The sequence below is a fragment of the Tinamus guttatus genome, unplaced genomic scaffold, assembly GCF_059628265.1.
Source record: "Tinamus guttatus ecotype Peru unplaced genomic scaffold, ASM5962826v1 Tinamus_guttatus_pri_ptg000079l, whole genome shotgun sequence".
NCBI lineage: Eukaryota > Metazoa > Chordata > Aves > Tinamiformes > Tinamidae > Tinamus > Tinamus guttatus.
Genome location: NW_028288613.1, coordinates 2,789,380 through 2,929,334, shown reverse-complemented (window position 1 = coordinate 2,929,334; position 139,955 = coordinate 2,789,380). Strand labels below are relative to the sequence as shown.

The window sequence follows — 139,955 nt, the reverse complement described above, 5'->3', positions numbered from 1 at the left end:
CAACCATCACTTCAGCCCCTGCCACGCAATTTCACTGCTCCCGTCTTTGTTTTCATGGGGAAGCTCTAAAGCTTTTGCTTCTGAAACACCGTGTGCCTGAGGTGTCTGAGGTTGCTAATGCAGCTGGATAACCACCCGAGTTTGTCATACAAAAGCCTTTCTAGCAGTCGAATCAGCAGTTGGCTTTTATTGAGTGTTTTCAAACAAGATTGTTAGATTTATTATCACTTCCTATCCAGCAACATTCTGCAATGAAGATAACTTTTGCTCCTTTCCCAAGCCTAAGGGAAATAGGGAAGCAGATTCCAAGTGTGAGGCAGTCTGTGGCCTGGGATAGGGAGTGTGGCTGCATCCATGTCATCATGAAGCCCCTGGTCATAACCACGTCCTTCTCCCAGCTGACAGACAGCTCGCTGTCTGCTCCACCTGCACCAAGCCCGTGTGCAGGCATCTCCTCACCCTTCTCCTGTGCAAAGGCCTTTCTGAGCTCCTTATTCCCATGATAGAGGTTTTAGGTTTAGTGTCCTCTTCTGCAGAGGATGCACAATAAGACAGGAAGTGACTCCTGCCCTTGCTATTATCTTTTCATTAACTTAACGGAGAGTTTGCCTCAGGTCTAGGTGCCCAGATGTAACAAGCCCCTAGGGGGTGTGTGGTGGGAGCCAAGGCAAGGAGACAGAAGGGTTTATTTTTCTCTTTGTTGTAAAGCAGATAAATAGCAGACTCCAAGGAGGAATAGAAGTGGGTAAAGAACAGCCGATTCGGGCTCGGTTGGGGCAAGGGAGGAAGGAGGTAAGGGGTGTGGGTGGGTGTCTGGTGATGAGTGAAGGGAAGCACAAGTCTAAGAAAGCTATAAATTCCAATTGGATCTGAAAAGATGAGAGATTTTGGGTTATTTTGTTCCTCTTTCTTTAGATCTTATCCCTGAATTTGCTGGAATTGATAGAACAAACCCAAATTGTGTAGTCATTGGAGATGCAGCAGACAAATTCACCTATGCAAACCTTAACGAAGCTTTCAGAGTCCTGATTGGGTTGGAAAATCCTGTTTTGATAGCTCTTGGAAGAGGGTGAGTTAAGTACTGCTGTGTATTTTGTATATTTTTGTGTAGTGTGCATATTTAATTTCCCACAGTGTCCTTGTGCTCATCAGAGGCCATATACTAGTGTGGGTGTTCGTCCTGCTCCTTTTAAGCCCCTAATCCGTGTGTCCACGACTAATCTGTGGTATGCCCATGTGTCTGTCAATGGGAAATTCAGTCATCTGACTCACTCACCTGGCCTGAATCACTTAGTAGTAGTATTTCCCTGGGGGCAAGGGGAGATCTGAGTGATTAAGATGAATAGATCCACAAAAGGAAGTGTTTCCCTAAAAGAAGGTGTTTCCCTTGAATGGATTGTGAAAGGATAGTGGCCGAGAAGACCGAAGGAGAGAGTCACAGGTAAGGACTGAGAAATGCCTAGACTGCTATGCAGGACTAAGACCTGCAAAAGCAATTAGGATTTTGCATTGTCAATTTAAAATATTTTAAAGCCCCTATGAACTTTAAAGTTAATTTGACTACCTGTTTTCAAAGGCAGGGGAAGTCCAGTCATGGAACTTGGATGTTTTTCTAAAACTCGGTCAGTTAGATATAGTCTGTGATCTTAAAAAGCAGGTCAGTAAAGCCAGGGCAAAAGGCCTTGAAGGAGTCGTTCTTGTCTGTGGTGCAGTGTGTCATTAGCCCGAGAAACTGTAGTGACAACTTTTTCAGTGGTTCAGTAGACCATAATGGGTATGAAAACCCTTCATAGCTCATGGATTATTGATCCAGAGTTGGATTTACCAGTGGGAAGGAGCAGTTAAATCCACTGTGTTGCCCTGCCTGGTGCTCAGGTGCTCTGATTCTACAGGATGGGCGAAAAATCCGTGCAATTTTTCAGGTAAAAGATGAAGAGAAAATGGTAGGAGCCAACAGCAAAATGACTAGCAGATACAAAATAACTGAGTTCTGTGTAACGTAATAGCATTTGTCAAAATGAAGCATAGAATCAACCTTTCCTTAAGATTTGCACCTTGAGCAATGCAGAAATGCCTTTGTATTCCATGCATAATCAGTATTTGTTTATTTAGTCACTCATTAATGTAGGTAATTCTAAAACAGCATCACTGTAATTTCCAGAAGGATTATTTGCTAAATGAGAAATATCACATGTCTGGATTCTCTGAGCTCAGGTTTTGTGAGGAGAGTGATTTTTATGAGGGAGTGCTTGGATCCCATTCAATATCCAATATCGATATCATATTTGATAGAGTTCTGGAGAAATCGCTGAGCGAGTTAGACTGGTGGGCAAGTTCTCAGACCCTGAAGAAGGAAGATGATGAATTGGAGGATCTTGCTTATCCACCAAGCGAGGAAGCATCTCTGGTGCAAAGGGCTGTATACAAAAAGCAGCCACGAGTTAGCTCTGTTGTTCATGTGCAAAATCAGTGTAATTGAGGGGACCTCGCCATGCCCGTACCTTGAGCAGGCAGGCTGATTTCTGCTAAAGTTTTAGTTCATTCCGTAGAAAAAGAGTGTCAGAGTCACTGAAGCAGAATGCCCTGCTCCTGAAAATGGAGTGATTTACATTTAGCATCTGTTTTGGGCTGAGAGGGGGAATTGGCTTTGTAATTTCTTCTGTCATGCCACTGTCAGAAAATTAAGCTGTTTACGCTAGACTATAGAAGGTTAATGGCTGTTCTATCAAAGGTCAAGTGGTCATTTTAGAGGGAGGCTGTGCTGAATAATCGAAAATGGCAGAAGGATAAGGCATAAAATCTTAACTGACTGCTCATCCTGCATCTTCTCTTTTTTTTTTTTTTCCTGATATACAGAAACCTGTGTTTGCCCTAATCGGAGAGCTCTGTATACCTGTCCTAGCGTGAATTGCTGTTCCAGAAAAGCACCATGGAGCTCAAAATATTTAGTATCTTTATGACAATATGAGCTTTTTTTTTTTTTTTTTTTTTTTTTTTTTTTTTTTTTTTTTTTTTGAAGGAGCAGGGTTTAGCCTGGAGGTGATTTTCAACCATGGTGACAAAGGGAAAGCGTGTTCTTTGTGAGATGCTGGTGCACAGATGCTGGTGCACAGTCATTGCCAAGGTAGAAAACTGGGCTCAAGCTCATGCTCATCTGAGCTCGTTGGAAGCTGTCGGCATCGGAGCAGTGGTGCCCCCGGTGCCAGATGGGCATCGGATCTGCTGTCTGCAGCCTTTTCCTCAGCACTGCACGGTGCTGAGCCCGTCCTTTACTTAATTCCCTGTGTTAAATTAAGGCTCGGGAGTTTCTGATGACTTGACTTTTTGTTGCAGCCATATGGACGTGTATATATGCACAGAAATCATAAAATGCAGTTTCTTTATGTTTAACTGCCAACATTTTCATTTCATTGGAACTTTATCACTTTCATTTCCAGACGCTATTATAAAGAAACCGATGGTCTGAAACTTGATGTTGGAGCATATATGAAGGCATTAGAGGTATTTTATAGCTTGCATTATGCTTACTTTTTAACAAGGTACACAGAATGAGTAACTGGTATAAATATGGGTCATCTTTTGTAATTACTCACCTTGGTGGAGGAGGTTTCCCCAAATTAAACTCATCTGCTACTTCTAAGCATGGGTGGTTTTGTTTTTTCTGTTTTCATTTGTTTTTTTTGTGTATTTAAAATGTGAACTTTAACATCGTTGTTCCTGTATTGGAATAGAGGCCTGTAAAAGAAAGAATCAGAAAAGGAAAATATACAATATTGTCCATATCCAGGCCAAAATGAGAACTTGCTTTAGTTCAGCATAGTGTTGCTAACGCAGCTCTTACCGTAACAGTTGACAGCATGAGGCCTTTATCCAGCAAGATACCCGAGTGCAATCCTGGTTTTAAGCCTGATTAAGTCTGTGCAGAACTGGAACCCGATAGATAAGTGAGCCTAAGGGGGAGAGGAGAGAGTTATTGTGCTCCCTTTTATAAAAAATTAAATACAGAGGGAGCGTGGAGAGTAAAGCAAAGTAGTGGAGCAGGCAGACATGGAGGCTGTGCATAGAGCATGTGCTTGCAGCACACTTGTCTTGGTGCGAGTTTTGGGCAGAGATTTCACCTCGCAAATAAAAAGTTTGGACTTCTGGTTCTGTAGGATTAATCCGGAAGAAGACTTATTTATTTGAGTTTTAGCATAGTGTTGATATTTAGTTGCAGAAGAATGTAAGCGTATGCTGGGTGATTGGAGAAACCATCAACGTCTTCAAGTTCATCCAACACTTCTGGATTTTTGTTGTCTCAGTAAGAGTAATACTCTTGCAGAAATCAGTGATACTAGAATTGAATCTGAAGATGGAGAATGTAACAGGCTTTTAACTTGAGCTGTTCCAGGAGGGCTTTCTTTCGTGCCAGAGAGCATTAAACACCCCTGTTATCCAAACTCTGCTAGTCACCTTCATCTGCTAATCCGTTTTGTTATTTAGGGGCATCAGTCAATAATCACACACATTTTATACAATTGACCAGGGTTGTGGAGTTGAACAAATCCTTTTCTGATCTTTACAGGATGATTTGTGTGGGTCTCCCCTTTTCTTTCTTTCCAGTACGCTTGTGATGTCCAAGCTGAGGTCGTGGGGAAACCAGCCAAGAGTTTTTTTGAGTCGGCCCTGGCAGAGCTGGGCGTTGAGCCGCAGCAGGTAAGGTTCCTGGTGCAGGTGGATGGGCCGTGTCCACGCCACGCGTGGGTCTTTTTTGTCATTCTCTGTCTTTCACAGAAACTTGGTGACAGGATTGTAGCCGGGAGGACATGATAAACCCTGGGAGGGGAATATACAAATATTTTTTTCAGGAGCCAATATGTTGCATGTGCTACAGGAAAATACTTGTATTCAGGATTATCCTGTGAATTATTTAAAAATGTTGGAAAACATTTTGGAGGGAGAAAAACATTTCCCCTTTCCATGAGGCAGAGAGGACTGTTTTTTAAAAGGGCTAGCAGGTGGGGAGCTGCTGAATTTCTTTGCTTTCGTTAGGGTTCGTTTTGACCATCTGCTGTGTCTTTTTGCATTCCCTCTCCTATTTCTGTCTCAGAACGTGGACCCTCCCTGCCTCTGCCCTTCTGGGGTCTCTCATCCCTCATTCTTGGCTGTAGGCTCTTCCTCTGCTCAAGCTCTTGTGTTGGGCCTCCTTTTTCAGCTTTCTCCCAAACCACATTGTTCAAAAGAAAGGGTGTATGAACTTAATGCTGAGAATTTGAATTCCAGAAACTATTTACCAATCACAAGATAGTAACAGAGATGTTTGTATGGAAAAATGTGGACACAGTTCCATGCTCTCCAGAGCAGATCAGACCCTGCTACTACTGTTCCTGGCTTTATGGTGCTTTCCAAAACCCTTCTGCAGGTGTCACACTCGCTGCTTCCTTACCTGGGGCCACTTCTTCCCTTTCCGTCACCGTGCCCATGTCCTCCTGTTGATTTGTGGCCATGTCACACATCCCGGGGGGTGAATATGAACTGCCCGGCAGACAGCCGCGACGTGCAGGGTAGTAATTCCATCACGGGGGCTGCTGACATCGTAAACAACACGAGAGCCAGGGCTGGGGGCTCGCACGGTCCCCAGGACCTGGAGATGAAGTTATGGCCCCGTAATTCAGCGTGTGCTTGGGGTTCCTATATTCTAGAATAGGAAAGATTTAGTGCCTGCTTCCCACTGCAGCAGTGTCCCCGGCTGCACGTTTATTAATATTTTGTCCAAAGTAGTTTTAAGTGGGCCAACAACTGGCCTTTAATTCCCCCAAGGAGAGTATTGACAGCCAAGCAGATCCTACGCTGGCAGGAAGCTTTTTCTGGAATTCATCCAAATGTTTCCCTGTTTGACCTGCATCTCTTTGTTTCTAGTTTTTCTCCAGGTAATAACCAAAATAACTCCTGTCCTTCCTGGATGTTTCTCCTTGCAGTTGTTTGTAGACTTGTTGTCACAAGTAGCTACCTCTGGCTAGAGTCGTGCTCGGCTCTCGGTGGCTTCCCCGGTGACTCAGTGGCCCTGCACCCTAACCCGCCGTGTTTCTCTCTTCTGTTCTCTCTGCAGTTTGTCAATATTTTCCCAATAACAAGATAGCTCAACCCGAACACAATATCCCAGGTCCAGCCACAGCAATTACTCAATCCATTCATCCAGCCAAAAAATCATCAACAAACCAAAAAATCCATTTCAGAAACAAAATGACATTTGAAGAAAAAGTAGCTGAGGAGAGGGGGGAAAAAAGAAAGGCCTTAGTCCCTGGATTCCAGCTTCCTAAATAAAACAAAAGAAGTTTTGTGTTTTATTTCTGCTTATGCCAAAAATGAACACTCTGCAGGAGTAGGAGGGAAGATGTCTTTTCTTTCAGCCTTTTCCTGTCGTTGTGGCCGCTGCACACCGGTGGTGGTTGCCTTTTCCTATCGTAGCGTGGCATGGTTGTCCCTGTGCTTTGGCACTGACACTGTCACCCCCACTGTCACTGAGGAACCTTGTCACGCAGACGTGTTTCCACGCTGGGCTGGGACAGGGCACCACAACTCACATTGCGGAAATTCCACTCGGAAAACTCGAGTGGATGATTTAATGCATCACAAGGCCGGCAAAAGAAAATCCCAGAGCGTGGGCTTGCTGGAGTGGCCCCCAATGGCCTCGGGAGAATTTGCTTTGGGTACAGAAAAGCATGAGTAGTCCCTGGCAGAGGTTATTCTTCCTTTCCTCTGCTTTTTGCCAGCTCTTCATGTTTCAGTGCTTCTAGCAACTATAACTTTATATTTTAAGAGAAATATTTTTTACAGATAGTTTCTGGTATTACGTTCCATCAGTTAATTGTAGTAATAGGCCTAGTCTGTAGCTTTATTCTTTTTTTGTGTGCTCAGAGAGCATGAGGATGAAGGGCATATGTGCTTAGCAAGGTGTTAAGCAGTAGAGAGCACTAAATAGCACCACATGCCTCGTCACTGGTACCTTTGACTATGGAAAACTATTACACACTGATGGAGTTAAAATCAGATCCCTGTGTGTGTGTATAGGAGGAGCAAATTACAGCAGAGCCAGCTGCCTTAATTCTGATGTATTTTCCTAACTCTTGAGTGCTTGCACCTTTAACGTTCTTTTGAGACAGATGTGTGGGCTGCTTTAGTTAATGATACATAAAAAAAAAAACCTTAGTGTACACAGTACAGTCAGTTCTGCAGTTGCTTGCTGTGTTTTGTTTTATCCATCTCCTGTATGAGCTCTGTGCTTGCAATGAGGAGATGAGGACTGGTTTTACTTGCCTGTCCTGTTTTAAAATGATTTCTAATCAACTATTCCACCTGTGGAATTCATTTAATCCATACCATCATCAAGTCAGTTAGGTGAGCTGTTCTTTTCAAAACATGCTACAATTTTCTTCTACCTGTTTTTTAATGAAAAATACTTTTTTAATAAAGCTGTCTCACCACAGTAGTGTTACAGTGACAAATCTTAAATTTCTCAAGCCACTTTAATCAATAAAGTTATCACCAGTCATTTCCCTTGATAACTGCTTCTTGCAGAGACCCTGCCTGTGCCTTCTGCTGCCGAGATGTTTTCAACATGCACTTAGAATAGAAGGAACTCCCCGAAGTCCAATTTTCATTTTAACCTTTCCTCAATGGCCTAGAAATAACAGATTGCTGGTATTACTTTAATAGATTGGAAATTTAAACCTCTTAGAGGTAACCAGACCTGTCTTATGATTCAGTAATATGACAAAGAATAACACATCTTAAAGGTTACTGAAATACCCAGTTCATATGTTTTAAGGCTGTAACAGAGGGTGGTTTTTACAGCTTTACAATAAAAGCTAAATAATGTTAAAGTTCCAGGAATTTTATGTAATCATAAAAAAGTTGTAGCTGTAGCAAATTGTCCTGCTGTGATGGGAGCTGGGGCAGCTCGTGCCATGGCACCTGCTACCAGGCTGCCCGGGCTCCCACAAGAGGGATTTGCCCGTCTTGGCTCCCTGAGGATTCGTCTTAAAACTGGAGGGATTCTCCCTGCATTTTTTTTTTGCCTGTTTTAGTAAATTTTAGCGGATTTTAAGAATGGATGGAACAGGTTAATGGTCCGTGTTCCTGGTGTAAAATGCACACACAAACGGGGGTCTTTTAATCCTTGCTTTCAGTGGGTGTGTGACCTTTCTGTTTTATATCTCTCTCCTCTTCCCATATTGCAGTCAGAGAGGAAGTTAAACCCAGGTTTGACAGGTAGAGTTTTTTTATTTCCCTTGACAGTGCACCTTTTGACCTCTATCTTCTTGCCAATGATTTTTTTAAATCCTAAATGATTTGGGAATAATTGCTCCTCCTTTAGTGATTATTGCCCTTCACCGATAGTAAATCTGTGCGGTCCCCAGGGCCTGGAGTGCATTTCTGTGTGCGTATGCCACAAGCTGGCCCCGACAGGCATCGCTGCTCCCGCGCAGCTGCACTTGCAGAGCTCTTCCTGCAGGAAAACTTGTCCGTGCGGGCTAACGCACAGCCCGGCCGAGCAGATCTCACCGCTCCTTGGCGAGCCGTCCTGCTCTGCCCTTCTGCTTTTTCCGAGGAAATGAGCAGGGGCTCCAGCTCTGCTCTGTTTTCAGGTGTGTGTTTTGAAGTGTCCGGCTGACCGGAGAGTCAGGAAGGATATTGGCCATGGTGCTCGAGATGTGGGTGTCTCATCGTGGCTGAATGCAGCCTTGCACCCTGCTGCATTGCAACCAGCCTGCTCGTCCTCCTGGAAAGGCTTTGGAGGATATCGGTAATAGAATTGGCTGGCAGGGGGGTGTGAATCAATCATTTTTCCCCTTTTCATAACAGACAGTTTGTTTGGAGGAGTGACAAGAAAGAAACTTCCTGCAGGGGAAAACATCATCCTGGAGCACACAGATGTCCACAGATGCCTCCATCCTGTGGCTGACCCTCAAAGGAGCTCTCAAAGCGCAAGCCCAGCAGTGACATCCCTAGGCAGGACGAAGCAAGGCTGGACATGCATAAACTATTGCACCTAGACCGCCTCAAAGTGGAACCAGGTGAACGAGCCTTGACCTCAGGGGACAGCCTCTTATATCCTGTGGCTTGAGGAATGTTGATCATTCTTCCCAGAAACAGTATTTAAGAACAACGTGGAAGATAACCTGGGCTGGTAGCTCCTCTGTGTAAGCCGCAGACTGCAGCGGTGTGTTGCTCTAGAGAGGAGCGTTTGTTTTGGGGGGCTGAAGCTGCTCCCACCTCCTCACAGACGTAGCCCAGCCTGGGTCATGGGCAGCCTGGTTCTCACAGCGTCTTCCGTTGAGCTGCAGCTTTAGGTACGTCCTGAGATTTCCTTTAGGTGATATTTAGTAAATGGGAGAGGATTCTCTTGTAATTAGATTACTTAATGAAGGTAACTTTGGAACTCAGTATTTTAGACTGCAACGTGTTTAAGTCCTGCCCAGCAGAAGAGTGAGAACTGCCTTGTGCGCAGAACTTCAAGGAGGGCAGCGAGGACCCAAGTAATAGCTCGTCTGGGACGCCACAGGGTTTGCTCCTGGACCCTGGGGACATTTGGCTTGATGCAGTGATAAGTAACAGGGACGGTGCAAATCGTGAGAACTTATGGGACTGGGTACGTTCATGTAGTGAAGCAGCCCAACGCAGAATCATTTAATCCAAAGGAAAAGGATGCAGCAAGAGCTGTAGCTGAGTGCTGGAACCAGACAAAGCTGAGTAAAAATCAGATGGAGGTGCTTTGTCTAATAGTGAACAGTCCTCACAGTTAAAACGGCATCAGGTAACTTGTCTGTTGACTTCCACAGAGTGCAGCTGGATGCTTTTTTGCAGGGTATTCATCAACAAACATAACATGTATCCTACAAAAATTCAGTCTACTGGGCTCCTTAAAAGGACTGTCTTGAAGAAAACCAGTGGCCTCTCCTGTGAAGGAGGTTGGATTAGGTGATCTAATGGTTCTGGCTTCAGCTTCTCTGAATTTGTGTTATGTTTCAAGCTCCTATGGTTGGCGGGCCAGCGGTGACTTGTATCACGTTCAGCTCGGGGAAGGGGAGCTACGCTGCGGAGCCACGTGCCCGTTTGGGACGGTCCTTCCCGGGTGTCCATGGCGCTCCAAGGAGGTGCCCGCAGCCTGGCCAAGGCCGAGCTCTCCAGAGCCGGGGCCACCCCACGTGGTTTCAGGCCACACTAGAGAGACCTGTCCACGTGCAGGCGAACGAAGAAGAGGCTTTTACAGTGTCCAGAGGAGATAACTGGGTTGGTGCCTACAGCAGAGGAGTTGTGTGTGTCTCCCCTCCAAAAGTTGTGGCCAGATGTGTGGAAAAAGCTCAGTTCCTTCTGGGCTGCTGCTATTAGAGCTGCTCATCCCCGTTTCCACTGCGCGTGGCTCCTTCCCGTGACCTCCTGGACAAGAACCTGTTCATCCATTGGCCAACGATGGGAAAACGCCGGGTCGCTTTTCTGTGCATGTCCCCCTCAACGCTGCTCTTAGTAACAGGAGGCTGCTCTTAGGAGGCTGATTCGACAAGGTGAAGATCAAGTAGTTGAAGATGCAGCTAATTCATCTCTTCCAGCTAAATTTCAACTTTGATACGGAAGATGCAGACTCACACTTTAAAATCTGAGAGATAAATGTTCAAAGCTGATGCGTGGTTTTAAGTACAGCCTGTGTTCTCTTTGGAGCTACCCGAAGTTCCTGGGGAATGTTGAAAGCTGATCCTTTTTTTTTCTTTTAAATTGAAGATTATTGTTTTGCGTAGATACTGTTTTATGTTGAAATTATAAAGTGAAGCCATTTTTAAATTTGAAGAATAAGCTAATTGTTTTTATTGCAGTTGAGAGTAACCACTTGAAAAAAATTAGATACAGTTATCAGCAGAAAGAGCCTTTGGTTGACGTGCTCTGGTTTAGCAAAAGATCTTTACGAAGGTAGAAAGTCTGAAGAGAGCATGCACAATAGGTATTTTTGTTAGTCACACAGACAAATCCCTTTAGCAAAACCAGAAGATCTTTTCTCAGTTATGTTTCTTTTGTAATCTATTTAATTTGCCTTATTAGTATTTGTATTGACTTATTAGTCAATTGCCTTATTAGTATTTGTATTGGTGGCCGTAATGCAGACCAAGCCATGTCACCATATGCAAAACTAAATGACTTAGGCTTTACAGTGCCAGAAAACTTTCTGAATTTCTGTGTCAACCTGGAAGTGGGTTGGGATTGAGCTTTGCAAAGTTTCGGTGATCTTAAATGTAAACTTTTGACTAGCTTTTAGAATATGAGCTTTAAGGAAATGTTTAATATATCAACCTTAATATAAACTGCCTGGAGCATAACATAAATGCATGGTTGGAAACATAATTGGAGTAACCTCATGAAATTCAACATTTTCTTTGAACTGTGTGCCAAATCACTTTGATTTTCATGATTGATTGCAAATTGCATGGACATATACTGCACTATTATATAGCTCAAGGAGGCATAGCATGAATTCTATTCAAGGTAGGATGATTTTTAATCAATACGATGACAGTATTATCTTGTTTAATTTGCCGACGGCAGCATTAAACATCAAATCAAGCTGTTTGTTATGTCAGGGGCGTGTGAAGCATGGCACAAGTGCAGCTGAGAGCCGTTTTCCTGTGTTTCCGTGCCCCGACAGGCCGTCATGGTGGGTGACGACATCGAGAACGACGTGGGCGGCGCGCAGCGGTGCGGCCTGCGCGCGGTGCAGGTGCGCACGGGCAAGTACAGGTCAGTCCCGGCGAGCGGGCCAGGGGGGAAGTAACCTGGGGAAGGGTTTGTGCGTTTGCCCTTCGCTCGGGCTGCACCGTGTCACGATTTTCTTGTTCTCGTTTTCTTTCACTGCATTAATTTCAAAAAGGGATTGTAGTTTGGATCCTACCAGGATTTCTGAATAGGGCTTCAAAGTGAATACACCTGGCTTTTTCCGTGTCTTCCCAGACCTTCCCACATCCCAGGGGGGCAGTGAGGAGGATGGTGCCGGCCTCTTTTCAGTGATGGCCACCGACAGAACTAGAGGAAACGGCCGGAAACTGAAACACCAAAAGTTCCACAGGAACTTAAGGAAAAATTTCTTCCCAGGGAGGGTGCCAGAGCCCTGGAACAGGCTGCCCAGAGAGGTTGTGGAGTCTCCTTCTCTGGAGATCTCCAAACCCGCTTGGACGCAGCCCTGTGCCACGTGCTCTAGGTGACCCTGCGTGTGCAGGGGTTGGACTAGATGACCTCGAGAGGTCCCTTCCAACCTTAACGGTTCTATGATTCTATGATCTTTTCCTGTTGGTGGGACAGATTTGCCATCAATTTACACTTCCATTTGTTGTCTGAACAAGCATGTCCTTGTGCAGCAGTTAGATTCTAATCCAGTGGTTGATGACATTTTCATTTGCAAAAAGCATTTGGGGAAAACACTGTGTGTGTCAGAAGCAGCAGTGGGTAGCCCTATTATTCTGATGAATTACTGTTAACATTTCTTCATCACGTTTAGTGCACAGAGCTGGTGTGTTCCCTGGGTCTTTCTGTTCTCTGTGCATGTGTGAGCATTGGACATTTGATACAACCCTGTGCTTCCACTGAGCAAAGAGCCAGGTCTGGGCAGCTGCTGCCAAGAGCCCTGAGGGCTGCTGCAAATGTGCAATGGGCCAGGGCTGCCTGCTGAAAAATTAGCTCATCACGTGTCGCTCAGGCAAGCTGAGCTTTGAAGACTGCTCAAAGGCAGTGGGTCTCCAAGTGCAGCATAGATATTGGCCCATGCATTTAACATCTGCACTCCATGGTGGTCAAGAGCCTCTGTATTTCATACATGCCATTTTGTAGTGGATATAGTTCAATAACAGCATCCATAATTCATCATATACAGTGGCAGAGATATGCACATACACATGTATTTCCTATATGAGTACATGTATGTATATATATTTCTTCATATATTTGTGTGTGTATATGTTCATATGTTGGAAAAGGATTTTCTAGTGTGAAGCTGAGCCGCAGTTTATAAGGGAGTCATCAGTTGTTCTAGATCAGGAAAAAGACCTGTTAAATTTCCTGTTACAAAGTGTGGTTGCTGCTATCCAAAACCATGTACTGTTATAGGGCAAAGAAATAGAGGTGAGTGCTTCTCAAAACTGAGCATGTGATGCCAGTCCCGCTTACAGCAGTTGTGAGGAAAATGGAATAGCTCCTTTTTTGCCAAGAGAGACCAGAGGTTTGTATATTTTTAAGAATGATTGGTTTAGTATTCACAGAAAATCAAAACACCCGAAGTGTTGGGAGAGGCTGAAATGAACAAGTGAATGAAGGCTGCGAGGCAAAGGAAGTGAAAAATAACAGAAAAATGTAATTATTCGGTGGCTGGTTTCATTTAGAGGCTGGTGGTGTAGGGCTGCAGCCTGGCATGGTGTTTCCTGCCGGTGCAGAGCTGTGTGCTGCGGCCGGGTGCCTCTGGATGGCACCGTTGGTACGTGGAGCTCAGAGCTGGGAGCTGTGGGGACCTCCCGAGAGCCAGGGCAGCTTTGGGAAAGAAGAGCAAAGCTCCAAAGCGCCAGGGCTGGGAGCTGTGGGGACCTCCCGAGAGCCAGGGCAGCTTTGTGGAAGAAGAGCAAAGCTCCAAAGCGCCAGGGCTGGGAGCTGCTGGGAACCTCCCGAGAGCCAGGGCAGCTTTGGGAAAGAAGAGCAAAGCTCCAAAGCGCCAGGGCTGGGAGCTGCCCGGGGCGGGCGCTGCGGGGGGCCGGGGATTTGAGCCGGCAGCCCCGTGTCTCCCCAGCTTGAGCTGCTCCGGGTTTCCAGGTTTTCCTTTTGCAGCAGGATGGTGGGGACTCACCTCACTGAAATGGCTGCAAAGCTCATCCGAAAAATAAAAATAACTATGCAGGAGAGTTGTTGCAAGTTCATTCCATAGTGTCCTGCTAGAGGCATGGAAGTTACGCTGTCCCCCCAAGTCACCCCAGCTATGGAGTTTTGCTCCCGATTCCATAGGTTTCAAGGGATTCTGTTGCTGCCCTTCGTGTCTCTGTAATGCAGACCCTGGCACGGCGGGCACAGCGACCTCGATGCAGAGTGTGTGTCCGGGGCACTGCTCCTCAGTTCAAGAGTCACTGCAGTTTAATAGTTTTGAGATCTGCAGCCATCAAGTGCCACCAAGGGTTACACCCCGAGCTACCAAAGATAACACCGGGGAGCGTTTACGGTGTTTCAGTGACCACAGCACTCGTGTGCATCCTGCGGGCTGCACAGCAACTTCATGCATCTTTCTCACTTTATTGAGCTAAAGAAAATGTCTCCTTTGGCCTGAAGGCCTTTTATAGAATAATAAAAACCCAGTGGAACGGCTGATGTAAGAGTTTCAGGAACAGACAGAGGTGGACAGGCCTGCCACTACATGGGAAACTTCCAGATGGGTTTTGTTTGGCTGGGCATTCCCTGCTCTCACTTCTGCATCTCCCATTTCCAGTGCTTGTTTGCTGCTACGATGGACTTGATCCTTCAGCAGGGCCTCATCTCAGGGCCTGAACTCTTGCCCAGTAACCAAACCCCGCAGAGGGGTCAGCCCATAAAGCAGAATAAATCCTAGTAACCAAACCATGCAGAGGGGTCAGCCCATAAAGCAGAATAAGTCCTAGTGTCTGTTGGGCGAGCCCGGGTGGTGCTGGAAAGGTGGCAGGGAGCAGATGGTGTCTGGAGCTGATCTCCGTCAGGCTGCTTCTCTGACGTGGGATGAGCGGTTGTGTTGGCCAAATATGTCCTTTGTTGGCTGTAAAACCCAAAGACGGAGGTCACTGTGACCTGCCGTTGTCACCGCTCTCTACGTGTTTCCCTCTCTGCCTGAAAGTGAATGTAGAGGTCTCCCTCTTGGCAGCGTGGAGATCAGGTCATCTCTACGGGCTGCTCCACGTACCCAGAGGAGAACAGGCTCTGGGATGCTCCGTCCCGGGCAGTGTGACACTAACGGTGACGTCCCCACGCACGCCTGCGTGGAGCCGACCACGGCCAACGTCTCCTGACCGCGGGCAGAGCGGGCGCCGGTTCCACCTGCAGCTCATCGGCCTCGACATCAAACCAGCAACTTCCCCAACAACTCCTGATTCTGCAGCACCGAGTTACATCCTCGTTGCTCTTCGAGGTGTGCAGGTTTGAGCAGGGGAGTTACCTGGGGGCGTTTCCAGCCGTCTCCCCATAACATCGGAAACAGCTTCTGGATGCGTCAGTGGGTCCAACTGCAGGTGGTTCTTGGCAGCGCAGGAGGATCTCCTACCCCTTTTTTGCTGTTTGCAGCTTTAGATTTGTAAGCCCTGGACTGTGGTCAGACTAACGCACGCGGTGATAGACAGGCCCTGCGCTCTGCTTCCAGCTCCCCACGGCTCTCCCGGGAGAACGGAATCAAGTTACTTCATGTTGCTGCCCTTCGCTTTCCCCACTGTGTAATTATCCGTCCAGGATAATTATCCCGACTTTCTCAATGAAGTGCCATGTGATGTACTGTGCTTATCTGATTCAAGAAAGCATGCAGAATTTGTACAGACTTACAGGAAATTAGCTTGCCGGGGCAAAAATTAGTCATGGAGGAGAAAGAAGTTGTGATGGAGAAGTAGCTTTTAGGGTAACATCATCAGCTGCTTAAGGATTCAGTAAAACAGAGCGACCCTTCGTAATAAATTCCTCAAGTTATAAAGTGATTCTAAAAGAAATGAGTGTTTCTACCGAGCAATAAATTCAGAGCTATCGTAGCGTGTGAACAGGTTAATAGGAAGTGAAAGATCATGACACCTTTTGTGGAGAAAGAGTCTTTATTGCTCTGCAGAGAAGCTGCTCGCAATAGCAGCAGCATCCCTCCACCCTCACCTTGGTGTTCCCTGGGTCACCGCAGCGGGATGAGCGGGTTTGTTGGCTCCTTGTGCTCCCTGCTCTCCGTGGAGCGAGGCGGAGGTGGTGATGAGAACGAGCACGCGGAGACGCTCCCTCTGGGCAGAGACGCGACCCGAGGCAATCGCGTGGCCTTGCAGGCCTGGCTTAAATCTTAAACAGCTGGAAGCCAGTGTGTACACTCTAAAAAGATGTATTATAATGCATATTACTTAGTGCCTTAAGTAATATTTGTTAAAATCTAGTGTCAGCAAGTCGGTTTTCATCTTAGCCTGATCCAGGAGCGTAGCTGTCGTCAGCATTCACTGCTGCTTTCATCGCACGTTGCTCTCCATGTGCAGTTACCAGCCTGTTGCTACACGGGGGTTCCTGCAGCCCTTGGCTCCGTGTTGCCGAGGACTAACGTGCTCTCATGCTAAGCCACGGGCTCCCAGGGACTAACGTGCTCTCATGCTAAGCCACGGCGTCTGTCGGCAGCCTGAAGGCTCCCAGGATGTCCAAATGCTGACACTGGAGTGGGAGTTTCAGTATTTGGAAAGGGCCAGGGGAAGCGGCGTTGCTCCTGATGCAGCTGGGAGCGGAGCGCTGCCCGTCCTCTGGCAGAACACACAAGTGCCCTGGGAACACGTTCCTGGCCACATGCCGGCACTCGGGAACTGCAGATTTTACCATGTGGCTCCCACAGAACCATCTTTAGATTCTGCCTGAATTTCAAACACATCCGAGGGGAGCAGGCGGAGGGACGGAGAGTCCTGGCACGCGGTAGCCCATGTGTAGCTTGAACTGTGTTTAGAGAGGAGGAGAGCCCTTGTACCAGGATGCGGAGTGTGCCCAGAGCAGCCGTGGTGGCTGCTGTGTGTGGGCTCATGTGCTGGACCAGGAAAAATGCTCTGGCTGTCAGGAAAGGGGTTATTAGTATGTACTGAGGCTAAGTGCAAACGGGAATGAGGGAGGGCTGTGTCAGTTAAGCGATGCAACAAGATATAATACACCACTTGCCAGTATATAACTGTATAGAACACACAGTCTTGCTCTGATCAGCTCGTGCATCTCAAACGTTCATGAAAGGGAGCGACTCGCGTCGTGCAGATCAAGATGCGAGCGACCACATCAGGCCCTGCTGCAGTTTCGCTTCCCCTTGTCGTTGACGTCGACACGGCACGGTCGGGAGCAGAGGCAGCTGTTCTAAAGGTTCCCATTCCTGCTGTTCGCAGGTTGATAAAAAAGGGCTCCCAGGGGAGGAGGTGGCACCGGGACCACCACGAGGAGCAAGACACGGCCCGTGGGAGGATCAGGGGCTCAGATGGGCTTGACGTGTCGAACTGAATCACCAAACCCGTTCCCTTTTTCGGTGCTTTCCTGGGAGACCCCAGCGCGAGCCTGAGGCAGGCAGCCTGCGAGACGGGGCAGGAAGCAGCTCCTGGCTTATTTTTATCTTCAGTGGCCTTTTCTCTGTGCTAATGTCACGTCGGATAGAAAAACTCCGCAGCAGAGAAGTCCTGGAGCCGGGCAGCCCCAGCAGCGTTTCCCAGCGCTGCAGAGCGCCAGGCCGTGCTCGCTCTTCCCCCCGGCAGCGGTGACGGACACTGGGCACCATCCCGAGAGCCAAGCGCTCCATTCCCGTGGCGATGGCAGCGCGCGGGGGAAACTGCTGCAGAAGTGGCAGGGCCGGCTGCCCCGCTGCGCCTTCGCCAGGGATTTCCTTTTCCACAGCACACGTTCCTCTTCTCCGCATCTCGAATCCGGCCCGTGGGCCGTGTCCTGCGTGGCCCGGCGTTCCCAAGGCCTCGGCCCCAGGCAGGGATGGCACCGGGCGGTCTGCCCGCAGGCTGCCTGGTTTTTAGAAGCTCACCCTCCTTGTTTTTTGAGGATTCCTCAAGTTGGCAGCCCGGGCTGCGTTTTGGTTTGTTGTGCAGCACCTGGTCTAATTCACATCCTTGCCTTGGGTTCACAGAAACAAAGGAGCCTCCTGTGCCAGGGAGCCCTGAAACCTCCTCAAATGCAGCTTTGTTTGGGCTCTGCTGAATAGCATTAGTCACTAGAGTCAGCTATTGGCCTCATGACGCTGAAATCGGGCCTCAAAATAGGAATTGTCTGACTCTGAAGTGAAGGATTTTCAGTCCTAACCCGGCCTGGTGCCCTCCCAGCTGCCATCACCCCAGGAGGAGCTGGAGAAACGTTGAAAACTCAGCTTTCCACACGGGAACTCCAGGCACGTGGGTCACCTCGGGCAGTGCGCTGGCAGCGAGCGCAAAGCAGAGGACGGAGGGAATGACGAAGGAAAGCAGCAGAGATGGAGCAGGAGGATACAGCAGCACGTCAGGAAGGAGCTGCGTGTCTTTTAGAAGTGACAGCAGGTAAAAAATGTGATTTTCCTCTGAAATCCATGCTGCAAACTCGCTCCCTTCTGCCCGTTGGGTGCATGACACCTGTCCTGTGCTCTCAGAATGCACCACGAGAGCTGCAGAGCTTTTCACACAGTGAGAGGAAAGTGTGATATTTGTTTTGGGGGTCCCCATTATCTGTTTTTCCTCCTGCCTTTTGAATTCACATTGCATATTTATGATGCTGTTCCAGCAAAGATGCCCAAAGCACAACCTGGGGCAGGATTTTGTCTGCAAGTCCCAAATGAAGCAAAAAGCCTAATGTTGTTCCGTAAGTGCTGCATGAAGAGCCGATTTCAGAAATACTGCTGGCTGCTTCGAACCAGCAATGAGCAAGAAAAGAGAAGAGGAGGAAAATAGCATCAGACCAACCTATAATCTATTACTGAAGCAGTGTATTTGGTTGGAGACCGAGGCAGGATTTTCAGGGTTTCGTATCTGAGACTGTCACAACAGTGAAGCTCCTGCTGGGGACAAGCGAGTTTAAAGACATCTGCCATAGCAGCACGCACGAACCAGCAGCTTATTCTCTTCTTCAGCCTTTGGTTAGCGTTTGTGTGCCTAAGCACGAGCGCATTTCTGGTTGTCTGCTAGGAAATGACCAAGCTGCAGTTGCAAAGACATTTCATCGGCATTTCCAGGGCCCAGGCCGGGCAGGACCGAGAATTGACTCCACATACGTACCCCAAAACGTGCCGAGCTCAAGCGGGGCCAGGTCCCCCTCCTCAGGATTCTTCAATTCCTGTCTCCCGTGCTCAGAGCAGGCTGTGCCTCCAAGGTGCAGGGACTCAAGGAGCTGCATTCTGTGCTTGCCAGGCGCTGCCTCATGGTCCTTTTTTGCCTGGCTGCCGTTTCTGATTCCCATGCGGGCTTCCCTCCAGTGCCTTCCTCACAGCACTCACCTTTGTCATCTCAAAACCGTCTCTTTCTTCCTGCTGCTCCTCGGTGCTTAGAGGTCTCCCCTGGGCAGCCCACGCTGGGTCGCAGAGCAGCCTCCATCCTGGGCTGTAGAAGAAACCAGAAATCCCAATGTTTGGAAATGAGGAAGCAGAAGAGGGGGCGCCGAGGCCCTGGTCCAGCCTCCGTGTCTCCTCCGGAGGAGAGCAGCAAGCCCTTGGCACCCAGTACTGGAGCAAAAGGGCAGCTTTTGGCTGAGGACCCGGAGGCCAAGTCCTGCTCATACAAATGGGTACAAAGACTGCAGTTGAAAGGAAAACCTGTCTGCATTTAAATCAGCCTAATTAAAGGGGCTTTTTTTTTTTTTTTCCATGAGGAGCATTAAGCTGCTGGGACAGCGTTGCCTGCCCAGAGTGATTTGTGCAGTTAGCAGCTCTTGTGTTTATCTGGTGTTTTCTTTCTCATAACAGTTACATATGGGATATTGCTCCGTGCATATCACCTAGGCGCTGCACGTTGGGTTTGTCTTGAGAAATAGGCAGGCGGGTTTCTTACCTGCTGCAAGTGCTGAAGCTTGAGGGACTTGGGTAGTCCCTGCTCGTTTCCACCTGCTGCTCCTCCAGCCTACTGGACATCTGGAAATAGCTGAGCAAGTGGAAAAGGGAAAAACGGAGAGGCTTCTCCCGCCATGTGGAATGCATTGTACCCATGAGGGCAGGACAGGCGTTTGGGCGAGTGAGCGCTGCATTTATCAGCGCAAGAGCTGTGAAAGAAGCCAGAAATGCCAATGTTTGGAGATCAGGAAGCAAAGAGTGGGCTCCGAGGCCCTGGTCCAGCCTCCACGTCTCCTCCGGAGGAGAGCAGCAAGCCCTGGGGAATTTCACCAGCGCTCTGCATAGCGAATGTATAGAATGTATAGGACATCTGCCTGTAGGAACCCTCGAGATGCGATGGGGTTTAATCACTCCCGTTTACTTGTGCGGAGAAGCAGGCCAGATCCCCATGGAAAACCCCCAGGGAAGCCGATGGAGGCGGCAGAACCTGGTAAACAAACAGACCTGCAGCCCAGGAGCAGAATCTGCAGAATTCACCTTTTCTTCCTTCCACAGAGCCCTCCCCAGGCTGCACCCCACATGCCTGCAGTCTCCGCTTCTCCTTCGATTTTCCTCTTTTCCCTTCTCCCTCCCTCTCCGCCCCGGGTTCCCATCTTTGCCGGTTCCTAGGGCTGCCCCGCTCTTTCCCGGGGCTCCCATCCGCGCTGGGAGCAGTGCAGAGCTCCAGGAGCAGGAACATGAGGAGCCGCCGTGCTGCTGCCACCCTGTTCGGCCCCGCGGGTCGCTGCGGTTGTGGGAGACGGGAGCAGAGCTGCTGCTTCGGGTTTGCCAGTCCCGAGTTTTGGCTTTTCCTGGTGCTTATTGTCGGGCGGACTGGGAGAAGTGTCCTCGCCACCCCGACAGCCTTGGTCTTACCTGCCGGGGCCCTGTGAAAAAACCACCAAAGCTTCCCAAAGCAGGAGCTTACATATGGCCATTAACTCCTTCCTAAAATAGTCTCTCCTGGCCATGGAGGCGGCTTCCCGGTAGATGGCATCAAAGACAGCGAGTTCCTGCGCCGGCCCCGGCCTCCCCGCTGCCGAGGTGGGAATTCGGGTTAACCAGAGAGCTTCAAACAGGCACGGCTGGGCACTGCTGCCTTCTGTGCTGCCGTAGGTGCCATTACCACTGTGTTATTCTAAGGTGGGGGTATTTTCCAGCTGCCGGGGGACCAGGGTGAGCTGCTGCATCGCGACGCGCTGCCTTGCATTCGTGTCGGACCCGCTCTGTGGAAACCTTGCCAGCAAGTGCATTTGTCTGCTCGTCGCAGGCGTTCGTGTGCAGGTTTAAACGTCCAGATTGCTGTTTGCTTTTTTTTTTATATGTATAAAATACTGCATTTGCAGTCCTCCACATAGTGTGAGGATTAAGGATATTTCATCATCTTTTTTTTTTTTTCTTTAGAAACCATGAATATACCTCATAGTTGCAGGTTAACGGTCTACTGGACTGTGAAGAAATCTCCTTTCTCGACATCCTGGGATCAGTAGATTTAGGGCCTCGGGAAACACTGTTGAACAGGATTGACATGGGTCACCTGGAACTCCCATCAGGGACTGCCTTGCTCCTGTTCTCTTGGGGAGCATTTCCAAAGCCGGGTTCCCTAAGTAGCAAAAAGAAGGTCCGGAGGAGTTGGTGGGTAGCAGTGCAGTTTGGGATGAAGGGACACAGGTGTAGATTTGGGTTTTTAAACTTAGACCCTAATGTCTTCTAAATCCAGTGACTTTAACTTACTGTGCCCTTGGGATGTGCATTTCAGCTGCGTCCTGGCACTTGCATTAGCCAACGAACCCAGCGTGATGCTCTGCCTCAGTTCTCAGTTCGCAGGAGAAGGCTGCGGTTCCTTCTGCTCCGTCCGTAAGGCCCAAGAAAAGCTCCTTTCCCCTCCCTGCTAGGCCACCAACACCACATCCACCCTGGGCCTCGTCCTTCAGCCACCCGTGCCCAGGTGGGACTCGTCCCGCTGGGACCGGCGCCTGGTTCTTGGGGCACGCTTGTCCTGCACAAGCGCTTCCCTTGGGAAAACGCAAGGGCTGAGGAGGAAGAGCAAGCAAGTTTCCTCCGCTGCCGGAAAATTTACTTTCAGATGGTAAAATGCTCAGTTTCAGCCTGAATATTCATATATTCCCAACTTTGAAAAATTGCCAAATACTTTTTCTGTTGCAGATAGCTGAGTGGATTTGGGCGAGTTCTTCGGACCACCTCCTGAGCCCTCCTAATTAATCCCTGAGGTGCTTGGGGATTTTCTTGGAGAGCCTTCGGACCTTACAGGTTCCCACTAGCTTTCCTGCTCTTCGCTACTGCCAGGCAGAGCTCCCTTGCAGAGGAGCACGTAGGTGAGAGGATCCTGAGGCCATAGCTCGGGCACAGCCGTGGAGATGTACGTGAATGTCGAGGTGTCCATGTGGATGCAGAGTCGTGGTTTGCCTCTGGTTATTCCCTGAATTCGGAGGTGGAACGCCTTGGCTTGACAGCACGGGACGTGTCACTGGGAACTCGAACTCTCCGTCCGGGCCTGCAGCTCTGGGGTCGTTTCCAGTAACATGGATGTGGTAGGGACCGGGGTGAGGGAATGACGGGACAGGACATGCAGCAAGTCCTCTCCAGGTCTGTTCATTAGAGGAATTCAATTGCGCTGCCTGCAGCACTAGGCCAATGGGGCAGACTTGCAGGCAATAATTGCAAATTTAATTTTTAAATGTATGCGGTGTTAAAAGCACGAACTTCGCCCAGGGTGGAAGTGGGCCGGGAAGTGCCCAGAGGCTCCTTCTCCGCGGGAGCCACGGGGAGGCCACCAGCAGCTGCTCCCTTTGGAGCTCTCCCTGTGTCCCTGGGTGCTCCCCGCGTTGTCCACGGGATCACCGGGGCCAGAGGGGCCTGCTTGGCTACCGGGAGGGGCAGGGAAAGCACGAGGTGCCCCCGCCAGCCGCAGTGCCCGGAGCTGCCCGGCGGGGTGGCCACGAGGACACGTGGGGACAACGTTACCACGTTGTGTCAGCGCGGCCTCAGCTCCTGCTGCACGGGCTGGGGCTATCCCGCTCACTTAGCCATGGATGAACTTTCCGAAGATAACATTTAGTTCCATCGTTTTAGTACAAGAAACATCAGCGCACAGTGTTGACCGTACCTGACATCTTGGGAAACAAGACCTCATTTTAGCTTTGGAGGTGCCTGCTGCTGCTTTCTCGTATGGTGGACGTGTGCCCAGGTTCAGTTTATCTCCACTGAAGCGGATTTCCCTTTTTTGTTCTGTTTTGGTTCTTTGTTCCAGCATCTCGTGTCCGAGGCTGTGCAAACAGCCATCCCTGATCAGCCACTCCAGTGCTGTTTAACACTTCCAGGTAATTTTCAGCTCATCTGCTGTCACCAAAGCACTTCAGCACGGGCTTAGCTTCAACAGAGCTTTAACCTGTCCCTCAAGATAAGGCCGAGTTCAAGGCTCTTGCTGGGGCTGTGCCGGCTGTGCCGGGTGTTGGTGCCGCTCCCGCAGTCCCCGCGTTGCGGAGCCGGTGCTTCTAACACCCTGACTGCAACAACACCGAGCCTCTGTCTGCAGGCTAGTGTGTGTTACAGGTTTTTTCTTTTAATTAGGACAAGATTGTAATCCATACGTCGGTGAAGTTCATTGCACTTAGAAACCTAATGCAATCGAAAGATCAATCCGTCAGCGGCTAAGTCAGTCTGCTGTAATTAACATTTGCAGAAAGCTTTTAATTGTGTCCTGTCCTTTGTGGCAGGTGAGGGGACAAGAGAGGCCCCGTGTCCTTGTCCTGCCTTCGGAATGAGGCTGCAAGCGCCGCCGGGTGCTCCTGACTCCGGACCGCTTCAACGCAGCTTTTCATGGAGCTGGGCTCCTTTTCCCATATGTGCACTGCATAATTCACTCAATTTTATTATCTCGGCACACTCAGAAATCCGCCACGCGGCTCGTCTGTAAGTGGAGAGGATAAGAGGCTCGAGCAGCATGAATTTGCTTTAATAAGATTACACTATGATAATGGGCTGCTAGAATAATTTAGCTCCTAATGATTTTGTTCTTTCTTGCTTCCACACGATCAAGGGCAATACGCATTAAAGTTGCAGGAGCTTTTTTAATTATGCAGTAGTGAGGGTATATTTTATCTAAGAGCCTTCGTGATTCAAAAGGAATTTTTGCTTTTGTGGGAAATTCTTCTTTGGCGTAGCCGTTTTCCAAGCTGTGTGTGTGCGAGCACACGTGGGCGTATGGTCTGGTTTCGGCAATACACTCGTGTTGTGTTTTTTGTCAGAAAGATCCAAATGTTGAAGCATAAAGCAGCCAACCAAGCTGCCTGGAAGGGGATCAAACTTGTAATGTTTAATGTGACAAAACAGGCTGAAGTAACATAACCAGGAGGACAGGAGACCCCGTGGTTTCGCCCCAATTGGCAAAGGATGCCGCAGTTTTGTCCCCTCCATGGTGGCCTTGCTGGGTCCACATGGGCACGTGGGGTGACCAGGTGGGTCCCCCCGCTCCCGATGCTGTGAAGCTGCAGAAAGGAGCCGGGATTTTCAGCAGAGGGGATCGTTTGGCCTCCAGTCTGCCACGGTGTCCAGCTGCAGCGGGCGGAGTGGTGGGATCTTAGGATGGGACTTGGATTTGGGCACCGGGGCTGTTCCTGCCGCTAACCCAAGGGTTGTATAACCTGGCCCTGGAAAACTCATCAGCTGCCTGGGCTCGGCCTGAATCAGCTGCTGCTGCTTTTCCAGCAGCTGGGAGCGAGGAGCGGGGATTTTCCAGTGCCGAGGAGCGTGGTGGGCGGAATGGGCATCCCGTGTCCCGCTGAGGCCTTTCCTGACGGAGCCGGGGGGCCTCCCCACAAATCCGTCAGGAACGGGGCTCTCTGCTGAGACACTGCCTTTTTACTTGGGATTTTCAGTGGCTTATTCCGAAGGAGAACTAAGAGCCCAGATGGCTTAGGGAAACGCGAGGGCTCCAGCCTGCAAGCAGCCCTTGCCACGCACATTCCCGGGCTCCGCGAGCAGGAGGCGGCTCTGCCGAGGGCGATTCCAGAGGAGCTTGGAAGGACGCTCAGGAAGGAGCACAGGAGTTAGCCTCGCACAGCGTGGGGCGGGCACGTCCTGCGTGCCCTCTTCCCAGGAATTACCCTCTTTCTCCACCAGTCATGCCATGGACGGGAATGGGAGACGTTCCGGGGCAAGGCGGACAGGGCGGCAGGATCCGTGTCTCCGGGCCGCGCACGGTCCCGGCTGCGCCGCCCCGCAGCCCCGCGCTGGAAAGGGCAGCGTTTAATTAAAGCCAGACACTAGTCTTGGCCTCTCGCGTCCGTGTTCTGGCTCAGGGTTTTCTCTTCTGGAAATGCACTGGAAATGCTGGGTAGATGGTATCAAAGTTAGTTTGTTTGCGATGGAAGGAGCGTTTTTACACGGTGGCTGAGGGCAGTGTCAGGAAAGAGCAGAATCAACAGCAAGTTCATGGGTCTGGCAGCCCGGAGACACCGAGCAAGGTGCTCACAGCAAGGTGTCCGGCTCACCCGGGAAAGGAGCCTTCGGCCCCGCGTCCGTCCTCACCCTCAGCCAGTGCCGACCTCAGGAGAGCGACTCGGGAGGGAAAAACGGGAAGGAGAGGGAATCAGATGGCTTTGGCCCCAGGTCTCCTGGCTGGGGCTGCCTCGCGCTTCGCACCTTCGGGCTGGCGCGATTCCGGCCGCCTGTGGGCCCTGCTCTGGCTGCTGCCTCCCTGCCCTCGGTGGTTTTCCCAGCCGTCCTTCCTTCCTTGCCATGTGCTTCCTTGGCCACCGGCAGGATGAGGGCCCCTCGCCCCCAGCTCACCTGCTCGCTCGGGCTGCAGCACTGGGGAGCAATTCCAGGTGCAGAGCGGCCGGGAGGATCCCGGGAGCGGGGCTCCGGCGCTCGACGTTTCTCATCCAACACGCTCGGCATTAAAGCCCGCACGTTCTTCATGCAGGCCCTGCCAGGGGGCTGCCAAACCAAACAAATTGTTAGTCCTGCCTTAAATACTCCTTGCATTTCTGCAGCTCGGGCGGCCGTGCTAGGTCTCTGCTCTCCTCATTCCCCGGACGGGCAGAGGACAAGTCTGGAACTGCCTAGACCTGGGTTCTCTGAGAAGGCTGGCCCCGAGCACAGGGACTGCAGCCTGGTCTAGGAAACGGGCCACGTTAGTGAGATAGGGAGCAGGAGTGAGCCCGCTGCCCCGGGAATGGAGATGGCCTTTTGGTGGGTGGGAAGGAGGCATAAATCAAAATCTTAACTGAAGCGAAGGAGTTTGGACTTTATCTCGCAGTGCCTGTTTTGCGGACGCCATCCTCACCCCGGGTTTCGTTCCTTTGTGCTCGGGCCTTGTCACTCTCTGCTCTGCGCGTTGGCGAGTCGCTCTTCCCTCCTGGATTCCTGAGCCCCAGAATTGGCTCTTGGCAGCTCCGCGATCGGCCGCTCCCCGCGGACTTGGCTGCTGCCGGCAGCGTTCAGCGAACTCGCAGCCGCGTTTCCGTCGTTCCAGCCTGGACATGTAGCAGTTTTCTTTGCTAACCATTTCGTCGTCGAGCCCTCTCTTAAGTGAGCGCAGCCTTTTTCACCTTGCAGATTCCTCTCAAGCCCTGTGAAGATGCTCAGGTGAATACTCACCGTGGCAGCAAGCAATCCAGAGCCCTCTCCATGCCCCGTGCTCATCGGCCCCCCTGGGAGTTCCTGGGCAACACGAAGACTCTCTGTTTGCTCCAAAACTGCCGAATCTTCCTCCTTCTTCCATCTCCCATAAGCTGCTCCACTGCCCTGAGGAGGACAGAACTGCCCCAAGTTTCTGCTCCATGTTAAGCTCAGATTCGCTCCCCTCTCATTGCTTATAAACATGTTTGGTCACGTTGTTCTCCGCAGGCGGGTGCCGCTTGGACACACGGATCCATGGGTTAAGGTGCAGATGAGTGGTTGGTTGAACTTCCTTTTCCTATTGTTATTCCTAGGGACACCGAGCGGGAGACCCTTCCTTGCTCCGTTACGCACCCATGCAGCCCTCAGGGTGGATCCTTGTTTCCAGTTTGTGACCAGAAACATTTGGGGGAGTCACTGCAGGGGTTCACCCCTGGTAAGCAAGGCCTAGAGCGATGGCCGAGTGGCAGGGAGTTCCCTGCCAGCCCTGCCAGTGCTTCTGCCGCAGGGAAATGCAAAGGGGGCCACGGCAGAACCTGGAAATCCTGAAAGGAGCCATCAGTAACTGTGCATTGCCCCTGCTCCAGGAACAGCTGGATTTTTCCAGGGTGGAGTGAAGGAGGCTGTGCTTGACTGACTGCGGAATGTTTGCAGCAAGCAAGGAAGCGCTCACTGCCGTTAATTCCTGGCAGCGGGAATTGCTCCGTTGCTTTATGGGACGGTGTTTGCAAGTGCTGGCAGTCGCCGGGAGCTGCCTCTTTGCCGTGTCCAGGAGGAGCTGCCGCTCCGACTGCTGATCCAGGGTGCACAGAGACGATCCAGAAGCTTCGGACATCTCTAAAGCCCGGGAAGACGTGCAGATGATACGGGGATGGGAAGAAGGGACTGGGAGTGTCAGTGGGAAAAATCAGTGCTTCCTCCCTCTCCTACAGTGCTCGTCATTGGGTTGTGCACCATCATACGTGTTGAAATTGCAGTGTAGCGTAATCGAGTTGTCCAGGGACACAACGGGATCAGTGCAGGCAGGTGCCAAACACACGTCCTTGGTTGCTGGCTGCAGGGTCTGTCCGTGGGGCTGTCCCAGCTGCTGCAGGCACACGGTGCTGAGCCGAAACACAGTTAATTCTGTGCATTTCACAGAGACCTCGTGCAAGGGACCCCCTCACAAACACAAGCAAACAAGCTGGATTTCCCAGTTTAATCGGGCAGAAATCCAGTAGCCAGGAAGAGATCAGCTCTAGCGTTTTTCCCAGTTTTATTCTTGGCATCGGTGTTAAAAAGGTCAAGCCCATTTTTGTGGTGACTCTGTAAGAGGTCCCTTCCTCCCGCTTTTGTTTATGCACAAGCCCTTGGACACAGGGAAGCAAATCCTGCTTCAGCCCTGTGGGATCCGCCCGCGCCGCAGGCAGCAGGGAGCAGATTGGGCCCTCACAGTGTGGACAAGTCCGTTCCCAAAATCCCTGTGTGCACAGTGCAACCCGCAAGCAGCTGCTTTGCAAACAGCCTCTGTGTCCGGCGGGTTCAGCCGGCTCCCCTTGCTGCTGGTGCTGCTGCTGTTCTTCCCCTGCCCATTTGCAGCTGGGGTTAAGAACATACAGAGGCAAAATGTCCTACCTGGGGTCAGAGCACTTAGCGCGACCGTGTCCGCGCCAGGAATAAATTCTGCACTTCCTCCATCCCGGCGCCGCCGCCAAGATTGCACTAAACTGGAATACTGGTTTGTAGCAGGAAAAGCGGAATTCGGGGCTGCAGCAAGGCAGGAGCGACCCCAAAGCCCGTGCGGCTCCCTGGAAGCCCTGGAGTTCCTGACCACTGCAAAATGGGAGCTCTTGTGCACATGCCAAGGAATAACTGCTTATCCAGGGAGACAGGAACTGCTAGGAGAGATGAGCCAGAGCCCTTAGATCATTGCAGGCCTCACCAGGCCTTGGAAAAAAATCATCATATTAAAATACATATCTTATAAATCAGGCAGAAACAATTGCCCCGTTAAAATAAGCTGTCTTTCTATTTTATATATCATTTTAAAGGAAGTTAACTGGCTATGAAATTTCTTCATCTACAGAGCAACAGACATTCAAATGAGTAACGTAGATGCTAACACACATACGTGTCGCTGTGTGCCCATGGTTGGGAATGACGCTGGCATCTCCGTGGTGTGTGTAACTTAGCTGCTAGTATTATTAGTATTAATTTTACACACAGAGATTAGTGCTGTAAGGGGTTACTTGTTTGCACAAGAGGTTATTTTCATGTTGTTTTGCTTCCTGCTCTCTCAGTATTTTGACTATTAGCTCTGGAGAATCACTTGGTACAGGGATGTTGCTGCCTAATGCATTATGTGCACGTACAAGAATGGTTTGTTAAGTAAGAGATTTCAGCTGGTTAAAAAATCGGGGAGAGAAGTAACTTGAGGATCTTCTTGCAGGTCAGAAATAGGCTCCCGTCTTCAGCCCCTGCATGAGCAGAGCTCAGGATCCGGGTGTACACTAGCAGTGTGAGTTATCCTGTGTTCTGTATATTTAGTCTTCATTCTTTTCCCTGCGTTTCAGCCAGGCCCGAGCGGCCGCAGCGCTTCCAGCCGTGTCCCGTTTCCCGACGACGTTCCGGCCGCGTGGAGCGGGAACGGCGTTGGCGGCGGCGCTGCCGTGGGGAAGCGCGGAGCCGGGGCAGGTTCGGGGCAGCGCTGCGGGCTCGGGGGCCGGGGCCCTGGGGCGTCCAGCTGGCCCGGGCAGGGCGGCCGGCTGCAGCGGGCCGGTTCATACGAGCACTTGGGAGCCGCGGCCCCCGCAGCCGCCAGGGCAAGGGGGGCTTCTCCCCGGGCTGCGAAGGGACCTCCTCGCCCTGCTCCTAAGCACCCATGGCCGCGGGGACCTCCTCGCCCTCAGCTCTGCCTCCTCTCTGGGAAGCCTGGGAGCGCGTGGTAAAATTGTCAGGCCTGTGAATTCCAGCTGTGTGGAATGCAACTGCAGAGAGGGTCCATCCCTCTTGCCTCAGCAACATCTGCCTGCTCCTGACAGCTGGATTTTCCCTCTACTAATTCCCACGTACATCGTGCACCTTGGCCCGCTGGAAAGAAAACATTACACGACTGTTGAGCCATTTGCTTCGGATTAGGTGTCTTGGTTCATATAAGCCTCAAACAGCCCCTGGCCCCTGTACGGTAGAATAACCGTGCCTGAACTGTCCCCATCTCGTGTGCAGGCGGGTGCTGGGCTGGGCCGATGCCTCCCGCCCTGCAGCAGTGCCTCTAGTGAGGGCTGTAGATGATTCCATGGTGTCCTCATGGATGCAGGGTGATGCGGGCCGGCCTCCCGCCGAGGAGCAGGGCTTTCCCGCTGCAGCTTCCCAGGCTGGGGGACGGAGGTGGGGGCCCACGTGCTGCGCGTGTCCCTCGGCGTCAGCGCGTTCCTGCACGGATTCCCGCTTCAATACTGGGGTTCCCGCTTCAGCAGGGAGTCCTGCTTTAATACTCTGCTCAGGCTTGCACCATGAGCAGATAATTTTCAGCAGCATGGCCATAGTGCTTACGGTGATCAGTTGATAACTGCCTGCCAAGCCCAGTCTGCTCTGCATAGATGTTAAAGCCCTCTTCCATGTTATTATGCCTTTGTTGTTGTTGTTTTCGGGTCTTTGGCGTTCTCTGAGCCTCGTTTGCTGGGCTGGCTGCAAGAGCAGCAGCAATCCTGCTGGGAGGCAACATGTGGGCCCCAAAGGCTGCCTTGGGGCAGGGGCGGCCGTGCACTAATTGCGGTTGCGGTGGAGCGGGAAGAGCCGGCTTTGGGAATCAGAAGCGGTCACAGAGGGACTTCCTGAGAGCGCAGAGCTAGGCACAAGAGAAGTCTTCCACAAAGCTTCCCGGTGGGATTTAACAGGTGGTTGTGTTGAAGCCAAGTCCTTGGAGCCTGGACTGGGAGTTCCCAGTGGGATTTCTCCAGAGGAGGGGTAGGGTGTTGGGAAGGGATGGAGCGTGCTCGGGCACCGGAGCGCTCCTTCAGCAGCAGAAGAAGCGTTTTTAACCCAAGCGAGGATCCACATGTTGGCAGAGGAAACCCGGTGATCTTCCTCATGGCTGATACTGCTGAGTGTTAAAACGCAGGTAGCTGCTGACCAGGGTGCATGGCAGCAGCAAGTGTCTAACAGAGAAAGGTGCCCGAATGCCCGTGAGCTGCCAGTTCAGCCCTCAAAATTAATCTTTCCCACTCTGGTGTAATATTAAGTCCCCTTTATAGCTAATGCACTGGTTGCACTCGAGCCGCACATCTGTTTGTGTGTGCGCACAAAGAACGTATTGATGTCCAGATTCCTTCCTGGAGGCGTTTGAAACGATTTTCTCCTGAACTGAGCAAGGTCGTTTGGCAGCGCCATCGGGGTCATCAATAATTAATCCGGGGCGGCGAGGCCAGCGCTCCGGGTGCCTGCAACACCCCGTCCCGCGGCGGCGCTCGGCAGAGCAGGACGCAGCTTTTCCCAGCCGGCAGCGCGCGTGCATTGGGCTCGTGCATGGGGAGGCACGCGGGGCTGCTGGAAACGCCTGCTCAAACATCCCTCATCCCTCGCGCCGAGCGACGCTGCTTCTTGCGCGGTGACAAACTTGGGGACGCAGGGGGACGGGAGCACCGCAGGCCCCGGCTGCGGCAGTCACGGATGTCATTTGTCCGCAGCACCAGGGTCCTGTCCGGCCGTGGGATGTGTCTGCTGTCCCCACCGGGGCTGCCGTGTCCCGGGTGACGGCGCTTCAGGCATCGGGGCCGTGCGGAGCTGGGGGCAGCGGTGGCAGGTGTCACTGCAGCGCTCGCCAGGACGGGGCGCTCGGCCCCGGCCTCCCATCCCCTCCAGGGCTTCCCAGGCTGATTTTGCTTCCAGCTGCGGAGGAGCTGGGCAGGATCTGCCTACGAGGTTGTGAGTTTCTTCTGCAGGTGACGCATTTGGGAGCTGCTTTCGCCAGGCCAGCTGTAGGCATCGCGTGCTCCCCGGCCGGGCTGGGAGGCAGCTGTGGTGTCAGGCCCAGCACACGGGTTACCGGCCGCGTTGCCACCCCCAGGCCTCGCAGTGCTCATGGCAGGGCCGTCCCGTGCCAAGCTGAGGAGCCTCGGAGCTGCCGTGGCCTTTGGTTTGGGACGGCCATGGGCTGCCCCGCTGGTGCCTCAGGGCTGCTTCCCGATGTGGCTCCGAGGAGACCTTCTCCACACACCTCATCCTGCCCCGCAGTGTGGGGAAATGCCTTCCCCAAGGAGGGCTCTGCTGATGGAGGAGTCCGCAGGAGCCCGCCCGGCATCTCCATGTGCCCTATCCACGGCCATACAGAGCCTTTCAGGACTTCTGGTCTCCAAAGCTCTTAATCTGGCATGTTCACATGCGCTGTGTTTCCTGAGAGAGAAAATAAATAGGGATGGGTGGGGGAAAACAGCTGCCTGCGTCATCTGCTTCCTCAGCATTGTATGTTCAGAGAGCGGTTGGTACAGTGCATGCAGCAGATCTCAAAAATAGTGGCAAATCGGGGTTATTCGGGGGATAACTTGTGCAGGGGGGTTGGACTGGATGATCTCTAGAGGTCCCTTCCAGCCTCAACCCTTCTGTGATTCCCTGCGATCCGCCTTGATTACCTCTGCTCTTTTTGCTTCTTTATTTTTACAATGCCATTCCCTCTCCCTGAATTCATCGTGGTCTGTAGCTGAGCACTGGCGCTTGCTTCCCTCGCCGCGCAGAGCCATGCCAGACTCCGACACCAATCCCGGGCTGCTAATTCCTACCTGTTTGTGGATGCGCGGAGCCGAAGGAGTTGCAATTAAGCCCAATTAGCTCTGCGGGAGGCGGAGGTGGAGGCGGAGGCGGCGCTGGGCTCTGCAGGCGCTCCTGGCTCCGAGCGGATCCCGAGCGGATCCCGCACGGCAGCGCCGGGGCCGCTGCCTCCCCGCCGTGGTGCGCGCGGGTTTGCGGTGCTGCGCTGCGCCGCACATTGCACGTGCAACAGAAAAGGGGCTTCGCTTGTCGCGTCGAGGAAAATTAAGGCAAAATTTACATCCAAAGAAGCTGGCGGAGGTTAACAGGGTCTGTTTACACTCGTCATGAAGCAAATCTGGTTAAACTCCGGCTCACATATTTTACAGCCGTGGTAAGAGCCCCAGAAGAATACGCTGTCAGGAGAAAGTTTTAACCTCTTTTTCTATCCAATTTTAGGCAGCGGGAGGGCAGCGTGTGCAATAGGGCCCTCGGGTGAGCCCCGAGGAGGTCCCGTGCAGCCGCGGGACTTGCTGTGCCGCTTCACAGTGGCCACAGCAGAGCATGTCGACTACCTCCACTTTTACTTACATCTGCTAAATCTTCCATATTTTGTCCACGCAGGAATTGAGCAGTTTCCTGCTTGCTCCCCATGTGTTTTGCTGGAAGAGAGCACAAACCAGGCCTTGAGCAGGCCCTGCAGTTGGCGTGGGGGCTTTGCTAGTGCAGCATTACGTGCGTGTTTTGTTTGCAGACTGCAAACACCCACTTGTTGCTCCCCTCGAGGAGTTTGGCTATCGGCGTCTCAAAATACCTCCGCGATCCCGTCAGCCTGTTTCAGCTCCCAAACACGCTGCAGCCCACATTCCTTGCTGAGGAACGTTCCCTTGCGACAGCCCGGGCGGCCAGGGCTGCCAGCGGGGGCTCATGTGCACAGGGGCACAGGCTCCCACAGCCCCGAATCCCAGCTCAGGGCAGAGGTTTCGCATGGGAGTGAAAAGCCGTGACTGTTGTTAGGGTGACAACAGCCCTGACAATGCTGTCTTCAATGTGTATTCATTTAACTTCATTTACTTCCAAAACTCCCCGCTGTCCTGGCACTCCAAACCTGCGGCGATCACAGCGTCCAGGCAGCAGGTGAATATTGTTACTCCTGCACAAACTGTGATTTCCCGCTGCCCCTCATGATCCAGGATTTGGGTCCTGCTTCCCCAGAGAGGAGCTGCAGGCAGCCCTCCCGCCACGCTGGAGCTGCTCCTGCGAGGGCAGAGCACTGCCGGGGGCAGCGTCCCGCTCGCTCCGTGCTCTCCTTCACGTCTCGCCTTCCAGCCCTGCTCCAAACGGACCGGCCCGCGCGGAGGAGCTGCCTCCCGGCGCCTGCTGCAGTGGAAGCTGCCGAGCCGCTGACAGTGACGGATAGGCCCGGCGAGAAGAGGGTGTTTAGTCACCTCTTGGGGACGGTTTGATGGACACGAGCAGCGACGGAGCCTCGCGACTTCTTGCCAGGTTGCGTCATGCTGAGGATGCTGCGCGCCAGCCCCAGCGCGCTGCAAGGCACCGAGTGCTGCGTCGCTGCTTCCTTCAGAGGATGATTCTCCATGGGTTCCTACTGCTGTGGGGCAGGAGGAGGTGCCAGGCCGCGTCCCGAGCCCGGCCGTGCCCTTGTGCGCGCTCCAGACGTTGCTCTTCCCGCGCACAGCCGGAGCCAGCGCTTCCTCCCCAAACAAAGCTGCTCCAGAGCCGCGCTCAGCGCTGACAACCTGCCCGGACATGTAACTGCATCTGTCACACGCCAGAGCCGACCCTGTCTGTCCCCGGGAGGCCTCGTGTCCCCGGGAGGACATGACGTGACCAGCCTGGGCTAGACACGACTCCCCGTGCACGGCCGAGGCTGTGGAGCTAAAGCATTCCCAGGAATTCTTGCCTAACTAGGGAGAGTGTTTCCCAAGGCAGGAGCTGATTTTTCTCAGGCGATTTTGTGCGCTGGCCAAGACGGCTGACAGCTCAATATGCAGCTACAGACTAAAATCTTCTGTCATTTTGATTTATGGGCCTTCTGTGCAACCAGAGTCCCACATAAAGAGGCGGAGGGAGTTTATCTCAAACTTAGCTTGCTGTAACTTCATTCCTAAACTGACCTGCAAAGGAAAGGTATTTTTAGATTGTTTTATTTTTGGAATATGAGAGAGAAAAGGACTAAATAACCATCTCCCCTTTGAGCTTTGTGACCTGTTACGATGCCTGTAATAGTGCAAATTTTCATAAATGCAAAAAAAAGCCATCGTCGCCAAAAGAGAGGACAAGCTGAGGTGTGAGAGCAAGAAGCGCCCGGGGCTGAAGTGCCCTCATGTCCCTGGTGGGACAGGGAGGTGCTGAGGCCCCAGCAATGCCCAGGCCCTGGGAGAGGGGCTCCTGCAGCACCGAGCTCTGCGGTTCCTGGGAAGGCGGCAGAGCGGGAGGGTCTTTGGCCACTCGCCTGTTCCGCAGAAGGGAGCTCATTCCTCTCATTATTTTGGTGGGGGTGACATGATCTGTCGTGGGTTTGTGCTCGCTGCGCGCGTCCGACGCGGCCCGAGAACGTTCAAAGAGGTGGCGACGTCCAAAGAGCCCTTTGCAGCACTGCCCCGTCTTCCTGCGGCGCTTCCAAATCCTCGGGCTCCTACAGGATTTGGGAGCTTTTGGAGCATCGCTTCGTGGCATTAGTGTTTGGGAATTGCGGCCTGTAGTTTCCTTTTGACAGATGCTCAAAACAGCAAAACTGAAGTAGGATAAAAAAAGCCAGTGCTTGGCTGTTGGTTGGTGCTGTGGTGACTTACAAACGTTCTGCGAGACGAAGGAAGTGGCCACACGAGACGCTGGGGGAGAAGCTGCTCCGCAGGTAAAGCACCTCCTGGATTCTGCTTAACTCCCAGTAATGGGAAACGTCAGCTGCACAAGGGCTACATATTTCTCTCGTTTTCTTCTGGATTATGCCAGTAACATATGATTAAAAATATGGAAGCTCTTGCATTGCAGCAGAGGCCATCTGTCTGCAAACTGCATAGCTGGAGAGTATTTTAGGATTCCCACGTGTAACCCTGTATCAAGCTGTAAAGTGGAAGATAAATCATGAGTTTGGGGCTCAATAAGAAAGAGGAGTGCAGCAGATGAAGCCCATGTCCAAGTGGGTCTTCCCCAGGCAGTGCCTTCCCTGTTTCCTAATTTTCCCTCTGGAAGTCCTGTCTGTAGCTGTTAGACACTGCTCTGCGTGCTCCCCTTCCTCAGCACACAGCAAGGGTGTGCGGGGTGGTACCTTCCCCTCTGGCTTTAAGAAGCTGGTACAGGTTGGTCACTCTGTTGTTAAATGCTTATGTAGATCAGATCCCCGTGACTGAGAAGTTCTCTTTCCTCCCAAACAATTCTTAAAATTTGCTTTTGATTTATAAGGTAGGAAGGAAACATTTTGCAGTGTAAAATGGAAAGAAATTTGGTTCGTTAATTCTTTTGGATCCCCACTCAAATTAAGAAGTACTGCCAAAAATACACTATTTTGCATACCCCCTGCAAAGGTAGTTCTGGGTTCATAAAAGCCTTTTGGCTCAATCGGGGTGTTAGGATAGATGTGCATTGAATTTGTATTTGCTTTATATTTTAAGAGTTTTTCACATTTTCTAAGCTGCTTTACTGTCGTCAATCTAAATGCTTCTTTGGTTGAGGGAAACCTGAAAATCATTGTAATTACGGCTCCTGCTGCACCGTAGCCCTGTAACAAGCTAGAACTTGGAGAATGAAATAAGGCAGCATGGCGTGGCCATGCACACGTGGAACACGCCGCTTTGCTGGCGCCTCGTTCCCAGCTGCACGCTGGCGTTCGCCGCTTGCCCGCGACTCCGACAGGGAGCAAACGTGGGACTCGTACAGCCGAGCTCCGCGGGCTGCGCAGGCTATTAATAACCTCTGCCGGCTGCGCATCCGATGGGAAACGCATCATCCCGCTGAGAAAACAGCTCCAGCTGGACGGAGTCGTGCCCTTTGCAGGGTCCCGGAGAGGTGGGAGCGGGACACGAGGCGCTCAGCTCTCCCCAGGGAGCGCCGTTGAGGCTATAAAATACACGTGTTCTGTTCGGCAGCTGCTCGCCGTCCTAGCCCCGCGGCCACGGTAGCGCTACAGGGCTTGGAGCCGTCGGCAGGAAAAGCTAAACCCGGGCGGCTTCTGCGTCCGCCTGTGCCCCCAGCAGCTGCTGTACCCCGGCGGACGGGCTCGCGGCTCCGGCCGGGGCCGCGGGGGGATCTCGGGTGCCGGCGGCTCCGCAGGGCGCTGCTGCCCGCGGGGCTCGTGCCGAGGGGCACCGGCAGCTCCGCGCGCCCGCGCAGCGCCATGGGCTTGCAGGGAAGCAGAGGGCTTGCAAAGTGAAACCCGCAGGAAGCCTCCTGCTAGCGAAGGCTACGCACAGACCTTTCCTGCCCCTAGGTCAGAAGGGAGGCCTTGTTTTTCCTTCCTTACTTATGTCTAGGGAGGGGCCATAGCAGAAAAGTTATTTGCACAGCCTCCTCGGGCAGCAGGGAAAGCTCTTCTGGGCGATTCCTGCCAGGCCTGGCTAGTGCCAAATGGGAGCACGAGGCAGAGCGCAGCGCGCTGCCGTGCGCTCACTGGCGACTACGCAGAGCACCTTCTGTGCGAGGCAGGGCAAGGTTTTGCCCGGTCAGATAGCCCAGACACACGTATGAGGACCTTGAAGCAGCAGGCAGGCTTTCCCGGGCCGGGAAACGCCGGGAGCTGCTGGCCGCGGTGCGGAGGGCAGGGGGCTGCGTAGCTCCTCCGGCCTCCTCCTGGCGTCCGCCCCGCCGCCCTCACCCTCTGTCTCCTCCGCAGGCCTTCGGACGAGAACCACCCGCAGGTGAAGCCTGACGCCTACGTGGACAACCTGGCCGAGGCCGTGGAGCTCATCCTGCAGCAGCTGCGCGAGTGAGGGTAGCGCGGGGCCGCCCCACGAGCGGCCGCCTCACACCTCCCGCCAGCCGCCTCACGCGGCGCCTCACGCCGGCCGCCTCATGCAGCCGCCTCATGCGGCCGCCTCATGCAGCCGCCTCACGCGTCCCGCCGGCACCACAGCGGGCAGGGCGGTGCGCAGCCCCCCGGGGCCTGAACAGAGCGGCCATCTCTAATCCCTCCCCACGCGGGGACTGGCGGGAGATACTAATCTTAGTGTAGCTGGCGGTGAGAGCGCCACGTGGAAGGGCGCCGGGGCTCCCGCTGCCGCGTGCAGTAACGGTCAATAAACACGGCCCCGTGAGGGGCACCGTGGCATGGGCTGCTCCGTGCGTGTGTGCGGGGGGACGGGAAAACACCCTGGCAAAACTCGGGGCACAAGAGCCGGCGTTTGGGCCGGCTGGGAGGGAAGGGCATTGCCCATGGGCATCAAAAAATGCAGGTTGCCACCCCAAAAATCCTGAGCCCAGCAGCGTGACTGTGCAGCCACTCAGCCTCGTCTCCTTTGGGCCCATTCCTGGTGCTTTAACGTCCTTCCCCTCGGTTCTCCTGCTGGCACCGGGCTCTCCGGAGGGCCCTGCAGAACCCCACACGTACCATGGCAGGGCCTGGAACCGGAGGCAGCGCTGGAGTCCAGCGAGAGCAGAATAAACCCGAGCAGATTAAAGAGATCACGGGAAGCCAGCTGGGGTACTGAACCAGGAAGCTTTATTTACACAGTAAAAGTAACAAGCGATTTCCTGAGACCAAGCTGCTCTAGTGCAATCAAGTCATGGAGCAAGTACAAGTCGGCAGCCCCTGGCCGCCCCCGCCGCGGCCGCCCCACACCAGGAGCGGCCACAGAGACTTCGTTACTACAAGTCAGGGCGTCAGAAGGCTTCTTTTAATCTTTTCTTTTTTTTTTTTTGGCCACCATCTTCTTTCCACCCTTAAACATCAAGAACATAAACTCCGTAAAGCACCGCTACAATCCTAACATATCCTACATCAGTCTGCCGTCCCATTCAGCCAGGAGCCGTTGAACAACGCACTTGAAACACAACGTTACTGGCCAAACAGGCTACGCCCTAGCGCGAAAAATTACAATCATCATCTACTTTACAAATACTTGCATTTGCCTTTTTTTTTGAGATGTAATATTTCATAAACCAGGCTCAAGGAGCTACATCCGTGCATTGCACGCAGCGAAATCCCCGAGCGCGCGTTCCCGGTGCTTCGCTTTTTCCCACTAAAATCCTCTCGCGAGACTCGCGCTGATGGAATCTTATTGCTGATGGGATGGCTGCCCTCGTCCCGCAGCGCTCCGGGCTTGCGCGGGTCACCGCAGCATCCACCCGAGCGCAGGAAGGGGAATCACGGAGCACCGGGAGCCGCCGCTGCGGGCTCGGGGCACCGCCGCTCCCAGTCGTACAATCAACGGGGTGTCCCCTGAATCTGAGGCACATACTATATTTATATTCAATATTCTTAATTATTTTATTTATATATATACTTATATATATATATAAAACCACACATGTTTTTAGCTCTACAGAGAGTTTTTTTTTTAAGTAAGGCTTTCTTAAACTGAAAGTACATAAAATCATACAAAACCAACAGCTAAATACCCAACCGAACACCATTGTGGCCTAAAAAAAAAAAAAAAAAAGAAAAAAAAAAGAAAGATCGCAGCTAACTGCAGTGTGTGTCCAAGCTAACGTGCCCAGGATAAGGCCATGCCTCGTAGGAGAAGCGGCTTGAGTAAGGCAACCGGGTTGTGCTGTGTGTAAACGGTAGGCACCGGGCGTCGCGCGCGGGACGCGGAGCGCTGCCTGCCCACGGGACAAAGTGCAGTGACGGCAGCAGAAATGGGGCACGACATCTGTACCGGTGGCGCCCGACCCGCAGATCCTACGTGTCTGCCGGTGGCAGCGCCGGCCCCTCCTGAAGGTGCCCAGGCTGGAGATGGCACTAGGATCCATGAGCTGGGTCTCCTCTGCCACCTCTGCAGCTCCCTGGGAGCCACCTGCGAGCATGAGGAAACTGCAGAGCGGGCGCCCAGAGCTGCCCGTGCAGCTTTCCTGTGGGCTGAGAAAGAAAAGTGGGGGAAAACAAGCGCGTGTCCTTCTGGCCCTGTTAGCCGGCGGACAGCCGGCTTCCCCGGGGAAAAGGTGTTCGGTACGAGCATCACGGTCACCGCTTGGGCTGTGCTTAACCAAGGCACAGGGAGAGGAAAAAGCTTTCAGTGCTGCTACCTGAATTTTCAGCGTTTCGACAGCTTACTCGGGTCGCGGCAGCCTCGGAACCGCCTCGCGGGCAGGCAGAGCGGGAAGGAGCACGGGAACGGTGTCCCGGTCAGGGAGAGGGAAGAGCCCTGGGAGGCTCCAAAGGGACCTGCTCCTTTTCCTTCTCCCATCATCCGGTCTGCGCCGCTGGCGGTTTTGCTGCCGCAGCCCCTTCTGCATGTGCCTTGCGGCGCCGCGAGGAACCCACCCGCCGGCGCACAGAGCCCATGGGGGCGATCCCCAGCGCTTGCTCCGAAGCCGTGGGCCGTTCCCCCACCTCGCTGCTCCCCGGCTACAGCAGTTACGAAGAAGTTCAAGGTTCTGCACGCACGATTGCTCCGGATACCTGACGACGTTTTGGCAAAGCTGCTCCGTGCCCCGCGGCCGGCGGCAGCACCCCGCGCCCCGCCGCGCTCCCTCTCAGTTGTTCTCGATCTGCTCGATATCTATCTCGCCGCCCAGCTGGCAGACGCTGCCGCCCGCGGCCCCGCCGCGCCGCCACGGCGCCCGCGCCGCCTCCTTCCCGCCGCGCTCGTCGCCGTAGTCGGCCTCCTCACCAGAGAGCTCCTCCCTGGCGCCACCGCCGCCGTCCCGGGCGCACGGCCGCCGCGGCTCCGGCTCCGGCACCGGCGTGCAGGCGGGCGTGCGGCCCGGCGGCCCGTCCGAGGAGGCCGGCGCCGGCTGCGCCGCGGCGCGCGGCGGTGTGAGGTGGGCGCCGTCATCCGGCGCGCCGCCCGGGCAGCTCAGGCTGTTGAAGGTCTGGCGGTTCTGCGGAGGCAAGGAGAGCACGCGGCTGAGACGGGCGCCCGCAGACGGCGGGAGACAGGAGAGAAAACGAGGTGGGAGGAAGGGAGCGCTGTGAAGACAGACCAAGGTGTGCGAGGGAGGAAATGGGCAGGCTGGAAGGAAGGACCACGGGTGCTGGTGGCATGACCGGTGGTGGGACTCCCATCTCTTCCTCTCTTAAATTGCAGAGTGGGTCCCTGCTAGGTGGGGTTTTGCTTGTGTACCGTCACTTTGATTAAAGGGACAAGGAGGGGAGCAGGTGGAGGGAGACCAAGCAGAGCATTCGCAGAGTTTCTGAGGCCCCGCTCCTCTCCAGAAAGGGGGCTCCAGCACCCTGCAGGTGGCTCCAAGGACCCTGGCACCCCCGACACTGGCTGTCCTCCATGGCCCCAGCTCCACAGCTGTCCTGATCAGTACTGCCAGGAAATGAAAACGCACTTGAGGGCTTTCCGTCCTCACACAACGCGATCGCGTCCGCAAGGCCTCGAGCATGACGCACGGTGAAGCTTCGCGGTGAAGCTTTGTGGAGTCTCCTTCTCTGGAGATCTTTGTGCCACGTGCTCTAGGTGACCCTGCATGTGCAGGGGGTTGGACTAGATGACCTCTAGAGGTCCCTTCCAACCTTAAGCACTCTATAGAGCACATCCTTACAAGAGCTCTCAGGGAGGCTGCCCTTAAAGGAAGCTCTGACCCGCTGCACGAGGAGTCCCTGCAAGTGCCACTCGGATGGCGGCGGATCCTGATCCCCCTCAGGCTGCCGTGGATCCCGTGTGGATCCACATGCCTGCAGCGGCTCCGAGCTCGGCCGGGCGGGCGCCAGCAGGGAGAGGCAGAGGGAAGACGCAGACATTCCCAGGAGGGCTCCTTCCCGGAGCATCGTGATCCCGAGGGCTGCTCGTGCTCAGCGTCGCAGCGCACGCAGCGTCAGAACCAAGACGCGGCGCAAACCCCAGCAGCAGCTGCGGCTCAGCACGAGAGGCTTTTCAAAAACACCACAAGCCACAAGTCCACATGAAAGATGAGGCGCCTGCCTCTCAAAACCTACCTGTCTGGAACTGCAGGAACTCTCCCACCACCCGAGGGAGCGGCGCTGGGGCACAGAGCACGAAGCCGGTCCGCATTACGGACGCTCTTGCTCCATGCCCCCGTGCTCCGTGCCCTCCAGACCATTCCATCCTTCCCACAGGGTTTAAGGGAACTTGTGACTTCCCATGTGCTGGGTCCAGGCTGCACAACAGCTCCAAGCAGGGAGCTGCAAACTGTGGTTAATGGACAACCTGCAATTACCAGCGCGTTTGGAGAGGGCCTGGGGACACGTGGGGAATATTTTCCAAGTGCAACGGAAGATTTGCAAGCACGTTTCCAAAAGTGAGTTAGGCACCTGAAAGCCCCAGTCTCCTGAAAGTCAACGGTGCTCTCCGCAGTGCAAATCTCTTCTGCAAACAGAGCTGTGGCGCTTGGGGGAACGTTAATTTTCCTGCATTCCCCAGCTGCTGTTAACGCTGCCCGTGCTCTAACGCAGGCGCTTTCCCGAGGGCGGCTCCGCACACCTCCGTGTGCCGGGGCTGCTCTTCCTCTGGGCCAGGAAGGAGGATGCTGGGCAGCTCCCTGTGGCTGCTCCGGGCAATGCCAAAGCCACAAGGAAGGAGACTGCAGCAGCTGCAGGGAATTGAAAGCGTCCTGGGCGCAGTCTTTCTGCCCAAATGAAAAGCGTTGCAAATCCTGGACGCTTCTCAGAGAACTGCCATAAATGCCCTTGACATCTACTGAAATTTTCCCTTTTGTGCAGACTTTGGCAAGGCCAAAATGCCCGCAGTGTCACTTCCCCGTTGCCTGTAACCGCCTCCATTAAACGCACACGTTGCGAGCCAATTTTCCCCCGTGTGAGGCCCGTGGCTTGACTCACTGTGCAGAAAATTTACTTCCCTGTAAGAAGACGGGAAAACCCTTCCACGGGCTTCTTGCTTCCAGCGTTCAGCAGCTGCCCACAGAAAAGGGCCTCTGCTGCACGCGGCAGCAGGGCCGAGGCAGCCACGGATCCGCTTGCTCCAGAAAGCCGCGCTCGGCACGGCCGGGAACGGGGCCATTCCCGACGCCGCGGGGGGCCGTTCTGGGGAGGGATCGCTGCAAGCGGCGACAATCCCGCCGTGCTCCCGGGGCGCTGCGGAGGTGCCCGCGCCGCTCTCCTCCGCGCCGCGCCTGTTCCCCGCTCCGCATCGCTCCCCTGCGTGGACGGAGGGAACGCGGCGCGCGCGGGGGCTGCTGACCTGGCAGCGCCCCACGCTGGGGCCCTCTATTTGTACCGGCCCCAAAGAGGCCGCTTTGGCGCGGGCCACAACACCGCGCTTGTTCTCAGCCACCTTGGGCCTCTTCCAAGCCGCTCCACAAAGTTGCCCTGTAGCGGCAGACCAAAAAAGGGGAGTTTGGCATCTCCGCGGCTGCTGGTTTCAAGGAAAAGGCAGGAACCCAGCCATCCTTCTGGATGCGGCCTCCAGTGCTCCTTCCGCAGCTGGCTGTGGGAGACCCTCACCCGCGTCGCAGAGCGGCCTTCCCAGCATGGGCTGAGGTGCCTCTGAGGGCCACGAGGTGGAAGAGGCTGCTGAGGCCCCCGTGACACCAGAGCGGCCCGTGCAGCACACGAAGCGCCCCCAGCACCGAGAGCACCTGCAGCTGGAGGAGCTGGAGACACGAGGTGCAGCCACTGCCCTCAGCAGGACCCTGCACATGCACCAAGGACACGCGGACGGCCCCGAGGGCCACCACTGCCAGCTACGGATGCCCCAAGCTCACCACCTAAGCGCTGATCCTCCCTCAAGCGTTTCTGAAGAGGGGACCAGTCCGTCACGCTGGGCACCAAGGCACAAACCATCACGCTAACCACCCCCGGCCCGGCTTTGGGTTGTTTTCCACCCCACGCAGGGAGGGCTGCACGGCTCCTGCTTGTGGATCTCGGTTACCGTGAGGCACCCTCGGCCGCGAGCCAGATCCTTATCTGCCGCCCTGATCGCCTGCAGCGCGTCGCAGGCCTCCTTTCATGCAAAGCTCTTACTCATGCGGTTCTGGAGAACCCCCGCTTGCTCTAAACCGAAAAAAAAGGGGTTTCCGTTGTTTTTAAGGTTCTGCCTAACTTCTTAATGGCAACAGCCCCAGGTATTCGGACAGGTACAGCCGCACACACGGGCAGTGGAGTTTCAGTTTTCTCTCCCGTTTTCCAGGCGCTCACAGTTTCCCCCAGCTGCACCCTCAGGCTGACGTCTCTGCAGGGTGACTTTGGAGCCACAAGGTGCTGGTGTAAGGAATAGAGGGAGGGAATGGCCTTGGGAAGAGGGAGGAGATTCATTTCAGAGCCTTCAAGGAGCGTGAAACAACCAGCCTTTTCTCCTAAAAGCAGCCCCCGTTGGAGGGAGCCACTGGGGACAGAGCGGAGGGATGAAGTTTTGCACGGAGCAGCCCTCGCCGGGAAGCAGGCCGTGTTTGGGCAGCGCTCCGAATCCCCGTGCCTGGGTTACGCTCCGTGGAAGCTCCACACTTCCACTGTGGGAGCCTGTTTTCCGCGGGAGGATGCATCCCGCTCGGAAAGCACTTCCAAGTGACGGATGAAGTGTCAGGAGAAGGAGCGGCTGGCATAGCCGAGGGAAGGAAACACAGGAGGCAGTTTAAAATGTACAGGACCCAGGGCAGGTGCCGCACGGCTGGAACGGGGCCCCGCGCCGGGCCAAGGACAGTCGCCCACTCGCCCTCTACACGCGGGACACGGGGAGGTGGGGGTAAAGCTGCCCCCAAGACCTGCCACGATGCTCGAGACGGCGGCAGTGAAATCCGGGCTCAACAGCAAGAGCCCCGGGGCTCCCACAGGGCAGCATTTCCCGCGGGACTCCTGCACCATCATCCCCGCAACGGAAAGAAGGGAAAGAGGGAAAGAAGGAGGGTTCGGTTAAGCCTCTGCGTTAGCGATGCCGCCGGAGGAGCCGCTGCCGGGTGCGGGTGGCTCCCGGCGCTGGGTGCAGCGGAGGCCGGAGCGTGGCCAGGAGCAGGAGCCCCGGTACACCCGGCTCCACACTCACGTGAAGGGAAGCGGTGCAGAACTCACTGGGGGAGCCGAACGCCTTCCAAACGCGTCAACATCAGCCTGTCCAGGGATGCACTTTGCACCGTCACATATCGGAGCTGCTGCATTCGTCAGGACATTGGTGAAATGGGGCAAAACTGCAGAGCAGCGTGACGGGGCAAACACTTAAGTCTCCAAAATTGACCTTTTTTTTTGCTTTTCCCACAACTACTTGTATTTTTAAACATAAATAAATAGAGGGGCCGTGAATAACGATGGCAGGGTGAGTAATAGTGTGACCGCAGGATAAACCGGCCTCCCGGCTCCTCAAAACGGTGTCATTTGGTTGGAGCCTCAGCTTCAGCATGGTGCCAATGCCACACACTCACCTTTGCAGTCGCTCATTCACATTTATTTAAAAAACACTGGGGCTGAGAAGCTGGAGTCTCGCTTGGGAGCTGCATCAATATTTTGCAGCTATTTGCTGGGATATGAGTGGAGTTCAAAACCTGCCGCTTTTCACCCGTTAGTACCTTCAGCAACACGTACCACTCGCTGGTACCGCCCCACGCCGCTGCATCCCAGCCCGAAAACTGCCTAAAAGCTGCCACAATTGGACAAGAAAACCTTTTTGGGTGGAAAAGGTGAAAATGTTGCCCCTGCAGGGAAGCATTTGATAGTCCCTGTGCTGACGGTGCCACCCAGCGCGCGCAGCCCATCTGCAGGGCAGGTTTGTGCTCCTGGAGATGCACGGCCGTGGGTCGCTCTCCATGAGCACGTGCCGATGGGGCTGCATTTTTAATTCCAGTTACCTGGCTTGCTTGAAGGCAGCTACTCGCTGTCCCACCCTGTGCACCATGGGCTGTTCCGCAGAAGGAACTTCACTACTGGGGGTTCCTCCATGCACCAAAGTCTTCATGCGTTACCGTGCAGTTAGAACTGGAAAATATGACTCCCAACCTCTTGTGCCGCCTCTGACTACTGGTGCCACTGAGATTTTATGGCAAATATGACACAAACGTGGCCCTGTCCCACTTTCCAGGGCACGCTGCATGACTAAGCGTTACCAGACCCTTTCCTGCAGGGCTCTGTGCTGCAGGCAGCCTGGCTGCTGCTGAACATTACATAGAAATGCTGCACTTCTGCAAAAGCTGCAAAAAGCACAGCTTGCAAAGCACGTTAGCACGCATTAATGTCACTCAGTAACAACCAGACCAGGACTCTTCACGTCAGGAAGCGAAGTGGGCAAGGAAAATGAGCCAAAAACCCACGTGGGTGAAGACTGTCCCTGTTAAGGACACTTGAGTTTGTCACCTGGCCCGGTAACCCTGCTTGCCAGGAGAAATCCCAGGCAAGTTCTTCACAACGAGAAGAGAACTTGCCCACTCTTTCTGTGGTGCGAGGCGAGGGACGGAAAGGGCCGTTCCGCCTCCCGCTGACTCCGAGAGGCTGCGGGCGCCTTTGGACACGCGGCGCCGCGGACGCCCCGCTCGGCCCGGCCACGTCGGCCGCGTTGGCGCGCGGCCGCCCCAGCGGATCCAACCCGGTTCTGAAAGCCCGGGGAGCGACGTGCCGCGCTGCTGCAGCGAGCAGAGGCGTTTCTGCTTTGCTGGGGCTTTGAACTGTGTTACCATTTCAACACGAGCGGCTGCCAGAGGCGCTGACAAGGCGCTGCGCACGGGAAGCCGAGGGCGACGCGTGCCCTGAGCGCGCCGCAGCCGCAGGAGACCAAACCACAAGACAGCAACGTCCTCCTCCGCTCCTGATTCCTGGGAATGCCGAGAGGGAAAACACGGCCGCAAAGCCCTGTGATCCCTAGATCCGCTCCGAGGCTATTCCCCTTGCGCACGCAGCGTTTTGGTGCTTGGTTTCTCCCCCACAACTCGACGTGCCCGTTTGCGGTAATTATTAACGAGGTTCCAGGAATGGCAACGCTGCGGAAGGCCGTAAAGGGCAGAGCCAGGGATTCCTCCTTGCTCGCCTGGGTGGTGGAGGGTCTTTCTGCCCCGTTGTAAGGGGCAAACTCGTGCGGCAGCGGAGGGGAGCGCGGCAGAGCGGCCTCGGCCTTGGCTGGGCGCCTCGCGGAGCCTTTTGCTCGTTGTTCACCCCTCTTCTTCCAGCTTTCTCCCCAGGATTCTCACCCCTCGTCCCACACAAGCCACTTAAGCACGTAAAGCCGCAGCTAGATGAGACGTGCAGGAACAGAGCCACCTTGGCGTATTTCAGTCCTTCATCTGAAGTCACCCAACAGTCCGGCCCCGTTCCGAGAGCCACCACAAGCAGCCGGAGGGACCAGCCGGAGCCGCAGGCCTCTCTCGCACCGGGATTCCTGCTGTCTCCGACTGCCCAGGAGGACTTAGCTCCTCCTCACTGCGTTTCCTTCGCTTTGAGGCCTCTGCTCCGCTCGCCCACTGAACCGCAGTGCCCTTCACCCATGAAAATAACTCCACCAAAGGCAAGAATGCTCCCCAGGACTTGCCTAATCTTGCTCCATGCTCCGCGCCAGTCCTCCCACGGAGGCACCCTGTGCTTTAGCACGGAGGCTGCCAGGGCTGCTTCCCACGCCGGAGCGGGAGACGCAGCGAAGCTCTGGTGTCGGCCGCGCTGCTCCCCCTGTGCTCACCCCGCTCCCGCAGAGCTGCCCTCACAGCCCCGCCGCAGGGTGCTGCATGGCACCCACTGCTGCTGCTGGACACCCAAAACTGGCCCGGGTTCAGCTCGGGAAACCGGGGATCCTTCATTGGAGTCTCCCTTTGGGCTCGCTCCATGCAAGATTGTGCTCGGGAAGTTACTTGGTGACTGCAGGATTATTTGTTTGTGGTAGCAACCCACGGGGAGATGGAAACTCTCTAGGCTTTGTGGAACGTGCAGTCCTTCACCAGCAGAGGTGGGTTAGGAAAACGCTGATGAGGAGGAATGTTCACCCATTTCAGGGCCACCAAGACAGTCCAGGTAGGACCACGCAGGAAGAACGTCAGTGTGGGCCGAGTTGGGCCCTTCCAAGTGAGTTCAGTGGCAGATTTGCCAAGGAATTGCACGGAGGCAAAATGGGGAAAGCCTGGAGAGAGGCAGTAAGTGAAGCAGCAGAGCAGCCCATGTGCACGCGCAGAGCTTGGCGGGGAGCACAGCAAGAGGACGACACGCACGGGAGGACGGCCAGGAGCTCGGGCACTGCTGGCGTGGAAAATAAGGGAAGAGTCGCAGGAAATAAGGGAAGAGTCACAGAGAATAAGGGGAGAGTCACGGAGAATAAGGGGAGAGTCGCAGACTCCTGATCTGTCTCCCTTTATCGACCAACCCCCAAGTGATTTGTGGCCTGCGCAGACGTCGCTCTCTTGCTTTGGGGGCTGTTTTGGTGCGAAGGATCGTAGCAAGGGAAAATGCAACTATTCCTTTGAGCAGCTGGTTCTCATGGAACACGGACTGAGCAGCCTTGGACATGGAGGGGTTGGATTGTTGTCGGTCTTGGGTCACTCGCCTGCGCCGGGGCCGACAGGGCTGTGCAGCCCATCAGCACGTGCTGCCCGTGGCTGCAGGGAAGGGAAGCACCGCGTGGCTCCAGGACAGGCTCTCCGCGGCCTCCCTTGCCGCCTGCCGAACTCTCCATGCTCTGACACGATGGAAAAGTTTTCTTTGCCCCGAGCCTGCAGCACCCGCAGGGGATGACAAGGATTGCTGGCGAGGCCGAGCGGGAAGGGCTGCTCTCCGCTTTGCTGCGTGTCCTGCCCCAGGACGGGGTCCTGCCGGGGTCCTGCCTTTCCCTCTCCTCCAGCGAGGGCATTCCCGGCGCTTCCAGGTTTTGCTGCTCCCAGGACATGGCAGCTCATTGCCCGCAGCAACAAGTAGGACTGAGGAAAAACAATTCCTTTTATTGCTTTTGCTGCTGTTTCCACCGACTGCTGCGGATTCCCTTAGTGTGAAGCTCCCTCTGAATAAGCCTGGGTTTGGAGAACACCTTGCCCATGGGAACGGGTTAGCAGGGAGCCCTGCAGATACACGGAGGCTCCTGAGGGCCGGCTGGCCCCGAGCCAGGCAACCAGCAACACTTTGCAGAGCCTGAGAGAATCCACCTTCCAGCAGCCAGCGCTGGCCTCCAGAACAGGTAGCAAAGGACAAAACTAATCATTGTTTCCATATCAGAAGCAACAACTAACATTATAAAACATTCAAACACCTGCAGGAGCACGACCTTGCGCCACCTCGGCAGGCAGTGCCCTCTCCACACAGGAGAAGGGACAGCAGAGCCAGCGAGGGCTGCCGAGGGGCCCGGGCCGGCGCGAAGCAGCTCCTGGGTGCCCGGCGTGAGAAACCAGCCCCGCGGACACCGGCCTGTCAATGATTAAGCCCAACACGCTGGGAGCAAAGTGCAGGAAACGCTTCCCGAAGCCGCCGGCCTCCCCTCGGACGGGCTCCGGGCACACGGAGCGGGGACGGGCGCCTCGTGCGTGTGCAGAGCTCCTGCTTTTACCAGCGTCTCTCTATGCTCGTGCCCTCTGTGTCCAGCAAGTCGTGGGTGTTGCTGAAAGCCGTCCTCTCTTGAGGCCCCGTGGCTCGCTCCAGGTTGCATTTCCTACGTGCGTCCGAGAGGAGCAGAGTTTTCCCGTGTTAACGAAGGCTTCCATAGGGAACGGGCTCCCGCGCATCCCCACGGCCGTGCACCGCTCCTCCGAGCGCCCAAAGGAGCGAGCACCCGGGTTCTTCCCACACACACAGAGCCTGGCAGCGCTCGGGACCGCACGGGGCCATCCCCCAGCCAGAGGCTTTGCAAAGGGCCCCACGTTCTGCTCTAACCCCGAAAGCTCCGGAGCCCCTTCGTGCCGATGCCCAGCGAGGGCCGTCAGCAGCTCCCTGGGGCCGAGGGCTCCAGCATGGACGGGAACGCTGCAGGTCCAAGGAAACAGCCCGGGTTCGAGCAGCTTTACAGACCCGCAGCGTCACCACGGTGGAAAAGCCCCTCAGGATCACGGAGCCAGCCCCAACCCCTGCCCTCTGGGCAGCACCACTGAGGCTCTGCTGCATTCAGAGCCACTTCCCCGAATCCAATCTCTTTCTTTAGGAAAACTTTCCACCAGTGCAAGGAAATGGAAAGGCCTTCAGCGATGCCAGGGGTGTTATTCCAGCTTGTGGCTGGTAAAATGTAATAACACATGTAAGTTGGTTTTACTGCCTATCCAGCTTATTAGCTAATAAAATAAGCTTAGCATGTTAGATGTTACTGGCAGGGCTCATCAAAAGGCGACTGCAGTGCCATGTCTTTTCCCCCTACACTCACCCGAAAATGCAGCTTTCTGACCCTTTTTATCTTTTAAGCTCCTCTGGAGGAGGAAAAACTAATCACTTCCTTCAACACAAATGAACTCATTCAAACACCCGTTGAGCTGCCAAGCCTAAAATGTCATAAAATATCACATTCTTGTGAGAGGGAAAAACTGAATTTATAGCATCAGATGTCGTCACGTTCAGGAAAGGCAAGGAGAGAAAATCCACGGCTCTGTTTTCCAACCTCACCCCATCAAGCGCTGTCAGTAGTTTCCTTAGGAACAACAAACCTGCATTACTGGGTCCCCTTCCACCCGGCGAGCCCCGGCAGGCTGGGCCCGTGCAAGAGGCGGCCGTGCAAAGTGCACGGACAAAAACACCCTGAACGGTCCCAAAAGTGGCACCCTGGGCCGAGCCGCCCAAACAGTAAACTTCAGGGGAAGCTTTTCGGCACGCTGAACGTGATAACCCAAATGGGGTTAATACCCTGTGCTGGCAGCTGGAGCCAGGGGATCTTTACACCCAAATTTGTCTCTGCACTGCACAAAGCTGCTGCTGTCATTGAGCCTGTGATTGTAAATTATTGTCGTGAGAAATGTTGAATCATAAGACTCTGGCTGGGGAAAAATTTTACGAGTGCAGATTGGAAATGCTTCTTGCCCCGTCCTTTGATGTGGTCTCGCGCTCCGGCTCTCGCTCACATGTTTCTGAAGTCCCATAATCTGGTCTCGCAGGAAGAGGGCTGCAGAGCAAAATCCTCTCAGACTCTCACTTCAGATCTGTTATCTGGATTTGCACTGCAGATTGAAGAGGGAGGGTTTGCTCTGCGTTTGCAACCGAAAATGAAACGTGATAACATCTCCAGAGTGGAAAATTACAGAGCTGAGAGCGTCGAGAGAAGGGAGCTGCTGGCAGAGCGGGCACTGGGTACCGGCGACCGCAGCGAGGCAGCTCGGGGCTGTCTGAGCCCCAGCGCGGCCTTTGCAGCTCAAAACACCTACCCGGAGGAAGCAACAGCGTGGCGGGCACGGCGGGCAAAAACTAGCGCAGAGAAATGAAGGGATTTAACAAGACTGGCACTGCAAACCCATTTGGAAGGGAATTGATCTTCTACCTAAATAAAAGGAGTATCTTTCCCCATAACAATTGCTTTACTTTGCATAAAATGGATGAACCTCAGAGAGACGACGGGCTTGAGCCTAAATGCAAACCAGCAAAGCTCAGGTAAATTCATTTACAAATTTATGAATTAGGAATTTTTCCGCCTGGGGAATTTTTCTGCCCGAGGGATTTTTCAGGCTTAGGCTCTTGCGAGCGCGGCGGTGCAGAGGGCCGCGCTCCGCTGCCCGCCGCCACGTGCCGGGCCGCGCCGGAGGAGCCGTCTTACCTGCGTCATTTTGGCGAGGTCCAGCGAGGGCCGCTGCTTCGGGCGCTCGTCCGGGCGCCGGCGCTTCACGCCAACCTTCTTGTCGCCGAGCACGCAGGGCTGCGAGCGGCTGCGCGGCAGCTCCGGCGTGGCGGCGGGCGAGCTGCCGGCCGAGGGCGGCCGCGCCGGCGCCGCGTGCGAGCAGGACAGGGAGCGCTGCGCCGCGGCCCTGCCGCCGCGGCCGTGCGGGGCCGTCTCGCCCGCGCCGGAGCGGTCCGAGGGGGCGGCCGGCGCGTTGCAGCGCGCCGGGAGGCTGAAGCTCGAGCTCCTCTGCATGGTGGCGGCGCCGCCGGCAGAGCGCGGGACGCTGCCCCCGCTGTAACAGCGGCGCTTCTCCACCGGCGTCCACACCTTGGAGCCCAGCGGCCTCCACGACGTCCTGCAGCTGGACATTTCGTCGGAGAAGGACAGCGAGCGGCACTGGCGCTTGCTGGGCGGCGCCGACGCGTGGCCCTTGTGGTCGCTGAGGCTGAGCTCCTGGATGAGGCTGGTGACGGAGCAGGCGCTCGCGGCCTCCCTCGGCCAGAGCGGGGCCTCCTCGGGCCGGTCCTGGAGGCGCTCCCAGATGCCGCCGCGCGGCTGCTCCATCCGCAGCGGGCACTTCCTGCTGAGGTCTCCCCATCTGTCATTTTCTGGTTGGGAAACGACAGAAAAAACACGCGTGCGGACACACGTTAGCACGCGCTAGCTCTGCGCCCCGCGTACTACGGCCGCAGACAAAGACCAGCATATGGGACGTTTTCCAGCGCCAATTAATTAGGCCTTGGAATATGGCTTTCCAAACTGCCAGCCAAATGGCTGCTGTGGCATGGAGCGGGGGAGAGACAAAACGATAATCCCAGCAGAAGCAGAAATGCTAGAAGCAGATAAAAATACGCCCTTGCCTGTCCAAATTGCACTATCCGAGGGGAATTTAGTGTTATAAAAGACGCGGTCGTGGTTCACCTCCGACACCTCGCGCCTCGCGTGCACAGGGTTAGTGTATTTACTTCCCCCTCTTGCTACGCTGCCAGCAGAGAGATTTCTCGGGTCAGGTCCGAGACAAAAGCAGCACAAAGAGCAGCTGATTTTCCATGGCACGCGGCCACGACGGCGCCCTTGCCCCAGGCCGGGGGGACCCGTGCGGGAGGGTGCAGGATGCCGTCCTCCTTCGGCATCGCTTCTGCGCTAACAGCTATAAACCTTTGGAAACGCGCACGGAAAGTCGGGAGCGCGGTGTTTTCCAGGGGGGCTCTTGCTTTTCCCTCAGCACTTCGCGTGCGCAGCAGGACAGAGGCCGGACTCTTCCCAACGCTTCCCATGGAGCAAGGGTTCTCCCCAGGTTGCTTAGCCCAGAGGCAGGGACTCCTTCCAGGATACAGCGCCCCGCGGGACAGCATCCGTGCTGGAAGTGCTGGATGCCGAGCGCAGGGCTTGCTGGCAGAGGTCCTTGTCGGTTGTCGGTCTCCCAGAGCCTCCTGCTTTGGGATTTTAACTGGAAAACTGCTCAAGTAAACTGCAGGTCACTTACTGAACGTGCCTAGGGAATTCCCAGAGGGAAGCGAGGGAAGGGGCAGCACAGGGGTGTCCCCGTGAGGAGGAGGATGCCCTACCCGGAGCAGCGCCGCGCTCCGGAGCCCAGGGAGACGCGGAGCAGCCGGAGACCCCTCGGCGTTCCCAGCCGAAGGGCCACGCGTGCCCGGATCCCGTGGGAAGGCAGCGGGAAGGGCGGGCAGGGCCCCGGGCAGCACCGCGGCCACAAACTCTGCAAGTTCCTGCTCCAAGGACGGGCTCCGCTGGCGACACCGACCGCGTTCCGACGAGCGCGCTCGGAACCGCGCACGAGAAGGGTGTAAGAATCCAACGCTGACACAACTCCAGCTCTAACGACACAACTGTGCTGCTATAAGAATTTTACAGTTCCTTTTTATGCATAATGCATGATCCTTCTGCTCAAGTTTCCTCTACGTTCCTCTCCTGTGAAATAATTTACATTCATACATAATTTATTACAGCAACTTGTAAAGTAATTACGGGTTTCAATCATTTTTTTTTTCTTCTTTTTGGCAAATAAATCCTGTTTGGCTCCAAACCCAAACACTTCTCTTCGTGCATGTGTACATCGAACTCCCCTTCTCGCATGTTGTTCAACTGGAACTCTAGTCTGCCGCTCTCCGCGCCGTGGAAAAGGCCGTCTGCATCTTCCACCGCCCCCTGTTTACGTTCAGGAGACCATTTCTAAACGTGGAACAAATCTGAATGTTGTAATTAGCTGATGGCAGCGACACGGAGCCTTCCTGTTTCTCAGATGAGATGGAACCGCGATGCGTGTGGCTGTGCTTCACATGAAATGAGAACAAGGGCCCAACTCACCCGTTCTTCAAGGCCTTCCTCTCCCAAGGTCTCCCCGTTTCAGCCCTCTCCTTTGCTACGTGCCTCTTCTCTCCATGAACTGACAGACCATGCTTAAACATGCGGAAAGCACTGCCTACACTGATAGCCCTTCCGGAAAAAAATTACTTTTAAGGAAAACTGATCTACCCAAACACAAATTCTGTGCATGCAATAATGCACCTGGAGCTGCTCTCGGAGCTGTATTTCCTGCTGTAGGCGCTCGACATTAGTCATTTAACTGGACGTTCCTCCCCGGAGCCGGCTGGAAAGGAAATCCCAGGGCAGGCGCGGGAAGCGCTCGGAAAAATCCCGGTCCCGAGGCCGGCGTGATCCCCCTGCAGCCGGGGCTTCCACACGGATCCTTCTGCTCCTGCCCAGTGCTTCTTAGGTACCTGCTGGAGACGAGTTGGCTGAGGCCGTCAGTTTGTTGTTGGAATATTGTCATTTTCCTCTTGCTGTCCACCCAAAGAAGGAGAATTTTCAGCAGAGCAAGTCAAAAGTGTCACCCCTGGCGCGGCCGCTCACGTTTGCACTGAGCAATGGGGACAGAGAGGAAGAAAAGGGGAATTGTGGAGGGGGGAAATCTAGTCAATAATCAGGCAGGTCTTGATCTCCCAGGGGCCAAAAAGGAAAAAAGAAATTGTGAATTTTTAGTTTTACACTTATCTTTAATCTTCTTTCCAGCAAAGCTATGCCTATATATATATATATATATTTGGAATAAAAATCTTATCACCACACTGCAGAGAATTTCGTATGAATCTAAAAATCCAGCGACTGCCCAGGTTCCCGTTGAACATCACGTCACCTGCACAGGGGGTCTCCCAACATCTACTCCAAGGCTGAGTTACCAGAACACCCCTTGCTTTACATTGCAAAGGCAAAAGAGACAGTTTCCCTGTGGCTTGTGGCTCCTCCACATACACTGGACTAGGTAGGGAATATTTTAGCAGTAATATTAGTATTTATCACTCGCAGTGGAACACTTGGAAGCTGGGCAGGATACTCAAACACAGGAAAATCATAATCTCTGACCCCAAATGCTTCTAATTTCAGCTGCATGAGTTAGGGTAAAAATAAGCAGACACATCAAAGCGTGGAGGAAAAGAGGGAAAAAATAAAAAGAGGAGACAAGCAACGTGCTCAGGAAAACCACACATGGCAGGGTAGGGCGAGACGGTGCCGACGCAGGGAGCGTGGGACGCGGAGGAGACGCGCGGGGGCTGCTGCTCACCCATCACGGCGCAGGAGAAGAGCGTCGGGCCTCGGCTCATCTTTGGAGAGGGCTGCAGACACGGAGAGAACCGATTCAGCGCTCGCCCCGGCCCTGCTCGCGGGGGCGCGGGGCACCCGGCCCCATCCGCGCCCGCTCCGGCCTCCCGGAACCTTCCCGCTCTCCGGGGAAAGCAGCTCCTTGTTTCAACCGTGCGGCCCCTTCTACCGGGGGCTCCCCTGTGCCAGCGCTCCTGCTGCAGATGCCGCGTTCAGATTGTTTCAATTTGCACTAAAAATAGGAAAACACACCACTGCACGGGTACAAAATAACTCCAGTGGCTTTTTACACTCTTTTTTTCCAAGAATTTCTTCTTGACAGTGTCAGAGAAATCATCAGATTTCTAAACATGGGCATGGACAGTTTTATATATAATAAATCAGTATGGCATCTGCAGCTACATGCCATTTCAGCTCTGCCTGTGAAAGCACCCTTCCACACCAATTGTTCTTCTGTTTTCCCCCAAAATGTCCCTATTCTGCTTCTGAAATGTCTCTCCTGGCAGCTCCGTCCCATCTGAGCGAGGCTTTCCTTGATCCAAGGAAAGCACCAGCACAAATTCCACGATAATCCGTGCTGCTCTAGCTGTATTTTATCTGGCAGCGGGCAGTAACACTCGCACCTTCTCACCTGATCCGTGTTTTACACATTGCCCATTCAATAATAATAATAATAGTGTACCCGTGGCTGACAGTGACTGGAAGGAGAAATCCAGCAAAACGATCCCGCTGCATGTGCAGGATGTGGTAACCATTGCACACCGGGACACGGAGGCAGAAAAGGGCAATTTGTGCAGATCCCGGGTGCTTCCCGCACCCAAGGTGGCCCTCGCCGTCCCCATGCTGCTCCCCACGTGCTCGTGCCCTGCTAACGAGGAGCAGCCGTCGCTGCGGCCGCTTCCAATCCCCGTGACGCAGGCTGCCCGTGCCAGGGATTTTGCTGCTTATTTTTCCTGCCTGCTTCCAGAAATCCAGTGCAAGAATAGTGCAAGAGCCAGGGCGCTCCAAGCTTTAACCGCCCGCACGCTGCGGGGACGGGAACGCGGCCCGGCTGAACAAACCCCCCAAAATGCAGCCATTCCCCAGCAGAGCAGAGCAGAGGCCGCGCGCGGGCAGGACGTACCCGCTCGGTCCACGCGGCCGCGCCGCCGTCCTCGCCGCTCCGGGCCAGGGCGGTCACCATGGCTGTCCCCGTCCCCGGCGGTGGCCGCTCCGGCGCCGCGGCCGCCTCGGCGCATCCCGTCCCGCCATGGGCACGGGCACGGCGAGGAGGAGGGCGGCCGCGGCGGCCCCCATGGGCGCCCGCGCTGCGCTGGCCTCCCGCTGCGCTCGCCGCCCTGCGCAGAAAGAGAAACGAGGTTGAGAGGAGAGGGAGTTTGGGGGCATTTGCACCGGGGGCCCTCCTGCACGGGTGACCCAAAGAGGGGTTTCGTTGGGACCCCTCACGTTGCTCGTGCCCCGCGCGCCCAGCGCTGCCTGAGGGTACCCAGGGCCAGCAGAGGCCACCGGCCTCTGAGCCAGGTCCTGTTCCGACCGCCCTCCCCGGCCCCACGGGGCTGCGGGGCCAGCACGGGGCTTGCGTCCCCACAAGGTGTCACCTTCGGGTGCCCCCGCACCCCACACGTTCCTGGGGCAGGGCTAGAGCCAAAGGCAGGGATGGGACTTGGAGCAACCACGAGTCTTGGCGCCGAAACATGCCCGGCATTCCCCAGGCACGACCCTCCTGCTCCGAAGCGGGCAGACTGCCCTCGCCCTCTGATCAGCAAAAACCCCCGGGGTTTCTCCCCACGGCGCCCCTCGAATCCCGTTTCGCTCGTCGCTGCCTTGCGCTCGACGCAAACAAGCAGGAACAACCATTTGCGTGACCCGAATGGCTAAACCCACTTGTCCCGTGCGAGGCGCTCAGCCCCGAACCGCCAGGGTCGAGGCCAACATTTGGGAACCTGCTGCTGAGCGCTGGGCACTGAACCTGGTGCCGAGCTCCTGCCCCGGCCTCTCCTACTCCCTGCGTGGCTCGAGGCCGGACCGAGCTGCGGCGCAGAGAGGTCTCTCCGATGGGAACACCGCGGCTGTCCGGCCCGGCGCGAGCCCACAGCCTGCAGCTCGGTTCATCTTTTGGCAGCTCTGCGGAAAAGGCAACGTTTTCTTTATACGGGGCAAGAGAGTTTGGCAAATCCGGGTCAGAAGTTGTGTGGGAAAACGCACTTGTTGGCTGGTCAATAGGGTTATGAGTCAATGGACTTGACTTCAAACAGCAAAAGCTCCCCGAACCTCAGCCACAGAGGGATTTCTCGCTGCGATGCTGCATCCAGGTTCTCCAGTCTTGGAAGTGGGAAGGCTGCAGTGCTTTCCTAGCTCCTTCTGAGCCTGAAACCAAGTCCCCGAGTCAACAGGGTCTTGCTCCTACTCAGCATCAGCCAGGATTCACTTGGACCACATAAAGCACCTGGAAATCACCAGCCAAAGGAAAGGAAGGAAAAAGGAAAAAAGGGAAAAAAAAAAGTGCAGATAGGGAGTCATCCGCCTGCTCCTTGCTCCTCTTCTCCAGTACGAGACAACAGCAGCTTTCGCCAGGCCTTGACAAGACTGGCCCACACTGGGGTTTCCAACTGCCCGTCTAGCAACCGACGGGTTGTGCACACGATGCCGGAGCCGCCGGGGCTGCGGGGCTCTGGCGCTGCCCTCGGTGGCCGCCCGGGCCCTTCTGCGCCTCCCTCCACGTGAATTCCTGCCCGGCAAGAGCTGCTGCTGTCGCTTGGCCACGGAGAGGTGTCCCCAGGGACACCCAAGTCGGAAAAACGACCGTAAAAATGGCACATTCTCCTCAAACCAACCCACAGCCAGAGCCGAGTCTCCCCATGGGACTGCTTTTTATTTGGGGTAGCGTTCCAGAGCACGTCCAGGCTGCCAGCACGGGGCTATCCCCAGGGAAGAGCAGCTGGGGAACCACCAGCAGCCCGGTGCAACCAACCTCCTCAACCTTTTCCTTTCTTCCAGTCGTGAGATTTATCATAAGAGGCTGAAATGGTCCGTGAGACGTTGCGAGTGTTGGCCACGGTCCCAAAAAAACGAGGAATTGCTGAGCTGAGAATTGTTTTGGCTGCTTAATCTTCGCAACCAGGGACGCTGAACAAGCCCGCGGAGCCCAGGTTTACTTTTAATTACTGCTCGGAGTACTCCGGGCTAGTAAAGGAGACAAAAAACACACGAGTTCTTGTTTCTTCCTTATATTTTTTCCCCACGTACAGCTTGAAACATCTGTGACTCGGAGGTGACAGAGCCCCACCATGCTCAGGCGCCAAAGAGGAAGGTAACGGGCTCCGGAGGAGCGAGATGTGGGAAATCTTGCAGTTGAATTTACAGGATCTTCCTAAACACCAGGAAAAAAAAAAGCCAGGAAAAAAACCTCAGAGCTGTCCCCTCGCACGGGCACACGGAAGGCCGTTCCCGACCCGAAATCCCTGGAGGATCCCACAGAACGTGAGCGGGCGCTCCGGCTTTCCTCCAATGCAGCCTTTTTCTCTCGGAGCGGGAAGCCGGAGCAAACCTCCCTGCTCCGTGTTTACGTGGGGAAATCGACGCCCGGCAGCACCTGCCCGCTCCCGACGGCACTTCCAGGGAGTTGTTGAGGAGAGCTCGGACGTGCGTCCCCGCCGGCGCCTCGAACATCTCCGGGAGACACGTAAGAAGCTGGAATAACACCGAGCTTGTTGCTCAAATGCACTCTCAGTTCCTGCAAGGTGTCAGCAGCACGTAGAGGCCAGCACTCGCGCAGCTCGGGCTGCTCGAGCAGCTTCCTGAGGTGGGTATATATATATACGTATATATACACACATATATATATGTGTGTGTGTTTTTTTTTTCTTTTGGAATGGCAAACGCAAACAGAAACGATGCCAGTTTCTCCTTGGTATCAATTGGGCAGAACCAGCCCCCGGCTCAGCCTTCTCCCTAAAGGGACGGGGCAACACTGCGCACCCAGCCCAAGGCATCCCATCATTTATAGCCCTGAGGAAGCAGTAAAATAGGAAAAACACCCGCATTTTCCTTGCTGCAGCCCTCCAACGTGTGGATGTTCCCCGCGTGCCTGTGGGACAGCTCTGCAGGGTGTCCAGGCTGGCCTGGGAGCCCCCGAAAAGTGTCTTCCTTCCTGCCCGCTCCACAGGCATGAAAAATCGGGAAGGGAAACCGAGCTCCGCGCGCCCGCGGAAAGGGGAAGCTCCTTCCGCGCGGGCGTCTGAATCCTACAGGTTATTCTGGTCCGTAAGATCCGAGTGACGGGATCTTACAGAAAGGGGAGTAGGAGAATGCCAAAAAACACCACCAAGCAAAACCACGACCCTCACCAAAAAAAAAATAAACAAAAATTGGGTGAACAGGGATGCAAAAAGCAAGATATAGGGGGTTGTGGACATTAAGAACAATAAAAATTGATCCATAATGGCAGAGAAAGGCAGCACACTACTAATAATGCAGAAAAGGGAGAAAGGGGCAATGCTGGGTTTGTTGTGTACCAAGACGAGAGTAAAATGATATAGTCATATTCGTGCTTGAGGGTAACCTGGGATGACATTGAACAGCAGGCACTAAATATAGCCCTTTCTAAAACAACAGCTCAAATAATTTACACCTTAGACTTTCGAGAGATCGTGCCAAAAAGCCTCCTGAACCATTAGTGCTGATTTTTCAAAGTGTCACGGAGCACTGGGGAAGTTCCAAGAAGAAAAGCTAATTTTTTAGACAGAAAACTGATGATCCTGGACAAAGTGAAATATATCCCACAAGATCCAGCTTGCAACTTAAGGACTTGAAGTCAGGACACATAATTAATAACAATATAAAAATAGATCTCATCTAACTTAATATCTTTGTGCTGAGATCGAGCTTTGGCTGGTGAAAGGGAGTGCTGGAAAAAGCAACAGGAAAAGGCTTGATGAAAATGCACAAAAATAAAAGATGGGCATTGACAGCCACTCAAGGGAGATGGCTTGAACGGACCCGTAACAAACGGACGCTCGATGGGACACACTAACGATGGGATCCGCACAAGCTGGATCCTGATGCCGGATGATCTTCCTGGCAGCAGCCTGGAAGAACACGAAAGTTGGAGTTTCGAAGCGCTGCAGCCACGAGGCGGGAGAGGCCGTTCAGTCCCTCCGACGGAGCAGGCGGACGCGCGGAGGGGAAACCGCGCGGATCGGGGCTGCAGGAAAGGGCAGTTTTCAGCGCAGCGCTGCCCCTCGGCAGGGCAATTCCTGATCCACCCGCGGTTTCGGTGGGTTCTCAACCCCCACGAGATGGTTCGAGAGCGCTTTGAGCATCCGATGCTGCATTCCGGGTAAGCGCACGTAGTTCCAGACCGGGTGCTGCCTTGGCACGGCTCCGGGCCAGCTCCAGGCCCTCCGGAATCCGCGGCAGCGCCACGTCCTGCTCCGGGGTATTTCAGCGGAGCTTTCAGGCAGGAAGCTTGAAAAATGTCTGCAATTCAGGCAGCCTCTGCCCTTCTCAGCCTGCATCCAATAACAACAATTCATCCAAAACCTCCCTGGGAAAAGCAATTTTCTGCCAACAACATAAACCATGTGCAAGAGAAAACGCAGGTGACTTAGTTTTAAATAAAGTTATCAGTATCTGTAAATCTTCATTAAGCAGCATCCTTTCATTGCAGAAAGTATCCTCTATTGCATTAGATTTCAATTACAACGCAGCTCATACTCCAATAAGCGGATTATATTTTCCTTACTAATGGCAATGCTACAAAAAACCCAACGTAGATATTTTTAATGCTTTCTATATCTTCATAATTGTAAGAGATCTCCAACATTCGCACACGACAGCAGCTTTTGGCATCTCTTTAATAGCATTAAAACCTGTTCTTTCAGGAATGTGGCACAATACTCATTTGTACAGCTGCAGCAGCAGGGTGTGATGGAACGGGATTTCGTGGCATGCCCCAGGATTATCCAGTGCAGCATCACGGTGCTTTTAGTAAGGCTAAGTTAGCACTCGTGGCAGCCACAGCCTCCTTCCCGCACGGCCTGTCCCAAGTGGAAAAACTCCCACCCTGCTTTATTTCCCACGGAAGCTGGGGGAGCAGAGGCAGGGGAGGGAAAAGGAGCGGACCGGGGTGCATCCCTTTGGTGCTGAAGGAAAAGCCGTGGGCAGCGTCCCGGAGCCCAAGCACGTGAGCAGGGATGGCAGCAGCGATGCTGCTGCGTTTCACCCCATGACAGCAAGGGGCTGTGACTGAGGCTCCCCGGGGATGTTTCTGTTCTTCCTTTGGGGTATAAAAGCGAGCCAGTCTGACCAGAACAGTGAGACTCGTCCCGTTCTTGAACTACTAAACTAAACTAAAAGCCTTGGTGACTCGCGGAACGTGCCGATGGCGGGGCCCGACGTCCCCAAAGGGACGGCCACGCTCTCGCCTGGGAATTTCGCTGCTCCTTGGCAGCCAACCCATAAAAGTCTGGAGGAACGAGGGCCGGGGCCGCGCTCCCGGCCGGGCCGCCGGCTCTTCCCGAGCAGGGCCCGGCCGCCCCGATGGCCCCGGGCGCCGCTCGCGTGGCGCTGGGGACGCGCCGGGCCCCGCGGGCAGCGCCCTCCACGCGCTGCCCTTCTTTGTTGCTCCGTTTCCCCCAGTCACCAGAGCGGCTTCCTCTTCCTCCTCCCCACTGGGCGAGAGGAAGGAGCGGAGAGCCGGCCACAAGGACAGCTCCTCGGAGCCACCGTCCAGGCCCCTCTGCTGGCCCTGGGGACACCCCCGGCGCTGGACTTTCCTCCCGGATGCATTTTCCTCCTTGGCACGATGCAGCCCCAGCTGCTTCCCAATGCCGGCCACTTCCAACGCCCGCCCCAGCGGGGCTGGCGGAGCAGGACCGCGTCCAGCAAAACCCTCCCCGCAGCCTCCCGCGGCCGAGGCTCGGCGAGGAAAGCACAAACCATATCCTTCCTGACAGCGCTTCTTTCCCCTCGCCTACAAATATCATTGCAAGACGGGCAGAAAAGATAAGGAGGAGCAGCCGCAAACTCTGCGGCGGGAGCGGGACGGCGCCCGGCAATGACGGAGGGGACAAACTGCCCAAACTTCAGCATCGGGATGCAGCTCCGGGACAAACTGCCCAAACTTCAGCGTCGGGATGCAGCTCCTCACGCCTGCTCTGCGCAAAATACCCTGCTTGGCAAAAAGCTGCAGGTCTCGCTTTGCAAATACTTTTGCCGAAACCAAAGCAGACCTTTAATGCTAAGAAAAATTAATTGCTGTTATAATGAAGTGGAATTCAGGATTCGCCCTGGTATGTGTTTACATATTTACATGTGTACATACTCCTGCACATAGACTTCTGCAGGCAGGCACCCCTTCCTGAAAACCAGCCTAAAGACCAAGCCGCCTCGCAGCCCGCCTGATATCCGTGCACAAAACCCTGGATCTCATCCATAGGAATCAGGCAGACGCCGGGCAGAGCGACCCTCCTCCCCGCCGCAAAGCGACGCGTCCCCAGCCCTTGCTTCCCTTGCAAAAGAATTGGCTTTCCGCAAAAAGACCTGGAGCAGATCCCGGAGACCTTGCCTGCATCCCAGCCTGGATCCTACCGAAATATCCCTCTCCTTCCAGATTCACCGCGCAGACGGAGAGGTTTAGAGGGCTCCCACTGTGCAGGGACAGGGATGGAGCGGGTGCCCCTTGCTGCGGGGGTGCCGGGACACGGCGGATCCTCTCCGGCCAAGGGGGAACTTCCACCTCGGAAGCGAGGGAAGGAAGGAGCCCCGGGCAGGCTCCGGGCTCGGGGCTTTTCCCCCTGCCCCGAGCACGAGGCGGCCGCTCCGCTCTCCCAAGCGGCGCCGCGGCCCGCGGCAGCGCCAGGTCTCCCGCTTCCCCTCTCAACCCGCGCCCCGGAGCCCCGGGCCGGGCGGCTGCCACGCGGGGCCGCGCCGGGAGCTGTCAGGGGCCGCGGCCGCCCCGCGCCGCCTCACGGCTCCCGCCGCCGCCTCACGGCTCCCGCCGCCACCGCGACCCCCCCCTCACCCCACGCGGGGCCGCCCCTCCGCCTCGCGCCGCGCTTACGGTGCCGCCGCCGCGGAGCTGCCGAGGGAGGAAATGCGCGTGTCACTTCCTGAGAGCGGGGCCCGGCCCCCGGCACCTGCGGCGCCGCCACGCGCGCGCGTGGGAGGGGACGCGCGGCCGCCCCGAGCGACGCCCCCCCCCCCCCGCCCCGCGCACACACGCGCGTGTTGTCACCCCCCCCCCCCCCCGGCCATGAGGCGGCCGAGGGTGACTCCTGGCGGCGGCGACACCGCGGGGTCCCCGCGTCGCCCTCCCGCGCGGCAGCACCCGGAGGAGGTTGGGGTTGGGGGGTTCAACCGTGCCCGGCTGGGGACGGTCGCGCACGCTGAGTCCGCGCTGAGGAAGAGCATCAGCATTCCGGAAAATAAAGAGGAAAGGAGCCGGGAAGCACACGGAGGAAAAGTCCAGGTTTGAGCAAGGAGAAGCTCCTGCCCGCAAAGGGGCTGCCCAGGGAAGTGTCACCGGCCCTGGTGCGTGGATGAGGTGCCGAGGGACGCGGTTGAGCAGGGGGCTACGGTTGGGCTCAATGACCTTGGAGGTGATTTCCCACCATCGTGATTCCACAAAGCGTGCGCTAAAGCGGGTCCTGCTTCGTACAACACTGGTCTGAACGGGCTGGGAATGGGGAAAAAGAGCTTGGGGAGGTGAAGGGTTTCTGCACCGGCTCCTCGGGCACGTCTGCCCTCCTCCCCCGAGCTCAGAGTGGCACCAATAAAGACAAAACCCCATGAAACTCCTTTTCCAGAACCTTGGGAATGAAGCCTGAAATTGTGTTTTCACGTTTTTGCCGTGGCCTGTTGCAATAACAAAACGTGCAGCATCATTAACTCCGTGCCTGGCGGCCTCATGCCCACAGCGTCGGTCTCTGAGAGCCAAGACGACAGTTGCTTTCCGCCTTCCTTCAGAAAACACATAAAAACGGCATTTTTAAGCTCTCATCCCCTCTGTGGGTGCCGGGTGTGCAGGAAAGCCCAGCATGAGCTCTGCCCACGCGCCGAGGCCCTCATCACCAGCACCCACGTTTGCTGCCGAAGCGGCTCCCGATAAGCCAAGCGCTGCCCCGCACGGGTCACAGCTGCGCTGGATAATCCAGAAACACAGGAGCTGGGAATTCAGGGAGGCAGCCGGCTACGGCCAGCGTCTGGGAAGGAAGAGCCTCAATCCTTCTGCTTGAAACGCCAACGTGGCTCTTAGTGGGAGCATTGGAGAAAATCCGACGGTTCTTCACTTACCTACCAAATGGAAATTAAGCCCTTATTTGTGGCAAATAAAACACGCCAGTGTTACCTTTCCTCCTTTGTCTCGAGGTTAGAACATTTCATCCTCTATCACTGAAAGGCCAAGGGATCCATTAATTGTCCCCAAATCACCGTCTCTGTTCACACTCAACGTGCTCCCAGCCACGATGTCCGAGAGAGACGTCCCCTCCGTATCCCTCAGTGCCACCCGCTCATCTGGCGCTGCCTTCCTCTCATCCCAGAGCAGGCACTGGGAGTGCAAAGGTAGGTCTCCTTATGGCAGTGCAAAGCCCTGGCCCGTTTACTTTTTATTTTCTTTCCATATATTTTACTGAAGATGCTTTGATATGTTAAAATGCTCTGAGGGCTCATAAAATAACGCGGTTATTGTTGCAGCAAGGCGTTGTTCTCTGCCGTTGTGTATGCCAAGATGAGGAAAGCAGCGAGTGCCAAAACACTGAAAATTTTGCTGGATGTTGGCTAAATACCACACTGAAAAGTTTTTGTCTGGTATGAAATAACATGGTTTTTGGCAGTCTTTAGCTAGCTACCTTGGAACACTACAGAATGGACATAGCACACTATATATGCATGGATTTTCCTTGCAATGGCTACAGTCCTTAGTGCTTTCTTGGAAGGTGCTAGCACCTTAGAAAACCAGTGATGAGGAAAAGCAAGGTGTGCTGAATGTGAAAAAACTGCTCAAAAAGACTTCCTTAGGTAAAAGCATCCCCAGGAGCAGTGCTCCTTGCACCCCAGGGTAAAGTGAGCAGTTTGGGTTAGCTGCCTCCTTTGCCCATGCCCCATGGGCACATGGCCTGCAGCACCTGTGAGATAAAGCTACGTCTTCACTTTCAAAAAGGCCAATTTTAGAGTGGAAAAAAATGTGTATTTTCCCCTATAAAGCTGCAGGACTGAAGAAGAGCCTTTTACTGAGCTGGAATATGTACTAAAACTAGGTTAGTTCAGCCAACGTTCTTCTTGCTGGATCTAGACGTGTCTCATTCCTATAAAACACTGCAGGGCTGTAGCTGGAGCAGTGGAGTAGCAATCCCCAACTGTGCTGGGGTAGTTAGGCTAAATCAAGCTTTTCTTTAGCAGGGAAGAAAATGAAAACATCTGAAAGTCTGCAGGCTCATCCACTGTAGAGATCCTTGGAAGACGTTAATTTTACAAACCACAACAGCCAGGTATAACTTTATAATTAATAATTATAGCCTGTGGTATCTTCAGACAACAAGATAATATTTTAGAGGTGACATTAATTTATCTGTGTACCCACCTTGTGACTGGAACTCAAAGGCAGGGCACAAGAACCACGTTTCCTTTGCAACTTGCACGACATATTTTATATGATTTTTGGTGTTAAGATTCATATTTTACTATTTTAGGAAGATTATTTTTAATTTTAAAAGCGATTTAAAAAGAAAAATAGTACCTAAAAATAATAATAATAATAAAAAACAATATTTTATGGAAAAGCAAGCAACATTTGCCCCGAAACCTACATACCCTATGCTGTGTGAACCTATAGTTAAATTCTCCTTAGATTATTAAAAGTAAATCCAGGACAGCCGTTACTTTATTCTCATTCCATGATTAAATCCATATCATGCCTTCGTTAGCAAAAATTCCAAACAGGAACAAAACAGATGCCCCAAACACACACTGCCAGAATACTTACCCAATAAAATTTGTCTGTATTAACCCTCCCTGATCCCAGATTTGTTACAAAAAATGTCATTTCCATCAAAAATAGATCTTATCTGAACTGCCACTTACATTTAATGGCATTCCTGTTGGCTGTTGGAGGCATTCGGGGCAGATGCAGGATATTGTACTACAGTAGTTAACAGGATGATAAAAGGATCTCGGTTTTGGCACTCAAATTATGAAAATGAGGCTGATGAAATATGCAAAGAACTACTCACCAAGCCTAAGCCTCCTCACCACTGCTGTCAGGCTGTTCCTCCGGAGCAAGCAGCATTATCCTGTTGTGCAGAAAGATGGAGAACTTAGGATTCCCACCCTGAAGACCTCAGACTGATCACAAAAGGGGGATCCACCATCGGGCAAAGCTTTTTTGCCCCATTTCCTACCGTGGGGAAGTACCAAAAGAGTTTCTCGACCTTTAAAGATCTTCTGAGCGCTGCTTAGAGTGGAAACTCTGAAGAGCAGTTCTAAGAGCAAACGGCATCTTCTGCCATGAAAAGAAAACTGATCTCCTAATGGGGACCTCGTGGCTGCTCGAAATATCGTGCTTATTTATTGTCACCTGTAAATGTGCATCAGGGCATAAAGAAATATTACTTTCCCTCCTTGCAAGCAGCAGTAGGATTTTGCAATCCAGAAAAAAATAAAGGCAAATAAATAAATAAATAAAAGATCACACAAAGAAGTTAAAAATAATAGAGAGGATAGTTATGGTTAGATTCTTCTGGGTTTGTGCAGTTAAAATCTGTCCTGAAAAAAGAAAATCACTAGAAAAGCAGATGTTCATTACTGGCTCTTAGGACATAGGAGCATTCTATTCAGCAAATTAATAATGAGAGAGGCATGTGTCACCTGCCAGGGAAATTATAACATCACACCTTTATGTATTTCTGGACTCAGTGGAAATAGCTGGCAAAGCATCCACACACTCAGGCAAGGGGGATTTTTAAAAACACTCAACAGCTCGAACTCTTTTCCCACAGAGGGAGACCAGTTCAGTGGAAACAGAAGTATGCTGAGTCTGAGAGCTTCTGAAAATCTGAATGTAACCCACTAACTGGTTCTGTTTTGCAAGTGCTGCAGCTTTTATATTCGTTTCCGTCCTTACTTGACTAAATATTGGTTTTGGATAGTGCTGTTGCACTCAATATTTACCTACGGGAAAAAAAAATAAAAAGAAAAATCAAGCACATCTCAAAAGCTTGTTCCTGCTACACCTCACAACAGAGAAAAAGAGATCTTTGCTTTGTAGAACACATTTGCTTCAATCAGTCACCAGTTGCCAAAATAAAAGTTAAAAAACACATAAGCTGTACGTTCCAAATGCAAAAATCATTCGGCTGTATTAATCATAAAAATCAGAATGCCTGATTTTCCTCTTACTTACAGACTTGCAGCTTCCCAAACCAAATAAGGTTGTAGCAAGGACAAAATTTACAGGCAAGTTATGCAAAGTTGAAATGTTTCTACGGCAACGTTTTACAGTCCCTTGGAGTTCCATACAGTCTTTTACTGTGCACTCAAAGAGCATTTATTTACACATGTGTCTGAGGTTTTCTGTCAGATTTTCTTTAAGGCTCAGGCTTTTCTTTTCTCAACTAATTTAATTTGTCCAAGATGCATGGTCCCACTTTTTTTCTCTGGAAAACCAATGCTGTTACACTGTTTCCAACTCTTCCTCCAAAGCAAAACTTGGGTGTTGGCAGCTCCTCCAGAATTTCGAATCCTGCCAGACAGAAATTAAAATGCTTTTATTAGAAGGAAGTCATTTTATTCTCCTCTTGGATAACCCTTTGCCAACCATTCCTTATTGGTTTGGAAAACTTGCAAGTCAGTTACTTTGTAAGTTTATAGGACTGCATTGTTAGACTGCATTGCTGCTTTATACAGCTGAAACCCTTCCACGGATAATAAAAGTCTTAGCTGGCTGAATTACACAAATTAATGACAGAAAAGATGATAACTTGCCAGCATTTTTAGCTCTGCAGAAGGGAGGGTTGTATTAGATCCACACTCTTGAGTTTCAAGCAGGAGATTCGTGAACTGAGCAGTGTGTTAAAAAAGCCCTTCAGAGTAGATCAGAAAGGTCACTGAGCAGATCACCTCAAACATCAGTCCAGACTTTCCAATTTCCCCAAATATGAGAAACAAGGCTACCCTGATTTCAAAACAGACCGGGTGAGTGATCAGCCTGTTAATGGAGGACCAAAAAAAAACAAAACATGGGTATAGAATTCCCTCCTCTCCCAGCCTTGCTAGCTTGAAATTGCTTTTTTTCAGAGAACACAACCTGTGCTCCCTTGACACACTGGCACTGGTCAATAAAGAAGCTGCAATTTTTGATGTCTTTACCTTCTCTGAACTCACTCAGCAGCTCCTCCTTGGTCCAGTTACAGGATGTTATGAGGAAGAAGCCTCCTGGCTTCAACGTGCTGCAGAGAGATCTCACATACTGCTTCCTCTTCCCCACTGCATCCTCAGGATTAAGGCTTACAGCATCGAACGTGCCCTTGTCGATGCAAATCTCAAATCCTGAGAGCTCAGCTGATGGAGCCAGGAAGTCTTCTACCTAAAGTAGAAGCCTGTATCTGTGAAAACAATCTTACACTCGGGAGCTCCTGAATCTTTAATGCAAAGCAGTGCTGTAGAACAGAAAGCCTCCCACCTGACAACGGACGTGCTTAGGAGAGGCAGCTCAAAAGCTTTTTGCATTATATAGTGCCACGTTACCTTCTCTTTCCTCTGTGGATTACAAATGATCTATTTGCTGTAAAGCCCAGCTATACATCTGCCCATGTAAAGCTCAAACTAACGTATTCCAAGTTCATTCAGTCCTTACTTGTAGTTTGCTCCCTGGTTACTTGGCTTTAGCAGTGTGCCAGGCACTACACAAACACAAAGCAAAACACAGGGCCCATCACAGAGACCTTACAACCAACCTGTAAGGAAGGAGATGTCACAAGGGCACAGAAGCTACACAGCAGACACAGGAGGCTCACGTGAATTCCTCAGCCTGCCCACAGCACTGCTGCTGCTGCAGACTCTTTCAGTTAAAAGTTTAATCTTCTATCTCAAAACTGAAATGCAGGGAGTACCAAATAAATCACCAAACTTGTCAAATGACAACCCACTATTCTGCCCCCTCCCAGAAGCAGGGGAAGCTTTTTAGCCCCAATGGCTGTTGTGAACAGAAAAATAAATAGACCAAGAGATCTTCTTGAAAATACAGATTTATTGACAAGCTTTGGCTAGGGTCCTCCCTTGAAGTTTAAAACACAAATGAAAGGCATTGTTAATATATTACATTGAAACCACTTGAATAGCAAGTAGCTCATTTAACCTGGGGTTCCACTGCTTTCTATTTCCTTAATATAGTTTCTCTCAGCACTTACCTGAAATTTAATGTTAGACATCCCTTCTTTCTCTTTTACTTGTTCTGAAAGTTGTATTGCAGAGGGAGAGTAATCGATCCCAGTGAGATTAGTGTAACCAGATTTTGCCTGGACAGAAGGAGAGAACCTTAATCAGTGAGCTGGCAAACTGTATTTATTCAATAAGTGTATTCCCTATACATAATCCATGTCACCTCTTAAAACCCACCCCTTCTGCCCCTTTTTATTCCTGTTATCACCACAGGAGTGAAACACCCGGGGAAAGGAGCTGAAATGACTCCATCCTGTCTGATACCTCATCCAGAGAATTGTTAACTGAAAGTTTATTTCCATTTTGTGGAAAACGGAGCAGAACTGTGAAAAGTCACGCTCTGGAGGGGGCTAGGCTGCTGCACCAAAAGTATCTCTGGAACCAGCATTTTCAGTGATAAGAGCATTGGCCAGTGCCAGGTGTTTCAAAATGAGAAGAAATCCTCTTTAGTAAGTGTATAACATTCATATAAGCAGTCATTTGATTTACAAGCTAAATCATATGAGCCAAAATAGATAATAATTTGATCAGTAAAATACTGCAAAAACTTATGCTTTTCTAACTATTGATGTTAATATCTAATTGAATACAATTATCTGAATGCAACAAGGTTTTTGCTGTAATCTCCACAGCGAGGTGACACAGGAGAGACAGGGAGGTGTGTTGGCTTTTTGGTTTGTTTCTGATCCATACACGGCCTTCACCCAGCACAGAAACCATCAGCCACATCTCTGCTTTTCCAAACACTGACACCTCGACAGCAAGGAACACTGCAAGATCTTTTCCTAAACAGTCTTTCCTCCTCCAGCAGCCCTTCCATCTGTGTGGGTGCAGCGCTAGCCAGCTGTTGTTAATTGAAGGCTAATTGCAGCTAAACACAAAGCCTGTGCTGTTTGCATTGGAAGAACAGCAGATTGCTCAGCCCACGTCCAGCAGAGCTCCAAGAGGGATCCAAGCTCCCTGAGATGCCCGAGCTGGGGGGTGGTAGATCCCACAACAGCTCCCTTGGGTTGGAAAGGAAGAGCTTGAGTCACTTCAGGGAGTTTCCATTCACTCCTCTAGCCTCCAAGGCAGGGAAGGAAAGTCTGAGGAAAACCACCAGCCAGTGCTGCTAAACTCGTACGGCCTGGCTGCTGCTCCCCATGGACAGGGAGAGATTGTTCCCTAAAAAATGCCTGCACTGAATCCTGGAATCTGAGTCCGATCCTGAGGCTGGTATTAACCACCACTGCTGCCTCTTCCTGAAAAAGCAGTTAAGGGTAAAAAAGCAGAAAGTAGCTTGCAATGTCATTAGCACTGCACCGTGATGGAGCTCTTGGTGTTGGCAGGGGAAATCCTCTCACTTGGGTGCTGAATTCATTTCACATCAGAGAATTTTTTCTTTTGTTTTGGGTCCCACTTATTACCTGTTGTCAGTCAGCCCTTTTCCTTCCTTTTGGTGTAATATTCCCCATTAGAACTGCAAATGCCTCCTCCAAACCCAGCTGCAATTGAGAGCAACTTTTGCAGTATATTCCTGTTTATTACCCTTTACTATTACGGCAATACTGGGCCCAGGCATTAACCTCACTCCGTGCTGCTTCCTCCTGTTCCGAGGAGTTTGCCACACACCAGCCAGGGACGTGCTCCTCCACAGCCTCCAGAACTGCATTCTGACTCCCCTCTTGGGCTTGCCGTTTCCATTATCAACCCGAAATCCAAAAACACAACTTTCCTCCTGCAGTTGGAGCTTGACAAAATAAACCTATTTCCAAAAGCTAGAAGCTATCACACACAAACACAAAATCTTCTACATCAGCTGAGACCTTGAATCACTTGGTGAGGAGGAACATGTAATTTTTAAAGTCACTTTCCAAACAGGAACTGCACTGAAGATATCTTGTCAGCCACAGAACCTGAGGTGCTTATGGCAGTGCAATAGCTTTTAAAGGCTACCAGGCTGCTGTTTTGCTGTTATAGGAGGAAATTAATTTCAGATTTATAACTGTTGCCAAGATAAAATTAAGGCCTTATAAATAGATTTTTTCCATTAGATTTTTCAACAAAGACAGAGGTAGTATTGTTTTTTTTTTTTAAGAAAAAAGATCATCACTATTAAGTCACCAATTTCTCTTAATGAGATGAATGATTCTACTTTTGAGGATAAAACTTCTCCTGCACTGCAGGCCGTGGCAGCTGATCCCTGCAAAGACTTTAAATTTTTTTTGTTTGTTTGTTTTAAACCCAAGTCCACACTAAAAATATCCCAGCAGTATTTCCATCATAAACCTGCCTCTGAATGCATCCGTTTCAACTTCTATAGCATCTATGCAGCTAATAGAGAATATAGCACAGCAGAATCTGTTACAGTTTGACAGCTACTCTCTTTAGCAACTCTCCAGTAATATTACATCAGAGGAGTCAATTAGAAAGAGGAAAAGATCCCTGCAGCTCCTAAACTACCTCTACCACTGGGTAATGACAGCGTTAGCACCCTTCGAAACAGGTCTGGTAATGGAAACTTCTTGAAAACTAATGTTATCGACTTTTCAACACATTTACCTAAGTGACTTGTTCTTAACCACTTTTCCGTAAGTGGGAGTATCATTATCAAAACTGAACATGGGGAAAGGGTCTGGTTTTGCACACAAAGTACTTTGTGTGTTAAGCAACTTCATTTCCCTACCTGTGGGTGCTTTACACAGCAATAGGAAGAAAAAAACACCTTAAACATGTGAAAACAGAAAAGTAAAGTTAACTTAAGAGATATTCAGGCTGGCTACCTAAAATACTCACCATCTTAAAGGTGATTAAACATTGATTTAAAGAAGCTATTTTAAATTTTAGAAACCAAAAATGCTGTCAGGGTAGTAAATCCTAAGAAAATAGTAGTTAAACAAACAAACAAAAATAGGTACTTTCATTTGGTAGAGCAACATATTTCTGTTGGCTAGGTCTGGATTTCCAAACACCCCTCATGGCATTGCTGGTTTATTGAGTTAGATACCCAGATCTCACTGGGTAAGGGCTAATTACGTCCTGCTTGTGAAAACAGTATTTAAATTATTCTGCTCTGAGCCTCGATTCTGGATCAAAAGCACCAACTGTGCAATAGACCAACCAGCTCCACCAGCAAGACACCGTTCCCAGTTCCGATGTCAAGGACAGGGCTGTCACGGGGGATCTGGTGTTTCTCCATCCATCGAATCAAGCGGACGATGCTTTCTTCTCCAAACCTGTTAGAAACAGGGACCCGAGTGACCAAGACAGCAAAGACATAGTTAAGACCCAGCAACTCTATTTCATGACTTCCACTCGCCAGCTTTTGTTAAGCAGCTGGGCAACTGCTTATTGAACAACTCGGTTACTGAAGCAATTGGGAAACGGGTGGCATGGATCGTATTCCAAGTTTGCTTTGTTTAAGTTTCACAAATTCACTGAAAGTAGAGCCCTTGGGAAAGGGAAAGAAAGGGAGGGAAGGAGAAAACGGAGCTGGGAACTTGCCTTATCCCATCTAGGCTCAGCGATTAAAAATGAGTATTTATGGGTAGAGCAGACCACGGACTGCGTGACACAGCCTAGGAACCTGCTTGGAAAACCGGCCCGGAGAGAAGCGGGGGGTCGGGATTAGGCGCGGGACTATTCGGTAGCCCCCTGAGCCCCTGGCTGCGCGCGGCTTAACCAGGAACACGCACAAACGCGCGCGGGGGGTCACGCTTACCAGATCTCGCCGGCGTCCCCGCCGTCGCGGAAGCTCCGCAGCTCCCTCTCGTACGCGGCCTCCCAGCTGCGGGCAGCAGGAGACGCCGCCGTTAGCGCCGGAGCGGGAGGCGGCCGCCCCCCGCCGCATCCCCATCCCGATCCCGATCCCGGCCCCGCTCCCGGTCCCTCCCGGCCCCCGTCACTCACTGCTCGCGGGTGCCGAGCGCCGAGGGGCTGAACGGAGTCTCCTCACACGCCGGCCCCGCCGCCATGCCGGCCGCGCCGCCGGAAACAGCCGGCGCCGCTCCAGCCGCTGGAGGACTGCCTCTCGTCTGTCCTGCCTCGGGGCCTAGCGAGCTCCGAGGAGCCCGAGCTGCGCCGCAGAGCCCCTGAATTCCCTCAGAGAAAAACCAGAACTGAAAAGCAGCGGATTTGCCCCGGGAGGCGCCGCGATGCCGCCGGCTCCGAAACCGCCCCCGCCTCCGCGCGGACTACAGCTCCCAGGCGCCCCCGCGCGCCGGCGGCGGAAGCGGGCGGTGGCGGCGGCGCGCGGCGCCTTGTGGGAGCGGCGGCGGCGGCGGGCTCCGTCATGGCGGCCTCCATCTCGGGCTACACGTTCAGCTCCGTCTGCTACTTCAGCGCCAACAGCAGCGCCGACCACGTACGTGACGGCACCGGCACCGAACCGGCACCGCGGCCGGCAGCGGCACCGCGGCGGGGCGGCCGGGACCGGGGCGGGGCCGGGCCGCCCGGTGCCGGCTCCGGGAAGCCCTCTGCAAAAGAGGCAGTTCTGGGTGTCGCGGAAGAGGCGTTTGTGGCGCCGGGGAAACCCCCGTAGGGCCCGTTGTTGCCGTTGGTAGAACCGGGAGCTCTGTAAGGTGTTCCTAAATCCGGAGATCTTGGTGGAAAAGTCTGGTAAATCGAAGGGCTGCTTGGCCCAAATGTGTGCTTTAAACCAAAATTCTGCTTAAAATCCGAAACAGTCAGAAAGTTTTGCTGTATGACTGCATGTAGTGGTTTTCTCTTTGTTTTAGTCTCTCTTTTTCTTTCTCCTTTCCGTTGATATTGCAGGAAGGGTTCCTGCTGGGAGAGGTAAGGCAAGAAGAGACGTTCAGCATCAGTGACTCGCAGATCAGCAACACCGAGTTTCTACAAGTCATTGGTAAGTAATAGAATTCCCAGAAATTCCCAAAGAAACATTGCTCCTCTTTTTTTTTTTTTTTTATGTAAGATTTTTCCGGTCTCTCAAAATTGCTATTAAGCCATTTGCTGCGTTATTGAGGTGTGAGCAAAGGCTTTTCCTGGGTATGGTGTGTTACGTGTTTGTCCTTTTGTGAGGAAGTTACCCTTTATTGCAGACACTTACCTGAATTTTGTAATGGAGAAATGAGTTACTTGTCTTCTGGTCCTGCAGTGAATTTCACGCAGGAATATGCCCAAAATAAAATAAAATAAATCTGTATTATATCAGTTACTAATAGTGAAAGGGGGGGATTTCCAGCAGAGAGTTTGCATGTGCAGCTAGTAGGTGGTAACAGTGAAAACAAGATTTGCCCAGGAAAGGCAGTCAAAACATTTTCTTTCTTGATAAGCAGCGCAATACTGTAAAGCTGGCTGTTGTTGTGGGTAAAGGGATATGATTCTCACGAATCTTAAGATTTGGCATCTCTGGTTGAGCTGTTGTTGATTGGAATAAATATTTTGATATGTGTGTAAAAAGCAGTCATGGGTAGTTGGCTGATTTACAGAAATTTAGAAGCCCCTGCAAGGAATGATAATGGCTTAGGGTCCTTTTTGTATGTGCGTATGTAACTCAAAATTCATGTAAGCTTTATTATAAAAGATCTCATGTATACGTACTCGACTTCCTGTGTCCTGAAATCTGCTGGTTTGTGGATCAGATTCCAGACAGCAGAGCAGGGCCTCTATCAAGCTTAGCTAATACTCAGATATCTTGCATTTGGCTCTCAAAATAGGTTTTAATACAAAACTGATAGTTTCAGAAACTTGTACTCTTGTTATGTCTGAAAATGCCACATTAAAGTAGGGGCAATTGTGTGAATAAGAATCGTGAAGGTTAAGGAGGTTTCTATTCTGATTATTTCTAAGCTGAAATAAGTGATCAAACTGTACTAGTCCTTAAGCTAAGTTAAAGGAGAAAATTGTAAAAAGCCCATCCTTTTATTTTTGTGGATTTTTTTGTATATGTAGTGACTCTCAAAGTACATTTAGAAGAAAACAGAAAGTAGATATCTGTAGCTGTTCAGACAAAACTAGTCATGACTATTCAACAGTAACTCATTAGGGTTGTTGATGACAAACTAACAGTATTATCTCATATTGGTTGCAGCTTCACTGTTGCTTCCTAAACTAAGAGTTTGTGGTTTTAAAAAATACTCCTTTTTGGAAATACTCTTTTGTATTCTCAAATTTAGGGTTTTGTTTATTTGTTTTCTGAAAAGGGGAAAATAATACTTTTTGAGATCTTTTGAATATTTTTCTGTTTGGTGAATACCCACTGAAATAGAAATGCAGATACATGAAGAGCTGAAGTGGGAGCTCAAGAGTTGAACCAAACTAACAGATTTGTAGCACTGCTTTTGCAAATGAGTTTCAACACTTTGTGTTGGCTCTCTCAAAGCTTGGTCATGCTGTATATGTTTAAGAATACATGTACATACAGAAGTCACCAGAGTTTTAAAAGCTCAAATTGAGGATTGTAGACGCTTCGCATGTTCTGAGCAGTAGCCTTGTTGCTGCTGCTCCTCCAAAAGATGAGGTCTGTGTAAATGTGTCATAACCTAAGAATCAAGTATGAGTTCTCAGTAATTACAGTCAAAGTGTTTGCTGGAAGGAGTTGCCATAGGCTGGAATAATTTGATATACTGCCTTTGTTTAGCAAATCATTCCCACAGATTCATGTATGCCTGAATGACAGTGCGGAGTTGATTCTGATTTTAGGGTTTGTTTAGAATTACTCCAACACGCAGCCTTCACACCAGTATCAAAAGTTGTCCTTGCCAGTGAAAACTTCCCGTTTCCCTGGCAGTGTGTGTGCCACGGAGGTGCAGACATTTATTTGGATAGTGGCAGAATACACCGAGGTGCAAACGTGTGCAGCCTGTTGCTCTTGGGAGCTGAGATCTGATACCGGCTTTGCTGGGCTTGCAGGCGTGAGCAGCAGCTGGTGAGTCATCCTCCAGGAAGGAAGGCACTCAACCGAGTTGTTGATAAACACTCCAGCAGGGAACTAACCTAGGGGCTTCCTATTGTTTCTGCATAAACGCTGCTTGCTCAGCTGAGCAAGCACAGTTTAGGATGAAAACTACAGGATTAAGGCAGAAAAACATGAAGAAATGTTAAGACAGCTGAGTGGCATTCTTTTCTGTGACTTCTAATTTCTGTAAGTCATGTTTGGTGTGAGAGAGCATGTACGTTGGGTTTTTGCTTTCTTCTTTCTGACTGCTGGAATCTTACAACATCTGCTGCTTAAATAAGCATCTTAGTACTTATTGCTACATCTAGAATGAAAAAAATTGCAGCAAATTTCTGGTAACTTAATTCTATTACATGAAGTGAAAATGGACTTAATCATTTTTGGATTTTTTTAAATTATAAAGTATTTGCCTTTGTCTAGTTAAACACCCTAATACACAACATTACAACAAGCAGCGTGTATGAACATAAGCAAGCTGTTGTGGAAAAAATGTAGCAAGAGCAAAGAACTAGAAGAACTTATGTGAGCAGTTTACAATGACAGAAGGGGGAAAAAAAAAAAGAAGTGTAATTGAGGCTTATGTATTTTTAAAATATTTTCCACCCTGCAAAGACTGGAAAGAGAAGTTACTTCCCAAATGTGGTGGGAAGTCTCGCAGGGCGGTGTGTGGTCTGACACAAATGTTTCATTGCTCACCAGTTGTGATGTGGAAAGACTGTGCAGGGTACATGCTAGAATTTCCCTTTATCTCGAGCAGCTGGACATATGTCTTTTTTTGTTGTTGTTGCAGAAATCCATAACCACGAGCCTTGTTCAAAACTGTTTAGGTAAGCATTTTCTGTTACCCTCCTGTGTTGGCTGTGTAGTTGGGTTAATGCACAGTATTTAAAAAAAAAAAAGAAAAAAAAAAGGTAGCTCAGTGAAATACACGAGTGTTTTAGATGTACCTAACAATATTTACATTATTTTCTTGTCTGATATTATTACAGAAATGTGCGTAAATGGCACCAGCCATGCTGAGGAAAGCATGAGTTGACAGTTTTATTAACACTCCTCATAATACAACATTTTGGTTTAGAAAAGGTGCTTGGGTAGCTAATAGAGCCCTGTTCTCCTCCTCTTTGAACTCTACTTCAGGTACTGGAGGTGGAGAGTGGTCGGGTTACATCGTGTCACTCTGGTAATGAGGACAAGTGTCAAAGCCAATTTAAATGGGAGGCTCGGATTAGTGCTGCTTAAGCCATGTTGCCCTAAAGTCTCACTATGCTCTGTCTGCCCTTGCTTCACAAGATTGCTCAGGCACACAGGTGGTTTTATAGATAGCTTTACTGACTGTGCTAGCAGCTCATTACTCTTGAACTTTCAGCATACTATTTTTTTTGCTTCTGATTTTCTGTATTCCTAAATTAAAATTAAGTGCAGGTCTATATATTCTGCTTAGCAGCCTTAATCTATTACTTGCAACTTTCCTGCATAGTCTCCGTTTGTTACACAGCCATAGCTTCTAAATTGCTCTCTGGAGATCCTTTTTAGAAGGAATTCCCAGTGAATGACTTTGTGTCTTCATTTGGAGACTTCTAGACAATTAGGAAGACTCAGTACCTTAGATATTATGATTGACATTAGTTACATTAGAGAGAAAAGCTCCAGTCTGCCATTTGTTAGCTGATAATTACACAGAGGGCACACTTATCCCAGTGAAATATATATATGTGTGTGTGTATATATGTATACACACACATATACATATGCTAGAGTTTCTGCACGTAATACCTGATGTCTGCTAGTCTTTTCCTGATTCCTAGGGATGCAAGTCAAAAGTGATCATGTTTCCTGTCTCTTCCCTGTCAAGAAATTGCGTGTTAGTAATTGAGCTGCTGGAGGAAGGGGTAGAAGCCTGTATCTCACAGCATGCTTTTTCACAAGAATAATCTGTATCAGCACCACACTGGGAGATCAGGTTTTCTTACCCCTTTTGCTCTACCTTTAGCTGTAATTGGTGCTGTTTGGGGCATTCTGCTATACGATATTGAGTTAAATGCAGCCACCATCCTCTATGGCTCATCTGCTCTGCCTTCTTACAAGCTGGCATTGCTGTTATTGAGTAGGTTTGCCTCTGAGCAAGAAATAAGCATTTTCTAAGGCCAGATTTATCAATCTGTGCAGTTTTAAAAGGAAGGTGTGGTAGCTCATCCCATACGAGAATTCTTCTAGTGAATCACAGAGACAGAATTGGTTATGTATTACTTGCAAGAATGCATAAATAAGACTGCTAATGTTACTTATGTCTCAAATTTGTAATTAACTGTGGTCTTAATATGCAAATTATTTTGACTACTAAAGCAAACTTTATTTCCAACCTTATTTACCAGCCAAGTACTGAGTTCAGGATTTTCTGTTGTTTTTTTCCTCCCCACAAGAGTTGAGATCATAGACCTCTAAAACAGAGTGTTTTCCTGCACTGCTTTAGGTGTTAGTGATATCAGCTCTTGAAAGAGACTAAGGACTTGGCAGGTAAGTCAAGGAGGAATCTATTTTCAAATGTTTTTCCTTTTATAATGAAGTGTGATCCATTTGAATTTGTAACCCTATCTGTGCAGGTAGGTTTATAAATTCCTAAATTGGTGATGTCCCCTGAAAAACTGTTTGTTAGGTATTGGGCCTCAGTCCTGTAAATAGAACCATGTGGAAAGACCCCAGTGTTTCTTTGGGCTTCTGCTGACCTCAGTAGAACTATTTTGGCTGCAGGGGTCCATTCACATGAGTCTAATTTCAGGACTGGAACTCAGGAAATTTATATATATAGATGCATGTAAAAGGGCCCTACTTTCCTCTTTGGCAGGTAGGGCTTCTGTTATCAAAGCAGGAGTCGATCAAATGCTTGTGAAAAGAAAATTACATGGTCCATTTATGTACTCTGCTTGTAGGGTGAAACACTTTGATCAAACTAATGTGTGCAATGAAAGCATTTTACAACCAAAAATTACAGGCATGTTACAGTTTATTTCTGGTGGTTTAAAGGTGGTTAGGCCGTTTGCACCAGCTAGCCCCATGCACCTGATCTCAGTGTCCTGCCTCCTCCTCTGTGAGCCTCTCTCTTAACTGAATAGTCAACCCAGCTTCTAACCTTGTGCACCCAACTTGGGTGTCTTAAGCAGGTGGTGTGAATACTGACCCGTATTCATAAAGGTAAAACTTGGGAGGTTTTCTGGTGACTTACAGAATGCCATCTATTTGAAGAACACCATCAAAGTCTAAATTATTTATTTTATAAATAATGCATGTGTAAACTGTATACCTACATTTGTCTTTTCCTTTTTTGGTTCAAGCTTTTATGACTATGCAGGCAAGGTTAATGAGGAGAGTTTGGACAGGATTCTTAAAGATCGAAGAAAAGTAAGTTTTCTGTCTTTTCTTCCTCTTCTAGTCCTTTATCCAGTCCTTCTAGAGTCTGCAACTAGAGTGGTATTGACAGACGGGAAAAACAAGGAGTTAACTAGCAGAAATATTTTCATTCACAAATTTTCTTTCACAAGTTCAGTGGTCTCTTTTTCACTCAAGACTTATCCCATGCAGAAGTTGGTGGATTTGTAGTAATATTTTTTACTTACATAAATTTGTGAATAACATCTAAATACTCTGAAGAATTTAATCTCAGGTCTCCAGACCCACTGTGTGTCTAATTTCAGAGCTAAACTCCTACAATTACAATGGGGTGCCAAAATGTAGCTAAACTGAAATTCTGTTCCAAAGACTCAATTTTAAAGGTTAAAAAAAAATGTCGTGACGTAGCCTTGCAGGTATTGCACCAGTAGTTCTAAGCTGAAAAGTGGTTGTATCAGAAGGTAGTTATATGTCAGATATTATAGCTCTATATCGTGTATATTTTGTTAGTAGCATAGCTGCCCTTAAGTGAATAAAATTAGAGCAGTTAACTAGGAGAGTCAAAGTTTGCAGAGTGTGTGAGGACAGGTACTCGAGTGCTGCTCGAGTTTGGGATCTTCACGTTCTGATCCCTTGGCCATCTGCACCCAGGACTTTTGCCTGCGGGCAGGGCTTAAATTGAAAAAGGATCTGCGGGGAAACAAGCCCTAAATTTGTGCAATTCTTGCAACATCGATCATTATGATAATTTTTTTTGTCTATTTCTCCCAATACAAACTGAGTACTGTCTCTTCTGTGTGTGCCTATAGCACATACATGCTCTGTGTGTGCATATATATATATATATATATATATATATATATATATATATATACACACACACACACACACATCTCTGTGCTGATGCAGTGCGTCTCCAGTCCCAGATCCTCAATTCTGGTAATTCCATAATTCTACTTTATGATACTACAAACAGGTCATGTTAAGTTTCCCATCAGGACACAATGCAAAAATCATAAAATTGATTTTTTTTTAAAAAAAAAGACAAATCAAGGTGCCAATGTTTTTTTGACCAAATTTTATTTTGTTAGGACCTTCCTGGCTCTGAAATCTATGCAGATGTATTATCTGTGGTGAGAAAACTGGCACAACTGGAGAAATGAGAACTTGCAATGTTATTTGACTAAAGAACAACAGCCTTAATGATATTAGTGTCATTATATCAAATAAGAAAAGTACTATTGTCTGTGAATGAAGCCAATCTTAGATTCTCTTCTTTTAGCAGCAAAATAAACATGGTTTATGCATGTAATTTTGTAGACTTCCCTATAAAATCATTGCTGCTTATAGCTTTTTTTAATTCGGGAGTCCTGTGTTCTTACATATGTAGAATCTGCTGCATTCCTGTGTATATTGCATATTTTTATGTATCACTGTGTACTCGTGTCTATTCTCGGACTCTTTCTAAGCCATGCTTTGTTAATGATGTGTCCTTTTTCATTATTCTTGTAAATTAAATGTTAGTTTCCCTGAAATAAGAGTTAAATACATGTTGCATTTGAGATAATCATTGAATTAGACTGGGTCTTATCTGATGTGCATACAAATCTTTCACAATTAAATGAGATAATTTTATCACTAAACCCAGCAGATTAGTCCCAAAGCTCGTGAACAAACAGGAATTTGCAAGTGTGTTTGGTGATGCATAGCCCTGGAAATGGAAGTAATACAAGTGAGTAGGGGGCTGAAACATATAGGCTATAAAGGAAAATAAACATGCTCTGTTGGAAGACTGAATAAACTTAATAATTGGAAGATGCTCCACATTTTGTTGTGAAGGTTAAATAATTAAAGTGTAACCTGTATTGAATCTAGGATCCTAAATGCCACTGAGGATATGCAGGTATTTGTACTAGACAGCAATTAAATGGCAGGTTGTAAAGGGACACAGAAATTGTCTTAGTTATAATAATTTTGTGCATTAGCTCATTCAGATTATATCATAGTAACTTTATCAGCAGGTAAATCTGTATCTCAGTTAATCCCTTTTCTCCTGTGCTTTGGTTACAGAATGTTATTGGATGGTACAGATTTAGGAGAAACACTCAGCAGCAGATGTCGTACAGGGAGCACATCATTCACAAGCAGCTGACACACATTCTCGGAGTGCCTGACCTTGTCTTCCTTCTCTTCAGCTTCATTTCCACTGCAAATAACTCCACGCATGCCCTAGAATATGTGCTTTTTAGACCAAACCGAAGGTAAATGTGGTCTGGATGTGAGCTGCTCCTGATTTATTTTTTTAAATTCTGCTGCTTATTGTGTTTTTTTGTCTATTTTGAAACTTTAAAACTACCTTTCATCTTCTACAATTGTGCATTGAGGTTGCTGTTTATCCAACAGTATCTTTTTGTGTAGATAATTGTAATTATTTTTTTTTCTGTGCAAGCAGTTTATAAATTGAAGTTTTAGGATGAGTGAAAGTTCTTCAGACCAACAAAGCCAGTATATTTTAAGAGAAATCATGACTTAGTAACATATTCTTCTTAAATTTGAGACCTGAGCATGGCTTCACTCTCTTTGTATCTGTAAAACTACCTAGAAGGTTTACATGCAGAAGAATTGTGATTAGCAGGAGGATGAAACAGTATCTAGACTAATGTGTAAAGAACCTCCTGAAAAATGAGTAAGGAACTCTATTTTTTTTTTTTTTTTTAACAGGTATAATCAAAGGGTGTCACTTACTATTCCTAACCTTGGCAACACTAGTCAACAGGAATACAAAGTTTCTTCAGTGCCAAATACTTCTCAGAATTATGCCAAAGTTATTAAGGAACATGGGTAAGTGTGTGCTTGGATCATTGCCCTCCACCTTCCACTTTTCCCTTTTTTAAATGAAGTGCAGTCATCAGGCTGTGTTCTTTACCTTCCAATGAATTATGCAACCGTGGGTTTCAAGCAGAGCAAAACAGCTAATTATGGAAAAGAATTAGAAGTTGGTTCCCAGTGTCCTTTTTCTGCTTAGAATCAAATCTTTGAGGAGAACAAATGGAACTGCACTAATAAGCAGAGTCAATGTGGACAGTTGGTGCTGTGGGCCTTCTGAAGGAGACTCTGCATGCAGGACTGTTCTCATAATTGAAACAATCATTTGGCAGTAGGTTTTTTATGCCTTTTTAATTCTAAAATGCAAATCAGCTCTTCTAGTGGAAGAGTTAGTAGTGGAAGGTCTCCTGCATAAATTTAATCTCATTCAGACAAGCCTGTTGCAGAAAAAGCTTAAAGATATGATTTTGTTATTGCCCAAGTTTTGGCTCTCTAAGATAATTCCCTCTTAGCAATACAACATATATTTTAAAAATTGACTACTTAGCAGCATCTCAAAGATAGCAAAAATCTCCACTTGTGTTATGTTTTTTCAAACTAATGACTTGTGTGTGTTTTTGTTTTGTTTTTTGACAGTACTGATTTCTTTGACAAAGATGGAGTGATGAAGGACATCAGGGCTATTTATCAAGTCTATAATGCACTTCAGGAAAAAGTACAGGTAACTAACCTTAATATCGGTCAGTTTGTATAAACCTTCATTTATCCTTTCATAAACAATGGTGTGAGGAACGAAGACTTTTTAGAGTCTGTAGAATATTTCTTGCAAACTATGGGAAATAAACTTTGAAATATAAATATACATATATTTTTCTTCTTCAGTAGTGGAATGGAACTTTTTCTATTTTATGTATTTATTTGCAGTGTCCGCTCCAAAAGTTGTTGGTCCAAATATCCTCCATTCTTGCGTCTTGCAAGTTAGAGCAGTGACTTCAGGGTGACATTGCCTTGCTGAAGGGATCTGCACAGGTTTAAAGGCAAATTTGTTTAACAGAGGGTCTTGGTATATATGAGAGAGTGGAGAAAGCTCCATCTGTTAGTTTAAATTCCTACTTGAGTGCTGCAAGCTCAGCCTGGGCTGCTGCTTTGTGGAAGCTCCTGCTCTCCAACCTGCATCGTGAGTAGCTCACACCTAGGAGGCTGAGCACTTTCCATGCTGGCTCCAGGAGACAGGAAAATTATTTATTTTCGGAGGTCAATCCCATTAGCTAATGGTATTTACTCTTTAATGCTGTTCTTGCCGCTTTCACGCTCTTGCTGTTGTTTGACTTGGTGTCTGGAAAAATGGAAAACGTGACATCATGGGGGAGTTGCCTTCCTCCCCGTTCAGCATGTTCCTTGGTTCTCAACGGGTAGATCACACAGCTCCCCGTGGTTTAGAGAGCTTAAAAATAAATCTAATGCCCATGCTGACATGGGCAAGTCTTATCTTCAAAGTAGAGGATGTTACGGGACTGGAAATAATGGTTGTTTGGGGTTTTTTGTTTTGTTTTTGTCCAGAAGCAGATAAGCCTTTATTAGCATTATTCGCTAACTACATAATAATAATGATACTGCCTAATATTTAATTTCTAAAGAACTGAACAATATATGGTGTAATATGTTTGGATTTGAAAAGAAATTCCAGCATGGTTTTTAAGCTTGGGCTTTTCAATGAAGATTTTGCCTTCTTTTCGCAGTTAGTATAGAGGAAATTTTAAAAATAATAAAAATCTATAGGCCTCACTTATGTAACAGAGGTAGCAGCCAGCAGAGCAGCTTGGGACAGTGGTGCCAGCGCTTGCTTTCCCCAGATAGGGCCGTATCCATGAGCCTTTTATGTTGCAATTTAAAATCATGCTGCTATAATATCATTATTGTGCTAACACCAATATATCTATGGCTATGAGCTTGTTTTGAGTTCAAGCTGAAAATCCAAAACTATCCCACCTGATGGAAGAGACTTGAAGCTTTATGAAAATTTTCCTGTTCCTAATGAATTATTTGGAAATGCTTTTTCTATTTTGCAGAAGTTGGCAACGGCAACTAAAGAAAAATATTAACCTTCAGATTGGATTTTGTGCTGCTCTGATATATTTGACTCCTGCTCCTAATTTTGTGCTTCTAATAGCTCCTTGACTGTTAGAAGCTTTGTTAATCCTGTTGTAGAAGTCTTTCCTGTATTTTTGCAAAATCTAAGTCTGTTTTATGTTTTTCTCCTAGGCAGTATGTATAGATGTAGAAAAAAGTGAGCGTGTTGTTGAATCCTTTCAAGCTGATGTAAACAAGTTAAAAAGGCAAATCGCACAAAGAAAAAATGAAAAAGAACAAGAAATAAGTAAGTTGCCTTCTCCCTTTCTTTTAGAAATGGAGGCTGTAAATACAAAACACTTTATGGAATTTAGTTGTATTCCTCAACTTATAGTAAAAGGGGAAAAAAATCATACTGGGAGCAATATGTGGTGGTTTTATATTGAATGAGTTTACCTGAACTGCAAGTATTTATTCAGTGCTAATAAACAGAAAGCATAAGAGGAAGACATAGGACTGTAGAGGAAGAATGGGGTGAGTTAATTCTGGAAATAACACAGGGAAAGATCTGCTGTAGGAAAGGAAAAGTGGAGCAAAGCCAGGAATGGAAAAAGCAGGACTAAAGCACTGGAGCGACTCCTTTCCAATTATTAAATAGTAATAAGGTACTGTGCTTGCAGGCCAGCAACTATAAAAGGCTTGTGGAAGTCTTCACTCCTTTCCCAACCCCAAATACAAGCCCAGCTCCAATTAACTTTGAATTCTCTTATGTTCCTGGACACCAACAGCCAGGGTAAAGCAAAAAGGATGCTTAAATGATGGGTAGTGACACAGAGCAGCTGAAGTATCGTCCACAAGGTTTGTTGACCCTGCAGCTTTTAGTGAATGTCACAGTTCTTTACCACTGGTTTAGAGGAGAATATCTCAAATATTACCTTCCCCTCCTACTTCATAGCTACAGTCTTATTTTATTCAACATTATTATATTTTTATTGTTGTTTGACTTGGCTGTGAATGTGATAGAGTGCTGAAAAAATACTTTTCAATTTTAAACTAAATCCCAGAGTTAAGTCCCTTTTGAAGTCACTCCAGTCTTCAGGATTACCTGCTAGAAAACAGAAGGAATTTTCTTTTAAACTGTAAATATAGTTAGAACTTTCCTGCTCATCAGTGCTGATACAGTGTTTAAAATATGAATTTCAGTTGGTATTAACTTTATTTTCATGATTCTGCGAAGAATCTGTGAAGAATGTACAGATTCTGGGAAAAGCCTGAGTATTTCCAAGGAGACGTTGCTGATCTAATTCCATTTGTGAGTGTAAGAGAGAACTAAAAGGGGACAGTGCATTGTAGGAGCAGAGAAGAGTGAAAAGGTCAGTGATACTAAAAAGTACTAAGAAAATTCCTAAGCAAACGGCATGTTGCAGCAATACAGAACAAAGCTGCCTCTCCGTGTGCATCCCAGAGCAGTTCTGGAAATCCTTGGATATTTTCTGTGTGCAGGCAGCGAGGCACTGTTGTCACAGGAGTGTTTTACAGGCAAGTCTGGTCTCTCAGCCCACGTTCATGGGCTGGAGCGAAGGAGGGAAGAGGCAGGGAAGGTGCCTGGAGCCCATCCCGCTCCGGATGGGGAAAGGAGGAGGAGGAAGAGCGTTGGAAGTGGTTCCTAGAGCCTGCCACAGAAATGGAAATGCTGCTCCTGGGGGTTATCCTGAGGGGCACTGAGAGAAGTGCGAAGATGTGACTCTCAAGGTGTAGTATCAATTGAAAACAGGAAGATGAGTGGAAGGTAACATGGGCAGCCCAAAAGCAGGGCAGGTTTTCAGTGTTGAACAAGTCATGGTGGGTGGGAAGGAGCTCGTGGGCTTCAGCACAGCTGCTCCCTGGCGCAGGGAGGGAGAGCGGAGCTGGCGGAAAGGTGCAGAGAGCATCAGCTGGAAGGCAGTAAGGGGCAGAAGTTTCCAGTGGCCCCGATTTTGGATTTTGTGGAGTTTTCCTGGTGCAAATGAACCCATCGGGTTACTGAGCACACAAAAGGCAGCAGACTTCCACGGGATGTTTTATTCCCCTTGCGCCTCGTCTTGCAGGTTTGTATAACAGTCATAGTCGAGTTGGACAACACGAGGCTCATGGATGCACTGATGTAAGGAGCAGGCTCTTTTTTGGCAGCCTCAAGGAGAAGGAAGTAACAACAAGCAAGGCCTGATGTGATGGTTAAGGATAGCATATGCCGTGCTGTGATGAAAATAATAATGAGAATTGCCAGACTGAGAGGGGAAAGACCCAGTGCAGGAGCTTGAGAGCAGTACAGGGGACATGCACGAAGGGCAGCAGGCAGGGAGGAGGTGCTACAGGGTGTGTGGTACCGTCTGGCTGGGTCATGTACAATATACTGTAAAGTAAACGGAGTCCCCTAATTCTCCTCTGCTTTTGCAGGACTGCAGCAAGCAATTTTAAACAGGCAAATGCCGCCAGACAACCTGGAACCTCTGTTTGTCCCACGAATGTCCTACACTGGGTTTGCCGTGGAAGGCTGCACGCTGGAAGACTCGGATGTCTCTGATCCTCCCCCTCCGTACTTGGATTTCAGCGCAGCCGGTCAGGAAAGTCCTGCTGGCCACGGCGTCCTGGAGAGCAACGTGTTCATGCCCCGACCGCAAGCAGTAGGTTCCTCCAGTTACGTTTCAACAACGGCAGGATTGAAATATTCTGGAAACGGAGCGTCCCTGCCATCTTCCCAAAGAGCAGTTGGTGACAATGTTGACGAATCGGAAGACAGTGATTATGAAAACTTGCTTGAACCCACAGAGTCATCTGACAGTGAATACTCACAGACAAGAGATTCACGGCCTTCGACACAGCCCGACGGCGACGCCAGGAACACTCAAACCTCTCGGATTTAACAGAAGAAACAATATTAAAAACACTTTTTTTCATAATTGTTACAGAAAGATTTTGGGGATTTAACCTGGAGGAAACGAACTACACAGGATTACTGTGCACACAGAACGTTAGAAGACTTGCACTAGAGGGTTTATTCACCTTGTGATACATTTTGCAAGTTTTGTAATGGAATCATTAGGATAATCAAGTTGTACTAATACTGATGAGGTTCATGGATGTACCGGTAAATTTAGGCAAAATGAAATTTATAGAGATCTTGTAGCTTTTGTTGCCGTATCTTCTTTAAGACAATAAATCGGGATGTAGTGACTAAGCACAGTTAGTGTACAAATAATGTTCTCAAATCAAAACTTACCTCTTGCACTATCATGCCTTGAATTTTAATTTTTGAAAGGGAAAATATGTCGGCCGCCTTCAAAACAGCTTTTCCGTGGTGAGCCAACCTTTGCAGGAGAAGGAGTCGTTGGCAATGGGGAGCAGCCTGCCCGGAGCCAGCGTGGGCTCCCCCTTCCAGCAGGCCCTCCCCGGAGCAGGGCTTGGTTCACGTTTTTTACTAGCAGAATGTGTGTTTCACTTAAATGATGGTTGCCTTTTTCTATAAAGGGTTCGGGGGGTGGTGAATCATCCAAATGAATGTCACAAGTCTAATTCTTTTGGTTTTGCTGGGTTTACAATGACTTTATGCCACACTAGCCTCATTTATTGTCTTTTTTTATATAAAATATGAAGTGCACATATAGAAGTAAATGTTTGACAAAAGTAGTAAATTCCAACACGAATAGATTTTGAAATCTGCAAATTACCAACATCAGAGACTTGCTTCTCTTTTATTTGCATCTGAATATTGGATTTACACTTCTATATGGGTTATTTTATGTAATGCATAGGGGATAGGGTAGGAGATTGCTCAGAGGCTCCCCTGGGTGTGTTACCTCTTTTCCTCTGGGTGAAATGTGTAAAGGATTATTTCAATTTGAATTACAGCTCTCGTCAGAAAATTGCCGCTTTGGATAAATGAAGTGTGGTATCTTTAGAGAATTTCATGTTTGGATGCACTTACTTTTATTTAATTACCGCTTGTATACTAACGTTGCCCAAAATATGTGAAATGGTGCCACTAAAGAGGTTGTATTATTGGACTTTATCCCTGCTGTGTAAATGAGAAAATCCGCAGTTTAAGATAACCTCATCCGAAGCATTTGTCGCTGGGAGGTGTGACTATTTCTCTGGTTTATACCTGGAAGAACAAAGCAGATGCTTCAAGGTTTAAACATCTCACATCTACAACAGGCTAAACTGTCAGTATGTATTGTATACGTAGGCCAAATCTGTTCATCAGCCTCTCTTTACCTGTACTAAATTAAACAAAATGGCTTGGAAGAAGCGAGGTGTGAAAAACGCCGCTCTTGGGTCGCGTGTTGGAGCCTTTGAGCCCTCGGGGTCTGTCTGAACCGCGACGCTGCTCTCGGTGGCCTTAACCCCACGCGCGCGGGCTCGGAGCGGGGAAGGCGGCAGCTGCACTTCCCTTTCCCACAGAAACCTGCCAGATGTACAGCTCGGACAAAGCAGTTACATGTGACAATAAAATCTTATTTAATCCTCTAATTTATATCTTAATGCTTGTCAGGTTCCACGTCAGCGAAGTCGTACGCTAGAATAGAGAAACACAGCTCGGACATGGAGAATTTGTTGAGGGCAGTTTGGTTAGGGCAAGAATGGGTTGGATTGGAGGTGATGGGGCCCCAAATGTGCATCCTGTGCACGAGTCCTGGCCACAGGCCCCTCTGCTGCCTGCATTCTTCAGTTCTGCAACCTTCATAGCAGAAATGCCCAAGTTCTGCATGTTTTTACATAAAACGTAGCCCATGGGAGGCAGAAGAGGATCCGATCATGCCAGGACATTTCTGCAGGTACTTTCCTTTACCCTGCTTGTGAGAAAAAGGTGTTTTTTATCAGAAAATACGTGCTGGACACGTGTGTCCCCACCCCGGGGCTGGAAATCCAGGAGTTTCTGTGATACGAGCACATTTCTTCTGTTTTACTTAAGTGAGAAACTTAAAATTGCGGTTTCTTTCATTGTACAGTTTGTTTTGAAGTCAGGCCCTCCCTAATTGATTATAGCTGGAAAACCAGGACCATGACGTATGGGAGAACCTCCCTGGTTAGAACACACGCTTGCAAAAAGGCAGCACCGAACGTTTCTGGAATTGGGTGGAATGGCAGTGGGGGAAGCTCCGCACCCCGTTTGCTCCTGAATGCTCCTGGCGGCAGGAGGGGAGGTGGGAGCTTCCCCAGCTTGGAAACACTCCGGATTTTGGGGGTTTGGAGTCGTTCCTGGGGGGTGTCTAGCAACTCTTCCCATCGGAGGCACCTGCTTGTTCAAGGGCTTCCTCTGGTGATTCTTAGTAGTGAGAAGCTGTTACTACCTCACGCACCATCAGATAAACAAGATAAGATTAGGTTTCCTGTTAAGCGAAAAGCTACTTAAGACCATACTTAATAAGGTAACGAGTGTCAGATCACTTTGGTTTGTATTCTGTCACTTAGCACCTCCTTCTTGGGCCTCGGCTGTGTTAGAGAAGTCGGTACCAGCTGCAACCGCGTGAACTGCAGCATCTTCCCACGTGTCCTCCCCACCACGGGCCTTCCCGGCCTTCCCCCGTCCCTGCCCCGTGAGGAGCCTTGGGGTCTAAGTGCCCCGAACCTGGGGAATTTGTGTTCACAAAAGACACATTTGCTGGCAGACTGCAAGTCTTTGCCCTAATTTCTTTTACCGCTTCTTTTATGCTTTTTTTTTCCTATATTTCTGGTTATTCTGAATTAACAGTTTGGTCCAAAAGCCTCAGGTATTTTAAAGGAAAGATGTGCGGAGTTTAATAGGCAGCTGCTGTGTGGCTGGGGATGGCCAATGTCTTCCCGGGTAGGAGTCTTCATGGCACCTTGGTGCTTGTGTGAATTCCCTCCGGGTGAAGCGTGGGCAGCTTCCAGCCTTCGTTCTCCCGATCCCCCGGTGCTCTGTGCATGGAGCATCCCTCGAAACGGCTCTGCTCCAAGTTATCTGAGCTCCTGGAGACGCAACGCGCCCTCCTCACAGACCTCCTCGCGTCGCCCTGGCTCTGCCTTGGTGGCCCTGGGGCTGCCCCTTGCCCGGGGGTTATTGCCGGCTTTCCCAGCACCCGGAGCGGGGCAGCGGGGCTGGAATGGGGCAAACAGGGAAGCTTTGACAAATGTGGAAACTCGGCCGCGACGCTACGGAGCTGGGAAGGGCGACGACGCGTCCCGAGCACGAGGCGCCTCGCAGCACGGGGGGCAGTTTCCCCGGTTTGGCTCTGCTCAGCTCCCGTTCCGGAACCAGGCTGGTTCTGTCCCGTTATTCCGTAATAAACCCGTAGCCGGGTGCTGCCGCGGGGCTTGTGCAGGAGCCCCGGGCCCGGGGCACCGCGAGGTGCCCGTGGTGGCACCCGCAGCTCATCCGCGTCCCCCGGCCACGCTGCCACGGGGCTAGGGAGCTTCCTGCCTGTTCTTGCCATTTCTTTCAACGCTCTCATTCCTCTCCATTCGGTTCCCGATGAAATTGCTGTTTTTTAAAGCTTGGCTCCCGCGTTTCTCCATAAATCTGAGGGTAATTCTACCTTAATTCCGTTCAGCGCCGGAGGATCCCTCTGAACACGGATCAAGTTTCCTGAAGAGCTGGGAAGCACTTAAGAAATCCCTGCGGAGAGCAGAGGGCCCTCGAAGCAGATCAACAGTTGCTGCTGTTTGGCGAGGGTAAGAGCGGTGGTAAGGCTGGCTCTTAAATTACTATTGCAAAATGGAGCAAATCCTGCTTTCTGGAGGGCTAGGAGAGAGGGTGCCTGCAGGCTTCCCTAAAACTCGCTTTTTTGGAGAACTATTAGGAGAGGAAGGAGTTATAATATTCTTATTGCAGATTCACAGAAAAGTTTGTTAAACAGAGCTGTATGGATCAAATCCCGTGGATGTGCTTAGCCAGGCTGAGTAATAGGAATTCCTGGCCGAAAGGTGGTATCGGAGCTGCTGCTTGGAATGTGGGGTTTCTCCTACATAAGCGTTCGAAGAGATTCCAGGTATTTTTGGTGGTGGTGGTTTCCTCCCAGGGGAGGTGCGGTGCTGCGAGGGGCTCTGGGCGCCTTGTGCTGAGTTAATATGAAGCAGAGTCACTCACTTGGAGAGAAAATGCACATTTTACTGAAAAGAAACTGCTCCACGAATCTGCCGGCTTTGAGGATTTGATGTTAATCATAATTTGAGGGTTTTTAGGACTTTCATTATTGTGCCTTCTTCAAATACAAATGGTTTAGGCTTTGGAACCAGTGATTCTGAGGTTGTAATTATTGCAGGGCCGGTAGCAGCGTTTTTACTGTGCTGCTTATTAAGATTTATTTTTAAATTCTTTACAGTTCGGGGCATACATGAGCACGCCTGACACCACCAACCCTTGACCAGCACTAAACTGACCACCAAGTTGTGGTAAACTCTTATTTTGGACCAGGTTTCAGGTGGCGGTGGAGCCTCAAGGCTTGAAGTATTCCCTGCATGCGGCCGTGCAGGGGCGCAGCGCGACGGAGGCTTCGCTCTGAGCGCACCAAACGAGCTGCCAGCTGCTAATTACGATTCCCAACACCGCGACATGAAGATCTGCGCCCTGCTGTGATTACCCTGTTGGAAGGAGTCGGAGCCCAGGCCGTGGTGAGGGAGCTCTCCTCGTTGGCGCCGATCCTGCTCTTTGCTTTGCAGTTTGTTTGGGGTTTAGAACGGGTTCTTCTAACCTCGCACGCAGGACGCTGCTCCTCTCGCCCCGTCACCCGCGGGTTTTGTAGCGTTTTGCTGTGAAGAAGCTCAGATCGGCCTGTCCGTGAGGCGCCCTGATGCAGACTAACACCTAGTTCCTATTGTAATGCACGTAGTAAATCTTGGGCTTTCGCTTTCTGAGAGCACTGCAGAAATGTAATCGGATCAGCGGAGGGACGAAGGCTTTCCCGGCGGCACCGTGAGCTCGTGGAAGCAGCAAGGACACTTTTTTCCCCATTTTTTCCTCCTTCTTCTTCCTTTTCCTCTCTCTTTTCTGCAGTCGCTGGTCCTGCATCCCCAGCCCAGCACCCCGGCTCCCAGTCTGGTCCCCATTAGCCCGTTCACGTCGCAACAAGGAGATCGGTCACAATCCGCACCTATTTTGAGGGGAAACCCGAGCAAACGGCCCAGTGAAGCTAAGTGTGTTTTCCAAGCTTAACCTAATCCTTTCTAAAGCTTCATTAATGCCAAGTTAAATTTCAAGCCTATCTGTTTGTTTTGGTTTCCTGGGCAGCTTTATTCAGCACCGAGAGCGAGTCGCGAGTCTCACAGACACCTCGAATCTTTTGATTGCAACGAATGGATTTGGCATTTGTGATATTCCTAAAGCTCTTCCCAGGCAGCAGGACTGCATTTTGCTTTCCCCTAGCACCCAGTTGAGAGTAGTGCCAAAATTTTGTTTCTGAATGAAAATAGCTCAGAATTTACCATTTATTTCACCTTACAGATCACTAGCTTTTTATCAACAAGGCTCCAGAGTCTAAAACCACAGCAGCAAATGAGCTTTAAAGACAGTTTGAGACTCGCTGAAAGCTCTCGACACGCTTTCCCATAAAGTTTTATATCCAAGAGACTGAATACAGGCAGAGGCTACAAAATATAGCAGCAACAGTGAAATATTTGGCTCCCTGCGTGTATAGTGCACGAACTGAATTATTCCACATGGAGCAACGTGCTGTGTGTTCCTGCCTTTGCCTGCGGGTTTGCAGGAGTCCTCGGTGCGACGCCGTCCTCGTCCTGCAGCACCCAGAGGTCTTGAGAGGTGGCAGAGCAACCTCGGCCACCACCACCCTTGGAGGGTCCTGTCTGCGTCTTTGTATCCCTCCGGCTTCTCTTTGCGATGTCTTTCTTAAAGTAACTTATCTTGAAAACTCTCCTGGGAAAAACAGGGGACCTTCTTCCTGCCACCCGGACGGGCACCGTGGCAGCACGTTGTGAGTGAAAAGGAAGGGTCCGTTTCTGAGGAAAACGTCCAGAACGGCAGGGTGGAGAGTGCTGGAATTTCACCCGAACCAGACCCATAAACACCTCAAAGCGAATGTCCAACAGCGGCAAATTCCAACCACATTTGTAGACCTGTTAGATCTGAATACAACCTTTCATTAACAGCACCAGGGTTATTTCAGGGAAGGGGACAACTGGCTGGGTGATACCTGACCTGCCATAAGATGCTTTAAGATCCCTTTTTTTCTCTCTTTCTCTGCTCTTTTTTAAAACCTCTGAATAATCCTTAGCTGCAGCTGCACTGTCGTCGTGGGGGGAACCACAGTGGCAGCGTCTCGAGCACGAACGCTCCGGGCTTTCCCATTCCCAGGAATGCACAGACTGACGCCTGCTTTTGTTCCGTCGCTCCTTGGGCTCCATCACACACGAGCAGGTATTTTATCCCTCTTTTTTTTTAGCAACGGTTACAAAAGGCGCCGATTCGAGTCTTTCAGAGTTGTCATTTAAAAAATGACATGATTCGGAGTAACAACAAGAAATGATGGTTTCTTTTTTGGCTTGTTCTTTTTTTCCAGGGGAAACGCAGGAAACGGGAAGTGTTTCAGCGCTGAACACGAGTCCGTAACGGCTCCGAGAGCCGCGGATCAACACGTCCATCCCCAGCACTCGGGTCTGCTGAAGCACAATGAGCTGTTTGCCCCCTGCAAACACGGAGGGACCTTGGCTCTGCTCAAACAGGGACAAAATGCTTGTTTAGGACAATCCTTGGAATTTACTCACCAAAAAAAAAAAATCAGTTATAGTTTTCACTTCGTTTTCTGTGTTTTAAGAAGTCTTCAGATAACATTTCACTCGCCGACGCCAGTTTGGGCAAGCAGATTCGTATCCTGAGCATGAGGAAATGGGCTGATGAAGACGTGAAGGATGAAGGCCACCTGCAGCCACCCCAGCAGAAGGTAGGCGCCCTGCGCTGGCGCTCCCCCTCCACGTGTGTTTCCAGAGCTCCCTGTTTCAGGAGGAGTGGATGGATTCATGGATTAGCTTGGATAAAGCCCTTGGAGCAGCTTCATGGAGCCTCTTCTCCCGGTCTTTCCTGTGTTTTATTTTAGCTGGAACAGTGGCCTGGTGGCTGCAGGAGCCCCAGCACCTCGTGGTGCCTTTGCTGCCCGGCCTCGCTGCTCAGCCCCAGCCCACATCCAGCGGGATGAGGCTCTCCCTGCAGCACTGGGATAACAGCGGATTTATGGATGAACATTTGAAAGTGGTCTGAGGTTTCAAAAGTGCCGTGCGAATCTGATTGGTGCTACCGAAGGTCAGGAGAAGCTTGAGGATGAGGATGGAGCAAAAGTGCTGCTGTCACCAGCACCGGTTGATTCTTTTCCCCTGCAGTCGCTCTGCAGAGGAGCAGCGAGGAGTCTCAGCGCGGCACACGCAGACCCTTTCAGTAGCCCTGGTGCCTTCTTTCTCCAGCATTTTAAGTTTCTGCTTGCAAACTAGTTCCTAGCAAGCCCTGCAAGGCACAAATATCGAAACACGAGGGGCTCCGCTGTGGACACCGCGTCGAGCGACGTCTCCAAGAGCCGCTTCCTACCTGGTAGGGAGGAACCTGAGGTTGATTCTCCTGCTGAAACTAATCGGCAGCGCCCTGGGGAGACGTGTTAGGAAGGCAGATTTCCCCTTGTGTGCTTGGGAATGGAGTTGGCACCCGCTGGACCAGGTTATTTTCTTGCAGCAGAAGTTGGCGTTGTCTGTAACTGTCGAGGGCTTTTTGAGTTGGAAAGGAGTGAGGCTGGATTTAGATGTGGAGTGAGGTGGGATTTGGATGTGGAGTGAGGCTGGATTTGGATGTGGAGTGAGGCTCAATTTAGATGTGGAGTGAGGCTCGATTTAGATGGGTCCGGGTAAAGCAGAGACTGGCAGCTGAGCTGGGGAGTTCCTGGAGATGGGGGCAGTCAGAGAGCTCCGGGCTTTCAAAGCGTGTGGATCTAAAAGGACGATTAAAGGGGATACAGAGTCCTGAGCAGACTGGACCAGATTGTGACCTGTCTTGGATTAATTTTATCCCGTGGGGACGATACCCAGGGCTTTTCATGAGCTTGTGCAAACGGTCCAAACCGGGACGAAGGCAGCAGGCGTCAGTTGGCCCTTCGGACCGGTGATGGTCGTCATCTGGCAAGAGATGAGTCCTGATCCCTGGAGTCTGGGCGAGGAAGGGCCTTTAAAGCATCCAATCCATTGTAATTCCGAGCTGGGACAGCTCCTCATATATCATGTGCCGCTGGGCAGCGGAAATTCAGTCCTCTAAAATATCTGAATGGAAAAACTGCCAAGAGAAGAGCCCCTTTTGTGGGAGCAAACAGGCAGGGGGGCCCTATAGCTCGTTCTGTGCATGCCCCCCGCGCGGTGCGTGCGAAGGAGAGGTGGTTCCTGGCTAGAGAACCCCTGAACCAAACCCCTCAGGGCTCCTCATCGCTCAGGTTAAACCCTGTCCCTACCAAAGGGACTAACCTGCCTTTAAAATGACCTAAGCATGACCTGAGCACCTTGCCTTCAGCTCCTCAAGGGAGGGCTTTCACACTGGTTCCTAGAGTTCTGTTCAAGCAGGCAACTTGGGAGACTTTTTATTACCTAAAATTCAACAGTTTATTTTCCAACCTGATCCATCCAGAAAAACGAAGTCTGATTTTTGGCTTTGGCCGCCCACCTGATTCTGGTGGCAGACGAGGGCAGACTGTCTCCCACGTGACGTGCCAGGGCCTGTGGGGACCTTCCCAAAGATTCATCTTGGTATTTTGCTTTTCCCACCTCGACTCTGGGCCTTTCCTTGCAAAGCCAGAGCTGCCTTTGAGAAAGAGGAACCTCAGAGCATCCCTCCAGAAGAGCAACCACCTGAGAGAATCCCAGCCCAAACGCACCCCAGTCACGGTTCCTCACTCGGCGCAGACCACAGAGCGCTTTATAAACCTATTTGTTTGTAATTCCAAGTGGAATCTCCACGCACTTTGTCCATATACAGAGGAGAGGGCATCAAGTTTCTTCCCGGTGCTGGGCAGGCTCTTCTTGTTCCTGGCTCCATATATGATTCCATTAACTTCCACAGTCCCCAGTCCTCTGAGCTCATCCCAGGGCCACCAGGCATGAGGGGATTCTCCGTGACCCAAACCAGGATTGTTCACATCCTCTTACGGCAGCTTAGAGTCTATTAGCAGCACCTCGGCCCATCCCGGATGCTCTTGGCAATGCCAGAACTATCCCAGCTGGCAGAGGAGCGACGAGGCCGGCATTCCGGAGGGCTGCCTTTCCACTAGCGATGCAGGAAAAATCCCTCATGCCCACCAGCCAACGAGACCATGCCAGGCTTCAAAAAGGAGAAAGAAAGAAAAGAAAATGTCCTTTAACTAAAGGTAACTTAAGGTACTCTGAGGTAACGGAGCAGGCAGCGGGGAATCGCTGGGCCTCAGAGCTCCACAGCGCTTGGCTTTTCCATATTTGGCTTTTTCTTAAGGAATTGGCTATTTTTTCTAAGGAATTGGCTATTTTTCTACGGAATTGCTGGGACTGAATTGGAATAGATTGTGTGATACAAATCTAGCAATCTCAGTGAAGCAAAACTGAACCGAATCTCTACTTCGGTACCTGCTGAATTTGTGACCTGTAGTTAGGAACTTCTGTTCACGGTTTAAGAGCATATGATCAATAGCTGAGGATAAAGAAGCCAATGTTCTGCCAATTCCCAGGATAAACAGATGAAAAATAAATCCTGGGGCTGATTTGTAAGGACAGCTGTTTTCTAAGATGCTGTAGATATCTCTCCTTCAAATTAAGTCGGGAATGATAACCAATGCAGGCAAGCCGGGCTTCAGTACTGGGCACTGAGTCTTGGAGGCAATTACACATCATCAATCCTCACCTATAAACTGCTACGTAGGGAGAGGATGTCTCTAAGAATATCAGAATACCTTGTTTTAACATATATACACAGGGTTTTCTTTAAACATTTTTCTTGCTGTTTCCTCTTAGTCATCATTTTCATGGCTGAGTACTTTAATTTGCCACCGAATGCAATTCAATTTTTTCATCCCTATCACGTAGCATCCACTGTCTTGTCAGTTATAGAACTATGGAGTGTTTTTAGACCATTTAGGGGAAATAGTGTTTAAAATGAATGTGATTGTATTACATGTAAGCCCTGAAACAGTCGTCTGGAGTGCTGCATGAATCACCTCTGCTACGGACCATTTAATGCAAGTAAGATGGGGAAAAAAACAGCATGCAAACAACGGTGATGGTGATGATGGAAAACAAGAACATGTGTCCAAGTTCCGAGTCTTTACGATAATAGCAAAAAATCTCTTGTCTCTGTGGGGTGACCTTGCACAAACGAGCTTGCATGTGTGTCTCAAAACACGAGGACTAAATTAGGTCTCCTTAATGCGAGCGTAACCTGAACTAGAGCGTTCGCATTCCCCGGCGGGGCCCGCGCGCCCGGGACGGCCCCTGTTCAGCCTGGTTTGGATGCAGGCAAACTTCCCTTTCTGGAAAGTTTTGAACCTTCTCTCTTTGGTAAATTAGCTTAGAACTTTGAAAAGTCCAGCAGAAAAGAAATAATGTTATTTAACCAATTCTATAGACTATAGGCTTGTATGATCCAGTACCAGCTGTGTCATGATTTGGATTATGACCCTCCTAATATTGTGCTAACTTATATCTTTTTGATGCCAGGGTACTGGAAGAAAAAGAATCCGGAACTTTTCTTGGCATTCTGGGCTGATGGGTTTTGCTGTGAAGTGACGCTCCAACCTAGAAGCTCCTTATTTCATGCACCTGAGCAACCTGGAGCCTTGTGGTCTCCAGTCACAGCAGCTCTCAGTTAATAAGCAACTATATTAAATTTTAATATAGGCTTGCAGCACTAAGAAGAGGCAGAGTGTGTGTTTGGAAGGCAACCAGTGCAAATCTGGACTATGTATTTTGAACTGGGGGGATTCAAACTCAAGCGGAGCAGGTCCTGAGCAAAATGGTCTTTCAATCTGGAGCTGATCTTGATGTTGTCCCTGCTTTGAGCAGAGGGCAGACCAGATAACCCCCAGAGATCCCTTCCAACACCATTATGCTGCGATTCCATGTTATTTTCTTGCTCGTGTTTAACACCAAATCAATGCAAAAACGCTGGTGGTACCTACAAGCACAAAGCAACTGCTGTAGCCAGAGCTACAGCATCTCTAGGCTGGAATATTGCAGAGATTTAGTCAAAACGCAGGGACTGACAGTTTGGAACGGAAAGGAACACGTAGGTATGCTGCTGCATACGGAAACGAGCTGAATTCTGCTGCATAAGGAAATCAGCTAAATTTGGCTGCATCTAGCCAAAATGGAGCTCAGAACATGGCTGCTGATACTCCTTATTTTTGTCGTTATGTTTTAGGAATTCTGTGACTACTGTTAGATGCACAGAGCTCATTTGAGTGGCTTCTTGCTGAGGGAACATCTACGTGTCCCGCTCTTCTAGGCTGGGACCCTGGTTCGGCACCAACTGGAAAGGAAATGGATTGTGGAATTGGCAGCTAAAAGCACTGGAAAAAAAAAGGTAACTGATTTGCAAGTCTAAAAAACATCTGAAATACATTTTTTTTTAAGTAATGAGTTTTAAGAAACAATATTTGTAGTCTTTTCTGTCCTATTTCTCATTTCGGAACCCTCAGATTCCACTGAGGTTATATTTAGTTCATATTTCATGGTCTTCTCCACAGTCTTGAGGTTTAGAAATCTACTTTGAAAATAAAACCTCAGTATAACTTAATCACTTGACTCTAGGGGCAGGAGTTTTCGGAAGGAAACCAAATGTTCCAAGGAAAACATGAAAATTCTGACAGTTGACAGAACTGTAATTTCAGGCTGTTTAAGTGAGAGGCTCTAACAGGACAAGCCGAGGCAGCTCCCAAAGGGAAGGCAGCGTCCAAGGGACTTTTCCCAAGGGATTATTGCACTTCGGATGAAGCTATTTTGGTTGTGCATGATGGAGGAGGGAGAGGTTATTAGAAACAGTCTCTGACGTGAGAGGACGGGAGGCTGGTGCTGGAGATGGGCGCTCCGAGGGCCACCAGCTCCGCTTGAGCCCTTCTCTCCGCACCCGGGAGCAAAGTGGGGCCTCCTGGAGAACAGGACGAGTGTGCTCAGAATAAAGAAGTGGCCAATTCAGAGCCAAAGGGACAAGAGAGACAACCTTGAAATGAAACTGTGGAAGTTGTGTTTCTTCCATGGAGTGGTAGGAAAGCAGTTATCCAAACGGATCTATTCTCCGCTGGAGAAAAGCACTTGCTGAATTGCTTCACGTAATGAGCCCTGTTCCTCCAAACTGCCTTGTCTTGTTGTGGATAGCCTGGATTCCCTCTGCATCGGGAGTATAAAAAATATTAATATTATACTCAACTAAATGTGGTATTTCTGTACTCATCAAAAATAGCCTGTGGGCAAAGGTCCAGATCTGCAGTTTCTCATCAAGCCCTGGGTTTTTGCCCAGATCCCTGGCTCTGGCTGTTGACTCGACAGCGTGGGGATGGTGGGAAGTCTTTGGGAAACGGGGCTACGTGGAAACTGCGGCAGTGCCAGCAGAGCAAAGCCCCAAAGCAGTGGGGCAGTGTCTGTGTGCACATGCCCTGTCAGGGCTTTCAGCGTGTAGAGGGGTTAGGTCTCCAGCTGAGGCTCTCCACTTCTGCAAGGCCAAGGCGCTCCATGGATTTCCAAAGGCTTCAGTGGGAACTCGGGATTTTGCAGGGCCCGAATTTTGTGCAACTGGTTGTATTTGGTTAGCATGAATCGTATCAGGTGAACGTCAGTCTGTGATGCTTGTTTGGCCAGTGCTGTGCAGACCCCGACTCCACATGGGTGGCAGTTTGGTGCCATCAGTCCGTGCCACAGGAGCTCACCCCTCTGTTAAATATTCCTCTAAATTCTCTAACACTCCCTCTTTACTCTGACCTGTGCAGAAGACCTAAGTTTCTGCAATATTCAAGCATTTCCTGGTGCGTGCAATTCCAACCCATCCCTACATTAGAACTGTCCTTTCCCACTAAATGCCCATAAATTTCAATGTCCCTGGACATGGGCAGTGATGAGGCCGTTGTTCTTACGTAAATGCAAGGTGTTGAGGCCTAAACTTTCCTCAAAGAAGAGATGGGGCAAGACAAACACGCACAGCACTGGGATGTGCAGCTGGAACACTGAAGCAACGTGTTCCTGAGGCAAAGACAAGGATTTCTCAGTGGGCAGGAATCACTTGGGAGACAACAAGCACATTTTTAATATTGAAGCAGAAAGCTGTGCTGCAAAAGAGCTATTTATAATACTGCTTACCTGCTAGATACCCAAACAAGAGCTATCACTGGCAGGGAATACTGACAACAAGCTAATGAGCTCCTGCTGCTCGATAAATGTCTGAGCTTTGCTTCAGTTTCCCTGTGCGGTGGGAGGGAGGCTGGATCCCAGGCAATGTCCTGCTGCAACCACTTCATTCTCTTTCTACTCGTTATTTTAGCTGAGCTAACAAAGCAGGAAGACTCCTGTGATGGCTGATGCAGGTAAACAATAGTTGCTCAGTGCATCATTACTAAATTACTCCTTTTCTTTCAAGTAAGAAAATAAAAGAAATCACAGAATCGGCCTTCCAGGAAACGAGTCTGGTTTTAAAATGATTCCCTTTTCTGATTTATTTTTTTTTCCTTTTGTAGCTGTGAATAAAATATAGTAATTGTGAGGTATCCGGTTCAATGACTTTCTGTAAGACTAAAAGTAGGAAGAAGACTGAAAGCTACTTGTTATTCAGTTGCTTAAGCTGCTTATTTGTGATGTGAAATGCAGGGAGAAGTTACAGATTTTTGCTGTAGAACACACCTCTAGAATACAGCATCAACGTAATGAGAATTAATGGCCCAGGCTAGGCCTGGACTGATATAAAAATCCATTCTCTTCCAAAATTTAGGACTGTCCAGACAAGCATCCTTTCCATATTTTAATTTCAGACTTGTATATGCTTTAGCTTCATCAGCTACCAACGGTATGAGGTTTATAACCTTATGCATTAAACTATCCCCGGTGCTACCGCTGTTCTTTTATTTATCTCTCATATCTTGGATTTGTCTTTATATTAAGCTGCTAGCACAGCAGCTGGCACCATCGTGCCACATGTGTGCCAGATGTGTTTAAACCCAGATTTGTTCATCAAAAGGACAAACCTCGATGCGAAACGTCAGGTTTCTGTCACCTTCTGCGTTCCTTATTGTGGCCTTCCTTTGTGAAAATTCACCTCTCACGGAATGCTCCGGGCTACAAACTTCAGCTGTGCTGGGATGTTCTGCTGCTCCCTCCTTCCTCGCTGCTATGGACTGAGGGGGTAACAACACAGTATTTTCCTCTGTTTTACTTCTGTATAGTTACTCTTAGCTCTCCCTCTCTTTACATATATATACATATACATGTGTGTATATATGTATTTATGTATCTGTCTTGCCCTGCTCCTTGCACAGGTTCATGTGGTGGCCCAAAGATGGGGATAAACTCTTTTTTCCTCTTCTCATTTAGCACCAAACACCCCATTGCCAAGCCCCTGGGGAAGCCAAAAAAAGCCTGTGGCTGGGAAAATATTTCCTGAAGGATGTTTTCGGAGAAGTCCTGAAGTGCTGAGCTGGCAAAACTGTTAGGATTAGCAAAAATGATCCCATCTGCACGGATGAGATTTGGGGATGGTAGGGATGAAGAGTGGGCATTGGAGGAGCAGGGATTAAAGATGTTTGAAGAGCGGGGAGAAGAAAGCAGAGCTGAAGATGCAGATGTGCAAGTTTTATTTAACAAGTGAATAAGTGTGTGTAGCTCTGCTACCGGTTTACTCTGATTTACAAAAGGCCACTGCATTTCTTACATGCCTGGCTGGTAGAGGTAAAAAAGCTGTAAGATGTGAGCGAATTCAGCTCTGCTCAAAAAGAATTCCTAAAATAAAATACACATCTGCCAAACTCACATGCATATTCCAAGTGCATTACTAGGGAGTTAAAATGGGTCCTAAAGCTGGTGGAATGGCTAAAATTTGGGGTAGAATACATGAAAGTAGTCCTTAGATACCATTTCTGCCACCTCAAAGAAAAATGGAATTGGTTTTCCACTATTAAAGAAATAAAGATGATTGAATATCAAATTTATTGGGAATTGGGTTATCAGTTCACATAGATCTTGATTTCTCTCCGAATTGTAAGCCTGAAAGCTATTCCTAGATAAAATACATGTGCAAATATTGATGCTCTAAACTGCTGGAAGGTCATTCCTCCCGTGTTTCGCTGTTTAAACTTGAGGCCAAACAGCAAATTCCTTCCAAGTAAACCTGGCAGAAGATGCTCCCAGATTTTGATGTAATGCCCAAAAATGGTTTTAGGAATAATATTGTCAGTAACTACAGCTCGTAAGGCCTGCAATTTGGAGGCGCGTGCAGAATTCAGTTTTGAAATGAAGAGCTCTGATAACTCTTTGCAAATTCCATTTTACCATTTGTGCTTGCCTTTATATCCCATATAGATACTATATGCTACAACAAGAATGTATTTCACTACGTGGCATGCTTCTAGTCTGCAGAGTAACTGTGCAGATAGAGAAATCACTCGCTCCTAAAAATTCTTTCAATATCTCTTTTTTAGTTGGCCATAATTTTTCTTTCCTATGCAACGAAACGATCTTTGAAGTGATATAAGTTCATTAAAGCTCTTTCCTGTGTTGTAAAATTATATTACATCCTCCTAATGCGGCGTTCCAGTGCACTGTATTTTGTTTAAAATGCCTTTCTGTGAACATAGAGTGATTTCCTCACAGATTTAGGAAATATTCTGGATGATTATGAAGTAATATTTTCTCCAAGACTACGTGTTCCTTTTTCTTTTTTTTTTATTATTATTATTATTATAGCAGCGTTTTGTGGGAATTTCCCACTGTTGAGCAGTTGTAGCAGCACTTAGGATTTACCGCTCTGCTTACTGCTCGCCAAGGCAACAGCTTCCCCATCCTCTTGCCTAGAGGCTAAGAACAAGGGAGGTGTTTTCTGATTTTTTTTTCTTTTTTTCTTTTTTTTTCCAACCATGAAGACGACATGATGCTTTAAGATAAGGAATATTCTTTTTGCATGACTTATCCACGTTCATCTGAATCTCATACGTGGGTGGGTGAGAGAAAATGCGGTCGTCCCAACGCTGGCTGTAGCTAAGTGTATTTCGCTGTCAGTTTTTGCCTTTCCCAAAACACGGGCTGGGGCCCCACTGCTTCGGCGGAGGCACAAGAGAATTTAGTAAATAACCCATCTGAGCAAGGCAAACCACATTGCCTTCCCCCATCTTTTTTGTTGTCTTGGACATTTGCAGGGAACAAATTTAACTGCAAGCAGAGCGGCGTTTCCCTTGCAGTCTCCATGAGGGATAACACGACTGCTCCTGACTCCAGGCCTGGTGGGATGTCCCCCTGAGCGGTGCCATGGGATTTGTCGGAGCAGGGACAAATCCCGCCACAGGGGCAGGAGCCAGGAGGTGGCAAAGGAGCCCGGGGTGGGTTTCCAGGACACGTACCCTCGTGCTCCCCTTCTGTGGCAGCATTAAAAACTGGAGGCGATGGTGGTCACTAAGTAACTAGAAACTTTTTGCTCACGTGCCACCCCCGACAGCAGCGATCAGTGGGGACAACCCTGGTGTCTCTCTTGAGAAAACCCGTGTGGTGCCCAACTGTGGAACTGACCGCGGGGCAGGAGTCATGGGCCCCTCACCCAGCCAGGAAATTTTTATGGGGGGCAAACACGGTCCCTGGGGTGAAGTGAGACCTAGGGAGGGTGGCAGCAGCCCAAGATGGTGTCTGGGCGTTGAGCGGGGCGAGCGGGACGTCGCGCTGCGGGTACCCAAGATGGTGCCGAGCGCTGAGGGGAGCGAACGGGGGCGCCGCGCGGGGGGGGGGAGCAGGGGGCGTGGCCTCCGCGGCGGCGGGGCGGGGCGACCCGCAGCGCCCTCACAATGAGGCGCTCCCCGCGGCGGGGGTGACATCACCCGCTCTCGCCAAAGAGGCGCGCGCCCATTGGCGGCGGGGGCGGCGGCCGGCGGGCCAATGAGCGCGGCGCTGGGGCGGCAGGCGGCGCTGACGCGCGGCCCCCTCTGCCGTACGGGGGTTGATTTCGCTCCGGGCCGCTGCGGCCGCCGCCATTAGAGGAGCGCGGGGCGCGGGGGCGAGCGCGCCGTAACCCCCCGCCCCCCCCCCCGCCCTCCTCCGGCCCGGCCGAGTGGTCGCGCCCGCGGCCGCGCCAGCCCCGCCGCGCCGGGCGAGACCATGTCGTGAGCGGGGGGGTGGGGGGGCGGGGAGAGCGGACGCCGCAGCCAGCGGGCCGGGGGCGGCTCGCGGCGCCGGAGGGGACGCCAGGTAATGGCGGGGGGCGGCCGCCGTGTGGGGGGCGCGGGGCGCCGCGGGAGGGCGCGGGGAGCGGCCAGGGCGCGGGAAGCCCCCGCGGAGGTCGCTGCCCTCCGCAGCGCCTCGGTGCGCGGTGAGATCACGGCTTTCCCCTTCCCCCCCCCGCCATCGTGTTATTTATTTATATTTATTTATTTATCACTTTTTTTGGTATACTTATTTTTGGGGGTATGCATGGTGCGGTGGTGCGAGCCGCGACGTGCGTTTCGGGCAGCAATTTTCCGCGAGGCTGTGTGTAATTCCAGTTTATTCCCAACTTTATTCCCGATCACGCGACGTTGCGTGTAATTCCGTGCGGTATCGCGTGTCGATCCTTGCTCTGGAGTAAAGTGCAGTGCAAGGAAGGCTTCCAGTTCCAGCCTGTTCTTAGCCGGATTAAGCTGAACTAAATTAATTAAAAAAAAAATAAAATAAAAGGGAAATAAGTGGGTAAAATAATAAGGTAAGCGGTGGTGGTGTGTTCTGCCAGTGCCTCGGTGTCCTGGCTTTCGCATTCCCAGCCTGCAACTTCCTGCCAGGACGAGGCACAACTTGTGGCGGAGGTGGCCAGCGTGTCCCTGTGTCTGGAGCCGCCTCTCGTCCCTCTCCCCTCAGGGCTGGGAGGACCGCGGGAAAAGCTCCTCCAGGTCCCTACGGCATTCCCGGCTTTCGGGGGTAACCATGAAGACCACTTTTCCCCCTGGTTTCTTGGGAATGGTGTTCCAAACGCGTTCCTCCGGCAGGCTGCGTGCGCGCGGGCAGTCTCTGCGCTCTCGTTACCCTGCGTGTTATAAGCAGCAGACTTGGTGCGTGGGTATAGGTTTAACGTGTGTTTATAACTAATATTTGGTCCTTGGTGACTGCAGGAGAGCTTTGCAAAGCCTGTTTTTTCTTCTCAGTGGCTACAGAGATGGGTACAGGTGAGCCCAGCTGCTGGAAGAATTTACGGACTCTTTATTTGCTCCTTTCCTAGGGCCAGGTTGAGTTGGTATCGCCGGTGTCTCCTTCAGCATGCAAGGTCTAGCGTTTTGGATGTAAAAGATGACTTGGATTTAGGCTTGCAGCAGCAATAACAGGAGATGTTTTGGGTGAATTGCGCTTTGTAGGATTGGTGAAGCTTAAATTATGTGGTGTAGTTCTCTTGAAAGAAAGAAGAAAAGTTTATTTCCTTCTGCCTTTTTAATAAGGACAGGGAGATGGGGGTGACTTCTCAGACCGTGATACGTTACTGTGTTGTCTCCGTTGGCGTTTCTCAGAAGTATAATAGTTAGAAATATTAATTTGATTTGAAACCCTGAATGACGTCAGAGTTTTCCTCACAGAAGCACAGCAGACTAGTTAAACACAGAACTAGACAGGGAAGCTTATTCTGCCTTAGACTTGTGTGTGGCCCTTCTAATCTTGCATTATTCAGGATGTAAATCCCCTTGACGGGGGGCGGAAATCGCATCCCTCTTTGGAGCTCCGTGCAAGGTACTGAGGTCTGCAAGTACATTAGAAGTTTAAGGAGAAAGTACATTGACGTATTGATTATATGAGAAGTTATTTTAATGCGATCAACTAATCAAACGGGCACTCAAGCACTTGAATGTGAAATTTCCTTCTGCTTAATGTGGTGTAGGAGGGGGTGTTAGCTTCCCTCTTCCAACTTCTTGGCCCTACGAGTTTTGCACTGTGCTGAGATTATGCGGAACTTGAGATCAATTCATTCTTCATCTTGCAATAACATTATATTAGTGATAACAAAGCATTTAAGCTGCTAGGACAGATTTCTATTGTTGTTAACCAGTTCTGTTAGTAATCTCAGACCCTTTGTCCCTCCAGATTTTAAGAATGTCTTACTTTGAGCTATTCAAAATGTATGTCAACAAGTAATCCCCAGACATTTGTTTAAATACAGCTGATGAAGAGCCTAGTGCTTTACCTGTCCAATGGCATAGCTGGTAATATCAAATTCAAGAGCAGTGATTATATCATTGTAATGCTAGTTAGATGAGGTTTGTTTTAGTCGACTGAAAGACAAAAGTTTTGTTTTCAAGTTCTCTAACATAATCATACTTTACGTGCTTCACTAATATTTACCCTTTTCCCCTTGTTATAGAGTTGACATTACTTTAAATTGCAAAGAATTAGAATGACTCAGTTACTAACTATGAGATTTTGTTTGTTTGCCTTTGCATCATCAGGTGCTGAAGCACAGGTTCTCATACCTAAGTAACAAAGGGAATTGATATAGAAAAATATGCATTTATTTTCTCCTTCCTACAGCGACATAATGAAAAATTCAGTGGGATTTTGAAATCTGTAACTTGTGACATCTTGACCAGCCTTTGCATTTCTGGTATGATTATGAAGCAAAAAAAAACATTACATGAAATTTTAAAGAAACAAAGTGCTTTCCTTTTTCTGAATGGAGTGAGGCAATTTTAACTTCTTTTTCTTTTAACTTTTTATTGAATTCAAGGTACAGCAAATTCTGCTAAGATGGCATATGGTATAGTTAAACTTTAAAGCAGTGTAAACCAAACTTTCTGCATTAGCTTCAGCCTTTAGTTTTATGGCATTGAAAGCTTGAGTCTGTAAGATCAATAGTTCCCTTTCCATTCACTTTAGCAGGCTTTGAGTGGTGTTCTGAGGATTATAGCATACTTTTTTTTTATGTCATTAAAAAGTTTTCAGGAGCTACGTAGTCAACATGAGATTTTACAGACCTGACATTTTAAAATAAAACTTCCTTTTCCTGTGCTGTTGTGCCATTTATGCAAGATCTTACTTTGGTGAATACCAAAGCAAGAAGTGGTCTAGAGAGGGGAGAACAGGGGATGAGTAGAGTGAAATTTGAAAAGCAAACTGTTTGTACAAAGGAAATGTGATCCAGAGACTGGATCAAAAAAGCAGGAGAAATTACAAACCTTCCCGTGGAAGATGGGAGGTAATTCATCTTGCTCTCCATTCCTCCCAGGGTATCATGTCTACAGAAGCAGCCAAGTTTGCAGCCTTCTGCATCCTCTCCTGTACACCAGATATAATTAAGTTGGCCTTTTTCCATGTGGCTATTTAAATTTATCCTGATATAATCTGTCCTGCTTGTCCTTAAAACAAGGATGTAGTTTTTGTGTGGTGTACTCCAGTAACGTGAAAATCCTTGCTGCCTGGGAATGGCTCTTATATTTTCTTGTATTCATGTTTGCGCTTTATTTTAACAAGACTGAGTCCTTTTAAGACAAATGCTGGAAAAGGCACAAAGTTTACCTTGCTTTCTAAGGCCGAGTTCGTAATTGAACTGAAAATGCTCGAAGCAATAGGAGCCAGGTACAAAATAAATGCCTGATGTGCAACCTGCTGTCTGGGATGTGTCAGTTTTCGGGAGTGCATATAGGGCTTTTTCCTGAAGCAGTTGCTCGTGAGGAAAGAAACTGCAGCCTCTCTTACACCAGCAGTCAGTACATGGTGACATTTTATTAGGAGCGTGTTTACCATTGCTTTGTCAACAGCTGCTAAGGTTGAAAGATCCTCCTTCTGCTGCTTTGACTTTGATTTGATTTAGTATGTATCTTTGAGTAGCTGTTCCCAACAAAACAGGGAAAGTCTGAGCTAGTAGGGTGCTTATGACACTAACTGACCTCTGTAAGATATGTGGGTGTCTGTAGACAGACAGGAGTTACCTTTCTCAAACTAAAACCCGAAAAATTGCCTGAACTGTTGCTTACAAGACCCTGTAAAGCAAAATAAGCTCGAGTGGTCTGTTCTCGTAGACTGTCAAGATCAAGATGCCTTTTAGTGGCTTTGAAGTTGTATGCGCTCTTTTAGGAGCGCTCATTTAAAAACTGCAGGTTTCAGGGAGTGCGTAATCACTACATTATCTAACAAAACAACCATGATCCTGTAAATATGGATAATTCTTGCAAAGAATACGAATCTGTTGTTTGCAGAGGTGAATGTAGGGGTGTATGGAGGAGTCTCATCTTGGTTGTAAAGACCATGCACAAGTGCATTACTGCTGGCTCGATCTTCTCTCAGGCTGATGGTTTTGGAAGTATTTCTTTCATGTCTCTTCTGCTGCCTGTAATCTAAGCAGAGACACGTAGCATACCCCGTTCCTGGAAGGACTGCTCGCTGGATTCCTGCTTGCCACGGAGCTTTCCTCTCAACATCGGGGTCTAACATCTTCTGTGCTTTCAAGGACTGTTGAATAGACACTAGCTTTGTACTAAGCTTCTTTATTATTATTATTTTTATTTCCCACTAGCTGTGATTGATGGTTGCAGATTTATTTTGTGCTAAGTTTCTTAAAAATGGATGACAAATTTCTATACCTTCGGACCCAGACCTGTGCATTTAGAGTTGGCCAGTAAAGGCTTCCCCTCACTGTGTTGAGAAGCAATTTTTATCTCACCAGAGGGCTGAGGGTGCCTCTGGGACTATCTACATTTTTTTGACCTCTGCATTACTGTTTAGTTTGGCAGGGGTAAAAGTAATTGTCACCTCATAGCTTTTAAAATGGTTTATTTAAAGAATATTGTTCAGTGTTGTCTTTAGCAGAAACTTCTGCCCTTCTCCCCCACCTCCAGTAGTTCCCTGCTTTAGCACTGGGACTATTTTAGCAGTACCAAATTCCTCACACAGTTTGACTTGTTGGCTTTGCATTGTAAACAAAATATGGATTACAAGCGATAAGATACATAAGAAGCATGTAATAGATGATGGGTTCTTTTTATTAAAAAAAAAAATTTGGGGGGGATGCTTTCTCCTGTATCGCTGGTGTTTTAACGAGCGTAACTGCATAGGGTTTTGCACTAGAGCTTGAAGCCATAATGGCACTCCAGTTCCAAGCACATGTACCAAAAAGGGCCCTTGACTGTACCGGGAAGGAGCTTGCAGTTAATTAAGAGGAAATGACCCAGGAGTCGGTGCTGAAAGTGCGCAGGCCTCCTTGTTTTGTTTGGAGGCCAAATGGTGAATGTGATCTAACTTCTGGCTAGCTGCTCTTGAGGAGGTCCGGAGGATAATTAGAGACCTGCCTGTCAATGTACAAATTTAATATTGAATTCCTTGGTAGCTGGACAGGTTTAAATGTTTTGGGGTCTGACTCCACAGTTTTGGGTCTGACTCCACAGTTTGTTTTTTATTCAGAGTTTGACATCTGTTTTTCCTCATCTCGTGTAAGGGTGGCTGAGATCTAAACAAAACGGAGTCTTATGCTTTAGGCATGTAGTCTAAACACATGTAAAATATGTTTCTGTATTTGGCCTGCCTCTTTATTTTATTTTTTTTAAAAAAAGAAACCCAACTTTTTCAACCTGAACTCTGTTGAACAAATCTGTTGTGTTTTATTATATATGCTTGTTACTATGCCATACCTCTTATTTTTGAGACAGTATTCATCTGTTGCTGGCTGTTCATGATAATTAAATTAATTAAATGTCATTGCTGGGTAATGCCTGTAGTTCTGTGAGTTTTCTGTTGTAGCTCATTATTTTGAGTCGGTTTGTTTGGCTTTTGATTAGTCTTGAGTGGGAGATGCTGATGTATTATGTAACTGTTGATCTGCTTAACTCTTTTTCCCAAATGGCGCTGGTTTTCCAGTAAGCAGCTGTATCTAGTCCTCCCTAATATGGGGTGACATCTAAGCAGTTGTTCACTTTTAAATGAGTGAAACATCCCCCTGCCCCCAGTCTTCTGAAATAAGAGAGGACACTGAATTGCAAGCCCTGGCCTTTGCCTTTTAGAGCTTGTTCTCAGCAGTTAATGCTCTCTGAATTTTTAATTGCCAATTTAATATGGAGTTGTAGTTTGACCCAATTAAGATCAGTAACAAATAAAATTGGAATTTGTGTTTAAGTTTCACAGTAGAATCAACTCTAATGGTAAAGAGTTAAAACAAAAGTGTTTTAAGAATCAAAGATCAAAATAAAATGGGCACCAGAAGAGAAGGAATGTTTAGTACTGTCATATTTGTTAATTCCAAATTTTCAATTTTCGTAAAGATTCGCAAAATCTCAATAGTTCAAAGATAACTTTTAAGGTAACTTAAGGTGACTTCAGCTTGCTTATGGATGGTATGAGTAATGCCTACCCCTACTCTTAGCAAGTTGCAGATAAACATCTTTACACTTGGAGCTGCATAACGCTGAGCTTACCAGATTGCAGGAAAGTCTGTTCATAGTTAAATCTATGTCCTAAGCTGAAGTCCTTGTGCGGTTCTTGTATTTTAGATTTTTTTTGTCTCCTAAAGATCTGTAACTTCTGAAATATTTGACTTGCTGCACAGAGCATCTGCAGAATTTGGTATCGCCTTGCACTAAAACTGTGTGTGAATCCTGTCACTTGTATAAAGCTGGTCTTCATGGATCACTTGGAATGGCAGCAATTGCATGAGAAATCTGGTGAGAATAGTAAGAAGAAAACTGAAAGCAAACTCAGTGTTTTTTTTTTTTTCTGAATATAAATCTCTAACAAAGTAGATGTAAGATGCTTTAAGATGCTTTGATTTATGGATTAATGTTTTATTTCAAGATGGAAAAAGAAAAGTTGATTAACTGTGCATAAAATGAATCTCTGCTCACTCAATGAGTTCTGACCATGAATTTTAAACTTATGTGTTTTTGTGGTGGAGAAAACAGGTCTCCACCTGCTCCACCAATATCAAACAGGTCATATTTAAAATCTGTAACCTGCACGATATTTGCTGATAGGCTAGGTTATCTAAACTGAATAAAAATGCAAACTTAAAATGTTGTCCTACTGGATTGTTGCTAGTTATTCTGTTTCTTACACACCAGTGAGGTTGTAGTTTAGAATCGCATAGCAACGTGTTTGGTCTTTTTCCCCAGAAGGGAGATCTGGGGCACCTTTTACTTGATGATGCTTCCCGTAGGGCAGGATTTTTTCCTCCTGTTATCCCTGTTGAGAGCAAACTTGTGCTGCTGCCACTCCAAGGACAGAGCTGGTGCTTGTGTCTCGAGAGCAGCGTCCTTCCTGGGGCGAGGATGGAAGGGATGAAGCAGAGACCTTCTCACACTCGGAGCATTTTAGGCCTGTCAGAAAGGGGTTCTGCTTTCTGTAGGGTCAGGGTCTCTTCCCTGCTGTCTGTATTGCAAATAGCCACTGAGTCTTGGTGAAGCAGCAAATGTCAGCAAATCATGCAAGAAAAACCCCTTATTGAGCAGGTTGCAGAAAAATGTTCAACTCATCTCTTCCTAGCATGAAGCCCATGCCCTCCTTTTGGCTTAAAGTTTTTCCGCTTTTAAAGAATTGTCCTAACAGTCAAAGCAAACCTTGCTGCCTTGTTAAATTCCTCGTATAGAAAATGCTTCTACATCTGTGACTGCGGTAATCCTTCCGCTCGTGATTCTAATATGCAGTTATTGCCCTGCCTGCTAAGCTTCCAGATTCGGCGCTGATCTGATTTGGTTCTCGCTGACAAGGTCAGCGGAGTCGACGACGGGACCGACTGCCCGTTCCATTTAAAGCGTGGAGGCTTTGGTGGAGCTTTTATGCTTTTAATATACTGACCTGTTGAGTTTCATGCTGAATTAGCTCTCCACAAAGCCATTTTGCTGATTTTCCAAGACAGATGGAGGTGGAATGGTAGCGGGGGCAGGCGGGGGGAAAGGGCCATAAAAGTAAATAGTAAGTAAAGGGAAAATGTCAGTAGGATTCCCCCCGGCTAATTTCCTAATAGCATTTCCTAAGGCAGTTTCATGTGCAAATGGATTCCTTGATACCTGGCAATACGTTTTAAATAGCTTCTTTCAGAGTGTAATTTTAAAAAATTGTATTAAGTGTGATGTATCGTAAGGGTTCTTGAACGCTGGTAGCAGAAGTCAGCCTCATAAACTGACTAAATAACAATAGCTCTTATCTAAGAAATATGTAGGGAGTTTTTTGGTGAATTTTCAAGTTTGAAAAAGAAGCAAATTGGCTCTTTTCTTTTTTTAAAACTCTAGCACAGTCATACACAGACTTGTTCTCTAGACCTTCATTTTTATAGTGACTATGTAAGCAAATTAGCAAAACTTATATTTAAGGAGTCCCTTGGCACCCGGTATGTGTGATGTTAAAAAGGTATCAAGGATAGTCAGAAACAAGCTGGATAGCGGCAGTGCTTATAAATTGTTTTGAAACAGCAAAATAGAGCTGCTGCTTTATTTCTCACTAAAAAGTTCACATGTACCTTGTGCATCTTTTCTAAAAGACAGTTCTCTAATTTGACAGAATAGCTAAAACCATCTGAATTCGTACATAACCATGTATGAAGATAATCCGGGTATGTGATTTTTAACTTCTGAAAACTGTGGAGTTTTTTATTGTTTTCCCTGCTGCTCATGGCTTTTAATTTGAAAAATTTAGGAACCTTATTTATATACAAACTAACTCTCCAAGAAAAAAAAAATTACTACAATCCAACTTGAAGGCAGTGATAGGCAAGGGGCAGCACTTCAGAAAAGCTGTCAGGTTGTGATATTAGTCCTAGGTAGCTTTTCCTGGGAAAGCTCCGTGTCCAGCTTGTTGTTGCAGCAAGATGTCCAGCCACTGATGAAAAACTGCAGCTCTTTGAGCCCATTTCTTAGCAGTTGTGCCTCTGAGTGTTAGGAATTGTGGTATTTTTGAGCTTGCTGTCAGGGAAAGCGCTGCTGTTTGATCTCCTGCATTGCCTTGTGGTCGTTTCTTTTCGCTCCTTTGTGTGGTCAGAAAAATGATGTTACTTTTGCACTCCCAAGCTGTTGAGCTGATGGATACTTCTAAAGAAAATGAAACACTATCACTGCTTGTTTTGTTTTTTTCTTTCTATGAAACACTGCTTTGTAGTGTTTTAAAATAAAAACAAACAGCTGTTTCTTGCCTTTTTTTGGAGCAACTACAAGAGGCAGCTGCATCAAGGAGGGAGGAGAGTCCTTTTTTCCTCCCCTCACCCCAGAAAGTCTTGCTGAAGGTTAAGGTGATACCTGAACTTTGAGTGCTTTACAGGTGTATTAGACCTGTAAAGTTTCCTAGTTTGGGTGTAGATACAAAGGCAAAGTTAACTCTGAAGAATGACTGCATATAAGCAAAAATGAATTAAGATGGGAAAAGTGATTTTACCAGTGTAATTTTGTGAGGTTTCTGCTAGCAGATGTGCATCTGGCATAAGCAGCCCAGCAGAAATCCTTAGCGTGGACTGGCCTAGATCTGCTGCTGGCCTGTTAAATGGGAAAGGCCATTAAGAAAAAAAATCACAGCACTGGTTGTTGAGCCCAGGGAAGAATTAACTTCTGGTGGCAGTGAATAATTGACTTGCATGGAGGGGAATGTAGTTCCATCCTGTTGCAAAAACCTTATTTGAAGACTTCATTGTTTCTTCCCTATTTCTGTATGCCATTTAGTATGTTCCCAAGCAGCTAAGAACAATAACGTTTGTGCAAGTTGAAACAAAGTAAAACCAAAAAAAATCTGATTATTTATTATAGATGACCTTTTGTTGGCTTGTTTTAATTAATAAAATGTAATCTGTTAGCACTGGAAAATTACAGTGACTTTTGGTGATACATAAGAATTTAATGTATGCTTCTCTTCAGTGTGTCTGTCTGAAAGGTATTTAGCACAGTGCAACACCGGAGCTCTGTAGGGTTTAATTTCATGCTCTGGACCTTGAAGCTGACCTCGTAGTCACTGTCATGCTATTCCACCGGAGAGGGGATACTCCAGGATTCAGCTTCTCCTCCGCGGGGAATCTCAAGTGACAGTTAACGTGGAAACCTCCCGTTAAAGAAATTCTTCTGAAAATAAGTAAGAAAATACACCCTTCCAGCTGGGCTGTGGTCAGCATCAGCAGAGCTAGCAAAGAGAGAGCCTGGTTTGTTTTTGTCGTTATAGTTGGACAATTTGAACAGACTCAGTCGCGTATGCGGAGTAATGAATCGATGACTTATCAGTCAGTTAAACTGTTCTTACAGAAATACGCAACTAGCACATTCAATGCTGAGACCATCCTCTGCTGAGCCAGTTTTACTCCAGTGTTACTGATAAAATACATCTGGAAAAGCTAAAGGCCTTTGAAATGCAAAAGCAGCTTTGAAATATTCTGAAAACTTTTGGATAATCTTTTTGATACTGGAAGATTACCAGCATTTGTTTCCAGTCCTAAGAGAATAAGACTCTGAAGTATTTTTTGGTATTAAAAATGACTTTAATTTACACTTAGCAATTGCATTATTCCCTGTAAGCCTTTTGTATATCCTTTCCTTCACAGTAACTCGCGGCCTCACACGTGGAGGCAGTGAGCTCCAATGGAGCCTCTTGGAGCTGCAGATGCTCAGCCCCTCTAAGGACTGTCTGAAAACATACAGCTTTTCAAGAGGTGCAGAGAGTAACTGCAGCTAAAAATCCAATCTTGTGATATGTATAAAAGCTTTTCTGTAACCCAGAATGTACAGTGCTGCTGTTTCTTCAATGATAAATGTCAGTGCTTGTTAGGATCGCTTTTGCACCAAGCAGTCTCTTCCCAGCGCTCATGTCAGTCAAGCACACGATGCTTTGATTTCTTCCTCCTGCCCCAAATCCCAGATGTGAGTTGGGATTTGTTGCAGTGGGCATTGCTGAATTGCTTTAAGGTTTTACTAACTGGGGCACGTGGGACACTTCTTACATTTACAGATCCAGCTGGGGCTGCTTGGATGGTTGAGATTGAAAGAGCAACCTGCTCAGAATAACCAGCTTCAGATCAGGTAGAAACTGTTCCCAAGTTGTATCACATACAGAGCTGCTGGAACAGCTGCTTTTGTTTTCTTTTAGTTTTATTCTTTCTCTCCGAGTGTAGCATAGGTGAAGCTGCTGTTCTCAGCTCTGGTGGTAGCAGTTGGCAGGTGGCCTGGAAATGACCATCTTCATTCTCTTCTCCTTAGAAGCATTTTAATTCTCTGAACTTCATTACTAGAAAACAATAAATATCTGTGAACTTTACTATTATGGCAAAGAATGAGCTCATTTAAGAAAACCTGAAGTCATGTAAGAGCTATTTGGAGAACTGGAAAGAAACCTGTGACTAAAAGGGATGGATTAAATCAAGCATCAAGTATCCTGATGTAGGAACGGATTTGGTAAAGCTTTGCTTAATTTTTGGAGTACCAGAGCTGTTTAACTCCTGAGTGTCTGATTTGTTGCTGTTAAAGAAATGGCATTAAGGAGAATTAAGTTGATTTCGTTCCTGTATACATATATTTTTTTCTGTTTTATTACAACTATGGGGATGCTAGCATGGTGTCTTTTTTTAAACACATTGGATATGGAATTTTATGAGCGGATGGTGAGGGGAAGCTCTAGGAAGCCTAATTGCCTCCTCAGCACATTCCTTGGTGTGACACAGCTTTACAACCTGGAGCCGGGAGGGAAGCGCTCTGCGCGCTGTGCAAACGAGCAGCAGCTCCCGAGCCACGAGGAGGCCGTTCCCGATGGCTCGGCCGCTTTCCCGCGGCACAAATCCGCCCGGCTGCTGAAAAGGAGAGCCCTGGCCCTCCGCTGTCCTCGCCATGTGATAGCCCCTCATTCATGAGCCACCTGATCCGGTAAATAGAGCAGCGAGTTGAGCTGTCCGAAAAACTATCCGGCCTCCCGGAGCCGCAGCCCGGAGAGCCCTCCGGAGGGCCTGGGCAAATGCAAACGGGTGGGTAGCTGTGCCTTGGTAGGCCAGGGTGTGTGTGAAGGTATTTCAGTGAAGAGTGTGCAAACTCCTACGTGAGCTCCTGTTGGAGAACAGGGATTAACTGATTTTTAGTCTGGTGCGTCTAGAGTTTGAATTCATACCTGTTGGGTAACTCTTATGTTGATTTTTTTTGTTTTTTTTTTTTGTCACTAGGCCCTGGGTGTTATTAACTGATAGAGTTGCAATATAAGGAATGCGAGGGTTGTCAGGCAGCTGACAGGATAAGTTTGCATTTTGCGTGGGCATTTGTATGTTTGAAAAGGGCATTTTTTAATCTTATATAGTGAGTAGCAGTTCGGCACTAAAGGAGCAAATAGTTTCTCTGTATATTTTCCTTTATATCCTTTGTTTACCTGTCTCATCCCTTCTTTCTTTTATCCCATCCACTCAGTGACTTCGTCGCTTTTTTTCTTCTCAATCCTAAGTTTTAGATTCAGATAAGGCTGTTTACAGAGGTTGTGGTTTGAATTCGCAGATGTGTGGATCTAATTCTTCTACTTTAGCAGAGTGACTGATTACTTGTAGGGTGGTTGGTCCCCTTTTACATACTGATTTTACTTTAAACATGTTAAAGTACATGTTAGTCTCAAGAGGTCATGGCTGACTTTAAACAAATAAATTAGGATCAGAATAGGTGTGGCATTTAATAATTAACTTTCTGGTTACTCAGGTCCAGTAGGAAGCCTATAATGATTCTGTTTTCATTCTGTTTACAGGAATAGTTATCTGCTTAGTCTCATCCTTCATATTTGGCAATCTGAGTAAAAGGTCCGAGCCAGCATGAAGACGGAATCTCTTCTTCACTAGAGAAAAAGTGAGTGGGAACGAGATTGAAAACTAGTTTGTGGACTAAAAGTCCTAATTGTCAACAGACGTAGCTTGTGCTTGCTGTGTAGTGTTATTTTAACTACATACTAATCTTATGAATAGTGTCCGGTCGAGGCATAATCTTGGTTAAGCACATACAATATTTTCAAATCTGTGCAAGTTATGTAATTGCTTTTACCTCCTCTAAAAGGAGGTAGACTGCTTACTCTCTGTATAGCTAGCTACCTGATTTGCTCCTTCCCTGTTGTGGAAGAGGAGATCTTGCAAAAGAGATGCTGGAGTCTGTGTTCTTCTCCTGTGCTGCCGTATTCACATAGAGTTTGTTTTGGTCGTTTAATCCTCGTGACCTGGTTCTGCAGCCTTATTGGTCTCTTCCGGTGTTCCCGGTGCTTAATGTATGTCTGTTGTTTGAATTTTATGTGGAAGCCTCTGTTCAAATTTAAGGATCACCTGAAATGCAGGGCCTAGTTTCATTTCTGCCTTGGGAAATCCTGAAATTTGCATTTGAAAGTGCCGTGTGTGGAAAGCAGCTTGATTCCAAGTCATTTAGCTTAAGGTTTATATGCTGTTCATACCCTCACCATGTCCTGACAGTGCCCTAGTAGTGTATTCATGTTCTTTGGTTTAATATTTGTTATCTGGGTTATGAGATACTATTTTTTTCTAAAGAAATGGAGGTTCTTTGCAGTCCTTTTATACTAATGGTATGTTTTGGTTACTTAGCTTTCTGCCTGACGCAGTCCGTTTCAAGAAGTGCACGATGACAGAACGTGGAATTAAATGGGCTTGTGAGTATTGTACCTACGAAAATTGGCCATCTGCAATCAAATGTACCATGTGCCGTGCTCAGCGACCTAGTGGAACAATTATCACAGAAGATCCATTTAAAAGTGGTTCAAGTGATATTGGTAGAGACTGGGATCCTACGAGCACCGAAGGAGGGAGCAGTCCTTTGATATGTCCAGATTCTAGCGCAAGACCAAGGGTTAAATCATCTTACAGCATGGAAAGTGCAAATAAATGGTCATGCCACATGTGCACGTACTTGAACTGGCCGAGAGCGATACGATGCACTCAGTGCTTGTCCCAGCGCAGGACCAGGAGTCCCACGGAGTCTCCTCAGTCGTCAGGATCTGGTTCCAGAGCAGTTCCTTTTTCTGTTGATCCCTGTGAGGAATACAATGACAGGAATAAACTGAACACACGGGCTCAGCATTGGACTTGTTCTGTTTGTACATACGAAAACTGGGCGAAGGCCAGAAAATGCGTTGTGTGCGACCATCCCAGACCCAACAACATAGAAGCAATAGAACTGGCGGACACGGAAGAGGCTTCTTCCATCATAAACGAGCAAGACAGGGCTCGATGGCGAGGAAGCTGTAGTAGTGGTAATAGCCAAAGAAGATCTCCACCTACAACCAAACGTGAATCTGATGTAAAAATGGATTTCCAAAGAATTGAGTTGGCCGGAGCCGTTGGCAGCAAGGAAGAACTTGAAGTTGACTTCAAAAAACTAAAGCAAATAAAAAATAGAATGAAAAAGACTGACTGGCTGTTTTTAAATGCTTGTGTTGGTAAGTTGTTGTTGCTATGTTACGCTGATAGTGCCTATGGCTAAGTATTATGGGAGGATGAGGAATGTAAATGGAAATTTGAAAATTGTGTTTGAAATGGATTTTTTTTGAAAACATTTAAAGGGTGAATTAAATGTGGAAGTTCCTGAAATAACACCTGCTAAGTGAGAGTGCAGAGTTCATCCCTTAACTGAATAGAGTTGGACCTGTGCCTTTTCTTTAGCAGAAAATGTGCTTGTCTTTTTTTTTTTTTTTTTTTTTTTTTTGGCCTTTTGTAGCAATGGGTCTCCTTGTAAACTGATTCTGCTGTCCTGGGTAGCCCGAAAGCTGGAAAACCAGCAAACCAATCTGCAAAACAATCTACTGCTCACAGAAGTGTAAAAACTGCCCTTATGGGGCATTAAGGTGACTCCTCTCTTTACCATGGTAAGATACACTAGTAGAATCGGCAGCTGCAGCTTGGGAGCATTTGTAAACAGTGCAGAGCTTAACAGTACAAGATGCTCTGTCAGATGTTAAAAATAACACAAAAATATGCAGCTCCAAGAAACTGCGCGTGCAATAGTGACCTTGAATGCAATAATGTAGTAACACAGATACTGCATTGGAGATGTTTATGGGCTTGCTGAGAGTGTTTTGGTAGCCAAAGAATTCAAAACGTTCAAATACCAATTTCGGTTTGTATTTTAGTGCTTTCCTAAGGAAACTCCGGGTAACTCTCCCAATGGTGACATGTAAGAGCAGGGTTTTCTCTAGTGGTTGACCTCGTGAGCTCCCTTTTGTGCTCTGACTTCCCAGAAGGAGGCTTGTGCCCTAGCACTCGAGCAGGTTCAACACTTGAAACATACCACTATTTTTAGAGTAGGACAACTTCATTTGAAGCTCTAGCATTCCTGGTATGTTGCTTGCTATTCCGTGGTGTTTTGTTGAGTCGCTTTGACATGTTTATTATTGAAAAACGAATTTGTGGCACTGTCTTGTTTAATGTATTTGATCAGGTGTAAATGCTGTTGGCTCTCAGGGATTTGGTTTCTCTGAGCTAATAAGTATTCTGTTCTACCTTTGTGTTGGATAAATAGTCACAGACAAAGCAATTTCTCTTGAAAACAATTAGATTCTTGGATATTTCCTGGAACCTCCAGCTCTTTCCCTGCTAGCAGACCTGCAGTGCTTTTTCTTTAGAAAAGAAGCAATGGAAATACATATGTTTCAAGTTCTGTAAGATGCTACAAGCTCAAGATCAATCTTCAGAGGTCATTCCTGTGCCTCACAAATGTCTAACTTGCACCCTGATAGCAATTGTATAAACTGTTGGAGATTTCCTCACTCTTTCAAGAAGTAGAGGAAAAAATTGTGGAGTATTCTATAGCATTTTGAGGTGTGTCCTGTTCATGTTTAATCTGTGTGGGAATGGGTGCAGTTTATATTTTGGAACATGAGTTTTTCAGTGTTGCTCGAGATTATAAAACTGCACGTGACCTTTGGAAAAATGATGCTCATAAAAGCTGAGACAATCTGGTTAGTTTAAAATGAAAATACTTTGAAGGTATCCTGTTAAGATGTGTAATGAGAAAGCCAGAAGGAAAACTGAGCTGTGTGTGTTGAATTTTCATAACGTCATGGGTTCTTTTTGATAAAAACTTGCCATGCTTCATAACTACCCACAAAACCACCAAAGTGGTTGGCTAATGCTCTGTTTCAGAATTTCATTTTGCATGTCAGTGTTTTTACCCCACTGTCCCCCCAGTATTCTTCCCGATAGGAAAATCTTCTGGGAAGGCTTATTAAAACTTACAGCTTTGTTTGTGATCAAGTCTCCGTGTCCTGCAGGGCCTGTCTGTGCTGGAAAGGTAACACCAGTTTAACCACAGTACTTAAAAGCAGCAAGTCGAACTTCTGCTGGTTCTTTAGGTGTCCTGGTGTGACACGCTTAAGCCACCTCACTTCGCATTGAACCATTTTGCCTGAGGCTCATGGCCTCACCAGGAAGGCAGCTGAGTTACTGTGACTTAGTAGCTTCTGATTTGTTAGTCAGCTGGAGCTCTCGTAAATCATTAGTCAACGTGCTCACTTGTAAAAACTCTTCCATGGGAGAGCTGCACCAGTGCAGGCTTTTTCCTGTACAAAGTCCAGCTTTTCCTGGAGCTGCAGAGATGGAGAGGAACAAGAGCAGGAGTTACTGCTCCAGGCAGACTGGTTGTGCCTCCTTGAGAGAAAAGGAGATATCGTGGAAGATGAGACCTTTTGGAAGGTGCCAAGGCAAATGTTTGATCAGGATGCTGCTGTTTAGCTTATCATCTGGATTCTCTTAAATTCTTTTATTATTATTTTTATTGAATGTGAAATCTAATAACAACAGTTATCAGATAGCTCTTATTCCCCACTCCTCCTTAAAATAGGAAGACAGACATGTATCTTGTTTGTTGTGTGGATGTTGAAAATGACCTGCACATGTGGCCTTTGAGTCCTCTTGGGAACAGCCATTAATGCTCCGTACACCTCATTTATTAAATGTGCCAGCGAGGCTCCTATTCCACGCAGTAAGTTGTACAAAATGTGCTGAATGGAGCTATTATTTTTGGCACGAGCAGTTTGTGATGCAGGGAATTCCTGCCAAAGATTCCTAAGGCCGTTACCCCGTCCAGCGTCGGCGAGGAAGTGTATCAGCCTCCCCAGTTTTGGTTATTGCCTTGGGTTTTGCAGCAGTGGTTATATGCAGTGGATGATCTGCCCTCCCAAGGGTGAGGTTTTAGAGCTGTGACTCAGTGGATTTGAGTTGGAATTTATCAAGATCAATGCAGAACATCCAGTAAGTGTGGCTGATGAGTAACACGACTTCCTGCTCGTGCTGCTTTGAGTTAGATGAGAACTTACCGACTGTCCCTTCAGGGACACCGGCCTCCTGTTGTGCTGGCCCAGTAGAAGATTAATGTGAAATGTAAGGTGACCTCCCCGCTTCGGGTGGGAATGAGGGGAGAGAGGAGAAGTTAACCTAATATATAGTTAAAATTAACCCCCATTGGCTTTAGTGTGAGTTGGGGCTGACGCTCGGGCCTTGCGGTGCTCGCGGGTGTCTGGGGGTGGCTCCGGGTGCTGTCGCGGTGCGCGCTGAGCCCGGCTGCAGCCCGTGTGGGAAGAGCAGGCTGTGTTCCTCGGGCTTTCCTTCTCCTGCAGCCCCCTCGCTTCCCCCATCCGCAGCGTGAAGGAGACAACTGAGTGTTTCTTAAATCCAAAATAGTTAAGATTTATTAGAGATTTATTATACTCTTACTTTGCAGTACATCTTTAAAAGGGCTGCTAGCTCCCTCCTGCTTTGCCTACATATATAGCTGCTTGGGTTTTTGTCAACTGCTCTTATCTCTCTTGCAGGTTTGTTTTTCACTGTGTCCTTTTCCTGCTTCAGCAGTTCGAAGCAGTGCCAGGTGTGTTCCCCGAGCTCCCACTAACGCTGTTCACGAGCCCTCCCTGCTCCTGTTCCTCACCCAGCACTGCCCCCAGAGCTGTCCTGGCTGTGTCCTCCCCTCCTGCTTTGCAGCACAGTGAGGTGGGACTCGGTGCTCGCAGTGATGGAAGTGCCCAGCTCTCACCTGGGTAAGAAACTGCTGCTGACCTGTGTTCTGCACCTGGCACGGGTGTTCTGCTCTTACTGCTTCACGTTCGTGCCTGCGTGCACGTGTCTGTGCACATCTGTATAACTTACATATATCTTCATAAATGTGCAGATATGTAAAAGGTAAGCCCTGTTGCATATTTTTTGAAACACAAAACTCTGCACACCTTACTCCTTGTTAGAAAATCCAAACTCCTGAAGTTCACTTTTGTTTTCACCTCTCGACTGCTCTTTTATACTAAAAACAACTGAATAACTTTCAAGTTAAAAATAGTTACTAGTTTTTCTCTTGGAAGTCCTTCAGGCGATTAGGAACATTCCTGCTATTTCCCTTTCGTTGTCTCCCTTCAAGGTACAGCCCTGCAAGCACCTGATTCATCATTAACATGACTAAAAGGGTGGATACCTCTGACGAGAGGGGCTGGAACCTCTTTATAGTTAGTTTTTTCTGTGCTGCTTATCCTGATTCTAACATACTGCAAGGCAGTATGAACCGTATATAGGAATAAGAGATGTTTGCATGGAGAGAGGAATGTGCCCCAGTCAAGCTCTCGTATGCTAGATGGCTTCAGGTTTAAAGTACTTATCCTCTTGGAAGTTATTTTTTAAGCTAATACAAGTAGTTGTGCTTAAGGAGTTTAAAATTTTAATTTACATAAGATTTTCTCTTAAACTGCTGTTACTTGGGGTGATCTGCTGCAGATTGGGTACTGTGTGTTAATACTCTGAAGGGAGGTCCTGAAAATGAAGGTAGAGGAGGATGAGCAGAAGACAGCCCAGACACACAGGATTCCGAGTGTTGTCTGATGTTCATGAGGAGTCTGTCTCCACTTCTGTTATTAAAATAGGTTGATTTTTTTTCTTAAGGAAAATTTTTGTTTTTGAGGAAAATCTATGTTCTTTTACACAAAACAATAAACAGTTTGTGGGACAAATACAGTTGTCCCTTGTGCCCCCTGTGTGCCTTCTCCTTGAGATACCTAAGCAGACCTTTCCTGGTCTGCTCAGATGGGAGAGCACCCCATTGCTTCCCAGTTACAACCTCCTTAAATAGAAAATAAAGACTTTAGAACTTCTTTTTTTTTTTCCTTCTAGTTTTTATCTAAACAAAGATGCTTGTTCTCACTTATTTGTGCTTATTTATTTAAGCAGGTATATTATGAAAATTCATTGTCTTGTTCAATTTCAGTTTCCTAGTGCTTGTAGGCTGCAGTTTTGTATTTGCTTGGCTGTAGTGAGGACCTGGAGGAAGCAGGGGAGAAGCCCCTTTGAGGAGCCCAGCTCTGTGACCATCCATTCCCTTTCCTACTCGAGTGCAGGCTTTGGCATGAGCAGAGGTGAGGAGCCATGGCCATGTGCAGGAACTACCCATCCCTGCCTTGGATGGGTGGGAATTAGCAGCGAGCGGAGCTGCTCTTGGGATGCTGCCGGCGCTCCCGGCTTTCCTAGCAGAGAGTCCTTGCACTTGGTGACGTTCAGGAGCCCAGAGCAGAACGGGTTAGTGCTGCGTGTCCGGTCACCCCATGCGGGAGCTCATTCCCGTTTCCCTAACAGGCACCTCCAGAGGTGCCGGAGGCCGCTGCTGGAGCGCTCGCTGCACAGCTTCCCCTTGCACCTGCCTTTTTGCAGCTTGCTCTTGCAGCTGCCCCCCTGCTTTGCAGCTTGCTCTTGCCCGTGGCTGTTTGGGAGCCGATGGGATGTGCAGTTTGGGATTTAGCTCCCTAGCTGTGCGTGTTAAACACCCACACATTTGCTCAGTTGGTTTTACCTCACCGAGGCTTGCGAAGATCTACGTGTATTAAAGAATAAGTTAAGCATCTTAGCTGAAGTGCCTTGGTTTTAGCAACTAAGCTAATTATAGGCTTATAGAAATGCATATGCAGGCAAATGTAACTTTGGATATTTAAGGAAGAAGATGGATTTGAGAGTTGTGTCAGGAAAATGCAGGATGAAAATGATAATTGTTATTGGATAATTTTTAAATTTTCAGTCTTTGTTTAATGTACCTTCTTAATCTTTATCATGTGCCTTCTCGAATAAACTAAGACTGCATATTCCAGACTTGTGCTGTCTGTAGGAGTTGGGATTTCGGTAGGAGAATAAGCCTTGGCACTCCGTGCTGTGAAAGCATATTTCAATAAGAACTCCCTAAACCAAGTGGGAGCACAGAGGAACCTGTAAACAAAATCCCAAGTTTCATTTCTATTTTCCTTTGTGTGCCTCATGTTACATTCTGTCACGTCACTTAAGCTCTGCGTTTACAGTCATGTACTTGTGCATTAAGCAAAATTGCTTCTTTTAGGAGCTTGTACAAAAGAGCAGTTTCTTTACTTGCAATACTGCCCTAACTCTTTTGGAATCTACTTCAAACAAGGATTACTCTTGCTGTGTGTCAGAGGTAGACGTTGAATTTAAGGTCTGTTTCAGCGCGTGTAGCTGTGCTCAGTGATCCCAGGTGTGCTCTGGGAAGAGACCCAGGCGCTTGGGCGGTCGTGTGGACATTCGTGGGCAAGTGCCACTCGTCTGGTGACATTATCGCAGCGCCAGGAATGCCGTGGGTGTTGGTGGGAAGACCTAGCCAGCAGGCGCCGTATCAGAACATGTTTCAAAGGCTGCTTGTTTAAGTAATCAAGCGCTTGTGTCTTATGAAAGGGAGTGGATTATAACATCAATAAATAGCGGAGTTTGGGCTTTCCCCCTCTGGATGAGAGGAACCTGGGCATCTGCAGCAGTACTGGAAGTGAGTCCGGATTCGCCGGGTGCTTCGCTCACAATATTGCAGTCTGTAGAACACACAGCAGGCTTGCAAGAGTAAGCAGCTTGTAAGAAAACACTTACACTCATCTCTGTGTACAAACTTGGGCAAAATGAGCTCTGGTTTGGTCTTGTACATTGTGTTTGGGTGCTCAGACTCGCTTACAAAATGGTCAAGGATGCCTCTTGTCTGGACCCGTGCCAGAAATTGCCGCTCTCCTTCCCCCGTGCCCTCCTGGCGCCCGTAAACAGTCACTGGGGCTGCCCAAGAATGACCAGACGCGGCGCAGACACGAGCCCGCGTTTCCCTGCCCCTCTGGGCACTGCCTGCACGCGCCGTCTAGCAGCCGTCACCGCTCCTGAATTCTGCTCCATAAACTGTGGCCAACCCCTATCTGCATGTTCAAAGGTCAGCATCTCGCCAGCATGTATAAACCTAAATATATCTGTGCATTTCTGTTAAAAAAGCATCAGTGCTGCATTTGGCTGGAGTGAGGTATCACGACCAACCTGGGTCTTGTTTATCAGTGGCATAAAAATGTGGCTGCGAGAAAATAAAATGCTCCACTTGGCATTGTTGGGATCCGTCTTGTAAGCATGTGCTTCAGGATGTGTTTTAGTTCTAAAGTGAAATGCCATCCTAGGAGCTGCTTGCTCAGGGACCCCACACTGTGAACTTGGATATCTGGCCCAGAGATTTTCAGTCGCCTTCATTTCCCTTTGCTAAGTTAGATTTTTTCCCAAAATAGGAGCTCTTTGCTTGCTTAAGATAGTCTTCATCCATGAAATTTAAACTCCTCTATAAAAAGAGTTAAAACGGGCAGATGTGACTTGGCGGTGGGTTCTCTCGCTCACCCTGGGTGAGTGCATGGGCAGGTGCTTAAACAGATGGAGGCCTTAAAGGCTGGGAATGTTTTCCTGTGCAGGCAAACTGGGGAAATGCTTTTGGAAACCCCCCAAAAAAGGATCTTCCTGTATCCTTTGCATCCTGCCCTGGCCTGCTGCGGCTTTTGGGTGCCGGTCAGATGTCTTGCACTGATTTTTATTTTATTTCTTTTTTTCCTGAAAGCTTTATAATCTCTGCATTGGAAATTCTGGCCTAGCTAAGAGTGTTTTCCCATATCCTGGAATAACCTCAGTGGTTGGGGCACTTGTCAGCTCACGATGAGATTCGAAACACCAGACCATGAAGAGCTGAACTGGAATAAATGCCCTGAGACTTGACCCTTTTGCCTCTGATGAGTGATACAGATATATTTTGATATTTATTGATTATATTTTGATTTTTGATATATGCATATTTTTGGCTGCCCTTGTAAAATTATGGGATAGGAAACCCCACTATCTCCCCAGCTTTGGTCCTGTATTTTTATTCTTTTTCTCTCCTGGGGCTGCTGCAAATCGGGTTTCTTCTCAATTGTGAATCAGATTTATTCTGTTTACTTCTCCATCTGAGATTGCTTGCTTAGGGTCACTTTTTTTGTTTCGTCAACTCACTATTCTTTGCACTGTTCTCTTCTACACGAAGAACGTATCTAAAATAAGATCTTTGTAGTAAAGGCATTTCCAAATTTAGGAAGTCTTGTTTGGGCAGGGACAGGGGTGAAGATAACGGATAAATCTTTGTTGCTGGTGTGCTGAGAATTGCTGCTAAGGAATGTGCTCGGCAGGAAGGATGTTGCTGTGAAAGCAGCAGGTAGATTGCGGAGGGCTCCAGAAAACACTGTTTTTCCTATTTTTTTTTCCTACCTCGCTTTGAAAGAAAAGCAAAAAAAGTTGATGTGATGTGTACGTATGTTTGCTTTTAATTCAGTTTTAATAGAGTACCTTGGATGATGACTGCATGTTTCATTTATAACAGAGGTGAATGGAAATTTTGTGCCTCCTATTCCATGTCAACACTGTTTTAAACTATACTTCAAAAAAAAAAAAAAGATAAAAACTTACTTTGTTCTGACAGAATTTTGTAATTGTGATCAGAATTGCAAAAAGTTTGTTTTTAAAATAAATTGCAAGGGAAGGTGTAATAACTGGGCTAGTTCCTGAATGCTGTGAGTGAATGATTGGCCTTCGTGGTGAAACCGGGTGGTTGTGCGTGCGTTGCTACGTGTTTCATCGGGGCTTTCAGCATCGCCTCGGAGCTGACTCTCCATCTTCCACCTCCTCCAACTGTTTTGGAGGTTGAGGATGGTCTGGGTGGTGAGGTAAGTCCAAATAATGTTTTTAATTACAGACTATGAAATACTTCAAGTCACTTGGTACGCAGCTGGCCTTTGTGTGTTAGGTTTCTATGAGAATAGAGACAAGCCGTATTCAAGCAGGGTCCAGAACAGTTCATCCGCCGTCTCTGATGCAACTTCCATGTGTTTTTCCTTTCCTCAGGAGTTGTGGAAGGTGACCTGGGTGCCGTCGAGGCCTACAAGTCGTCGGGGGGAGACATCGCGCGGCAGCTCTCGGCGGACGAGGTCCGCCTGCTGAATCGCCCGTCCGCGTTCGACGTGGGCTACACGCTGGTCCACCTGGCCATCCGCTTCCAGAGGCAGGACATGCTGGCCATTCTGCTCACCGAGGTGAGCCCTTCTGGCCTTGCTGAGGCTGCGTAGGAAGCTCCATGACCCCATTAAGCTTCATTTAGAGCCTACCTGACAGTGAACTGCTATTTTATTTCTTGCATGGGACTCTCTGGAGCTGCCCTTATAGGGAGAAGCAGATTTCTTGCCTTGCTAATAAACTATTTTTGCCCCTTCCATGTTGCACATGCTGGTTGCTTCCTCTCTGTGGTCTCCTTGCTTTTCATTATTTCATTTCCTTGTGTATTTTTGCCTGGTGAGCCCCAGTTCTGGTGGCCTTTGTCCTATATCATCCTTCCCTCTTAAGTCCATGACTAATTTTTTTTTTTTCATCATTTTCATCTCAAACCTCAGATTCCTCACCTGATCTGAGGTACCCTTTTATTCTGCCACTTTCTCCTCCCTTTTGACACTAAATGCAGTTCTGAAGGCTTTGGGGAGACATAGCTGAGAACTGCCTAAGGATGACAGGGTGCATAGGGTTGAATAATAAAGCAGCAGAGTACCTGAAGCAGGATCAGTGTAGCTGAAAATCTGTAAATATAAGTCCTAGAGATGGTCTTACATAAATACAGATTTATTAATATTTAATATCAATAGGGATTAATTTGATCCTTATTAATACTAATAAATACATTATTTGAACCTTTTATATATGGTTAGTATTGGTGCTTTTTGTGCTGCACTTAAGTATAAGGAATATGGTAAACGTAGTTGTAAGGAATATAGTAAATGTAGTCGGAAATTATGAGAGATTCCTCAATTTTCCATTATCCTGCTGAGTTCCGTTATATTAAAATATTGTGAGCCCTTGTATGCCTACGTGAGGCTTTTTTATTTGTATTTTTTTCTTTCCCCCTCACTTCTTGCTCTTCCTCCTGAGCCTTTGCACTTAAGTGCACTAACAGGGAGCGCAGTAAGTGTGTTGTGTCGCAGGTATCGCAGCACGCGGCCAAGTGCATCCCTGCCATGGTGTGTCCAGAGGTCACGGAACAGATTCGTCGTGAAATCGCCGCGTCCCTTCACCAACGCAAGGGAGACTTTGCCTGCTATTTTCTAACTGACCTTGTAACGTTTACGTTGCCTGCAGGTAATTATAAAACGCTGCTTATTATTGGCAGACTTCCCTGTCACCCTAGATGAGAACTGCTGCTTTTAGCTGCAGTTGGGGCTTGGTGTTGGGATTTGGGGTTTAGTGTTTGATTATTAACGTTGTTAAGGGAAGACTGTATTGAAGTGAAGGATGGAGTGCAAATGTTTCTAGGCTTACGTAGCTAGGGTAATTTTCAGTCTTCATTTTCATTCATACCGTTTGGTCTTCCAATACACTTTACATTTTGTACCTGCTTACAGCAGTAGCACTTCTTGAATATTCTGAACTACTCCATGACCAAGAAAATGTTCATCAAATGTTTGTCTATTAACGAAAATTATTAGAAGGTCTTTAAATTGGATTCCTGACTGAATATGGTCCTCCCAAGGAGCCGGTGCACAGACATGTGTAGTACAAGCCTTTTAAATTGATTGCTGGCTTCTCTGAATCAGCTTTTATGTAAGGACAAGGAGATGCCTCAGGAGCAGTTAAGGTGCTTAGATGTGGGTGTCTGGTACCATTTTTGTTAGCCCTTTTTTGTGCTGAGAGAAATACCAAGTTGAATATTGAATCAGTGGACATAGACAACAGCTAGATGGTTGCAAGCCACTTATTTTCGAGCTCTTCATCAATACAAAATCAAGTTACTTAAGTAACTTAAGTAACTCAAGTGTGCAAGTATCATAGTAATATGTATTTTGCTGTGTTTGTCTCGGTGTAAGTACATTTGAGTTTGACAACATGCAAGTATTTATTGCATTATGAAATATAGCACTCAAAAGTTGTGCACGCTGTGTTTATCGTTAAAAATACAAAAAAGTTTCTAACTGCAGCTCTTACTTGAAAAGTTTTTGGGTTAGTTGGTACTGACATTTTCCCTGTCGTAGCTCAGTAGTTTTCTTATTCTCTGCCTTCCAACTTGCAAACTAACCCATAGAGCAGTGGGTTCCCTGAACTATTTCTCCAAAGTTTGCAAGAAATAACTAAGGCAGTGGTTGCTTTGGACAGGAATAAGTCTGTTGGCTCAGCAAGGTAGGGAAGTTTTTGAGTGATGGAAAACCACTACTTTGGAATTAAGCTGCCCTAAATATAGCAGCAGGGAAATTCTCCCCCTCCCTGCACCTTAAAAGTAGTTCTCTGCCTCGCTTTCTCCTTCAGTTTAACCTTCTATGTGCTCTGATGATTTTCCTGCATAAACGATAGTCAGCCTGAGACACAGTTATACTGCAGCGTGTTCTGTGGTTCTTACGGTCACAAACAATGAAACTGAAAATAAGAGCAGCTTTTTCATTAGGGATTGTAGGAAGAAAGCTGTGGTGTGAATTCTCCTGAGCACCAGCTTGTAATGTGTCTCTTTTAATAGTAAAATTAGATGATTCTTATTTGCTTTCTGCTTTTCCAGACATTGAAGACTTGCCACCCACAGTCCAAGAAAAGTTATTTGATGAAGTACTTGACAGAGATGTTCAGAAAGGTAAATGCTCTTGAGATTGACTGTCCCCTTTCCTTGGTCTTTGTTTATTTGCCTGAAGATTTGTTTTAAATAAAGCTGATACTTTCAAATTAACTTCCACGTCAAAATCAATAAAATGCCAATATTTACACCAACTTTAAAAGTTAGAGAGTGAGAATGCAGACTGTGAAAATTCTGCTCAAAAGGATCTTTAGGATTTATGGGTCTTTAAGAATTTTGCAGTTTTTAGTCTGAGCTCTTTAAAGAAAACTCAGCAATGTTTCCGCTTCAGAAATAATCCTCAAAGAAGTGACATGATGTTTTCTTTAAGGCTAGTATATGAGGGGGGTGTTTTCCACACCATTTTGACACTATGGAACTGCTTCCAACCCTTCAACTGTTTTTGTAGTGGAGGGGATGGAACTTAAGTTTGCCGATTTACTTAACTGGAGTGTATGCCATTAAAATCTCCAAATACTAGTAGGTTTTATAGGCGCTTACTGTCATGTTGCAGAGCTGGAAGAGGAGTCTCCCATCATCAACTGGTCGCTGGAGCTGGGCACGCGCCTGGACAGCAGGCTGTACGCGCTCTGGAACCGCACGGCCGGGGACTGCCTGCTGGACTCGGTGCTCCAGGCCACCTGGGGCATCTACGACAAGGACTCGGTGCTGCGCAAGGCTCTGCACGACAGTTTACACGACTGCTCGCATTGGTGAGGGGCCTCTGGGGGCAGCTGCTTGGGTAGCACTGAGTGGAGTCTAGTGGAGTAACAATAAAACATCCCTATGGGTTTATTCTGCGCGGTGTGGATCAAAGATGTTGAGTCACAGCGTGATTCATGTCAGCTATTTCTGGTTTATTTTAAATGCGAGCACTGGGAGCCTGGACACCCTGTGAAATGAGTTATGTTATATTCAGCAAGCAGCATTTAAAGCATAACATTTTTACTGTATTCTTGTAAAGAATGCAGTAATGCCACCTCGGTTAAAACTGCATTTTCTATATATTTGCAAATTGGCACATACCATGTCTTGCTGCTGTTGGTGGAAGATGAGCAGAAAGACTGTTAGTAAATGACCTTTAATTCCCATATACGCTTTTAGGTATTATCATTCTGTCTGCTTAGTAATAGCTTGGTTAAGAAAAGCCCTTTTTGTTCGTGTTTTGTCTGCTGAAAGTCTGCAGTAAAGCAGAAATCGTCAGTATTGAAGTCGGGCTGTCACTGGGCCATGGAATTAATTCATCTTTTTGGGTTGAGGTTATCAGTGTACAGCAAAAATTCTCCAGTCCTGCCAGTGGAGTCGGTCTGGCCACTGGACTGCCAGTGGTGTCCACCAGGTCCCAAATATATCGTGGAACTAAGGCGAGATGTTGAGGAAGGTTGTTAACTTAGGATGCAGCAGATAAAATTGAGTCAGTTCTGTCAGGAAATCTTAAGAGCCAGAATCAGCTTTTTAATATGTTGATCGATTTACTCTGATTAAAGATGAAACACTGGGTCTACATGGTAGCATACAAAGAAATTTAATGTAAATAGAAAAACAAAAACACAGTGACTTTAAAAACTTGAATGTGAAGTTGATTAATCTCTTTTTTTTTTTTTTTTTTTTTGATTCTTGCCTATCCTGCTTTATACCTTTTTTCCATATAATGTGAAATACCCGCACTCTTTCCTCCAAAAAGTAAAATCAAACCCAGATTCTGTTAACCACAGTCCACTTGAAGTTGGTATGTGAGCTCAACAGATCTTGGTTTTGTACCCTACACTTAAACCTCCATAAAATTTAGAAAGTTACAAGTTGTTGCACTCTAGTAAGGAGCCTTTTAGGACCTTTTCTCAATTATAGCCTTTTTGCTGTGGACATGAAGATACCAAGTGATATCTTGGATGAGGACTAGATGAAATGGTGTCTCTTGCAGATTAAAGAAAAATAGATCAATTTTCGTGGCATAGACTTTGTGCTCACTCCAGTACAGGAGTTGGGATACAGGGTTGCCAAGGGCTGAATGCTGTGATCAGACATGGTCATGTAGTAGAGACATTAAAACACTTGCTCATTCTCACTGTTAATATTCCAGGTTCTACACGCGCTGGAAAGAGTGGGAATCGTGGTATTCCCAGAGCTTTGGTTTACATTTCTCATTGCGAGAGGAGCAGTGGCAGGAAGACTGGGCATTCATACTCTCTCTTGCGAGCCAGGTGAGAACTTCTCTTGTAAACTTGCTGATCTAAAGGTTATTTTAGTTCCCTGGAATTGAAATTTCCAAGTCTTGGAATGATGTTCATGAATAAGAGTTTTTCTTATAGCAGAAAATATTCCTGTTAAGAAGGCAATCTTTAAATAATACTGGGTAGTGTCCTGCTGCTGTGTTGTAAAAAAATTTTTGTTTAAGAATCTGCATTTTTTGAGCTTACTATTAAGCAGTGAAAGCACATTGAAAAGAATCTGGCTCCCTTGGTGTCAGAGCCAAGTCTGGAGAGCAAACTGTGTGTGTTGAAGATGCACAATTGTCTACTTAATGTTTTCCTTCTACCTGCTACAACACTCACCTCTAAGAACATGCCTGCAAATTTGTACTCTGCAACTATTAACACTTTACCAAGCTGGCATTTTGCTACTGCCTTCCAAAATACAGGTTAGATTCCTATAAGCCTCCAAATACAGCATTATTTTTAAACTCCTCCCTTAAAGTACATGCCTGATTTGGGCATTACTTTATCATAACTATTTTTTGATGTGCTGTTTCCCTGTCATTAAAAGGTATCTACCTTAATTTTTTTTGGCTGAGAGAGTTATTTTTAGACTAAACATAATGCAGAGCTTCATTTCTAACCAGAGAATGAAATGTGGCAGATTGAATCTGGGAGATAAGACTAAGAATTATTATAGACAGATTGAATTTTTGTGTGACCTGAAATGTTTGTGTTCATCTCTAACATATAATGATATTTCGGTCTTTTGTTTCTCCTGCCAGGGCTAGATTACTCCTAAAAGGGCTTTCTCCCTCAACTTGGAGAATAGTTTTCAAATTGAAAAGTGAAAAATGTTCTGTTTCAAGTGTTGTCTTGTTTGTGTTTGGTGCAGCCTGGAGCAAGTTTGGAGCAGACACACATTTTTGTACTTGCACATATTCTTAGAAGACCAATTATAGTTTATGGAGTAAAATATTATAAGAGTTTCCGAGGAGAAACGTTAGGATATACCCGTTTTCAAGGTAAGCCTTTAGCTCTTACACTTACCCTCCCCTCACTGTGCTCTTCATCAGTGGCTTTGTGACACTTGAAGTGAAAACTTAACAAAACCAGGCACCAGGGCACGAGCATAGGGTGTGCAAAGGCAGGAAGAGAAAGGAAAGGAGCGTGTGAATGCTCAAGTGGGAATAGAGAAAATAATACTCGTGTTTTTTTGTACTTCATTAATGTTGGGAACTTATTGACTATATATCATAGAGGTTCCCTGGGAAGGAACTGCGTTCGTAAAAGCTCTCCCAGCAGCTCCCTGTTTGAGGAATGAGATTGGGAAGCTTTATTATGTGTGTTTACAAAACATTGGGCAACTGAAAACGTAAGGCTCACTTTCTGCACAGCTACATTCCATAATCTAGCTTTAATTTATCTGGTATGTTTGTGATTTACAGTTTACGAGTAACATGGTGTCAGTACTGACCTGTTTTCTCAGCCAGCGCTATAATTTTCATACCTTGATCAGGTTCCTGCTGACTCTCTCTTAGTCTCCTGGGCAAACAGCCCAGCCGTTTTCAAGATAAACATGAAGATGTTGTTCTGTTCGGTTGACTCCAGTCCCGTTTTGCTTAGCCAGGTGTTTGTGGGTTGCTGGAGATGTGTGCTCTAATTGCAGGCCAAATATGTGTGTTGAGGCAGCTCACCTGTGTTTTAGGTGCTAACACTTAAACATTTCTCTATCTATAGAAAAAAATTAAAAGGATTGAGAGTGTCTGTATGTGCTTGACAATAAACAAAATAAATGTGGAAAGGATTTCTGAGTCAGGAAACTGCAGCTGTGTTGCAGGGCGCTCGGGCACGTGCACGTTGCCCGTGGGCATCGTCCTGGCCTCCTGCACCCATGCTTGGTGGCCCAGCAGGAGATCCCCCCTGTGCGTTACTGCCTCCTAGAACTTACCAGGCAGCTTCTTGAGACAGACCTAGAATGTTTTTGTGATCTTGTTTTTTACAAGGACAAAGTAGCTTTGGAAGTTGGTAAATGCAGAATACTTTGAAGAACACCAGGCTGCAAAATTAATGTCAGATATGGAACACTGATTTTTCTGAAGCTGTCTAGGCTTAATTTACTTAAGAAGCTGTTTAGCTTGTCAGTTTGGGGCAGTTGAAAGTCTTTGTGATGAATGAGGATTATTTGTTGTTTTTGGTGCCAGGTGAAATACTTGCTTTGTGTAGCTGTATGTTATATTTAAGGTGATAAAAGTATCCGCTTGGGGTAAGTGACTAGCAATGTGCAGATCCAATACTTGTGGTTCGGGTTGTATCCCAACCCACAGGTGTAACCTGGGGACTGAGTGGTCTGCACGATACTCCCATTTCAGACTGGGCATTGAGGGGGATAAATACAGTTTTGGTTAAACACTCCCCACTCGTTGCCGTGTGGCCGGGAGGTAACGGGATGTTCCCACGCGTGGACCGGGGGAATCGGGAGCTTTTCTCCCGCTGGGCAGCCCTTCCTGCTGGGAATGCCGGCACCGAGGCCCTGTGCTTCCTGGAATGCAGCTCGCTCCTAATGCTGCCTTAAAGGTCTGACAGGGCAAGATCCATTTTACACAGCTGTGAGCGTTCTCCCAGCCTGGCTGCGTGTGCTTAGTGCAGGAAAATGCAGCTTTTAAACAGGGAGGAAAAGGCAACTGACCCCAGTGTCCTCGGGATTTGAGGCATAGAACTGGTGCGGGTGGCCTTCAGGATAGTCCGTATTTGCTGTGTCTTAGTGTGGGTGTCCCTTCTTCAAGCTGCTTTGCTGCTCTCCTGATCTCGCCCGATGACAAGCGTGACCCTGTGGGTGTAGATCAGGCCAAGTTTGTATTAAACACTCACAATGTCCCGGTGTCAACTGTGCTGAGCCCAGAGCACCAGGTAGCTATTTTTCATCAAAACGCTTCCTCGCTGCGGACTGCCCTTCTTACCTGTGTTTTCCTCCCTCCTAGGTGTATATTTGCCTTTGTTATGGGAACAGAGTTTTTGTTGGAAAAGTCCCATTGCTCTGGGCTACACGAGGGGCCATTTCTCCGCGCTGGTTGCCATGGAGAACGATGGTTACGGCAACCGAGGAGCCGGTGCTAACTTGAACACTGACGACGACGTTACTGTCACTTTTTTACCCTTGGTTGACAGCGAGAGGAAATTATTGCACATTCACTTCCTTTCTGCTCAAGAGGTAAGAAAAATGTACAGCGCCGATAGCTTGCCCAGCTGGGGTCATAGCAAGGTCTGGATCTCTGGGTTTGTTTTTATTTTTCCCTCCTGAAACTTTGCTTACTCCTTCTCTAATAACTGACAGTGACAGGGAAGCACTGCAGTAAGGTTTACATGTGGTCAAAGCAGAGCAGGAATGGAAAATCTTGTGGCCTTTGGACTCTGCAGGCTCGAAGCTGCTGTGTAAAGCAGCCGTCCTGCAGGTGAAGGAGAAGCACAGGTTCAAGTTCAGAGCAGGAGTTTTCAGCAGCCAACGTGAACGATGTCTCATAAGAGCAAGTGTTCAGTGTTAAGTACTGCTAGACTCCTAGAAACCGCTTTGCAAAGCCAGAAGGTTCCTGCAAGACCCATCCTCCTTGTGCTCTATCTGCTACAAATAAGCAGCTGCTTGCAAAAAAAACGAAACCTAGGAGGGCCATTGAAAAACTTGGAGATACTTGAAAACATTTAGAAGGGGAGAATAACTGAAAATCCTGAAGCTTTGCAGTTGTTTGGTTGAAAACACAGTGCACATCAGTTTGGCTTTTAGTTATTCTTTTGTAGGCTCTCTGTGAAGCTGCTGCTGTCTGCCCTGAACCGCGTGGACGCAGGTGGCGGCTTTCAACTTGCTGCTGGTGGCTGCTGACTCTTCCCCCTCTCTTTCCCCTCTCCTAAAGATAGGTAACGAAGAGCAGCAGGAAAAGCTGCTCCGGGAATGGCTGGACTGCTGCGTGACGGAGGGGGGCGTCCTCGTGGCCATGCAGAAGAGCTCCCGGCGCCGCAACCACCCCCTGGTCACCCAGATGGTGGAGAAGTGGCTCGACCGCTACCGCCAGATCCGCCCGTGCACGTCCCTGTCCGACGGCGAGGAAGACGAGGATGACGACGACGAGTGACGGGGAAGGGGAGAGGGCGCCCGGCGCGGAGGGCCCGTCCCGGAGCGAGGGGTGCGCCGGAGCAGCGCGGCGCTCCGGCCTCGTTCCCGGGAAGCTGCTGCAAAGGGATTCTCTTCTGACCCGCGCGGGGAGAGGCGAGGAGCGCTGCGTGAGGAGGCGACGTGGGCCGGACTAGCGTTTGTACAAGAACAGCAAAAAAAGAAACAAAACCCCACTAATTTTATTATCAAGACAGAAAACAAAATCCTTTCTGATTGTAAATCTGTCTATAAATGTACCGCATGTGGTTGTGTAAGAGGTTGTGTAATAGGAAAAGTATACCAGCATCTTAATTATTGCAAAGAAAATTTTTCAGCTAAGGGCACTTACGAAAGCACATGTTAGTTGGATATCTGTTCCCTTGGAGATTCTTTTACAGTAGAACTTGGTATTCTACAGCATCTTTTAGATACTCTGACACGTTTCCGTGAAAAGCCCTTTTATGTGAAATCTCACTAGTGCCCGAGTCAGATCGTGAGGTTTTTTTGTTTGCACAAAATACCCACAGCAAGTCGTAAGTAAAAAATACATTCGTTCTTTTACTAATATTTTAGTTACTGCTGTGCCCATTATAATAAAATCTAATATCTATGGAACAAACTGGAAGAGGAGCTAAATTTTTCGAGTGAAATGATCTGTTTCCTGAAAAAGTATTTTTATGTTTTTTTTTCTTTTGACTAGTTAATAGATTCCTTCAATATGCTTAAGAATATTTATTCAGAGAAGTGACCTAAAATATAAGGGATTTAGTCCAGTGAGCGTATGCTAAAAAAGGAAAAAAAAAATTGTGTGAAACTTGAGAGCTCAAACATGACTGAGAATTCTGTATTGTCCAAACTCAATCTTGCTGTGATACAAACTTACCATTTTATCATTTATTCTTTCATCGAGTTCAATGTTGCTGCAAATGAAAAAACACCTTTTTAAAGGGTTGCTCCTTGGTCATTGAATCTAGTGAGAAAACACGTGGCAGTCCTAATTAAAAAGAAGAATCTATGCTGAAGTTGTTTTTACAAGCACTGTGTTATATATTTCTCAGTATGTAAACCTGGGAATTTCTTGCATGTTGATTGATGTGGCCATACTTAAACTTCTGTAAGTTCCTAAGATTGTAAGTTCAGAGTATATTCTCCAGTAGAAATTTTATTATATTTGATAACTTTAGCCATGTAACCTGTAATGGATAAAGTTTATCTAAAATCTCACTTAAACACTAAAGGTTAATGCCAGTTTTTACATATACAGTGCAATTCAGGTTGTCTGGACAAGCACTTTTGATGGGGTGGTGGGTGAATAAGGAATTCTGCCGTAGACAAAATTGTTTTAATTGGAATTTGGAAAGACGCCCCATAGCACCTCTGTTTATGTAGTTCAGAGCTACGGAAACCCCGAGGAACTTGCTGCTTTTTTTCCTTCCAAATGCTGCTTAGATGGTGTTGAAATGTGCACAACTCCTACATAAACCTGGTGACAACACCAGAAGCACAGAAATAATGAAGTACTGTATTAACTGAGCGCTCTTCCCCTCACACAGTCCGCTGAGGTTTGGTATGGAACATTTTCCCATTTTTGGCCTTTAGACCTCTTCTGCTTGGAGCGTGTGGAAATTTGAGGTAAAAATGCCTGTTTCTCAGCAAGGTACGGGTGCTTTTCCTGAACTCAAATCACGGTGCTTGGAAGGAACCTCCTCAGCATCTTAGTCCTGTTCCCAGCTTCTTTTCTAAACTGATGGATTTTTTCCCCCCCCCTTTTTGTCCTTGTTCTTCTGGTTTTTCCTTACCTTGCAGTGACCTCCTTGTCTACCCTGCCTGGTCCATGGCTTCAGGGTCTGTTGGGGACGCAAGTGCAGCATGAGCTGGGGGCAGGACGTGCCTGGGAATCGCTTTTCCGCATCCTGCTGGGAATTCCCCTGTCCATGGACCACAGGGCAAGGCCCGTCCGACCCTCACACACATCCTTATCCCCGCGCAGTCGTGCTCCTCCGTTTAGGGAGGCAGAGCTTCCTTGCAAAAGGGGCAGAGAAGCCAAGGTGCCAACCTCCCTGCAGCCTCCCTTGGACCGTTCCCGCTCGTGGCACCCAGGCCAACACCGTTTAACAAGTGAGAGCCGTGTTTGCCAGCATGTCCGTGGGTGCTCGAAGTGCCCTGGGAGACGTCGGTCCTGCTGCTGGGGAGCTTCAGGGCTCCCCCCATCACCCTTTTGCTCCCACGTGCTGTAAAACGGCGCGTTGGGGTGATGGAGCCTCCCTTTGCGCTGTTGCTAACCCACTTGCTTTGCTCCCTAATCCTTTACGTTTCTCCCCTTTTCTTTCTTTTTTTCCCACCTCGTGCAGTGGCTGCACAAGGAGCCCAGAAGCTGTGAGACCCCGTCCCACCCCTCTGCACTGCACCCACTTATTTAAAACACAGACGAAGGTACCAGAGCGGGTTCATTTTTAAAATAATTCTCAACCTTAGCCTGAATCAAACGTTTTCCCGTGGATTTTACCGTCCATTCGAATGCTTCTCCAGTGCCCTGTTTGTAACTAACCTTTTATCCTCCTGGTTGCTCTTGCTCTTTATGGATAATCACTGACGTGCTCCGTTCATCACTGACAAGGAACTGGGCACTCACCTGGGAAACGCGGCTTCTTTTTTAGCACGTTTGAAGCTGGTAACTGGTTTTCAGTTTAATTTAAAGCCAACACAAAGAAAATACAGAGTTTTGTAACCTGGACACCTTCTGGTTCCGCGTTTCTTGCAGCCCCTCTCCAGCCCGTGTCCTTTGCCCAGCTAAGGAGGTCGATGGTGGCATCTTGAGGGCAACCGAAAAGACGGGGCGGAAGCGAAGGCGGCTTAGGTGGGTTTCCAGCTTCCAAACACTCAAGCCAGAGGCCCTAAGCCCCCGGCACCTTCAGCTGCCGAGGAGGAGCACGAGCGCGGTGCCGTCGTGCAGCTCTCACCTTCCAGAAATTATAGAAATTTTATCACTTTTTATTGAAAACTGCACTGAACGCTAAATGTCCACCTTTACAATAAACAAATACAGTAACGGTAACACACTAAAACAAAACATATTTCCGATAGCCACTGCTTTTCTGTTTGGGACAGCTTAAGGTTTTTTTTTTGTCACAGAAACAGGAATGTACCCATACAAAGGCTCAAAATAGGCCATCTTTTTAAAAACAAAAAGGCGATGATTCACAAAAGACTATGAATATAACATGTAGCTAGTTGATACAAATCTAATAGGATTTGTTAAAATCAGTCACATCTAATAACACATTTTGAAGTGTTCTTGTATAAAATATCACGTGAAGAAAAAGAAGACTTTATCAATGTCTAAAAAAGTGGGTTTTGTTCATAGACAGTCTGACAAGTTACCATAAAAAGTGTTTCCTGAGACATAAGGAAATGCAACATTATTCTTGAACCCTTTCCAGCTCAAGACATTTTTTTTTCCACTTGATAAAATAGCTGCAGATTTAAAACTGAGAAAATATATCTGAGTACAAATAGTGTGT

The 139,955-nt window shown here is 48.7% G+C and overlaps 5 protein-coding genes across 6 annotated transcripts in view; 3 read left to right on the top strand and 2 right to left on the bottom strand.

The window, feature by feature from the left end:
* The window catches only part of LHPP (phospholysine phosphohistidine inorganic pyrophosphate phosphatase), a 23,273-nt gene extending 11,473 nt beyond the window's left edge, over positions 1–11,800 (top strand). The window contains exons 3-6 of the mRNA XM_088520017.1: positions 916–1,069; positions 3,438–3,501; positions 4,603–4,695; positions 11,675–11,800. Of these exons, the coding sequence (XP_088376143.1) occupies positions 916–1,069; positions 3,438–3,501; positions 4,603–4,695; positions 11,675–11,800 (437 nt within the window). The remainder of the gene's footprint in view (positions 1–915; positions 1,070–3,437; positions 3,502–4,602; positions 4,696–11,674) is intronic.
* Positions 11,801–39,784: 27,984 nt separating this feature from the next.
* Positions 39,785–54,543, bottom strand: FAM53B (family with sequence similarity 53 member B). Its single transcript, XM_088519993.1, has 3 exons — positions 54,491–54,543; positions 50,845–51,515; positions 39,785–40,132 (listed from the first exon to the last, which is right to left on the bottom strand). Exons 1-3 carry the CDS (start codon positions 54,528–54,530, stop codon positions 39,785–39,787), a joined length of 1,059 nt encoding a protein of 352 aa, XP_088376119.1. The 5' UTR covers positions 54,531–54,543.
* Positions 54,544–66,931: 12,388 nt separating this feature from the next.
* EEF1AKMT2 (EEF1A lysine methyltransferase 2) lies at positions 66,932–72,917 on the bottom strand. Its single transcript, XM_088520016.1, has 6 exons — positions 72,853–72,917; positions 72,665–72,730; positions 72,065–72,179; positions 68,934–69,041; positions 67,894–68,110; positions 66,932–67,267 (listed from the first exon to the last, which is right to left on the bottom strand). Exons 1-6 carry the CDS (start codon positions 72,915–72,917, stop codon positions 67,140–67,142), a joined length of 699 nt encoding a protein of 232 aa, XP_088376142.1. The 3' UTR covers positions 66,932–67,139.
* A 298-nt stretch (positions 72,918–73,215) lies between these two features.
* ABRAXAS2 (abraxas 2, BRISC complex subunit) lies at positions 73,216–87,207 on the top strand. The gene is made up of 9 exons (XM_088520039.1): positions 73,216–73,306; positions 73,717–73,807; positions 76,653–76,689; positions 79,192–79,258; positions 81,317–81,507; positions 81,968–82,087; positions 82,709–82,793; positions 84,335–84,449; positions 86,579–87,207. The coding sequence occupies exons 1-9, from the start codon at positions 73,235–73,237 to the stop codon at positions 87,043–87,045; spliced, it is 1,245 nt and encodes a 414-aa protein (XP_088376165.1). The 5' UTR covers positions 73,216–73,234; the 3' UTR covers positions 87,046–87,207.
* A 17,282-nt stretch (positions 87,208–104,489) lies between these two features.
* ZRANB1 (zinc finger RANBP2-type containing 1) lies at positions 104,490–136,421 on the top strand. Of its 2 annotated transcripts, none has more exons than XM_088520057.1 (11): positions 104,490–104,509; positions 116,933–117,030; positions 117,768–118,618; positions 127,365–127,552; positions 128,489–128,642; positions 130,048–130,119; positions 130,613–130,811; positions 132,179–132,299; positions 133,186–133,315; positions 135,272–135,501; positions 136,196–136,421. In XM_088520057.1, exons 3-11 carry the CDS (start codon positions 117,805–117,807, stop codon positions 136,412–136,414), a joined length of 2,127 nt encoding a protein of 708 aa, XP_088376183.1. In that variant the 5' UTR covers positions 104,490–104,509; positions 116,933–117,030; positions 117,768–117,804; the 3' UTR covers positions 136,415–136,421. The 2 variants fall into 2 exon arrangements, with proteins under 2 accessions (XP_088376183.1, XP_088376182.1); XM_088520056.1 differs by having other exon boundaries at positions 130,592–130,811.
* The last annotated feature ends 3,534 nt before the right edge of the window (positions 136,422–139,955 follow it).

Bases quoted from the DNA above. Each gene is read 5' to 3' on its own strand.
- FAM53B (XM_088519993.1), bottom strand. From the start codon at position 54,530: ATGAGCCGAGGCCCGACGCTCTTCTCCTGCGCCGTGATGG. The intron at 51,516-54,490 runs GTGAGCAGCAGC...TTTCCCAACCAG, and splicing joins CTTCTCCTGCGCCGTGATGG to AAAATGACAGATGGGGAGAC. The intron at 40,133-50,844 runs GTAAGACGGCTC...TTGCCTCCGCAG, and splicing joins ACCTCGCCAAAATGACGCAG to AACCGCCAGACCTTCAACAG.
- EEF1AKMT2 (XM_088520016.1), bottom strand. From the start codon at position 72,917: ATGGCGGCGGGGCCGGCGTGTGAGGAGACTCCGTTCAGCCCCTCGGCG. The intron at 69,042-72,064 runs GTTGGTCTATTG...CCTTCTGTCCAG, and splicing joins GTGTCTTGCTGGTGGAGCTG to GCAAAATCTGGTTACACTAA. The intron at 67,268-67,893 runs GTAAAGACATCA...TCTGTCTGGCAG, and splicing joins GCTGAGTGAGTTCAGAGAAG to GATTCGAAATTCTGGAGGAG.
- ABRAXAS2 (XM_088520039.1), top strand. From the start codon at position 73,235: ATGGCGGCCTCCATCTCGGGCTACACGTTCAGCTCCGTCTGCTACTTC. The intron at 82,088-82,708 runs GTAAGTGTGTGC...GTTTTTTGACAG, and splicing joins AAAGTTATTAAGGAACATGG to TACTGATTTCTTTGACAAAG. The intron at 84,450-86,578 runs GTAAGTTGCCTT...CTGCTTTTGCAG, and splicing joins TGAAAAAGAACAAGAAATAA to GACTGCAGCAAGCAATTTTA.
- ZRANB1 (XM_088520056.1), top strand. From the start codon at position 117,805: ATGACAGAACGTGGAATTAAATGGGCTTGTGAGTATTGTACCTACGAA. The intron at 130,120-130,591 runs GTAAATGCTCTT...TAGGTTTTATAG, and splicing joins TGACAGAGATGTTCAGAAAG to GCGCTTACTGTCATGTTGCA. The intron at 130,812-132,178 runs GTGAGGGGCCTC...TTAATATTCCAG, and splicing joins TTACACGACTGCTCGCATTG to GTTCTACACGCGCTGGAAAG.